A 129,397-nucleotide genomic window follows, 5' to 3' on the forward strand; every position below is an offset into this window, starting at 1 on the left:
AGCATACTCCTGTTGGTCAAGTACCAGTGTTAGATCCTTTGCTTGCTAGGAGGATAATGATGGACTCATCAGCATTTAGGGAATGTAGAGCCTGGAGTTCTGAAGAGGACAGGTTAGGGTCATGTTGTAGGGACCTGAGGAAAGGCTGTGAAGTGATGCTAGATGTGAAGAATTCTTGGAAGGCTTGTATGGGATGATTCTGAGATGGTGGTGGTGGATCAAGTTGGGATCATGGTCAGAACTGTTCAAGGCAGGGTTTGTTGTCAGGTTTGCTGTTGGAAAGGTTTTGGGATTGGGTTGCAAAATGGTATTTCCAGTTGACTTTATGTGTAAAGGAAAGTATGTCCAAAGGAGCATAGTTAAATGCTGGTTAAACGCTGAAAGTGAGACCCTTGGCTAATATAGATAATTAAGGGGGGGGGGGGGGGATGGCAGTGCTTTGGGTGAGAGGTTGAGAACACAGTACTGTTGTGACTGGTTCTTGTGATTATGAGTTATTACTGATCTGGGAAGCAGTGGTGGAGTTTGTAGGGTGGCCAAGCTTGCTTTGTAGGAGAGGAGTGGTGGTTAATGGTGTAGCTGTTTGGGGAGCTGCCGAGGGACAGGAAGGGAAAGACCACTGTTGAGGCAGTTTAGGAGAAGGTGGGATAGATTTTTGTGGTGAAGTCTAGCATGTTGTTGCAATCTGAAGTTGGCTTGGTGGATGATACCATCCAATAAAACATGAGGGGCAGATAACTGCAGGGTTCTGTATAAGGAGAGAAGTCTAGTGGAGTGGAAACTAGCAGATGAGGCATATAGGTCACAAATTAGTCAGGTAAGTGCAAGAGATTGCTGTATTTGAAACTGTGACAGAGCCTGGTGTAAAGCAGGATTACTTCCACAGACAGGGACTTTCAATATTAGGCCTTTGGGAGTAACTCCAAGGGACAAGCAGATTTCAAGAAACAATGTAGGACCTTAATTTTGATAGTGCAAAAGCATGTTTTCGGAAGGAATGGATGTAATATGTGATGGGATTCACCATGACAAGAGGGAATGGTTTGGAGTGTTAGAGATGGTGGGAGTGGCAAAAAGGAGAGGCAGAGGGTGGGAAAAACATAGAAAAAGAGAACAGAAGCAGGGGAAAAATTGGAAAAATCAGAAAAATTTGCACAAAAAGTCATTAGAACAGACAGTGTTTAACAAGAGGCATTGAGTGTGTGAGAATTTCTCATCAGAAGAGTGGTCTATATGAGCCTAATAAATGATTGGAAAAGAAAATAACTGATAGTGAAAATTGTGAAAGGAGATAAAATTTTAAAAACTGAGCAGACAGAAAGGTTTAGTTTCTACAAGCTTTTGAAGCCAGTGGCTCCTCCTCCTGGCTGAAGAGTTGAGGAGGGAAGGAAAAGGACTGGAGAGGTTTAGGAGAAGAGGTACAGTTCAGAAAAGTCACCCAGAACCCCGGGTCAGGGGAGACTTACCAAATGGGATGAGAAGGAAAGACTGATTGTTGGGGACTGTACCAGATGAGAAGTGAAAACATGAGAGCTTAAAGGTGGAAGACAGGTGAGTACGCAAGACAGGGATTACTACTAAAACTTCACGATCGAGGTAATAGGAGTGAAAAGCTAAGTGCACTATATGTAACAGAGGTGAGTAGGGGGACAGCAAAAAATAGACAGGTCAGGAAATGACAGATGCAGAAAACTAAAATAGTGAAGAAAGAAGTTATTGTGAAGAAATGCTGAAGTGGAAGGAATTGACATAAAATTAAGGCCAGGTGGGTGGTGAGAAGAAAGAAAATGATTTTGTGCTAGTTCCCACCTGGTGTTTGGGGAAAGAATCCAGATAGCAAGCACATGGGGTGAAACAGGCACCAGGGTCATAACTGTCATGTTGTAGAGCATGCTCTGCAACATGATATTATGTGTTGCTTGTGTACAACCTCTGTAATAACTGGGTGGTAGTCATGCCGATGTAAAAGGCTGAACAGTGTTTACGCAGCAGCTGGTATATGCAATGTGTCATTTCACTGGTGGCTCTCCCTTTGTTAGTTTTGCCAGTTACAGGGCTGGAATAGGCAATAGTAGGAGGATGCTTAGGGCAAGTCTTGCAGTGGGTCAGACACAGGGATGGGAGCCATAGGCTCATAGGATAGAGAGAGGGGTGCAGCAAGAGCATAGGGTCTGACAAGGATATTGCAGAGTTTGGGAGGGCAATGAAAAGCTATTATAGGTGTGGTGGGCAACTTCAAACTACAACAACATGCTCAACTTCACCTCAAAAAGCTATCCCACCTTCTCTAAACTACCTCAACAGTATTGTTTCCCTTCCTGTCCCTCTGCAGCTCCCCAAACACCCACACCATCAACCACCACTCCTCTCCTACAAACCGAGCTTGGACAATCTTCTTAACATCCTGTAGCCTTCACCACTGTCTCCCAAACCAGTAATAACTCATAATCACGAGAATCAGTCATAACAGTACCGTGTTCTCAATCTCTGGTCCAAAGCACTCCCCCCCCCCACACCCCGAATTATCTGTATTATCCAAGGGTCTCATTTTCAACCCTAAACCTGCATTTAACCATAACCTGACACTGAACCCTGCCACGAACAGTTTCGACCATGATCCCAACTTGATCCACCACCACTGCCTCAAAATCACCCCTTAAATGTCTTCCAAGAATTCCTCATATTCAGCAGTGCTTCACAACATTTCCTCAGGCCCTTACAACAAGACCCTAACCTGCTGAACTCCAGGCTCTACGTTCCCTAAGAGCTGATGACTCCATCATTATCCTCCCAGAAGACAAAAGATCTACCACTGTGGTCCTTGACCAACAGGAGTATGTTAGTGAAGGTCTACGCGAGCTGTCTGACACCTCTACATACAGCATCTGCTATCAAGATGCAAACTGACCTGGAGTCCCTCCTAAAAACCTCAGGACCCTCACAAGCACTTATACCTCAATCCGTAGAACTTCTTATCCCACTCAAATCACACATTCCCACCTTTTACCTTCTTCCTAAGCTCCACAAACCCAAACATTCCGGCCATCCACATTTGGGAGGACAATGGTTCAAACCAGTGTCCGGCCATCCTGATCTACATTTTCTTTTATTTCCCTAAATTGCTTAAGGCAAATGCCGGGATGGTTCCTTTGAAAGGGCACAGCCGATTTCCTGCCCCATCCTTCCCTAACCCGAAGGGACCAATGACCTCACTGTTTGGTCCCCTCCCCGAATCAACAAACAAACAACAAACTGGCAATCCTATAGTTGCTGGCTTCAAAGCACCCACCGAATGTACATCTGCCTAAGTTGATCAACACCTGCAACCCATAGTACAAAGACTTCCCTCCTATATTAAAGATACCAGCCGTTAATTAGGTTGTCTGAAATCTGTGCCCATCGCACTCCAATCACACACCTTGCTTGTCACCATTGATGCCCTCTCCCTCTATATCAACATCCCCCATGTACAGTCTGTCTGCTGCTGCACATTTCTTCAGTCAACACCTAAGTAATTCCAAACCTATGACATTCTTCTTGCTCATCTTAATCAACTTTATACTTACCAACAATTACTTCACCTTTGAGAGGCAGACATACATACAGATAAGGAGCCATTCTGTGGGAACCAGAATGGTTCCTTCCTATGCCAACCTTTCCAGGGGTCACATGGAGAAGGCTTTCCTGGAACGCATAACCCTTCAGCCCCTGGTTTGGCTTGGATAAATTAATGACATCTTTGCCTTATGGATTCTTGGTGAGGCTGACCTGATAAAATTCCTGGAATCACAGAATACATTCTCCCAATTAAATTCACATGGTCCTATTCCAAATCCCATGCCACTGATCCTCACAGAAGGCTAGCCAGCTACATACTTCCATCCACATTAAACCAACTAAAAAAACACCACCACTTACAATTTGACAGTTGCCATCCTTTCCATGTAAACATTCCCTCCCATACAGCCTTGATATTCGAAGCAAACAGATTTGTTCAGATGCAGATTCTTTACAGCAATACCCCACCATTCTCACCTGAGCCTTCACTGGATGTAATTACCCCATCAGCCTAGTTCAAAAGCAGATTTCCCGGGCCATCACAACCTATCCAGATACTACTGCTCCCTCCAGAAAACAACTTTGGAGCCCACCACTTATCAGGCAGTATTACCATGGTCTTGACTGTATTAATCAGCTACTTTGACAATGCCACGACTTCCTAAAATCATGCCTTGAAATGAGATCCATTCTGTCTGAGATTTTGCCCACCACACCTAGAATAGCTTTTTGTTGCCGTCTCAATCTCTGCAACATCCTTGTCAGACCCTATGCTTCTTCTGCACCCATCTCCCTACACTATGGCTCCTAAACCTTTGACTGTCTCCATTGTAAGACTTGCCCAAAGCAGCCTCCTACCACCACCCATTCCAGGCCTGTAACTGGCAAAATATACGAGGGCCGTTCAGAAAGTAACCTCCGGTTGATTTAAAAAAATACACCAAGTTAAATAAAAATATTTTAATATATACATCTTACAACTACATCTTTGCACTATTTTTCTACATAGTCTCCATAGCGATTGAGGCACTTATCGTATCTCTTCACAAGCTTTGAAATTCCTTCTGCATAAAAATCACCCGCTTGTGCCTGGAGCCAGCCTGTGACCGCATCTTTGAGCTCTTAGTCGTCATCAAACCGCTGTGACCCGAGCCATTTCTTCAAATGCATGAAGAGGTGATAATCACTTGGCGCCAGGTCTGGGCTGTAAGGTGGATGGTTGATAACGTCCCAATTGAAGGACTCAAGAAGGGCCGTTGTTCTGCGAGCAGAGTGAGGACGGGCGTTATCGTGCAAAAAAACGATACCGGAAGTCAGCATACCGCGGCGTTTGTTCTGTATAGCACGTCGTAACTTTTTTATTGTTTCACAGTACACGTCTTGATTAATGGTCGTACCACGTTCCATGAATTCAACCAACAACACCCCTTTGGCATCCCAAAACACCGTTGCCATCAGTTTTCTGGCAGAAAAATCTTGCGAGGCTTTTCTTGGTTTGGTAGGCGAATTTGAATGTGCCCACATCTTTGATTGTTCTTTTGTCTCAGGGTTCACGTACTTAATCCAGGTTTCGTCACCGGTCACGATTCTGTTTAACAATGGTTCTCCTTCGTCCTCATAACGTGACAGAAAGTCTAATGCAGAGGCCATTCTTTGAGTTTTGTGGTGGTCGGTAAGAATTTTGGGCACCCATCGTGCACAGAACTTACGGTAACCCAATCTTGCTGTCACTATCTCGTACAAGAGAGTCTTAGAAATCTGTGGAAAACCAGTAGACAACTCCGACATTGAGAAACGTCGATTTTCACGAACTTTTGCATCAACTGTCTGAACGAGTTCGTCAGTCACCAATGATGGTCTACCACTCCTCTCTTCATCATGAACGTTTTCTCATCCACTTTTAAATAAACGTACCCATTCACGGACAACTCCTTCACTCATAACTCTTGGTCCGTACACGGCACAAAGCTCACGATGAATAGCTGCTGCAGAATATCCTTTGGCTGTAAAAAACCTTATGACAGCACGCACTTCACATTTGGCGGGGTTTTCTATTGCAGCACACATTTCAAACTGCCACAAAAACTAAACTAGCGCAGGTACGATGTTCACTCGACCACGGCTTGATGCCGACTGACCTGTTGAGTGCGTGAACGCACAGATGGCGTCGCTACTCCCCCCACAACCCGCACTGTGACCAATCGGAGGTTACTTTCTGAACCGCCCTCGTATATTATCAGAGGGAGAATCACCTATGAAATGACACATTGTGTATCCAGCTGTTACGTAAACACTGTTCAGCTTTTTACATTGAAATGTCTACCATGCAGTTATCAGTCAGGTTGAATGAGCATAGGCACAGGGTGTATACCAGCAATACACAACATCCTGTTGCAGAGCATGCTCTGCATGCTCATCATGACCTTGCTTCATGATGATGCATGATCATCATGACCTTGGTGCCTGTTTCACCACACGCACCATTTGGATACTTCCTACAGACACCAGTTTCTCAAAACTCCCGCAGGTGGGAACTAGTGCTACAACATATCATTGGTTCTTGCAACCCGTCTGCCCTTAATTTACATTAATTCCTTCTGTCCTAGCATTCCTTCACAGTAATTAATCCTTTCGTCACTCCATTTTAATTTCCTACACCTTTCATTTTCTGAGCTGTCTATTTTTCGCCATCCCCCCTCGCACCTCTGTTACATTCAATGTACTTAGCTTTCCACTCTTATTAACTCGTGCATGATGTTTTAGTTGTAATCTCTCTCTTGCATACTGTCCTGTCCTCCACCTTTAACCTCTCAGGTTTTCAAATCTTGTCTGATGCAGTCCCGAACAATTAGTCTTTCCTTCTCATCCAGTCCGGTAAGTCTTCCCTGTCCTGGGGTTCTGGGTGACTTTTCTGGGCTATATCCCATCTCCTAAACCTCCCCAGTCCTTTCCCTTCAACCCTCTTCCTTCCCCTTCAACTCTTCTGCTAGAAAGAACCAGTGGCTCAGAAAGCTTGTAAAAGTAAATCGTCTGGTGAGCAGAGTTTTTATCTACCCATTTACATTATAAAAATGTAATAAGTATTAAAAGCATTATTAATGAGCCTAGTGTGATGAAAACAAATGATAATATACTGAATCAAAAATATGAAGCATTATTTTATATATTAATTTATTTTCCATGTGGAGATATTCCCATCAACAATGTAAGCATTAGAACCAGTATACACACACACGTTCATAATCCATTTTGTGAAAATTTGCATCACAAAGAGCTTCCTCTGTAACTGCTAATTAATATCTCTTAAGTTAGTGCCAGAGCAGCATTACATGTATTGAAATGTATGGGGTGTAGCTAGGAGCATTCTTAACTAATAACAAATATCATTTCATTGACAGTCAAATTGTCAACTTATAAAAATAAAAACATCAAAAATGGAAGATAATTGTAATGTGTAATTCATTCAAGGAGAAATAACATTCAGGAACAATTTAGCAATTTAGTGAGCATATTTCACTCTGTCAGACTTATGGAGGCCGAGGATTGATAATAACCATCCTTCGCAGTAGAATATCTCTGAGAAAGATGAAGTGTTTCCACCAGCTGTTCACCGAAGTGAAAATTCTCAAATATCTGAAAACAAAGTAGAATACATTTCAGAATGCAATAATACACAATGAGGACTGAATTTTGAACTTTGAAAATCTTAGTATCAAATAAATAAGCAAATATTTTTCCACCACAAAATTAAATGAAGCCTACTGAAACAGGCTTTTAAACTGATCAAAGAATTTTACAGAAACTACCTCAATGCCTGTGGAAGACAAAAGAAAAGTAGAAAGGATACCAAAAAACCATGCAACATTGACATCAGTCTCTTCAAAAGATTCTTTGAAAAAGTTACTGTATTTACATAAGAGCACCTGCTCACTAAATACCAACTCTACAAGAGCAGGGCTGACAGAACATACAGAGAAAAACAACCTCGACTGTCGGTTAAAACAATTCTGACTACTCTGAGTTATGTTTATTCCCTGCATGCAAAGCTGCATTGCTAAGTTATGTATTTTGATTTAGAAAAATCATTTACTTCCCCCAAGTTGTGAAAAAGACATAAAATTTGAAAAAAACTGTGATTTCTTGTGAACTGAGAATAGAATTTATCATAGTTTTGTGGCACTCACTGAACAGAACATTTTTTTTATTTGAGGGGAAGGGAGGGGGATGTACTGTAGCTGATTCCTTTGTTATCTAAAGAGCAGGAAAGAGATAGTTTGCCTTTCACATTATGAAACATTTAATGCTGCAATCTCTATGTCTGTCACAATGTTCTGTACTATTGAAACTTATGCTTATATTAATTAATGACTTGTATTAAACATAACAAATGGTCCAACAGATTTTTACGACAGTGTCACAGATGTGAAGTGTCTGGACAACATACTTAATGAGACGCTAAATACAACAATGCACACAACAGGACACACACTAATTTAGTTTCAACAAATATGTATGCCATAGCTGGCCACTGTGGATGAGTGGTTCTAGGCGCTTCAGTCCAGAACCGCACTGCTGTAATGGTCGCAGGTTCAAATCCTGCCTCGGGCATGGATGTGTGTGATTTCCTTAGGTGAGTTAGGTTTAAGTAGTTCTAAGTCTAGGGGACTGATGACCTCAGATGTTAAGTCCCATAGTGCTCAGAGCCATTTGAACCCATTGTTGTATGCCATATCCTGATCAGTGAAGCTGAAGAATTAAATCTTTGCACCTAATAACAAACCCAAATTTTTGTGGAAGGTACATATTAATGAACTTTTACAAAAATTTATATAGCCATTTTCTTTATCAGAATGAAGATGTCTGTTAGAAAATATATCATCTTTCATTATTGCCACAAAAACTTTAGCATGGTTCAACCAAAGTGAAAATTAACTTCACAGAGTTTCTGGTGTTGCACACTAAATGATAGGTCATTATACAAATGACTGACAGATGATTCTTAGGTTGGGATAATAGATGTGTAGGTCACTGCACCTACTAAATAAGTATGATGTTCAAAATGAGCTTTGGGATGAAGACCATCTTGTTTTACTTAAAGTAAATATTTTAACATCAACCACATGAAAAAAAAAAGTTTTGATGGTACTGTTCTGAATGTATCAAGTGATTTGCTGTTATGGTATAACCATGGTGTATCTATGTATTTGCTATTATGTACCTGATGCACTCTGCCCAAATTTAAACTCACAGTATCTGATACCATATGTAGATAAATATTTTCCATTCATAAAACATGACACCGATCGGCAGTCAGTATAAAGGTCTGAAAGACTTATATTCTTCTCATGGAAAAAGCTCTGCCAAAATAATTAAAATCCAAGAATAAGAAATTGCAGCACCAGTAAGAATATGAACTGGGTAGTTCTGTTGATAATAATGCTGTAACTGTAAGAGTTTCCGACTTACATTAGTCTGTTACAAATAATGAATAATTTTACACCAACCTTCAGTACTGCTGTTGCATCAAATGATTCTCTTGGTTTTTGTTTCTTTTTTGATGTTTCAGTTTCAGACACTCCTCCTTTGTCCTCACGAAATAATGTGTTCATAACAGTTGCATGCAATTTGACTTGTTCATATTGCTTTTGCATGAGACCTATGAAGAATATGTAAAATTCACTGAAGGTAGTATAAATGCAATATTAAATGTAGCAAAGTAAGTATACTCTGTCAATAATTACATCACATACTCTACATATAACTGTATTACGTGTGAGTAAATGAACGTACTTATGAACAAGAGGATTGATCACTACACGCAAATAGAAGAGATGCTAAGCACCAGATTCACAGCTATTAGGCTTTTTGAGGTTTTTTTTAGCAGGTTGATATTCTATTCGAAGTATTTATCTGCTGCTCACTCTCTCTTCCACTTGGTGAGTTGTGATCTATCCTCTTATACTTGCCTTGTAGTACTGTGTTGCACCAAGATCTAACAATAATTTATAGGCATGCTATCAAAGTAAAAAATAACAGTTATATTAAAACATATGCTTCCAAGGTTATTATTACTAACCTCTGTTTGCGAAGTATTCTACAATACCATCTGCAAGCTCCTGTAGCAGGTATTCAGAACTCCCTTCAACTCGAACCTTACCATACAGAACATCCACCTCTGCCGGATCATCATTCATGTACTCAACTCCAGTCATACGTAATTTCAAAGGCCGCTTTCCAAGAAGTGGGCTGGAATTATTTTTGATAAATTTTTGCAGTTATTCACATGCTACATGACACTATAACAACTGTTTTATAGAAATATGAAGCGCTTATGCTGATTCACAATTTTAAGATGGCTTGATTCTCAAGCTTTTTCAGTTTCAATTAAGAGTTTATAATTACATTCCATGAATTACATTCAGTAAAACCCAGGGAGTGGTCTCCAAGGTGCCGAAAGAAGAAAAACATATAAATTTTATTTATGTTCAATACAATATTATGATTAAATTAATGAATATTATAACATGACTTGCTAATATGAAAATACTCATTAATACCCATAATTTGAATAAAAGGAACTGAACTACAGAAAATCCTTTAATACGTTCTTCATTGTGCCTTTATTATCCATCACACATTTAACGTGCTCAGCATATAGGAGAGTACATGTGTTACCACATGTCTGATTACTTGCTGTCTTTATCTCCAGCTCTTGAAATTTTGTAAATTTTGTTTTTGGCCATAGAATTAAATACACTACTGGCCATTAAAATTGCTACACCATGAAGATGATGTGCTACAGATGGGAAATTTAACCGACAGGAAGAAGATGCTGTGATATGCAAATGATTAGCTGTTCAGAGCATTCACACAAGGTTGGCGCCGGTGGCGACACCTAGAATGTGCTGACATGTGGAAAGTTTCCAATCGATTTCTCATACACAAAAAGCAGTTGACAGGTGTTGCCTGGTGAAACATTGTGATGCCCCGTATAAGGAGGAGAAATGCGTACCATCACGTTTCCGACTTTGATAAAGTTTGGATTGTAGCCTATCGCGAAAGTGGTTTATCGTATCGCGACATTGCTGCTCTCGTTGGTCGAGATCCAATGACTGTTAGCAGAATATGGGATTGGTGGGTGCAGGAGGGTAATATGGAACGCCAGCTGGATCCCAACGGCCTCGTATCTCTAGCAGTCGAGATGATAGGCATCTTATCCGCATGGCTGTAACAGATTGTGCAGCCACGTCTCGATCCCTGAGTCAACAGATGGGGATGTTTGCAAGACAACAACCATCTGCATGAACAGTTCAACGACAGTTGCAGCAGCATGGACTGTCAGCTCGGAGACCATGGCTGCGGTTACCCTTGAAGCTGCATCACAGACAGGAGTGCCTGAGATGGTGTACTCAACGATGAACCTGGGTGCACGAATGGCAAAACGTCATTTTTACGGATGCATCCAGATTCTGTTTACAGCATCATGATAGTCGCATCCGTGTTTGGCGACATCGCGGTGAACGCACATTGGAAGCATGTATTCGTCATCGCCATACTGGCGTATCACTCAGTGTGATGGTATGGGGTGCCATTGGTTACACGTCTCGGTCACCTCTTCTTCGCATTGACGGCACTGTGAACAGTGGACGTTACATTTTAGATGTGTTATGACCCATGGCTCTAACTTTCATTCGATCCCTGTGAAACCCTACATTTCAGCAGGTAATGCACGACCGCATGTTGCAGGTCCTGTGCGGGCCTTTCTGGGTACAGAAAATGTTCGACTGCTGCCCTGGCCAGCACATTCTCCAGATCTCTCACCAACTGAAAACGTCTGGTCCGTGGTGGCCAAGCAACTGGCTCGTCACAATACGCCAGTCACTACTCTTGATGAACTGTGGTATCGAGTTGAAGCTGCATGGGCAGCTGTACCAGTGTATGCCATCCAAGCTCTGTTTGACTCAATGCCCAGGAGTATCAAGGCCTTTATTACGGCCAGAGGTGGTTGTTCTGGGTACTGATTTCTCAGGATCTATACACCCAAACTGTGTGAAAATGTGATCACATGTCAGTTCTAGTGTAATATATTTGTCCAATGAATACCCATTTATCATCTGCATTTCTTCTTGGTGTAGCTATTTTAATGGCCAGTAGTGTATAATCATGCTTTTTATTGTTTTTTGTGTTTGCATATTGTTAAAACATGGGAGTACTACAACAAATACATATGTAAAGAACACACGCAGAACTGCAGTTTGATGGGGGGCAGGGGGGTGGTCTCGGTGCGTGGTTCCCATTTGAGTTAGGAACACGAGGTAAAAAGTTTTTGCTTTGCCCAGACTAACGGCTGTATGTACAGTAAACCGAATGTCTCTCTTACTGTAGTTATGTTACAGTATATAAGCAATGTTTGAATGACAAACCGGAGTTGGTGCCCAGTCAAAATTGTGTGAATTGATTAAATCCTTTTGCAAAAGATTTTAATTGGCCTGAAATTAATGCTCAGCTAATGGCACTTCAGATTTTTCATGCAAAAACCATCACTCTCGTTCATATTCAATGTGCAGTAACAGTCACCCTTAAATAATTCCGGACTGGAGGAAGACTGATGGTTCAAATTTGGTCTACCGGTGTAACAGACCTTGGTCTAAGATAAGTTTTAGAAACCACAATTTTCTGGGAGGTTTTTTGAAGCTCACTACTTTAAACTTGTACAAACCATTTCAAGCTTTCCACAAAGATAAATAAAAGGACAAAGCCAGAATTCTTGTAACCCAACAATCTTTATCAGTTATCACGATATAATGGTTTGAAATCGAGATAAATGCAGCGCATAAGATTCGTTCTTATATGAACTGAATGCATGGAAATGATTTGAAGTGGGTCAAATAAATAAAAAATGCATTCTTATGATAAACTTGCTTTCAAAAATGTAGCTTTATTTATATTTTACTTGCAAAAAACACTTTTTTGTGAGTTTTTTTTTTAGGTGTGCCACTTCCGTGTTTTAGACTTGTGCTTATTGGTTCAAATTTTGTAAGAAGGTTGACAAATACGTGTAATTAGTAGTCACCCTGTGGTCTTGTGAAAGCTTTACTATTGTCACACAACAATCTAAAGTTGCACATAAAATGCAAGTAAAATCTGGTTGACAGCAAATTGCATGCGCTGTGAGAGTTTAAAATGATACAGATGATGATGGAAAATACATTATTATGGTAATTATAAGAAGTGTTTGCAAAAATATTTCATTGTTTAGATTTTACATGCAAAAAATTACATGCCTGCACGTGGAACTGTCTTTTTGTAGAAATGTGTTATGTTTTAAGCATCACATTTGCTTATAATTAAAGAAAAAGAAAAAAGCATGTTATTACAGTTGATTACTGTTTCACTGATTATATGTTAAAGATTTATTCACCAGTTGCTTAAAATTATCAAAAAATCTTTGGACATGCAAAACAATGTATGTACCAAACAAGAATTATGCCCAGTCCTGAACAAAATGATATACTGTTTGATCAAGCACTTAAAGCTTTAATGACGACCATACAGAAAATTAAACTAATCCAAAAATTGCTATAAAAATAATTTTCATAAAAAAGGTCACATTATTTCTAAACAGTAGAAATTGTTTTACTGTGTTTTCTTCAAAGACAACTATGCTATCTTGTAGAGAATTTATTTTCAGACAAAACAAGCTCAAGTTTGTCATTTTTCATACAGGATTGAAAAGTTGATAGTATATTGTCATGCATACATTGTTTCACGTTTGTTCTGCTTATTTCAGCCAACCTATTATTTCCTGTTTTCTTATTGTTTAGATTTTTGGTTGAAGTTGCTAGAAGCCAGATAGAGGGACTGCATGAAGCATTAGCGATGTACATTTACCACTCCAGTGATTGGAGTGCTTCTCGTGAGAGAATTTCGGTAGCCATAGGGTTTTTAATTATTGATTTTGGTGTAGTGAGAAGTTGGGAGCCTGCCTTGTGGCTGAATGTGAGGTTGCCAGCACTTTTATAGACTGATCTTACCAGTGTCGTTAAACAACACACTTATTGCAGTAACACAAATGCACAACATACACTGAGGTGACAAGATCATGGGATGCACATATACTGATGACGGTAATATCGATTACACAAGGTACAAAAAGACAGTACATGGGCAGAGCTGTGAGCTGTACACAGGTGAGTCATGTGAATAGGTTTATGACAAAATTATGGTTGCACAATGGAATTAACAGACTTTGAAAGTGCAGCTAGATGCATGGGACATTCCATTTCAGAAATTGTTAGGGAATTCAATATTCTGAGATCAACAGGGTCAAGAGCATGCAGAGAATACCAAATTTCAGGCATTACTTCTCACCACAGACAACGCATTGGATTGCATTTCATGCCAAAATTATTCACATGAGTTTTTCTAGTGGTGGTTTTTTAATTTTTGATTTTTGTTATTGCATACTTTAAATAAACAATGAAAAAACTTGCAAGATTAGAGACAATAACAAGATGTGTGCTCTTCAGCAGTTTTTTATTTGTTGCACAAATTGTTCAGCATTCATGTAGTGCACAATTCATTACATTTCCACCCTTTTTCTAGTTTTGTTTCAAATGAAACATTTCATTTACGCTATCATCTGGGAAATTTTCAAATATTTCAAAACAATACATTCATTCAGCTGATAGGGAAGGTAAATTTAATCACAGATCCATAGGGTTCCCAGTAAGCTGGGTATACTTTGGTCCATCAGTTAATTGGTCAACAGGTTAAATCCTCAACTACTTAAATGATCAAATGAATCGTCAAATAAATTAAACTGTCAGCTCGACAAATCACTGGATGCTGAAGAGCCGGCCTATCCTAGCGCATTGTTGCTCGCATTTCGTCACTGATTATAAAGCTACTTTCACATTTCACAATGGCCAACTGTATCTTTGTCTGCGTATTATTTTGTACTATTTCATCACATGGTTGGTGGTCACATGTTTCTTATGGGTTACTTTGTAACTACTTTTAAGAAGCATAATAATGTAGTCTCATGCTGTTGTTTCATTAGGAAAACACCTTTTGCTATCCAAATGCCACCTGACAAGCAACCTTCTTTAGCAGCGGTATGTGGACACAGAGAGATTCACATTTTTTTCCTATGTTTCAAATCTGCTACTTCACATGAACCATATGACCACCTCTTTTTTTGTACAACAATTCTACATTTTTGTTTGCATCGTAAGTTTATATATGTAATATGGTCATATTGTATAAGTTTATCTACATAATGTAAACTATTTACATACATTATCATCATAAACTTCACACAGTATTTTCATATTTTGCTCAGTATCAAATTTATGTTTGCTGTTATTTTGTGCAATGTATTAAGTATTTATGGTTGTTTTTCTTATGTTTGTGCGTACAATCTCATGCAGATATGAATAAAATATGTGTAATTATAAAACAAAAAAGTAAAAAGAAAACAATAAAAAATTTAAACACAATTTTAAATAAACTAAAAGATATACAACAAAATAATAAAACAAAGACTCTCCCATGGGCATGTGACCTTGACGTGCTGTTAGTTACCATGCTACAGCGGCCTAATGTCAAAGGCAGAGCAAAAATTGGGAATCAGAATAAAAACTGCTCGTATCAGAGACAAAAAAAAAGTGAATATGTCCTGGGAAAAGTTAAGGATGTAAAAGGAGGAAAGTAGCTTTTCGACTTATATGGCACCATCAAAGACATTTAAAATCAAAACATTTTTAAGTCTTAGCACTCTTCTACGAGTTAACCCTACATCCTCAGTGCAATGAGCTCTCTTTGCTGCAAGGTACTGGCACACATGCACCTTATATTTTATAGGCTAAAGCCTCTCATCCTGCACCCATAATCCAAAAGATTCGCCGGCCATAGTAAACATTACATAATATCGTATGGCTGAAGAGCATACATGCAATAGATAAAAAAAGTTTAACAGGAGATAAAATTTCTGGGGGTGGATTTGTTCATGGAGAGACATTAAAAGTAGCTTTTGATTTCTGGTTGGGGGTTGATTTTTTTCCCTGAGCGACCATTTCTCTCAGACCCACCCCCAGTTACATGTATGGTGATGCATGTAAGAACAAATACACAAATTTTTGTGCTTCGAGAGAGTGGAATGAATCCACAATAGGAAATACCCACGTTGGATGACATGATGGATGTTATACAACAATACATCATGTATCATGTTACTTTACTTGATATTATATACTATATTACATGACATGGGTACTAATGCTAATAAGTAAAAAAAGTGCAAATAACTGTTTTGATTTAAATACCTTTGAAGCTGCCACAGAAGTCGAAAAGCTAGCTGAACAGCTGTGAAAGTAACCAATACTTTTAAAGAGTTGTCCTCGACTAACACCAGACACACACCCTTTTTAATATTTATGTATTCTCTCTATTAGTCAAGTTTTCTCAAACATTGATCCTGTAATTCATTAGTGAATCAGAATATACTAAAGTCTTCATTTATAAATCAGCTTGATGTGCAATAATCTGCAATGCAAATGTATCTGAACTACAGCATTTCATCAAATGTATTGTGTGGGTTTTCCAAATAATGTTCTACAGTTTTAACCCCAAAAAAGTTAATGCTATCTACTGTCTGAGCATACTACTTTTGTATTCTATGAGAGACACTGAGCGGCTTGCAGTGACTCCTGTCTAGTGTACTGCTTGCCTCCGGCAGCAGACAATGTGCAATATACTTCCATAAAAGTGAACTTTATTTACCATGAAAAACTTTGTTACAAATTATAAACTGTCAAAAACTGACAATGATGAACCTTCTTTACAAAAAAACTATGAAAAATATTAATTAAATGTGTCGTGACCTACAAAGAAGTGTTATATGGGAAACTAAGATCTATTATCATTGTCATTCTTAGAACAAATGCTCTGATTTTTTTTTGTTCTCACTTCTTCTTCTTCTTCGATATCTGATGTTGTATCATGAGCAGGCTGGAGGCCAGATGTGATTTCTGTAAATGTAATTTGGTAATTTCAAGCACTGGATGAAATTTTACCTAATTTTGTACTCTCTTATTGTGGTATTGTAGTATTTGCTTACCCCACCAGCCTTAAGAAATGTCTGTGAATATTTTAAATAATGCGTGAGAGGTACAGATGTTATTCATATTGTTGTTGGCAATCTTTAAGACAAATGACATTATTTCATTATCTTTCTGGACTAATTAATAATATTGAACACAGACTTGTTTAAAAAAACAATAACCCTAATGATACTCCTTCAGAGTGGATAGGTATTTTGCTTAATTTCAAGGAATTTTATGTAAAAATATCATGCTTGTGTATGCTGATAGAATCTGTGGGAAAGAGGTTTTACCAATACTTAAAGAATGCAAATATTTATCAAGAGAAGTTTAAAATATTATGGGATGGTACATACAGTTGTTCACGCAAAGAAGTAACCCATGATAGCTGGATATTTTATTAAAGAACTATTTTTGATATTTAATAAAAAGATATCCTTGAGAGCTTACTAGTCAGAACTTATAGCCCTACCCACCAAAGATATTTTAGTACCGTATGGTTGTAGTTTGTGTATGTAGATGAGATGTAGTTTCTGATAAAGCAGATGAACAATTAATAGGGTCTTACCACTTAAGAGAACTGCTGTTATGTAAGTGCATGCTGCTTCAATTTAAAGAAAATTTCAGAGGTAAAGATGACCTGCATTTTGACACATTCACGATCCTCACAGATTGTTTTTAGTATATATGTTACCGGCCAAACCCGATTTTAGAATGAACTAGTTTCGCCTAGGTCAAACTCGTTCATCCTGTTACCAATAGGATACAACAGTTTAGCCTATGTCGAATCAGTTTATCCTAGTTAGAATTTACATGCTTTAGGATAAACTGGTACGCCCAAGTCTGAACTAATTTTGCCCAGTCAGATCGTCATGGATGAGCCTTCGTGTAGTGGGCAAGCCAATCAAAAGCTGTGGAGAGAAAAGTTTCCGGAGGAAATTTTGAAGAGTGGAAACAAAAAGTCTTCTCATTATAATGTGTTATCAGTAGACGAATATGCGGATTTGGTTAAACAAGTAGAAGACGCAGAAAAGTTGGAAAAAAGATCATCGTTACAAAAAAGAAGACTGAAATGTTTGCTGTTTTGAAAATTGGCAATGTGAAGAAACTCACTGCACAATGTGAAGGGAATACAAAATACTTTGTTCCAGTTGATGAACTTTATGATGTGATTGACGCAGCTTGTGTAGCTGTGGATCATGGTGGTCGCAATAGGATGTTAGCAGAGACATCAAAAAAATATGCCAATATCACAAAGGGAATGATATGCCTCTATTTATCAATGTGTGATGTTTGTCAACAATTCGGAAATGAATAGCAGATGCCAAACTGATTTGATTCATTTCCAAACACAATCAGATGGGAATTTAAAATTCATTTTAGTTTACCAAGACCACCTCACAAAATTTGTTCTCCCTCGTGTGTTAACATCAAAGAGGGCTGAAGAAGTGGCTTATCATTTGAATGACATATTCCTAACTGTAGGGGTGCTGTGCATTCTTCAATCTGATAATGGCAGAGAATTTGTCAATAACGTTATAAGTGGACTCGCAAAGCTTTGGTCAGAACTGAAAATTGTGCATGGAAAACCAAGGCACAGCCAAAGTAAGGGTTTTGTTGAACGTGCCAACCAAGACATTGAAAATATGATAAGTTCTTGGTTAAAGGACAACAATTCGATGAAGTGGTTAGAAGGATTAAGGTATGTCCAATTCATGAAATTCATGAATTCTGGCATAAAACAATCACCTTACAAAGCATTATTCAGAATCGAACCTAGAGTAAGACTTTCCACTTCCTCGTTGCCTCAAGAAATTATAAATGATATTCAGGATGAAGATGACCTAATGAAGGCAACTGAAGATGACAGCAATACTGAACAGTACGAAGACAGCAATGATAACATTATGAAAATTGACACAAACGACATTCAAAATGCTAGAAAAATTGTGAAAGAAAATCTAAGAAAAACAACCTAATAGAATGAAAGCTTCCTCTGACAAATCCCATCCACCCACTGACATTGGAGACAATGTAACCATACCTATTTCAGATGTAGATAAAGGCAGAGGTGACCTTCGAAACATAATTGGACTAATACTTCAAAAGACTGATGAGGGCCTCTACAAAGTTGGCACCAAACATGGCGTACTTCAAAAACATTATTTCAGTTATAATTTTATTAAAATTTTCCATAATTTTTTGTAATAAAATATTAAAAAATATTTGTTTTACCTTCTTTTTAATTTTTTAGAACTGATTTCGACATATGCATTCAGAAGTTTTTAGATGTGGAAGATATTAACCAGGATACTGAAATATCTTTAAGGACTGCAGCCACAAAACATTCTGTTGGATCAGGGCAATGCAGTTGCAAGAAAAACTGTACAAAAAACAAATGCAATTGTAAGAAAAACAAACTCTGCCATTGTAAGTGCCACCAAAGTAAACCTTTCAAAAATAAGTAAATAAGCAAATTGCAGATAAGGTGATTTCTGTGGATGGATGGATGTAAGTTGATCTAGTGATAGATGTGAAATTAAAGATTAGTTAATAAATAACTTTAATGAATCATATTGACTATTTTATTTCTATTCCTTTATTCAGTTTACTTTGTAAAGCTTATGGAAAATACAAACAAGGTGAAATTAGTTCAGACTAGGATGTAGCAATTTATCCTAAGGTATGTAAATTCTAACTAGGATAAACCGATTCGACCTAGGCTAAACTGTTTCATCCTATCGGTAACAGGACGAACGAGTTTGGCCTAGGTGAAACTAGTTCATCCTAAAATCGGGTTTGGCCGGTAACATATATTTTGAAAGTTGCACATAACAAATTACGCAAACAATATTAAACTATGCCCATATCCAAAGATTTACTTTACACAAACAAGCTTTATCAGATTCGTACAATACATTTCACAGTGTGTGCATGTCTTTACAATACATTAATACAAAAACACAATTCATATAGACAGACATTCTACATGTCACGACATGGCGCATACCACATTTGGTGCCTAACATGAGAGGCTCACAAGGCACTTGTATTTACCACAACACAATATTTGTTTTAAGTACTAATGTGTATTGTATTTTTCTTTCATGTACTTAACAACCAAAAATCAGGTACTTCAACAGAAAGTAACTTGGTTACAGCACTGACTATAAATGCTATGCCAATGCCAGCAGTCAGGAATGATTTTTAACCTTACTCTTTGCCAAACTTGATGAGAAAGAGAAAGAGAGAGAATGGATAAGGGAAGAGAAAGATCGAATTAAGGAGAAGGAATGAGATGAGAAAGATAGACTTTTATTGAAAATGGTAGAGGAATCTATTAAGTTGAGCAAAAAGGAATGTGAAGAGAAAGACTGAATTAGGGAGAAGGAATGCCAAGAAAAGCAGTGTTTAAGCAAGGGGAAAGGAAAGAGAAAGAGAGAGACAGAGACCGTGCTTTGCAGAGCAATTACATAAAGTACTTGATGCATGTGATGAATGTATTATTGAGCAGATCTCTGAGGAGATGAAAAAGATAAAGTTAAAGGTAGATAAAGTGCTCACTAAAACACTGGACTTACCTGAGAAAGTGAACACACTTGATGCGAAACTTGAAAGCTTGAGCGAAGCTCACAAATGCTTAGAAAAGAATGTTAAGAGCGTAGTAAAGACGGTAGACGATTTAACTACGAACTTCGAACAGAAAATAGAGACAGAGGTAGCTGCTGCTCTACAGTGTTTAAATATTACTACATTTCAATTCCCTCCCATGTAACATGCATGATTTACAAATACAGAGGACGGACACAGAGAAAAATGTAAATGTATGCAGCACTATGGTATAAAATGTTATCCCTAGTACCAGCCATCAATAAGGCAACATGCTAATTCAAAACAGGCAATATGAGAATGTTGGTAACACCCAGCTGTGGCTCACACGCTGTGAAAATTGTATTGTTGTGCTGCCACAGTCAGCTGCTGCAGTACCAACATTGACTCGTTTAAAACATGAAGAGACGTTATTGAAGCACCACCACTTCCAAATGTTTTTTGAAGAGAAAAAAAACAACACATCCTGTCATTTTTATTAAAGGTTTTTGAAAGGTGGAGTGAACACAAAAAGGTGCAATTTGTCACTTCTTTCAAAATGGGAGATGGCGCTCTCTGGGCAATGGAGACAGCGGATAATTGCGAAACTTTTACCGAATTTCAAAAGGCATTTTTAGGTAAATTTTGGTCTAAGTCAGCCCAAGGGCATCTACGTAAAGAAGTTCACAATCTGGAAGTATACAACCTGTGTCAGGGAAACCTATGTAGGTATTTTTAAAAATATTTGAACAAGACACATTACTGGGATGAACTGATTTCGGCAAGGCACAGTCTAAGAATTCTGAAAGGTAAATTTCCAATATTGATTAGGGAAAAGTTATTCCATATTCCAGACACTGATCTGGACTTGCTTATGGCTACAATTGATTCACAAGACTTGATTCAAGAGGATGCAAAATAGAATGAATCACATGTGAATCAATCAAATGGCTATGTGAAAAATAAAAGTATTGAATGTAAATAGCCCAAGAAACAATGGAAATAAGTAGAGTGATGACCAAGGGATGTGGCAACATAACGGTCACAATAATAGTGTGAATAACCAGTCAAATTATCACAGAAACAGAAATAACAATGAGAACTCGTTCCATGGAATGGAAATCGTAATTTTAACTGGAACAACAATAATTTTTCCAACTAATTCCAATCCAGGAACATGCATGGGAATAATGGAATGTCACAAGGTAATAACACAACATGTCCGCACCAGCTGACTCGCAAGGTAACCACAGTGCATGTCGAAACCATCCTGTAAAAGTATAAATGTTATTCCCATGCTGTCAACAAGTCAAGTGCAGTCACAGTTGCCTCAGCAACCGAACATACCACAGACATTCCAGGCACAACAGCAGAATGTACGTATAATAGAGGTGACTGATGAACCAAAAGTGGGAACATCCCAGGTGTCAAATTCCTCACGTCCAATGTAAGCTCTTCGCAGTCAGTTGTGTGAGAACAAAAGGGAGGGGGGGGGGGCAAAGTACACCTCTCACTGTGTCCATGCTTTGATACAAGAAAGGCACTGAAATTCAAGATGAACTGTGCGCTGACACACATCTATGTGCTCAGCAGAACCAAGAATTAGTTCAGGCTGCATTTGTCGGCACGATTCACGATATTCCTGTGAATGTTATCGTAGATACAGGTATGAGTGTCTCGATCATGGATTATGGCTTATATAAGAAAATCAGAGTCATAGGTTGCCTGGTTTACCAGTTCAGATTGTCGGTGCAATAAGAGGCTGCACTCAGAGGAATCAGCAGAGATGCGCAGGTCAAGATCATCGTAGGAAATGTTTCCATTATATGCTCATTCCTAACTGTAAAGAATCTTGTGGTTCCTTGCATAATTGGCTGGGAATTTCTCTGGGAAAGGGACGCTATGATCGACCTTTCTCGTGCGTGCTGCTCGTTGATGTACAATGGTAGAAAGTTAGAACTGGCAGTAATCACTAATATGGCCTTTCATGGACAGTATTGCTGGGGGCTAAAAGTGACTTATGGTGCACTGCAGCTCTTGCACATCACAAGAGAGTACACCGGGAAAGATTATTCTCCTATACAGTCTGATGATGATGGCACCATACACAAGATTTGTCAGGAAATCAAGCATAAGGTTACTGAATCACACTATCTTGAAACTCACCAGCAACAACAACTCATACAGTTGCTTAAAGGTTATGCCATGGTTTTCACTGAAAAACCTGGTATAATAAATGGATATGTGTATGACATGGCAGAAAAATCACACAAAACTTACTGTTGAGCCACTTACTCAGTACCATGGAGTAAGTAGGAGGCTGCATCTGAGGAGATACAAAGAATGATGGGATGGGGAATAACTGAGATTTCATTATCACCCTAAAGCAGTCCCGTGGACGCAGTACCCAAGTCAGACAAAAGCATCTGACTTGTACTTGATACCCGTGATATTAATAAGATTATTATATCTGTGCGAACACGACCAGAAAGCTTAGAGGAGCAAATACCGAAGTTCCAGGGTGTTAGGTATCTAACTAGCTTTGATCTCCATGCTAGTTACTGGCAGGTCCTGTTATCAGAAAGATATAGGAGATATATAGCCTTCATCTTCGCAGGTTGAAGCTACCAGCTTAGACTCTTACCCTTTGGGCTCAATGTCAGCACAGGGGTGTTTATAGTGGCTCTAGACGCTGTAATCGGGCTGGATCTGCTTGATAGTCACATTGTACATTGACAACCTCCTCATAGCCACTAGGACATGGGAGGAGCATCTGGAACTTATACAGAGAGTTCTGAAAGATTCACAGATGCGGGAGTAGCAGCGAACATGCGAAAATCAAAATTTGCACAAAGAGCTTAAGGTTTTGGGACACATCGTAACTCCTGTAGGAATTTTCCTGGATATGTGTAAACTTGATGCCATCACACATGTATCATATCCTAGCACCAAGAAATAATTTAAATCGTTGCTTGGGTTAGCATATTTCTTTCGGCATTTTGTTTCTGTACAGCTGTTAAACAATGATCTGTTGTTGGGACTGCTGCAAAAGAACACATCGTGGTTCTTTTCATAAGAGTCTAGGATCACATTCGATAGGATTTGAGATGCAATAGTACACTCAGAGATTTCACACCATCCTGACATGTCTCAGGACTTTTAATTAGCTATGGATGTGTTGAACTGTGATCTGGACATTTGCTTTTCCAAGTAAACAATGTGAATGAGCAAGCCGATGTTAAAAGAATCAGTTGTGCTAGCCACGTATTTACTGGCTGCTACATGGCTTATTCAGCAACCAAACTGGAGATTTTGGCCATTTGGTTCTCAAACGGCATCACTACTACATGTACAGGCATCATGTAGTCATCTTTTGTAATCATCATTTGTTGAGTTTCATCTTAACATGCCGACTCTTGCATGCAAGACTTACCTGATGGGTACTTGCATTGCAAGAGTATGACTTTGAGATCAGGCCTGTAAAGGGGAAAGACAACATAGTGGCAGATATCTTAACGCATTAAGGCTTGCCAACGTTCACAGAGTTGGCTGAGCAATCTTCTGAGTATAAGATCCTTCTTGAAAGGATGCAGGAAGAAGACAACAGTACTTACACAGGTGTCGGAATATCAGAGATTTACAGAGAGCTGACCCTTTATGGAGCAAAACAACTGTATCCTTGGCTGGATCAGAGGGCGACGAGCAAAATGATTATTACAAATTGTATGATGGCATTGTGTTCCTTAGGAATGCACCCAATAATGAATACTGCTGTGTGTATACCTGCTGAAAACTTAGAAAATGTAATCTGTTACACCTACCATTCATGGGGACATTTTGGCATAAGAAAATGCCACTCATTGCTAGTATCCTAATTTAGCCAAAAAAGTGAAAAAGCCCATCAGAACATGCCCTATCTGTCAGAGAGTTAAGCCCACAATGTTAGCACATACCGCAAGTTACACATAACAATACCTGCGAAACCTAAACAACTTATAGCTGTGGACATAACAGGACCACTACTGATAGCCTGAGGAGGGAACGCACACATTGTAGCCATGTACGATGTCTTCTCTAAAATAATAAAGCTTTATTCCACTAGAAATGCTACGTCACATGCTCTCATAAGAAAATCTGATATTTATTACATTCGTCAAGTGGGAAAGCCTGCCATGATGCTGACGGATAACACACCATACTTCAAAAGCCATAAGTGGAAACAATTAATACACAATCATGGAGTTAAAAATATATTAATTTCAGCCTTTAACCTTAAGGCTAATCTGGTAGAAAGGAATTTTAGAGAATTTAACAGGTTCGTACATACATACGCTCCTAAAAAACATATGAAGTGGACTCAGTACGTTCCAATATTTGAAAGTATCTCTAATAATCTACCTCACGAGACTAACGGATTCACACTAGTGGAACTGATGTTGAATAAAGAGCAGCTCGATGAATGGATTAGACCACTCCCAAGGATCAAAAGAAAGATAACCTTTGATAAAAATGTGACTAAATCACTGAGGGAAAAGCCGAAACCAGGAGGATAAGGCATACACGCTCGAGTAAGATTGTTCACATGTATCAAACAGGTGAACAGGTCTTACTGAGGGCCCATCCTAGAGCCTCTTGTGATAAAGTTAACAGGAAGTGGCAGTTATTGTATAATGGTCCATATATAATAACAAACATTCCATATGATGGATGCTATATCCCAGATGGACGGATGCTATATCCCAGCACATCCTAGGACCTAAAAGTAAGAGGACTCTATCCTCACCACGACATAAAAACAGTTATAAAAATGGAATAGATGTCAACTGTGTCATGAGTATTACAGAGAACATGATTCCCTCAAATTGTAAATAGTAGCATTGGTTAGTTATAAGATTTGTACTTACACTCATTTTTAACTTGTGCTCAATTTTGTATTTAGTCTGTAGCCAAAGTTACGTAGTCAAAGTTTTACGTAGGATTAACCTTTCTACCGAATTTTCCACGCAGTTCACAATTTCAATGGTTTCTAGCTAGGTTAGATTCATGTATATGTGTTTTCTGCCTTAGTAGTAAGTTTTATGCTTTCCTTGTTTTCCTTTGTGTAAGAATCAGTGTTTAGTTGGAGGTTATTGCCACACCTTAAAGACATTTTTGTGGCAGATTTCAAAACATTAAGCCACTAATGACAAACGGTGTCAGAGGCACCTTCAAATGAGAATTGATTTTAATTTTTGTGTAAAGAATTAGGCTGAGCTCTCAGTAAGGCAATAAACTTACCCCTGAGGCCACTAATTGTTCCTTTCGTCCATTACAGAATCAGGGCATTCTGGTCAGGTGTGGTTTTGCAGTTATCTACCGATCAGAAAAGTCCGTTTTAGACAGTCTATACATTTCAATGCATATTTTAACTTCATTTTGTGGATGGGTGTTAGCGTTTAGCTAAGGATTTTATATGCACACATTTCCGATTAAGTTAGGAGTACCTGCAAGAATTGGTATGCATTACATGAACTGTAAATACTCTTTCATTCAAATATTAGATGAACTTTATTGATTTTACAATGTCAATGGTGTACAAACTGTAAAGTGGCTTTTGATGAACTAAATAAGTGATGACATTAGGAAGTGAAACTTACAAACTGGTGCGCGAACGATTAAGTGACAAGTGACAAGGATGATTTTTTCTGTTCTCACTTCTTCTTCTGCGATTTCTGATGTCGTATCTTGAGTGTGCTGGGGGCCAGATGTGACTGCTCTAGTGTAATTTGGTAATTTCAAGCAATATATAAAATTTTATCTAATTTTGTAATCTCTTATTGTAGTATTTGTTAACCCCACCAGCCTACACTTTAAGAAGTGTCTGTGAATATTTTAAATAATGCGCAAGAGATGCAGATGCTATTCATACTGTTGTCTACCATCTTAAGACCAACAACATTATTTCACTATATTTCTGAACTGATTAATAATATTCAGCTCAGACTTGTTTAAATAAAATAATACTCCTTCAGAGTGGATAGGTATTTTGCTTAATTTCAAGGAATTTTACATAAAAACGTTGTGCTTGTGTGTGCTGATAGAATCTGTGGCAAAGACTGTGTTTCATCAATACTTAAAGCAAGCAAATATTTATCGAGAGAAGTTTCAAGTATTATGAGAGGGTACATACAATTGTTCATGCTAGGAAGTGACCCATGATAGTTGGATATTTTATTAGAGAACTATATTTGGATTCAATAAAAAGATAGTCCTGCGAGCTTACTAGGCGGAACTTACAGCTCTACCCACCAAAGACAGTTTAATACCGTGCAGTTGAAGTTTGTGTGTGTAAGTGAGATTTATTTTCTGATAAGAACAGATGAACAATTAATAGAATCTTATCACGTAAGAGAACTGCTATTAATATGTGCATGCTGTTTCAATTTAAAGGGAGTTTCAGAGGTAAAGCTAGCTACCTACATTTTAATACATTCAAGATCCTCAAAGATTGTTTCCAGTGTGCAGGGTTATTATAATTAAAGTTAAACTTTCAAAACGCTATAGAAATAACACCACGGGTCAGAATGACATCAAATTGTAATGGAATATTATCAGAGAAGGCGGAAAACGTACGGCAGAAGAAAAAAAATTATGTGAAAATTGATCAATAGATGGCACTGTATGTGTCAGAATATGTAAATGGAAACACCTATCATGCGTATGGCCCATTGAAGTTGGTATAAATATGCCGGGTACACTGCTTTACCTCCTTTTGTGTCTGTGACATTCACCATGACTGTCTCAATGCAGGATACCGCTCTGCTTGTAAAGCTGTAGTGGAAGAACGATAACTGTGAACACGTCGCTCTGCAGAAGGGTTGGAAAAAGGGCATTGGTCCAATGACTGCCATGGGTCTGGAGAAAATGATTTGGAAATTTGAAAAGACAGGTTCTTTTGGTGTGCAACCTGGTAGAGGGAGGAAACGGACTGATTTGACGTCAGTCCAAGCAGTGACCACAGTAATGCAGGAGGAGACAAGTGGTAGTGCGCAAACATGTAGTGCATGGAGAATTGCCCGAACACTGTACATACACGTAAGCACAGTGCGTAAAATCGGATGAAACATCCTCCTTTGCTATCCATTCAAAATTACCCATGTTGACCTGCCAGCAAGAGAGATCTTTGCTTTAGATTTTCTTGCTCGCATGGAAGTGGACAATGATTGGCCATGGAAGCCCACTTCTATACGACATGATACGTCAATACACAGAATTGTCGAATAAGGGCAACGGAAAACTCTCACACAAATCAACCAGTACCACTTCATCCTGAAAATGTCACTGTGTGGTGCAGGTTTACTGCAGCATTTAACATGAGAGGTGCTTCTGGTCCTGTTACCTGTACCATCACTGGTAAGCACTATGAGTGACTTTTGCGCAACCATGTCATTCCAGTTCTCCAACAGCATGGATGGGATCATTTTTAAGCAAGATGGCACACTTCCGCACACTGCAAATCCAGTTAAGCAGCTGCTGAAGTGCCATTTTGGAAATGACAGAATTATCATCTGCCATTTCCCTACAGCCTGGCCATCGCGATCACCTGATCTTAATCTGTGTGACTTCTGGCTGTGGGACTATCTGAAACATGTTGTGTTTAGTGTTCTGATTGCAAACTTAGCTGCATTTATGGCATGTGTTGCACAACACATTCTGAACGTGACCCTGGAAACACTTGTCAATTATGGAACATGCTGTTTCTCAATTTAAACTTGTTGCAGAAAACAGTGGACAGTATACTGAACACATTTTATACCAGTCACACGGAAATTAATAACCTGATCTGATTTTGATTCATGTTTTTTATGCAGTTTGTGGCCTCAGGAAAATTAAAAACTGACGTGAGTGATACTTTTTATGCGGTTTTTGGCCTCAGGACAATTACAAACTGATTTTTCTCATCTAATGTGATATGACCTTACTGTGGGGGATGGACTTATGTAACTAACAGTATCACACCTGTACACCCATGCACACTGAGTAGTACAGTTTGTTTAATGTCAAACATACACCTCAGGCATTGTTGTATGATTCATTTGTCATTTGCTGCTGACTACTATTAAATTAACATTACTTTGTTTTAACATTACTATTTAAATTATATGGAGCCCTTCTTTTTCCATCTTCAGCACTCATCTGAAAATATGAACAAAGCCACCTACATGAGCTTATTTTACATTCTTGTTCTTACTTATTCTTCCTTACCAGTACTTCTACCTTTTGGAATATTTGTAACATCTTGCACTTTCTATTCCAAACTTGAACTCTCCCTAGTTAACAATTTTCTCAGATATTGGCTTGTTTTCACTTTTCTCCTATTCTCCCTCCACTTTTGAATCCAGTTTGTCACTCACTTTGCAGTCTATTTCCTTCATGTAATTTTCATTTTCACTGATATCTCTCAAATTACTGCACCCGTTTTTCACATAATCCCTAGTCTCCAAATTAATGGTTTCACTGCATTCAACACAATGACAAATATGTCCTCTCCCCTGATCTCCTCTATATTTCTACACCTCTCCCCTCATGTTCTTCCATTAGTTACTAGTAATATTTGCTTCCAAAGCTGAAGATTCATATTTGTTTTATGCTGTTGAGTCCTGCTCCAATTTTTCCATTACCTGTTCAGCCTTTATAAGCTGTTAAATATGCAATACAGAGCCGTTCCACCAATTTTAATTCCATGTTTACATTATCTGATCTGATGGTCTCACTGTTGGTAGAAATAGTAGAAAGACATGCTTTTTAATGACAAGAAACTCTTCATCCTCCAGAACAGACCAATGATATAAATGATTTATGAAATGGTTTTGACAGTCCAAAACTAATAAAACACAAGGGGCAAAATCATAAACTGAATATTAAGAAAAGTTTAAAATTCATGTTATCTATTGTAGCATAAAATTCAGTGGCTTTAAATACATAAAACTGGTATGAGCAAGTGCAAGCAGGATTTTTCAACACTGGAAAAAAATCACAAATTAATAAAGTATCACATACTACATATAGCAGGGGAAGTACTTGTCTTTATGTTTGCTATCCTACTTATCACTTAGAAGAATTAAATAGTGGATAGTCAGTTAAATCATGTCACGGAACTACTCACTCTATAACAATGTCTTTGCATTCCTTTAGCACTTCACCAGCTTTTTTCCGTTCTTCGTTATCTGCAAGAACTAATGTCCCTATAGTTAAATGTAGCTTCTCAGGTACTTGGAAAATTGACGGATCTATGCCGCAGTTTCTACAAGATTCCAAAACTACTTCCTGCAACAGTAAAAAGTTATTTCATGCTGAACATCTTTCCCCATAAAAATATTGACCTCAAAAAGCAAGAAATGAAGCTATAAGTAAACAAACAGATTTTATTTTCTGTGGTTATGCAGTTCTCTTCTTCTTCTTCTTCTTCTTCTTCTTCTTCCCTAATCATTCTTCTCTGCTCATATTTACGTTATGTACACTTTTTTTCATCTTCCCTATCCTCATCCATAATTTTCCAATTTTTGTCTCCGTCCCTTCACTTTCCAGGTTTTCAAAATACATTAGCCATTAATCATTCTGTTATTCTACCCTCCTGTAATCCCCTTTAACTGGATTAATGGCTGTCCATCTTGCCTAATTCTTGCTTGGGAATTTGCGCTATACCTATATAACCCTTCTGACAAGAAACTAGTACAAAAATTACTGAAAATAATATTATTGTGTTGTTGCTATCACACTATCTGCACGTAAAATGTGATATGTACATGGCAATAAAATATTTATTACCACAAGTACCGAAACCCTGGACTAACTATGGTAAATTTAAAATTTCATCAATATCATAGAATACTGTTTGATTTATTAATTTTCTACTCGTTCTCCTTAAAAATAGTTGTATAAATTTTTTACATTCAGTTAAGGGGGAGGGGAAGTATAGGGAAAGCACTATCATTTTAATGTAAACTCCATTTCACAATATTTGTAAAGTCATGATTTTACAGCTTGTAAATAAAATAGAACCAATAAAGTTTTACACCCAGTGAAGACTGTTATCAAAAAAGAAAGATACTTAGATCAAAAATATAAGGGGCAGTCAAATGAATGCGAGGCAGATGGAAAAATAGTAAGTAAACTGTTCATTATTTCAAAGTAATTGCCATATCTATTTATCCCACTGTGAGACGAGATGGTCAGTGCCTTCATGGAAAAATGCTTGTGGTTGCCTGCTTCCCAGAAAAAAAGTGTCCCTGTAGACACTTCGCAAAAATTGAAGTGTGCCATGAAGTCCAAATAGCCAGTAAAATTAACAGACTGCGTCAGTCTGTTGCAGGATAATGCCCACACACGTTGCCAACATTGTTCAGACTGTGCTGCTGAAGTTTCATGCTGGGAGGTCCCTACACATCCGCCATACAGACTCAATCCCTCCCCATGTGATTTTCATAGTTTTGGAGCCATGAAGAAAGATACTCTAGGCCTTTGATATGCTTTGAACAAAGAGTTAGATGCTTGGGTACAATCATGGTTCCGTAGACAGCCACAACCATTTTTCCATGAAGGCACTGACCATCTTGTCTTTCAGTGGGATAAATGTGTGAGTGTCATTTCAAAAGTTCTGTACACTGTAAGATAGAAATGGGAAATAATTTATTTTACGAAATACCTTTACGGGCCTTCAATATAGGCCTATGATCTCCATTCTTGCTTATAACAGCTTTCCAACATTTTCATTGTTCAGGTAGCTGATTACTGAAGTTACCTTACTGGAAGCTTCATCAACTGTATAAACATGTCTTCCACAGAGGTGTCCCATTAACTTGGGAAACAAATCGAAGTCTGCTGGGCTCATATCAGGACTGTATGGTAGGTGGTGAAGTATTCCCACCCATATTTGTCTAGAGTTTCTCTCACTGGTAGAGCAATATGCAGTCTTGCACTACCATGCAAAATGAGGACATCAGCTGCAAGCATGTCAGGCCTTCTTTTACAAATTTTTGGGTGCAAAAAAATTCACAGAAACAGCTTGGCATACATGCCTGGCACACACTATTTGTGGCTATGACTCCATTCATGCCATGTTTACAGCTATTGGCTATTTCTGCCAGGTGAATAAGATACAAGTATTGAGAATGTTTATTCATGAAAAAGACTTTGTCAAAGGTATATAACAACAGTATAGCAATTCAATTAGCACAGCTACAATCTTAAATCTGAAGTTCATTACAGTGAGTGTCACAATACACTTTTGTATTGTACATTAGATTGTTTGACAGCAAGTGAGACAGTTCTAGTTCAAAAATTTTCAGTGCCATGTATATATTAAACATTCGGAGAGCATTCACTTTATGTGAATTTCCAGATGTAAGTCAAATTTTGTGTTATTGTTGGTGTCACAAGGTGAATTTCTTTCCTGATAACGCTTCATGTAATGTCGTTACTGGCAGAGATAAAATAAATATACATATTCAGAACTGCTAGTACCCTGAATGCTGGGAAGAAGAGGCCAACAGTGTTACAAATGACCAATCTTACATACTGTGTGTACAATATCAAAAAAATGGCTCTGAGCACTATGGGACTTAACAGCTATGGTCATCAGTCCCCTAGAACTTAGAACTACTTAAACCTAACTAACCTACGGACAGCACACAACACCCAGTCATCACGAGGCAGAGAAAATCCCTGACCCCACCGGGAATCGAACCCGGGAACCCGGGCGTGGGAAGCGAGAATGCTACCGCACGACCACGAGCTGCGGACTGTACAATATCGTATCAAATTTTTAGAATGTTAGTTACAAAACAGAACGTCTCCATATTAATAAAATATAAATACATACATAAATAGAAAAGCATGAAATACATCATACAGAGATAATTGCTGTTACACCTCTCAATTTCCCCATTGAAACAGAGGACCAGTCACGCCTTTCGACAGATTTAATTAACATGTTCTCCTCAATTAAGTTTTAGTCAAAATGAATCCTAGAAATCTGTACTTTTAATTTCTATTTTCTTAAGTAAATAGAGCTACATGAAACAGATCTTTGGATGGAAAATGATAATGATCGTGATCACCACCACCACTGCCACCACCATGACTACTATTACAAAAACAACAGCCCTAAAGACACATAATAAAATCTGTTGAGCTTTATCTGTATATCAAAGGAGTTTACTGGCTGTAAACCAGAAGTGAAGACAGTTCTTTTCACAAAGCACTACTGAGAAAATTTAGAGAACTCAAATTTGCAGCTGACTGCAAAACGATTCTACAGCTGTCAATGTGCATTTTGAGTACGGACCACGAAGACAAGATAAGAGAAATCAGGGCTCATATGAAGACACATAGATAGTTACTTTTCCCTTGCTCAATTTGTGAGTGGAAGAACAAAAGGAATGACTAGTATTGGTACACGGTACCCTCTGCCGTACACTATACAGAGGCTTGCATAGCATGTATGTAGATGTAGATTTAACCACATGTACTGAATATTAAATATACTCCAAGCATTCATCCAAGTTCCTACATATGGAAAGACTGAAAAAAGATGCCTAATGAAGAATGGCAGCTTCATGTTTTCAAAGTAGCTTGTCAACCTGGGCAGACCGAAGACACAATATTGCAGATCAAAATGTCCTGTGCGCATGTATGTCACAACTGTTTGCTTTTTACTTGTAAGTCATGACAATACACATTTCAAAGTACAAGTTGTTGTGTTTTTTGCTTGCAATCCTACAGTTGTTCCTCTCAATATACAGCCAACAAAGAAGATAGGATCACCATTATGCCACAGAGCTTACACTATAATAAGGGCAATGGTGGCAATAATAAATACTATCATCATTACAGATGAGGTCAGTTAGCTGGGTCAGTCAGCTGTGCCTCCTCACCCAGAAAGAGTGTGTTTAGTGCCAGGCAGTACCACCTCTGCGCAGAGCAACAGTTGTCACAGTCAGTCGCAGCCACAACAACAAGGTCTTTCCATCATTTCAGGGGGTCGGTGGACAGATTTCTGACCAACGGAAGTGACAGAAAAGCCATGCACATTCTGAACTTATTTGTTGTTCATCCTTGGTAGCTTGTGCTTTGTACCTATTTATAACACTGATCTGCCCTTCTGTCAATTTATGTGCTTTGCCAATAATGGCTGGACTGAATCACTGCTTTTCTTCATTTTTCTTATCTGCTGTAGATTGTGTTGTATGACAAACCTGTCAGCAATATGTTTGTTTTTTGCAAGCCATGCCAAAAATCTAGAAATTCACTGCAATACATATGCTTAACCGAAGAGAAATTAAATTGAGATATATTTTTTTAATTGGATAAATTTATATCATTTTGTAACATTACAAAATGATGCTTTTAGGAGGATAGATATTAAAAAGAGCCACACGACAAGAATGCAAAATTTAGAGCTTCTAATTTTATTGTTCATAAATATATGAAAAGCTGGGAAGGGCAAGAAAGACAAACATTTCAGACATGTCAGTCATATTTAAAGGAAGTCAAATCACATGATTAATGGACAAGATCTGAAGTTCTGGGGAATTAGTGAAACAATATCGAGGATTAAACAGTCAAAAAGTCATGAACTGACAAGTTGGAAAAGACATAGAAAGTTGAAAACTGGCAAAGCAAAACCAGAGAAAGAAGAGGGAAAATCAGGATGAAGGGAGAGAAAGAAAGAAAGAAAAAAATTCAATTACCACGTGATATCAACACAAATTAAGGTGAGGTTGTGACAAAGGTGAATTAGATGTTGTAGGATGAGTTTGCATCCATGAATTTAGCACAATGCTGCCATGATAGTTAGCATTAAGCTCAAATAGCACAGTATGTAGCCCACCAAACTTTTATAATATGTACTGACTGACACTTGTATACAAATCTACTCCAGGATATTACAATTAAGATGATCAACGCTGAACATATCAGTATCCTCACTAAAATATTTTGAGAACACTGTGGTTACAACATTTAAAATAGTGTACTAAGAGGTAAAATCTGTTACTGATGTCTGGTTCATTTTATTCCATTCTCATTTATATACATTCATAAATTCAACAGAAGTGCAAAACAGATAATACTTGCTCATTTGTCACTGCATAAAATCCACTGCCTACATACAAGTCAATACAAGAATACTTTGTGTTCAGCCTAATAACTTACAAAGAAGATCAGACACGAAATGCTAAATCTCGACTACATTCACCTCGTTGTCCTCTAAAATGCCTGCTTGAGAAAGAACTGTTCCGGTTAGTCTTTGGACTCTGTACGATTGTGCTTATGACGCAGCCCAGCTGTGTTGCTGCATTCTCCAAGCTGAATAAAATAGCAGTACTTTCACTAGACCTTGTTCAGTACTGCAACATACTGCAAGCAGCCTTATTTTAGAAAATACTTACAGTATTTGCATTGTGGTTCCAGAAACATCTGCTCCTACAGGTACAAAGCTTCATTTTAGGAATGTTTGAGAAGAGAGAAAATCATTCATCGTATTACATCATGCACTTCAGTGACTCCACCTACCCACTCCTCTAGAAGCTTAGCAGTGTCTAATTGCATAATGTTCCTACACATTATGATAGTTTTCCTGTTACTGAGTGTGGACAGCATTTCCACTACAGTAAGGTAAACCTCTAGTTATTTTTAAATATATGGGTAGACAGCCTGCTGTCAAGTTGCTGTTTATTCTAGCAATGTACTTCTAAACAATTAAATCATTCAGGGTAAACAAAAGGCTGAAATCTTGTCAAAAGTACTTGCTTCATATTCAACGATTATTTTGATGTGTGTTCAGGAAGACTATTCTTCTGGGCTTCCTTTGTTTATTTTGTTGGGGTTGGGTTGTTTGGGGAAGGAGACCGGACAGCGAGGTCATCGGTCTCATCGGATTAGGGAAGGACGGGGAAGGAAGTCGGCCGTGCCCTTTGAAAGGAACCATCCCGGCATTCGCCTGGAGCGATTTAGGGAAATCACGGAAAACCTAAATCAAGATGGCCAGACGCGGGATTGAACCGTCATCCTCCCGTATGCGAGTCCAGTGTCTAACCACTGCGCCACCTCGCTCGGTGTTTATTTTGTGTTTCTCCTATACAGCCAATCACTCTGCTCTCACCAGCAATTAGGGAAATAAAGCAGTCAATTGCATGGATTCCTGTGAAAGGATCAGGATTAGAACTTACTGACACTAATTTCCAACTGTGAAATGGACTTCCCCAACTCTTGATCATGGTGTCTGAGAATACAAGCTGGAGTATTTTCAGACAAGAAAGTTGGTGGAAAAGAACAAGGAGCTCCAACAAATAAATGAAACTGAACAGCTATATATGATAAGAAACTACTATCGAATTCCACAAGACGTTAACATAACAACTATGTATGTTGTGCAATCCTGTATCTACCCTGTGCAAATCCCATGAGAAGCTAAGTCTTATACCAAAGGCAGACTAACACAAGTCTAGTGTCTGAGGCAAACTGTTATCAGAATAGCCAACAGCGATGGATACAATGCTTACAGAGGCTTGCATGGAGGTTGGATGTGGTGCTCCACTGCAGACTGTTACTACAGGTCTCAGCATATGGACTACATTCCCAGATATGTGAGTGGCTCAAAGGCAAGTCTTAGAAACCAGTACATTGTCCTCGATGGCAATGTTCATCAGAGATAATGGTTCTGTCAACAGTGCCTCAGGGAAGTATGACCACTCTTATTTTCTATATATGTACATGATCTTAGGGACAGGGCAAGCAGCAATCTGTTGCTGTTTGCTGATGACACTGGTGTGCAGGAAGGTATCATCATTAAGTGACTGTAGGAGGAGGCAAGATGACTTGCGCAAAATTTCTAGTTGGTGGGATGAATGGCAGGTTGTTCTAAATGCAGAAAAAATCCAAACTAATGCAGATGAGAAGGAAAAGCAATCCCATAATGTTAGAATACAGCATCGTTAGTGCGGTGCTTGATAAAGTCACAGCGATTAAATATCTAAGCATAGTAATTTGAAATGGAATAAGCATGTAAGGGCAACAGTAGGAAAGGCGAATGGTCAACTTTGTTTTATTGAGAGAATTTTATGAAAGTGTAGGTCATCTATTGAGAAGACCACAAATAGCACACTAGTGCAATCCATTACTGAGTACTGCTAGAGTATTTGGGAACTCCACCAGGACAGATTAAAGGAAGACACTGAAGCAATTTAGAGAACTGAAATTTGAAGCTGACTGCAGAATGATTCTACTCCTGCAGTTTATATTTCGCCCAAGGATCTTGAAGACACAATAAGAGAAATTAGGGCTAGATCAGAGTTAACAGAAATTAGAGCTTGTATAGACACTTACAGATAGCAGTTTTTATCTTGCTCTGTTTGCGAATGGAATAGGAAAGTAATTGACTAGTAGTGGTGGTACCAAGTAACCTCTGCCACATACCTTATAGTGGCTAGCAGAGTATGTATGTAGGTGTAGATGATGTGCCACACACACATCACAGGCTGCTCTCTCCAGCCCAGTTTCTCTGTTACTTGTCACTTAGCCACACTACACTGAAAACAAAACACAGTCTCTCCAGCTTCTTAACGTCCCACCTGACGTTAAGCTACACTTGTATGGGGTGTCTCAAACCTCTTAGATCAAATTGAAACAGGTGATAGTGGATCCACAACTAATTATACTGAGATGGGGACCCAATAGTTGGAAATGTATATTTATTGTGTTATGAACATACACAGCGTAACCAAATAACAACAACGCAGCACATAGTAATTGTTCAAAGTGTGAGCACCAGTCTCAGTGCATGTCCTTCAATGGTGCATGCAGTTCTGCTGCACTCTGTAATGATCACAGGTGTCTGTGGTACACTAGAACAGGCAGTGGATGATAAACAGCATACACCTCTGATGGCCACAACCCTGACAGACATAATGTACGCAACTTACACTATGTGACCAAAATTATCCGGACACCCCCAAAAACATATGTTTTTCATATTAGGTGCTTTGTGCTGCCACCTACTGCCAGGTATTCCATATAAGCAACCTCAGTAGTCATTAGATATTGAGAGAGAGCAGAAAAGGGCTCTCCGCAGAACTCAGACTTCGAATGTGGTCAGGTAATGGGGTGTCACTTGTGTCATATGTGTGTACATGAGATTTCTACACTCCTAAACATCCCTAGATCCACTGTTACTGATGTGATAGTGAAGTGGAAAAATGAAGGGACATGTACAGCACAAAAGCGTACAGGGCGACTTCATCTGTTGACTGACATTGACGACCGACAGTTGAAGGGGTCATAATATGTAATACGCAGACAGCTATCCAGACCATCACACATGAATTCCAAACTGCATCAGTATCCACTGCAAGTATTATGACAATTAGGTGGGAGGTGAGAAAAATTGGATTATATGGTCAAGTGGCTGCTCATAAGCCACATATCGTCCCAGTAAATGCCAAACAACGCCTCGCTCAGTGTACAGGGTGTAAACATTGGATGATTGAACAATGGGAAAACGTTGTGTGGAGTGACGAATCACAGTACACAATGTGGTGATCCAATGGCAGGGTGTGGGTATGGCGAATGCCTGGTGAATGTCATCTGCTAGTGTGTGTAGTGCCAACAGTAAAACTCGGAGGTGGTGGTGCTATGGTGTGGTCGTGTTTTTCATGGAGGGGGCTTGCACCCCTTGTTGTTTTGCAAGGCACTATCACAGCACAGGCCTACATTGATGTTTTAAGCACCTTCTTGCTTTCCACTGTTGAAGAGCAATTTGGGGATGGCGACTGAACCTTTCAACACACTCGAGCACCTGTTCATAACGTACGGCCTGTGGTGGAGTGGTTACACGACAATAACATCCCTGTAATGGACTGGCCTGCACAGAGTCCTGATTTGAATCCTATAGAACACTTTTGCGATGTTTTTGAACACCGACTTTGTGCCAGGCCTCACTGACTGACATCAATGCCTTTCCCCAATACAGCACACCATGAAGAATGGGCTGCCATTACCCAAGAAACCTTCCAGCACCTGACTGAAGGTATGCCTGCGAGAGTGGAAGTTGTCATCAAGGCTACGGATGGGCCAACACCATACTGAATTCCAGCATTACTGATGGGAGGTGCCACAAACTTGTAAGTCATTTTTAGCCAGATGACCAGATACTTTTGATGACGTAGTGTATATACATTTATAAAAGGTAGTTCTTCTATTACGAGTGTCAAAAACGATTCATTATACTTGATTATACATATTCTTCCCCAGTATGTAGATTTGCAAATGCAGTACTTTTATCATGAACACTCAAAAACAATTCACCATCTTGAATTACACATATCCTTTTACAGTATGTAATTTTCCTACAAGCTGTACTTTTATCATGAACACATACAAGCTTTTTCAATATATACATTTTTTAAAAGTAATTTTTCATTATCATGCCAAGGACAGCACACAATACCATTATGGATATATGACTAATTTACAAATATACTCATTCTTTTTAATGCTGCTTTAATACCTTTTTTATCTCTATTTGCTCGAGACACTAACATCAGAGGTTGCCTTTCCTCTATATCTTACAAATATTGCAGTGACACAAGACCTCTTTCATATGTTACATTACCACTACTCCTTCTCTCATATCTAATGGGCATTCTTTCAAACACAGTTTCCTCTTTCTATCTGAAATCTCTCTGAGCAGGTTGGTATCTGGCCAATTCTCTGCCAGGATACAGATTCACTATCTTATGCTTAACAAGCATTTTTCCACAGCAGTTGTCATCCACGGTTCTAAAAACCAACTGCAAATTATCTAGACAATATTTACAGTGTCGACAAATACAGAAAACCACTATCATAATTACTGCACTTGATCCCACATAACTGCACATTCATATAATGCTAAGTGAAAAGCCACTAAAAGCAGCCCTTTGCTGATACAAGATTTCATTTTCCAGCTCTTATACTTCATTTTTTGTTCCATTTAAATCATACAACAATCTTCCCACATGTTCAATGGGTAAATTTAAAGCAAATTCTGTTACATTCCTTTTAACAAAACAGCAGTCTACATCCACATTCAGCTTTGGAACTATATCAATATTCATTATGTCTGTCTGAATAATGTGTTCTGACTGTAACAATATTTCAGCACTGTATTTTCTACACTTACCCAGAAATTTCAATTTACCTGTGACCAGAATAATTGAACCAGTGGGTTTATTACTCCTACATGACACTGTGGGGCCTTCATACTTTGGCACTACTAACAAGTATTCATTACTCTATATTTGCATTCACACACTTTCATTTAATATAATATACTTTTGAGTGCAATTTGTAGGTACTGCTGTAACAGGCTACATCATTGTGGTTTCACACATAATGGTTGTATGTAGACAAAAGAACAAATATCTGCTTAAATATTCCATGGCTCGGATCAATTCTTTTACACAATAAGTGATCATTACTTAGTTTCCCATACTATCTTTTGGCATCATCTATTGACAACATTTCCACTTCTGGGTCTATATACATAAATTACTGCTTCTTAGCATTTACTTCAGCAGGAAGTGGCAACATTTATATATATTAAAAACACTGCTATCTATGAAGGAAATATTTACTACACAACTTAGAATATTTCCAGGAATGATTATGTAGGAAGTATGGTATTCGGGATGGTAGTTACCTACAACAACAAATATATTTTATTGTCATACAAAGTACAAAGTATGTTGTCACAAACATTGATCAGAGTGAACTAACTGCAGATTCAGAGAGGTTAGTTGAGCTACCTCAGGGCAGTGATATTGTTCAAGTGGCTCCATGGAGCTACATCCCCACTGAGCTGCCCCCCTTGCTTCTATAATGTGGTCCTGTGGAAGAAAGCTGTGTGTACAGGCGGGACGTCAGTGTTAATCACTGAAATGTCATAATCAGCAATGTGCGCTGGTGGATACAGTGCGTGGCCAAAGTGCGAAGTGGGAGGAGCACCGAAGGATGAGGAGAGGGAGATGGCACTGCAGTGTAGGCAGTACAATGGTCTGTGACCGTCGAGGCAGCGGGAGGCATGACATCATCATCGGCTATGGAGAAGGGGGCAGCGTACCCAATCTGATGATTAGAGACTGGTGAGTCGGTGGCACAGGCAGTGTTATTCCCGGCATAAGTGACGGGAGTGGCTTATACAGGGGCAGTGACAATGAAGGCTTCATCAGTCATGAGGTGAGATGTTAAACCCACTGTACCAATGAACGAGGGCAGGGGTGTGGCATGTTCAATTGACCTAGAGACTACACTGGGGCCTGCCGGTCTATTTGTGAAACTGGCAGAGATGACAAAGTGAGTTACATAAAGTGACATTGATATCTTCCAGCAGAAACTACTTAGTTGTACTCTGAAGTGAATGGTGTTGGCTGTGGAGGCACCAATTCAGGGCAGAGCGTGCCACTGGGGGGTCAACTTAAGTCCATGGAGCTTCAGCAGTCTGCTTAAAGACACCATAGTGGACTTTCCCAAGATGATAATGTCAAATGTGTTGGTGTCCCATGATATGGGTCACTGCAGGAGTGGCAGGTTAGTACAAAGCCGGCCATATGGCATCTGTGCGAAGCATAACATGGAAACAGGTGTTTATGCCCTTGTGAATGAATGTGATTGGCTTTACGTGATGGATAGTTGGTGGTACAAGGATGCTGCATACATGCTCATGTACTCGCTGTGCTAGTTCTGGTTGGTCATCGTCTGGTATAGCTATACCTTGAATGACAAATTCTGCAAGGAGGCAGAGTGATTCACCATATAGGACCTCAGCAAGTGAGGCATTCAAATCTTTTTTACGACCAGTCCTAATTCTGAGAAGCACCCAGGGCAGGGAATCGGTCCAAAACTGAAAGTGGCAGATTAAGACTGCCTTGAGCCTGCAGTGCCATAATTCCACTAGGCCATTTGACTGGGGTTGGTAAGCAGTCATGTGCAAACAAGGGCCCCCGAACAGTTGGCACAGTTCATTGAACAAGGCAAACTCAAATTGCTGGCCTTGGTCTGTCATCAGTGATGTAGGACAGCTGAATCTGGAAATCCAGTTGCAAACAAAGGCCAGGGCAACTGTGTCAGCTGAAATGTCTGGTAACGCGGTGGGCTCAGCCCAATGCATCATACAGTTCATCATGGATAAGATGTAATTTGAACTCTATGACTCGGGGAATGGCCCAACTAAATCAATGTGAACATTCATGCAGTGCAATCATGCTTGACATTGGACTGGATGAAGCATTTCATGACTAATTTGAGTATGGGATGTTCACTGTGATGTGCAAGATTGTGCAGTAAGTTGAACACAGTTTTATGATAGGATTGTGGGACAACTGATTGTATTCTCTCACATGACATATCATACCAAACAGGCTTGGTGGTTCCTGGCAGTGTACACTGTTTTAGTTATAGCCCAGTGTCTTGTCCAATGAGTAGCTGTTGTAGGTTGGTATCTATGGCCTGTGTGTCAGTGAGTAGATCAAACTCTAGCTGAGTAGATGTGCCCACCAAGCAAGACAGGTAGCCTGTGACTATATTTTCTACACCCCGTACATGTCTGATGTCGGTGGTAAATTGCGAGACCAGGATGAGGCAGCAAAAGTGCCTTGGCGTGTTGTTAACAGAAGGGTTATTGATTGTGTCTGCAAGAGGCTGTGGTTGGTGTAAATGGTTAGAGGGCATCCTTCAAGTCATCCTGGAAATAGATAGAGATATAGATGTCTAAGAGCTCTCTATATCTCTATCAAAAGTCAACTACTTCTGCTGAGTATCAGTCAACTCTCGGGAGAAGAAACACAGTGGCTGTGTTACACCACTGATCTCTTGTTGCAGTATTGCACCAACTGTATGGTCAATGGCATCTGCGGCGGTCATGATTTAAATTAGCTGAAGACACAGTGGCTTTTTCCACATTAATGTTATCTTTGCAGTAACAGTTCACCATCCATACTCATTGAAGCTGTGTATCCTTGGGGAACTAGTGATACATAATTTCAGTTCCCTTTGTCTTCCTGTTATAAGACATGCAATCAGTGACAGCACACCCATGCATTCCTGTCATAAAACACGTGAACTAATGAAACAAAACTTTCCCATGTGTGCACTCACAAAATCTAAGCTTCTGCAACAACAGTAGCCTCCGCGCAGCTACAACCAAGTGTTTCAATGTCATGCACAGAACAACGATTTTCTCACTCAGTCTGAATATTCCATTCGGGGCCCCCTCTGGCGCTGCCTATCTCCTCCCTAGCAGTTGGCTTGTACTGTCGTCACCTGTACCCTTGGGAGCAATTTCAAACTTCCACTCTGCCTAACTGTTTTTATTATCCATCTTGCATCCATTTCCTTCTGGTAAATTCTACCGTTTTCTGTTTCATTATTAGCTGTTCTTAGATGTTTTATCCTCGAGAGGGTATCCACAACACAATATCCTTTACCTCTTTTGTATAAATCTGGGTAGTCATATTCTTCCAACTTTAATATGAATTTCAACAATCTTGAAAACGAGTCCGAAATACTACTTAACCACGTCAGTGGTTTGCAATCTGTGCCTACCGTTAATTTTCGACCAAACAAATATGGTCAGATTTCTCTTTCTATTGTGCTATATGACTATTTCACCTTATTTAATGTCTAGATGCTTATGTGGCAGGTAAGTTGCTGCCAATTTCCCCTTGACTCAACACAGCTCCTATTGAGCTCTGACTCGAATCTGTTTTGACAAATTCTTTGTTAAAGTCTAGATCCTGTTACATCGGAGGGCTTTGTGGTTTTCTCTTTAACTGCCAGAATGCAACTTCCTGTTCTATCACCCAGTTATATGTTACCCCTTTCTTTAGTAATTCATACAGGGGTTCAGAGGTTCCTGCAGTTGCTTATAAAACAACAATAACATTTGTGTAGTTTTGTATTAGTCTTTGGTTGAGGAAACTGTTTCGACCTACATGGGATAAGGCTTTAACCCCTCTGCTGTATGTCCCAAAAATGTAATTTCCTTACACAATAATTCACATTTTTCTATTTGCAGTTTTAAATTGTAACACAGAAGTCTCTCAAACATCTTTCCAAGTCGATTATTGTGATCTAATGAGGATCCAAGCATTATGACATCACATAAATATATAAATACCTTCTCTACTTGAAATCCCATTACAATAGAATTTATTATTTTTTGAACTGTGCTTGGGGATGTCTTCAAACCCACTGCCATTTTTCCGTATTCATAATACCCATATGGTGGACTAATCATTGTTTCCTGTCAATCTTTTTCACCTAATAACACTTGATCCATTCACATCCATTTTATTTGGAATTACAATCAAGTGAAAACTCCATTCAATATTACTTGGGACTATGCTATGGTCTCGCAACATTGTATCTATTCCCTCCAATCTACTTTTTGCCTCTAGTATTAACTAAATCTCATGTCTAATAACATCTGTTTGTGTCAAATGGTTTCCTGGCAAGTGGAATATGTAATTATAAGCCGTACATATTTCCACCATTGCATTTCTTTCTTTGCTATTCAAGTGATCAACTCTTGGAGTTTTCTTTTAATTTACTGGCTCTGGATGTTATCTCTGACTTTACTTTCACCACTTGATGTACCTTAAACTACTCACCAGTGGCAGTTACAGACACTTCACTGAACTGATTTCTTCTGTTGTGTTTAGCACAGTCGTTATGCATGTACCATCTTTTACTGTTACCAGTGTTTCTGGTACATACACTCCCAGCTATTTCTTTCTTAGAAATGATCACTACTGACGCATTCCTTAAATATATTTGCACTATAAAATTTTGTTCCTCTCCAGGATGTATTATCACACTTTTCCTATCTTGTTTCCTGCAGTTTTTCTTCCACAATGACATTTCCTCAGTTTCGTAGCTCCAATTGCAACAGAATTAACACCCTGTTGTTCTGCAATTCCTAATGCTGTTTTACCAGCTTCTACCATGTTTGATGTAACTTTTCCCAGCCCTAAGGCTCCGACCATTAACAAACCAACACTGTGTTGTTTCGTTGTTGCTGCAGCATTCAGCATTCACACTAATGTAGCCGTTTTTCCCACCATTCACTACTATTAAACTGGTCCCTACCATTTTAGATATAATTTTTCCCAGTTCTGTGCCTCCAACCACTACTGAACAGACACACTGCTGTGTAGCAGTCTCTTCATCTTCTTAACATCCATCCCAGTTGATGTTACATTACACTTCTAGACACACACACACACACACACACACACACACACACACTGAGCAATAGTAAAACTCTTGAAAAATATTCTCGATACCTCATGCAACTTATTCGTGACAAAGCAATATGAAATGAAACAACAACATAAGATCAGTAGTAGGGTAGGTGAATGATTGAAATTGGCTTATTGTGAGAATTTTATGTAAGCGTAGCTCATCTATTACAGAGAGCACACATAGGACACTTAAGCGACCCATTATTGTGTACTGCTCGAGAGTTTGGAATCCCCACCAAGTCAGGTTAAAGGAAGACATCTATACAATTCAGAGGTGTGCTCCAATATCTGTTACTGGTAGCTTTGACTGAACATGAGTATTACAGAAATCTCCATGGACTTGAATGGAAATCTTTTTTGCGAAACAGTGTTGAGAAAGTTTAGAGAACAGGCATTTGTGATTGACTTCAGAACAATTCTACTGCACCTACATCTTTTGTAAAGATGATAAAGACAAGACAGGAGAAATCCGGACTTGAATGGAGGTACATAAATAGTCATTTTTCCCTCACTCCATTTGTGAGTGGAACAGAAAAGGGAATGGTTAGTGGTGATACCAAGGTACCCTCTGCCATGTACCATATGGTCTCTTATGGAGTATCTATTTAGATGTAGATGTATCTCCAGCTGTAGCTGTAGATTAAAGGTTGATTTAGACAAAGTCTTGTTTTATCGAGACAAGCTTTCTACAAATGAAGTGTGACAAGTACCATACTCATTCTGCCAGTCTTCTATAACCCTAATTCTTATTAACATGATCAAGTGACAACTGTAGACTGTGGAATTGTGTGTGTCATAGGAAACAGGGATTTTTGCTTTGTCGCCAAATTGAAATGACAGTACAAATCGTATGTAATACAAGATGCCCTCAGCAGTTGAGCCAAAGTCGCTGTTCCCTGCAACAGCTTTGTTGTTCCACACAGTGGTCACTCAAACATGCCCACTACTTATAGTTATAAAAAACTGGACATATTGAACAGTCCTTGATCCCCATGTTTGCCAACCACAGGCAGACTCAGGATTGGTCAAGTTCCTCAAGGTGCTTGCCACCTGACATGACCTGGAACTATATGTGGTTTACTGAATGTCAGGGATACAACAAGTATTATCATCAATGTACTTTAACAGTCTCCTCTCTGGTAGCAAGGGACAGACCAAACTCAAGAACAACGCAAGTTTCATAAGATACAGCAAAGGTTTTTATGTAACTTAATATCATATAGTGTTTTATGATTAGTATTGGTAACTGATGTATTAGCAGCTTACCCTAAACTTGGTAAAGCCTTCTATAATTGAATTCCCTGTAAGTGGAATGGAGATGAAATGTGTAAATGGCTGCTTCTGTCGTGCTGACATAACAATAAGGTTAATTCTTCTCCTGGCTGCTGCAACGCCTTTTTTGTCACTTCCTGTTATCACTGAAATGAAAAACAATGAGAACTAGAGTTTGAAATGTAGCAAATTATTACTGATATATGTACTAAACTCCCTAAAACCCAAGTGGTCAGCGGAGACTCTGTTTTGCAGTTCAGAATTTTGCAAGAAAACTGGTACCAAGAATTAGACATAAACTGACAGCACTGAACACAAACAGGATTTTCTGAATTAATTATAACCAAGAAGCACTGAATTTATGAAATGAAATAATAAACAAACAACAGTTATTTGATTTTTTTATTATGGGAGAACTCATGTGATGCAGGTTACACAGAGAGCCTCAATAACTTTGCAGCATGTTGTACCTAACACCCTTAACTTAAGGGTTAATGAGCTGGATCTTTATCATGAAAGAAAAATACCAACTGATAGATACTGAACTTCAACACTTGTTTCTTTGTAAAAATATGACAGACAGTTACTGCCTCTTACCAGTGACTGTCTTTTTGAGCTCCCCTTTCAAGCCTATACAATGAATAAAAGTTAGCACTCTCTTTGTGGGAAACAGGGATTTGCTGGCTACAACAGGACAGCCTCATATCCAAATACCAGCCTCCTGATTTTCTGCTTTAATGGAATAAGTAATAAGGCCATGGTTCACATTTATAAGAATGCATCAAATATGAATGTTTTACCACAGCAAAAAACTATATTATGAAATCACTCCCACTTCTCTTTGGCACCATTTAATCAACACCTACGGCAGTAACGATATGAAGATTTTGAACTCTTGGTTAAACTGCATGGCAGTTCAGTCGAATCATACAATGCACTGAGTTGTGAGTTAATCACATAATATCTCTCAATGGATAACCTTCATAGAAGTATCGCACTACTTTTACACTGCTTGTACATTCTCTTGTATCCTTTAAGTTCCACTTACTTCATTTCCCCTGCATTATGAAATTTCTTCTCACTTAATTTTCCCATTTCATCTCTCTTTTCTCTCCCTCTGATTTGTCTGTTTCTTTTTATGAATCATGTACAACATCTCTGTCTTGGGCACTAATCCTGTTCACACAGCCACAGTCTTATACACTTAAATATACAAGCTCTGTTCATTGCATTCCAACATACTACTCCCTCATTAATTCACAGATGTGTTGTTATTTGTGTAAAGTACATCTAGCCCAGTGTGTGGAAGAATGAATGGTACATCACCAAAATTACTCTGATAACATTCTTCATTCTAATATCTAACAACAGTTACAACACACCAATTATTATTACCTCAAAGGGGTATTCTGATGCAGAACATAACATTTTCTCTATTTTGACAACTTCCTACAATCAGCCATGTCTCTGGTGAGGAGTCTGCTGAACAAGATAAGAATAAGTTTTGAAAAGAAACTTTCCTTACCAATATCACCATCCATTCCTTGTTTTGGCACCCATATGTTTGTTTTTGTTTCAGTCTCGAGACGTTTTCTAGTAGCTCCTTTGGAGCCAATGACATAGGGAAAGTACACCCTAAAACATAAAATAAGCACAATAATAAACAAAATGAAAAATAAATATTGTTACACAAAATTTTAACGCTGTGCACACAGTTGACTGACAGCCACAGTAATTAATAAGCCAATTTTTTTCCTTAGAAAGTGAACATTTATGTGCTGCAGCAGCACATTAATTCAAGTGGATAATCCAATATAATTAACTAGATGAAAATGGTAATGTCACAATGGCACTGTCAACAATGTTTTATCATAATGATACAACTGCAATGTGATGTAGCACACTCAACATGGAATGGAGGGTGAAAGGAAATTTTACGTAACTACATACACAATTTTAATGTTACATAATTAATAACAATGCCCTCAAGGATGTAATTCATTTGCAACTTCTGAAAATAATGAGAAAAATTTGTGAATTGCAAAATTAACATTGATACATTGAGCTATACATGGTTGGTTGCTTGAAACATGGCAACCAACTGTTTAAACAGCTACTGAGAAACTCTGAACAAATATACAGTTTTACTGACGATGGTCAAAATTAAAATCCTCCCATGACTGATGCCATGCACCAGTCAGACCCACAGCAATTGCCTGTTCACAACTAGAGAGTGATGAGTTACGTATTTTGCTTTTTTGTGTGTTCCTAGTAGAATATTTCTTAAATTTCATGCATGATTTTTCTTTTTTTCAATTTACGAGTTTTCATCTGTAACTGTAAATTCAGGCGATCTGTGGTGCAGTGATTCAAAGAAAGTCTATGACCAGTAGCACATAAATATCCATATCATACAATACTAGTTGGAAGCAATTTTTACCTACCGAGTATAGACTGGAATGTCTATGGATTCATTGCAGGAGGTATAGATAGTCTAACAAAGTACTTTTAAACACTGTTCAGAAAACTGTCTTGAGCAGCTAGTTTAGGAGCCCATGCGCAATGGAAGTATCTTATATCTTGTAGCTAGCAACAGACCAGACGTTATAGATGGCATCAGTATAGATATGGAAATCAGTAATCATGATGTCATCATAGTGACTACGATTACAAAAGTTAATAATCAGTCAAGAAGGCTCGGAGACTGTTTCTGCTAGGGAGAGCAAATAAGCAGTTGTTACCATCTCACTTAGATTGAATTGACGTCATTTACTTTTACTAAGATAGATATAGAAGAACTATGGGCAAAGTTTAAACATATTGTAGTTGTGGTCTGGAAATCTAAGTGCCCAGTAAAAGGATTAAGGACAGAAAAAAACCACCATGGTTTAACAATGAAATTCAGAAAATGTGGCAAAGATTAGTAGAGATTTGTGCATCTTTGAAAACTACAACTACAACTACTGCCACAAACATACCTTAGCAAAAGATCTTGCCGAGAACCTGAGAAAACCCTGGACCTTCGTAAAATCACTAATCAGGTCTAAGTCTTCCATCCAGTCACCAATTGAGCAGTCAGGTGTGGCAGTTAAATTTCGTGTTTAAGGAATAATTCATGCAGAAGAATTGTACAAACGTACCCATCATTTGACTGTCAGACAGACTCCCGTATGGACGACATAGTAATAGGCATCCCTGGCATAGAGAAACAACTTAAAGAGTTAAAAACAAATAAGTTTCCAGGTCTGAATGGAATCCCAATTCAGTATTACAAAGAGTACTCTTCAGCATTGCCACCTTACTTATCTTGGATTTATTGTGAATCCGTCGTACATATAAGAAAGGTAAAAGAACATACCCACAAAATTCCAGATAAGTATCCTTAATATAGATTTGCTGCAGAACTACTTATGCATATTCTCAGATCAAATACAATAAACTTCCTTGAGACTGAGAACCTTATGTTCACAAACAAGCATGATTTTAGTAAGCATTGCTTGTGCGAAACTCAGCACGCACTTTCCTCACCTAATATACCGTGAACGATGAATGAAGGGCAACAGCAAGATTCTATATTTCTAGATTTCTGAAAAGCATCTGACACGGTGACCTACTGCAGATTTTTAACACAAGTAAAAGTGTATTGAATTTGTTCCCAGATATATGAGTGGCCCAAAGAGTTCCTAAGTAATAGAACCCAAAATGTTCTACTTGATGGAAACAAGGCTATTGTCAGAAGTGCCCCAAGGAAGTGTCATAGATATGCTATTATTTTCTGTATACATAAATGATCTGGCAGACAGGGTAGGCAGCAGTCTGCGGTTGTTTGCCGATGATGCTGTGGTGTATGGGAAGGTGATGAAGTTGAGTGACTGTAACAGGATACGGGATGACTTAGATAAAATTTCTAGTTGGTGTGATGAATGGCAGCTAGCTCTAAATGTGAAACAATGCAAGTTAATGTAGATGAGTAGGAAAAGCAATCCAAGATGAGTAGGAAAAGCAATCCCATAATCTTCAGATACAGCATCAGTAATGTCCTGCCTGAAACAGTCACGTTGTTAAAGTGTCTGGGCATAACATTGCAAAGCGATATGAAATGGAACGAGCGTGTGAGGTTTGTGGTAGGGAAGACAAACGAATGACTTTGATTTATTGGGAAAATTTTTTGGAAAGTGTGGTTTATCTATGAAGGAAAGATGGAAACCACATATAGTATGCTAGTGTGACCTAATCTTGAGTACTGTTTGAGTGTTTGGGATTAAAGGAAGACCTCAAAGCAATTGAAAGGTGAGCTGCTACATTTGTTACTGGTAGCTTCCAACAACAGGCAAGTGTTACGGGGATACTTCGGAAACTCAAATGAGAATCACTGCAGAGAAGGTGACTTTCTTTTCAAGGAGTATTTTGAGAACCGGCATTTGAAGCTGACCGCCACCAACATACATTTCAAATAAGGATCACAAAAATAAAGATACAAGAAATTAAGGCTCATATGGAGGCACAGAGTAAGTCATTCTCCCCTCACTCTATTTACTAGTGGAACCGGATGTAAAATGACTAGTAGTACCCTCTGCCATGTCTTGTGGAGTATGTGCAGATGTAGATCACCTTGGAATATCTGCACCTGAAATGTTCCAAATTAGACTGAAACAATAATTTACTTAAACTTAATGCTGAATTAGGGGAACAAGAGGAACATGAGAATCCACAGCCTGTTTCAGAGGTACATTTAGAAGTTTTTTGGTAGAAATTGCATAATGTTCTTCATGCAGAGTTAGTTTCTTTTCAATAAAATTATAGACACACTTGTCTGCATTCTGAGCACTATCTGTGAGGCAGTCTGTACCATGAACGAACATGGTGTGTAGAAGGTATTATGTAACTATTGTTTTAGAAAAGAATATGTTACAGCAATGAGAAAAACTATATGCAATTTCCACAAGAAATGATGACACGCCTGAATACAGGCTTCAGCTCAATCCAATTACAGCTAAATAAATTATTTGTTCAGTGAGGTTGTGAGTTGTTACAGGGTTTGTCAATATTGTAATTCCAAACAGTCAAGGAGATCTCATGCCATACTACATTAAATATTGTAAAAATATTAACTGCAAAGAAAACTTTTCATTGCTGGAAATCTACCACTTTCGATAAACTCATGTGCCATCAACGGTAAAGTAGGAGGAAGAAATATTAAGATTAATGCCCCAAAGATGACGTGGTCATCAGAGAGCACAATTATGGGTTAGGGACAGAAGCTGGCCATGTCCTCTTCATAGGAAACATCATGGCATTTGGCTTCAGCAATTTAGGGAAAACATGGAAAAATTAAATCTAGATGGCAGATTGGGACTTTGAACGGCTGTGCTCTTAAATGCAAGTTGAGCGTCTACATCACCACTGTGCCAATGGACCAATGGAAGTCCCCCCCCAGCCACGCCCCAATCTTTAGTTTCTCTTCTGTTTTTATACTCCTCCAACTGAACAGGCTTCTGCCCTTAAATTATAAGTATAGAAAGTACAGCTAATACATATTTCTGTCTCCATGTGGCAGGCTAGTCATTTACCTCTCTTACACAAATAAATATTGTAAAAATAAATAAATAAATAACCAGGAGTAAATGTAACCATCAGAAGGTCAAACACTAATCGATACACAACAAATAAAATATCTTTACAAGATTTTCTCATTCTCTTCCATTGTTGAAAGCAATTTATTTTTAAATCCACAACAGCTGCCTTAGTGTTAATTTCTTACTGATTATGTGAGTTAATTTATTTACATACCTTGTTGGACAGACACCGAATGACTGAGCATGGTATAGTTGACATTACTTGCACAAATTGTGTAATACCTAATAGCAAGCATAGTTAAAATAATTGATAACACATATACCCACAACTTTATGTCTTAATATTAAGATTAAATTATTAAAAATTTTATTTTTACCTTGGTACTCGGAATGATGTCCTAAACCTGCCACCATCTGTTGTTTCAATTTCAAATTCATCGCATGGATCATCAACTGTACATTCAGAATCTGTAAACAACAAACACATTACTTTGCTTGAATACAGTATATATTTTTAAGAAGAGGAAATACAACTTGGGGAAGTTGTACTTGAGACATATATGAAAAAGAATGAAAGAAATAGAATTAAGGAATTTGTAGTAGGATAGTTCTGATAGAATGTGAATACCTTAAGAGTACAGGAGATCAGCAAAAAAGCAGAAGTGTTGAGTTGTTGACAGGACACACAAAAATGAATGAAAGAAAGGAACACACACACACACACACACACACACACACACACACACACACACACACGTGTAACCATGCACATGTTGGCGTGTCCTTACATAGTGCTCTTTGCACACAAACTCATCGTCCAGCTGCCACTATGTAGGAGTACAGGCGAGCACATGTTCTTGCATGCATGAGCACTTTTGTGTGTGTGTGTGTGTGTGTGTGTGTGTGTGTGTGTGTGTGTGTGTGTGTGTGCACGCACAGGGTTTACTCTGAAAGCTATCAAGTTTCCTTTCTCTTTTTGTGTTTCCCTGCCAATGACTCAACGCTTCTGTTTTTGATGAGTGGTCCCTTTCACTCGTAAACAGGAAACATAATAGTAACATAATAGTTATAAAAGGATTTGAGAAACAAAGGCATCAATCATCTTACACAGGAGGCTACAATTATTATTAACAGAAGATAATGATTCTTTCAAATTAGCTAGTTTCTTATCAACAAATGGGAAATAGGAAAGAGTAAAAACCCCTATCCATAGCTGAGACTGCTAAAGCACGCACGAATGGACTGTCAGTATTTGGTCGGCTATGGAAAGAGAGGTGGTGGTGGTGAAAAGTTCCTAATCACCAGTATCTGCATCAGTGTCTTGCATTATATCTCCATCTACAGCTATACTCTGCAAACCACCACAAAGTAAGTGACAGAGGGTATGTCCTGTAGTATCAGTTACTAGGGTTTCTTTCTGTTCCATTCACGTATGGAGTGCAGGAAGAATGACTGATTGAATGCCTCTGTGAGTGCATTAATTATTCTAATCTCATTATCCCTATGTAAGTGATATGTGGGAGTTTTAGTATATTCTTAGAGTAATCATTTAAAGCTGGTTCTTGATACTTTGTTAATAGACTTTCTCAGGATAATTCACATCTATCTTCAAGAGTCTTCCAGTTCAGTTCCTTCAGTATCTCTGTGACACTTTCCACAGATTAAACAAACCTGTGACCATTCATGCTGTCCTTCTCCATATACCTTCAGTATCCCCTGTTAGTCCTATCTGGTATGGGTCACACAACACTTGAGCAATATTGTAGAATCTGTCAAATGAGTGATTTGTAAGCAATCTCCTTTGTAGATTGATTGCACTTCCCAGTATTCTACCAATAAATCGGTCTACCACCTGCTTTACCCAAGACTGAACCTATGTGATCATTCCATTTAAAATCCCTACGTGTTACACCCACACCCAGGTGTTTGTAAGAGACGGCCGATTCCAACAGTGACTCACTGATATTATATGTGTAGGATACTATGTTTTTCTTCATTTTGTAAAGTACACAATTTTACATTTTTGAAGATTTAAAGCAATCTGTCAATCTTTGCATCACTTTGATATCTTATCAAGATCTGACTGAATATTTATGCTGATTCTTTCAGATAATAATTCATTATAGATAACTGTATCATCTGCAAAATGCCTGGTTTCACTATTAATATTGTCTGCAAGGTCATTAATATACAATATGAACAGCAAAGGTCCCAACACACTTCCGTGGGTCATACCTGAAGTTACTTCTACATCTGACAATGACTACCCACCCAAGGTGACATGCTGTGTCCTCCCTGCTAAAAAGTCCTTGACCCAGTCACAAATTTCACTCGATAGCTTCCCACATGATTGTACTTTTGACAATAAGTATAGGTGATGGACTAAGTCAAATGCTTTCCTGAAATCAAGAACTACTGCATCTACTTGGTTGCCTTGATCCAAAGCTTTCATTATGTCATGTGAGAAAAGTGCAAGTTGGGTTTCACATCGTCATTGTTTCCGAAATCCATGCAGACTGGTATTGAGGAGACCACTCTGTTCAAGCTACTTCATTATGTTTGTACTCAAAATTAAATTAAAATCCAAATTCTGCAGCGCTTCATGAACTGAAGGCATGTGACACTGGTGAGATAAACTGTCTATCAGATGGTGACATTCAGCTCACTGGCGATCTTGGTGTTATTCAAGAGGAGTAAGCTATGTGCCAGAACCAAATTTCACCCTGTCACTTCTCTTCAGCCATAAAAAAACAAACCAGTAATCACATTGTACAAGTGCTCATAACAGTCATTCACATGACAAAAATACACACTCGACACTTCACAGCAGGTTGGAGTAAGGCAATGGCACTAGGATCTTGCCTAGAATGTGCGGTGCAGGTTCCTACATCTACAACCCCACACTCATTCCTATATGTGTCTATCAACAATACTACACATTTCACTTCTGAGGGTAAGCACGAGCCATCAAATCTGTCTCATAATTTATTAATTTTAATCATTGTGAGATTAAGGGTTAGAATGCTTAGTGAAAGACCACTGTTCACCTGTTCAACAATCATCAGTCTTCTGTCTGACATGGTTGAGTTTGGGACCTTGAGTAGTATGTTAGTGTCAATAACAAACAACGCTGCACTTGAACAGATCTTTAAGGTTACTTGAAGGCTATTAAGAACAGATGCAAGCCAATAGCAAACGTTTTAGGACTCCATATTTTACATTTCTCATTCCAAATATAGCATTATTTGTGAGGACACTAAGTAAATGTGACCCCACTGCCTTCTATTATGGAGGTAACACCCCGCCCATGCAAGTGGGATATCATAATACTGTAGCTTTCCAATCAGAATTTTAAGAACCATGTTTGGCAAACTAAGTAGTTTTCAGAACTAAGTTCCCACTGTCTCTGAAAAATGGGAGTTTGGTATCAGTGACTGTCAACAGTTTTGAACAATAGCAGGGAGACACAAACTTTTTAAGTGAGAACCAGTCAAAAACAATCATTGTTCAGTGAACAATAGAGATAAGGGTTTTCGTAATTACTACAAGAGAAAGATAAACAAATCTATCATAAAATAGATAACTGGAAGCATAAATAAGACTGTAATAAAAATTGAACTGAGACAGGCAGGACCTGTAGCCAGGGGAACAGATGGTGCAATAGACAGACCAAGGAAATTATTTGCGGTATTCCGAAAGATATGAAGACATCAGGATAACAAGAAAATGAGAGTTGGACAGACGATATTAGAAACATGCAGGACTAACATGTGTACATACAAATAAAGATCACAATGAATGGGAAAGCCTAGAGGAGTCCTTTGTCCAACAGCGGATTTCAAATAGCCACTGGTAAACAGTGAAGATCACTCAGTTGGACCTGTAGTTCTTAACATCACTCTTTTTAACTTTTTTAAAAGTTAGGACACCTTTTGTTGCTGTGAAAGATTGGAGGAAGTAGCCTGACAGTAAGAGCAACTTATTACATATGACAAGGGACAAATTACACGATTAGCAGATTTATTTTACAAGGTAATTGGTAGTCTCATCAATACCACATAAGAGAGTATTTGGTTTCTGCATTATATTACAGCAGATTTTATTTGCAGTCTCTTGACACAGAAGAAAGCAATCTTCAGAGCAATACCAGATCTTAATTAATGTTTGCCAGAAGTATTTTTTAAGTGATAACTGAATGTTTCACTTTTTAGTGCACACTTAATGCTCTTAATGCACATTCTGAGTGGGTCTTTGCCTTTCTTACCAGATGTCTCACAGATTACTTGTCACTTGTTTTTCAGTTGTGGAAATACTGATGTTCCACTCAACATCTTTGACCAATAACATCACCAAAATTGTGGATGTAGCTCACTCATTGAAAAAAATGCCCTCCATAGCAAAAATTATAGTTTTTTTGCAAGATGCTGCATTAATTCGCTTCACTATCTCAAACCAAATTGTCACATCTCAAGCTAACCCACACCTCAAGTTACACTAGACATTTTTATGTCACCAAACCTAACATTTTCTTTCCACTAACTAAACTAGACCTAGGGTCATAGGTGTCCATTCAACACGTGTAGACCCCTCCTGCAATCTGGGTACAGTCTTTTTTAATTCATTAGAGAATTCTCTCACATTTCTGGCAATCACTGACTGCAGATTTAATATTGGTGAGTGAGACAGGAAAATGTTACTTTAGAAATCACATGGATATACCATGGAGTTTTTCAGTTGTTGCACTGTTCATGGGAAATTAGGATGGTTACAAACATTTACAGAACAGTGCTGAAATAATGTCCTGAATCTTTTCTGTCACTTCCTTGTCAACTGGGTAGGACTTTATTAAAGTTTAATCCACATATTTCCAATTTTGACAAGTATTTGTATGGCACGTTTTTCTTGCTATCCAACAAGATTCTCACCATCACTCTGTTGTTCTTCTACAATTACAGATTTTTAATATCCAGTTTTATGAATAATTTTTTTGTGAACATTACAAAGCATAACTCATATGCCCAGGATTTAACCATTCAAGGACATTATTTAAGGTTGTTGAATCAAGAAGGCGGCATTCGCGTTTATAACAATAACATGGAAAGATGTACTTTGCATATACCACAGAAATATTCTTGCTGTTTAGGTATAAAGTAATATACCTTTAAAAATACTATGTGGATAACTATCTGTTGTTTGGCCAAGCAGTGGAAGGGGCGCACACACACAAAGGGTTCAAATTTTACAAGATTTCAGAGCCAGTGGCTCCTCCTTCTGGCAGAACAGTTGAAAAGGAGGAAGAGAGGTGAAGGAAAACGACTGGAGAGGTTCAGGGAAAGGTGTACAGTTCGGAAAATTCAAGGGAAACTTAACAGACGGGATGAGGAGGATTGCTGGGGAGTGCACCAGACGAGATTTGAAAACCTTAGAGTTTAAAGGTGGAAGACAGAGTAATATGCAAGACAGAGAATACTACTAAAACATCGTGCATGAGTTAATAAGAGTGAAAAGCTAACTGCATTGTAGGTAACAGAGGTGGGAGGTGGGTAGGTGAAAAATAGGTCAGAAAATCAAAACTAAAATGGAGTGAAGAGTAGTTACTGTGAAGAAATGCTGAGACAGAAGAAATTAACATAAATTAAGGCCAGGTGGGTGGTGAGAACCAGGGACATGTTGTAACTCTAGTTCCCACCTGCGGAGTTCTGAGAAACTGGTGTCTGGGGGAAGTATCCAGATGGCGCATGTGGCAAAATAGGTGCTGAGGTCATGACTGTCATGTTGTAGAGCATGTTCTGCAGCAGGATATTGTGTGTTGCCTGTATACACCATCTGCCTATGCTCATTAATCCTGACTGATAACTAGGTGATAGTCATGCCAATGTAAAAAGGAAAAAAGTGTTTACATAACAGCTGGGATATGAAGTGTCATTTCACAGGTGGCACTCCCTTTGACAGTATATGTTTTGCCAGTTACAGGGCTGGAATAAGTGGTGGTAGGAAAGTGCATAGGGCATAGGGCAAGTCTTGCAGTGAGGACGGTCACAGGGGTAGGAGCCGTAGGGTAGGGAGATGGGTGCAGAAGGAGCATAGGGTCTGACATGGATATTGCAGAGATGGGAGAGCAATGAAAGCCTATTCTAGGTGTGGTGAACAAAATCTCAGACAGAATGGATCTTATTTCAGGATATGATTTTAGGAAGTCATGGCCTTGTCGAATTAGCTGATTAATACATTCAAGACCAGGATAATACTGGGTGGCAAGTGATGTGCTCCAAAGCTGTTTTTGAAGAGATCAGCAGCACCAGAATTCGATGTGATGGCCTGGGAAACCTGCTTTTGAACAAGGCTGTTGTGATAATTACTTCCATTGAGGGCTATAGTGTGAAACCTAACAGTCCATTGAAACCAATTTAAAAAACACGTATTTTTTGACCATACACACAATTTCTCACCTAGGGGTGTAGGTAAACATGTACTTGTGGAATGGATACAAAGAAACCAGTTACTATATTATAATTGTACTGAAGGGTGTAGGTCCTGTAATTGGTAGGAACATTCCCCGAACCATGAAACCTTTTTTAATTAATAAAAATAGAAAGTGGATTGTTAACACCACATATCTGAGCATTTATACATGGTTAAGTTACTATATACCTGAAAATTCAATTTTGTATTCATTCTATAAGAGCTATTGTAGTTGTTGAATTGGTTTTAAAATGAGAGCTTTAATTGTAATTTTGTTAAAGAGCCCTTTTTTAACAATACCAAGGATGAGGATTGTTTGGTATCACATATATAGGGGCAGTCATGTTAGCAGAGGAGGTCATAGTTTGAGATGAGTTTGTGCACGTAACATGTACATCTTTTTTGAGTTAAAATAAAGTTATCTGAAACAAAAAATTGTAAGTATTGCTTATTTTGACTTAACAGACAAGTAAAGCAGACAACATGTACCACAGGACAACTTGCAGTGGCAGATCAAGACACTGATGATGAGTACACCCAGTTATAATTTATAACAATATAAATTAATAGTAGCTTTTTTATGATAGAAACTTTCCAAGTGGTATATGGAGCTGTATTTAATCTTACCTTTTTGTTTCAGAAAAATCCATATCATATTTGAATGTTATGCAAAAAACATCAAGATGGTAAACGGCTGGATTACAATACAAAGGATGTAGTGACGAACGAGAAAGGAGGTGGACTGAGAGGAGAAAAAGTGCTGTAAGTGCAAAATTTTGTTTAATTTTTTTAACTTGTTTTAAAATTCTTTTTGCTGGCTTTGTTGAAATGGAGGACAATAGGGAAGTTGAAGCTAACAAGCAGAATGGTACAAATGTTAGTGGGGAGGAAATGAATGATAATGAGGCAATTTGCACACCAATCAATGATGATCTTAACAGTGACCACAATACTATAAGGGTATGGTCACCTTTTCATGGGTTTGAGTCAAGTGTGTGTGTGTCTTAGATATATTAGTTCAACTAATGGAGGAACGGAAAAAGTCGCTCGAGTCTATTGAAAAGAAGTTAAATGGACTTGGGAACAAAATTCTTGAAACAAAATATAGCTTAGAAACATGTTGGGTACAAGTAGACAAAAATACCAAAAACAAGTCAGTTATAGAGAGGGAAATTTCTACCTTAAAACAAGAACAGCAGAACTATGAAGAAATGTTAGATTCTGTAGAAAGAAAAGACAATAGTTGCGAAGAATTTGCAACCTCAGAATTTCAACAATTAAAAAAGTTTAACGATGACGTGGTGAAAAAATCTAGTTAGTAAGAGCAGTTAGGATCCTTCTACTATCCTGGAGTATACAGTGCGCAACATGTAAGGTACAAGACTTTGGCAAAATTGCGAAGGACAATTTTACTGAATTAGAAATCTTTCAGCAACAACAATCAATTTTGGAATAATATTAATATCAAAATCTTTTCAGGGGAAGGGAATATACATCCTGTCGACTTTATATTTCAAATTAAAGACAATTTTGAAAGTAGTATGAGTGACAATTTAAAAATTAAATTCATTAAAAAATTCTTGGACGTTGAGGCTCTCTCATGGGGTAACCAGACAATCAAACCTGACATGTCTTTTTCTGAAGCTGAACGTGCCTTTATGAATAAATTTTGGTCGGAAACTAGACAAGCCAGAATCAAGTCCGAGTTCTTAAATGGTCCAAATTTCAGGCAAGGTAGTGGTCGAATGAAAACATTTTGTGAACAGCAGTTAAAAACATTAGTGCATTCAGGTAAGCTATTAGATGAGATGATACAAATTGACGCCTTGAAGAGACATCTGCCACAGAGTGTACAGTGGAGTCTGGTCTATGGGCCTGATGACACTACTGAGGAATTTTTAAGATATATAGACAAATTAGACCTAGCCTGGGAAAGGAATGAAAGGCAAAATGACAGTAGAAATAGAAACAACAGAGCTTTCAATGATCATTTCAGACATAGAGATAGGAGGGGAGATTTTAGAAATGAAAATTATAGGGAAGAATACCAAGGGAATAATACATTCAGAAATGATGACAGAAGAAATGGGGAAAGAAATGATAGGCAGAGACCAGAAATTTTGAAGCAAGAAGTATGCAGTGGGGACAAGGTCAAGGAAATAATGGTAACAATTTTGATAACAGAAGGAATGTTCTGAGAAACTAAGTCCTGCCTCTTTCGGAGCCTGGCAGAGTGATGCAAATAGAAATGGTAATTATAATCAGGCACATTGTGGTGATTTCAGAAGGGGAAAGGGTAGAACAAACAGGACTTACCAAAACTGTGTGTCCAAAAGACAACCTGAAGTGAACAGAATAAATTTTGATAGGGATTTTTTTTTCTATCCGAAAACAAAGTAGGAAAAGATAATCTGAATTTAAAATACAGGAAAACATTTTGACAAATTTTTTTGATAGTAGTAATGTAGTAGTAGTTACTGATAGTGATGAGAACAGATCTGATGAGTATGGTTTGGTGAAAATGTTGAGTGATCGTGAAATGAGTGAAAGAACTGATATTGGTGTTGTATGTATGGAAGCTGATGATCATGTACTTAGAAATGAAAGTGAGGACGACAGTGTTATTCCAGATAAAATTTCAGTAAGCAATACACAGGAAAAATATGTTGTGGTAGAACAGAATGATCATAGTGTTGAAGTTGTTGGTGTATGTGAAGAAGTGTGTGAAGATGGAAATGAATTTGGTGTTGAGAATAATATTAAGTGTGATGATAGTGTTTATGATGATGATGATGATGATGATGATGATGATACTATATTGCTCACAGAATTGGATGGAACGGTATATGCAGAAGTTAAGGTTGATGATCGTATGCTGAATGATTCTGGAAACTCTGATGTAAGCTTGAATAATGATTTTGAAATAAGTAGAAAAGTAGATGATAGTTTAATTTTGCCAGTAGATGTTTGTGATATTGTGTCTGAATGTAGTGACTATAGTAACAGATGTAAGCTTAGTGACCAAAAGTTTAAAATCATAAATTAAATTTGTCAAAATGTGTATTTAGGGAAAGAAAGTTGTTTTGAAAATTTGGAACAGGTACCGAATAGTAATTCAATCAGTAAATGTGAATAAGTAGTGGAGGAAGGGAGTGTATGTGTTGAAATTAGTAGCTTGCAGACAGATTTGAGGGACAAATTCAAATGGTTCAAATGGCTCTGAGCACTATGGGACTTAACATCTATGGTCATCAGTCCCCTAGAACTTAGAACTACTTAAGCCTAACTAACCTAAGGACATCACACAACACCCAGTCATCACGAGGCAGAGAAAATCCCTGACCCCGTGGGCGGGAAGCGAGAACGCTACCGCACGACCACGAGCTGCGGACTTTGAGGGACATTTGCAAAAGTAATTACCCAGTTAGTGAAAGTACTACAAAACCAAATGAACAACCAGCAAATATTAAACTTGTGCTGAAGAATTTATACTCTATGTCACACAGACAAATTCGTGTTGTATACTGTGTCATGCTATGCTATGAATATTTTGATCCAGTAGTAATGAAAATACTAACTGAAAGAAAATTATAACTCATAAGAAGTGCAATTAATGTCCACTGCTTTCTGTAAATTCAAACAGTGAGAAGTGAAAAATCGGTTAACTTAACACATTTGAAGATACAATAAAATATTTTTTTGTAGTTTACATTTATTTTTTTGTGTGTAAACATCTGCATATTTGCCTATATTTTTGTCTATTCATAGAGTGGGGGTTGAAAAGTGAATATCTGAACATTTGTGTATGCTTTTACCTGGCACAGATTGGATGTTGTTTAATATTTATGTAGGACCATTTGAAGTTGTTGAAAACCCACATCCAAATGCATACAGACTTGTATAGTTCTTCGATATTTGACAAACCATCAAGAATTTATTTGAAATGCATCTTACAATGCACTGTCAAGATCATACTGTATACTTTAGCAAACCCTAAGGTAAGTACTTTAACCCTGTGAAAGTGAAGTAATTAATAGAAAGAAATTTATTCTAATCGCTGTCATCACTGAATATTTGAACTTTTTCTTAAATTCTTATATCCATCACGAATTAAGAATTAAAAAAGTGATTTTAGGAGATGAGATTACATTATGTGCACTACATAGTCAAGGCAAAATCTGGGGATGAAAATCCTCTCAGAAACTTTTCAGTAATTTTGCAGTGAAATTTAACGGGTAGGGGGTCTGTGTTACTTACATATACACCATATGGCATATGGTGCCTTGCCCAAGCCAGTGACTCCATATATATTTTCTGGAATCACTTCTCTTCTACTACCCTATCTAGTTAGTAAGAGCAGTTAGGATCCTTCTACTATCCTGGAGTATACAGTGCGCAACATGTAAGGTACAAGACTATATCTTGACCCGGCACTTAACTTACAGTGTGGAGAACAAAACGACGCCAATCTCAATTTTTTTTAGTAACCAGTATTTTCAAAATGATATCCATTTTTCTTATTAAGATTCATCATGTAGTAATTTGCTACTGTGTACCAGTAAAATATGAACAGAGTAATTTAGTATATGGTGCATTTTGCAGTCCAGTTATTGTAGGAAATGAAAGCAATCATGATAGGATTTGACTGGCTGTTTGTGTGGTACGGATATTAAATGTCTGACAGATGTCACTCAAAAATGTTGTATGGTACCCTGAATAATGAGTATAGCTACCAAAGCAAACCCAAACATACATACCATGACTCCATTACACTGTAACCATGTACAGCTCCATTTTCAAAGAAGAAGGCAAGACATAAACACAATCTCCATATTTATTTTTTCAAGGCTATGACTTCTGATGAAACATGTAGTGACAGGCATAACAATTTTATGAGGACAGTAAGAACAGATGCTATTTCAAATGATGACTACCTCAAAACATCCTGACGAAATTCCTCAGAAGGTTGCAAGCGAAACCAATGCTCTGAGCTAGTGTCTCTCTTTCTTTTTTCAAGTCACATCCTCTCTCACTTTTCTGTCCAAACTGACCCTCCTTCCACTATCCATGTCCTCCAATAGTTAGTTAGTCAGTGATTAGTTAATAGAGAGAGAATGTTGTTTAAATGAATACAGTTGGTCAGAAAATGTAATAAAGCAACACATGTACGAATTTTGAGGAGAGTTGGTCTGAAGTTTACTTATGATGTCTGTGCAGTTATAAGGAAATTCTATCACTTTACATCTTGGATGTGATTACAATTAGGTTAGCCTGTTTATAGTCTCCTATATGTGTTCTGATTTAAACATTAAGACTGAATAGGAAAGCTAGTTTGTCCGGTTACTATACCAATTACGTGAAAGTCACTGGATACGATATTGAATCACTATCAGATACGAAAATATTCTGTGCCATGATCTTGTCTATATTATTTATTGGAACTACTGTGTACATAGCAAAGGAACATTTCTCAGGAAGAAATTTATTATGTTTATATTAGTTGAATAGCTCCGTCTGTGGAGCATGAAGAAAATGGAAATTTATGTTGGAAATAGTTACTGGGACAGAAGTGTTTCTGATTCCTAGGTTTTGAGATTCATACAGTTTTTCTTTTAATGCTATTTCTACTGCCTCAATGGGTATTATGGTCAGCCATTGGTAGTCTTGTTCAATAATTCTTTTACCTTTTAGTACTATAAGATAGGGATGATGTTTGCTACATGTCTGGTATCTGTATATATTATACCATCTGTTTGATATAGATATAAGGTGTTGTGTATATTACTTTTGTCATAATATCTGCTCAAATTGGGAAACTGCTCAGCTATATATCTCATGTGATGCAGGATGTTTGAATTGAATATACACCCATTAGGTTGGCCTATAGTCTGAAACTGAAAATTGTCAATCTTAATATATTAATAGATTATAGGATTTTAAATGGTTACATTCTTGTATGACACCAATCTAGAAACTTGTATATATTTTCTCTAACTTAAATACTTCAGGGACTTAGGTTTATATCTAATGTGACGTACTTAATGAAAACCAGTTAAATGTTTTGATATTATATCACTTGAATTCTGATGGCCATAAACAATTCCTATGTAATGAGCAGCAAAGGCAAAGCTATGTCATCAGGATTTGTATTCATGGTAAATCTGTTGTCTTTCAAATGGAGTCTAGGTTATTCATTATTCCTTACCTGATAATGAAATGTATAAATCATACCTTTAGAATGGCTGAACTAACCAATTTGAGTCCTAACTTTTGACACGTTCAAATGTAACTTGTGATACTTCACCCTTCGTATTAACCTATGTTGGAACTTATCCTTACCTATGCCCAATTTTCTTTGCTGTCTGATCTGATGTCGCTGCATCATGTCTAATGTGGGGACAATCTACGAGAAGACTGTCAAATGGTTGTTGAGCAGTATAGGTTCTGGAAGTAACCTGCTGGTACTTAATGTACCAATGTAAATCTGATTCTATGGTTGCATGTGGCCATGTTGGCTTAAAGTCTCTACAGGAAGATGCTGAAAATTTGGAATGACAACATCTAAGCTAAGAAAACATGATGCCTTTGACAGTTATTGTGGGCAAATCCCTCTATACACCCTTGTGGTTTCCTGACCTGAAATGTTCATGTTGGTTCAGTCGCTCTAAAGTCTGAGTTTGACTTCTACAGAAGTAAGGTCTTTTGGTCCCTCAGGTGTTAAAGTCATTATTCCTGACATAATTTTACCATGAAAATTGATGTCTGAAAGGCTATCTATTAATGTTTCTTGTCCACCATGAAATGGGAACTGGATTAATGTTCTTTTTAACATTTCATATTTGTATAGAGGCGAACTTGTTTTATTCCTGTGATTAGTCTTAGATTTTATGGTATGTCTACTTGTTAGGAAAGATAGCTAAGCAGATTAAATTTTGAGTATACATGAATTTATTTGAGTATTTGATGTAGGATAAGTTTCCTTTCTCCTTTTTTTGTCCTTTTAAAGTAGTCTATGTAAGCTCTTAACTCAGAACATATAGCCTTAGTAAGTGAACAGAATTACAGGGACATTGGGATACCCTCGGTAAATGTGGGTGATGTAAGCCCAAAGCTATTTAAATCATTACTGTAGTATCAAGATAAGAACGTATGTGACATACACAAACTCTAAGTAAACAACGTTTCTTGCACTTGGATGATCACCCCAAAGAGTCATTCCACTCTGTTTATTTATGGATCTGAAACTTATTGTGATTTGATGTGATATTTCTGTACCTTATTACTATATTTTCATGTTTACATACTAATTATGTTTGAGCTGCAACAGATATCAGAGGAACTGAGTATTTCTGTATCTCGCTTTAGTTTTTCCATGTTTATGTATCAGTTATGGCACAGGTTTCTATATTTTCATGTATATGTAATCAATTATGTTTGATCTAAACCAGATATTAGAGGAAATGATTGTAAGTCAGCTGGTTGTATCTAGCATTTGTTACTTGAATTAACCAACACAGAGTTAAAGATGTCAATTACTCTGTCTTGCAGAATGCTAATTGTTTACCCTTCATTGATCAGTCAATAGGGAGTGTTGGGGTTAATTTTCGGGGACTGGGAAGGTGAAGCTGTGGCAAGTCCGTTCTGCAGGGAATGCTGAACACACTTCTCCCTCCCGCGTCACAGTGTAGTACTGGAACAGTGGGGGTCCTGGGTAGGGGGGTTTCCTGTCTCTGGGGTCTGTCATCCTCTCTTCTTCAACTCCAACACTCCGAATCTTCTATTTCATTTCTTACTTGTCATCAGAGTACCAAACTATCCTTCCCTCTGTCTACATGCATATGTCTCTATTGCTGAGACCCTTCTCATTTACTGTGTCACTCTTGTTGTTATTGACTAAAGCCTATTGTATAGGAGGATCTGGGAAACAAGCCAGCATTTCTGCAGAATTAAATATACTAAGTTCCAAAAATGTCACATGTATAGATAATCTTTGATATAATTGATGATACACTTTTGCTAATTTTGTTTTGAGATGGACGATTTAAAACCATGTTTCTGTCATGATGTACTGCTTACTTGTGATTCAATTATTGTTTATTGACACCTAAAATGGTGAACATTTAGTGATATATAACTACACTCTTGTGTTTCATTCTGTTATATGTTAGTACTTATTGTAAAGGAAAAGCAACAACTGTGTTGCACTAACATTCCTGAGGTAATATATTAATCAATGTTTGAATGATTGTAAAGGTGGGAAGAAAGCACTGGAAGTGTCTTGAGAAATGAAATATGGATAGAGTGGTCATTGGTCAGACATTTCATTCTGTGCATGTAGGGTGAATTATGTTAACTGCTAAGGAACTATACTTCAAGAAATTACAATAATGTATTTGATGAACCAGGGAGCTCTGAAACAGTCTGTGTACTGTGACTTGGTCGATATTTGTACAGATGGTCCAGGTGGACTCTGTGGAGAATTGTATTTGGTTGGCCCAGATGGCGGTGTGTGGAGGTGAGATTGTTCCGTATTATGTGTTAATGTTAGTGTAAAGTGCAGCGATTAGTGCAGTGGCACTTGAGAATTTTGTACTAGTATAAATTTTAGTGATACATTATCAAAGAACGAGTTAAATTGCAAAATGAGATTTAAGACAGGAAAGTTAAAGTATGAACATTTGGAATTTTGCTAAATTGAACTATTCTACTCAAAACAATCAATTACACAAAATACAATGGTTATACAGAGTGAAATATGAGCCACATTCCAGTATTTCATTCTTATTTATTTATTTATTTTTTTGAGCTTCAGTTCAGTGCTCCTCATTGCACACAGAGGAGACTGAACACTTTGGTATACTATGGTCTAATGCTGTGCATTAATAAGAAGAACTTTGTGCGCCTGCCTAAATTAGGAGGTTGCAAGTACAATTTAATATGGATTTTGAGTATTGTAGTATCCGATACTACTTCTTGTTTCACAATGCATCGGCAATATTGAGAAAGAGTTATACACACCAGAGTCTCCATTGCACTCAGGAGAACCTGGAGGATCTAATGACAGACATGATTATTCAGAAACAAGGCCAATTTAGCTAAATTCCATTGGATAATTTCCCTGATTGAAATAGATTTACCTCATATTCATGCTGAAATACAAGCTACAGACAAATTCTGCAAATTAACTTGTTCTTTCTTTGTGCTATTACATAATATTTTGTCTAATCTAGTTGAATCTGATACAAAATAATTTATGATGATTTTATATATTTGGTTGAGAATGTAGGTCAAATTTCATTATGATGTATGTGTACACTTCACTCTGCAGATTAAGCAGAAATCTGATCTCATATCTTATGTAAATTGCTTGTTCTTCCAATTGATTGCAAAGTGAGCACTGTTTCATCGATCTAGCAGAAAAGGTTTTATACAACTTTTTGTTGCACGAACCCTTTTGGGGGTGTTGAAACGTAAAAGCCCATTGAAACCAATTTAAAAAACACGTATTTTTTGTCCATAAACAGTAATTTCTGACATAGGGGTGTAGGTAAACATATACTTGTGGAATGAATACAAAGAAACCAGTTACTATATTATAACTGTATAATATCCTGTAAATGATAGGAACATTCCCCGAACCATGAACCTTTTTAAACTAATAAAAATAGTAAGAAGATTGTTAACACCACATATCTGAGCATTTATACACAGTTAAGTTGTTATATACTTGAAAATTCAATTTTGTACTTACTCTGTAAGAGCTATTGTAATTGTTGAAATGTGTCATTGGTTTTAAAATGAGAGCTTTAACTGTAATTTTGTTAAAAAGCCCTTTTTTAAGAATACCAAGGATGAGGATTGTTTGGAATCATATACATAGGGGCAGCCATGTTAGCAGAGGTGGCCATTGTATGAGATGAGTTTGTGCACATAACATGTACGTCTTGTTTGAGTTAAAATAAAGTTGTCTGAAACAAAAAAAAAAGTTAAGTATTGTTTATTTTGACTTAACAGTCAAGTACAGTTGACAACATGTACTACAGGACAACTTGCAGCAGCGGATCAAGACACTGAGGATGAATACACCCAATTATAATTTATAACAATATAAATTAATAGTAGCTTTTTCATGATAGAAACTTTTCAAGTGAGAGTGGTGGTGTATTGCTGTAAAGAGCTGCAAACGAATAAATATGTTTGACTCGAATTTCAAGGCCGTACGGGAGGGAACGTTTGACATGGAAAGTATGGCAACTGTCAAAATGTAAGTACTGTTAGTTGTCAGTAGGTTTGATGTGGACAGAATTGTGTGGCTGAGGATGAGATCAACATCCAAAAAGTGGAACGGGATTCAGAATAGGATCATGTGAAATTTAATTGAGAGAAGGTATTTAGAGATTCCAGGAATTTTAACAAGTCAGCCTCACCACCTGTCCATAAGACAAATATGTCATCAGTGTACCTAAACCAAACCAGAGACTGAAGGTTTATGGATCCCAGGAAAGCCCCCTAGTGCAACCTTTGAAAAGGTTAGCATACAAAGGACCCATCATGGATCCCATGGCCATAACCACGAACTGTTAGTGTGTCTGCCCCTCACAGGTGAAGTAATTGTTGGTAGCCATAAAGCTGATTAAGATGAGCAAGAAAGATGTCGTAGGTTTGAAATCAGGTGGGTGCTGACTGAGGAAATGTTCATCAGCAGACAGACAATGTACATGGGGGATGCTGGTATAGAGGGAGATGGCATATATAGTGACAAGCAATGTGAGTGTTGGGAGTGAGACAGGTACGAATTTCAGACGATCTGGGAACTAGGTGGTATCTTTAATATATGAGGGAAGTCTTTGTACTGTGCATTGTGGATGTTGATCAACTAAGGCAGATATGGGTTTGGTAGGTGCTTTGAAGCTAGCAACTATAGGACGGCTAGGATGACTGGGTTTTGTGGATCGTAGGAAGAAAGTAAAATGTGGGAGTGTGTGGTTTGGGTGGGGTAAAAAGTTCTACGGATTGACATATAAGTCCTTGTGAGGGTCCTGAGCTTTTTAGGAGGAACTCCAGGTCAATTTGAATTTCAGGGATGGGATCTTGATGGCAGCGATGCTCGATGTGAGGAATTCTTGGAAGGCTTGTATGGGATGATTCTGAGGTAGTGGTGGTGGGTCAAGTTGGGATCATGGTCAGAACTATTCAAGGCAGGGTTCAATGTCAGGTTTGCTGTTGGAAAGATTTTGGGATTGGGCTGCAAGGTGATATTTCCAGTTGACATTATGTGTAAAGGAAAGTATGCCCAAAGGAGCTGGTTTGGCGTTGAAAGTGAGACTCTTGGATAATACAGATAATTCAGGGGTGGGGAGGGAGAGGGGGGGGGGGGGCAGTGCTTTGGGTGGGAGGTTGAGAACATTGTACTGTTGTGACAGTTCTTCTGATTACGAGTTATTACTGGTCTGGGAGGCAGAGGTGAAGCCTGTAGGATGGCCAAGCTTGCTTTGTAGAAGAGGAATGGTGGTTGATGGTGTGGCTGTTAGGGGAGCTGCCGAGGGACAGGAAGGGAACACCACTGTTGAAGTAGCTTAGGAGAAGGCGAGATAGTTCTTTGAGGTGAAGTCTGACATGTTGCTGCAGTCTGAAGTTGGGTCGGCAGATGATACCACCCAAGGAAACATGACGATTTCTTCTGTCTCAGCATTTCTTAACAGTAACTGCTCCTTTCTTCACTCCATTTTAGCTTACTGCACCTTTCATTTTCTGACCTGTCTATTTTTTGCCGTCCCCCTCTCCCACCTCTGTTACACGCAATACACTTAGCTTTTCACTCTTATTAACTTGTGCACGATGTTTTAGTTGCAAACTCTTTTTTGCATATTACCCTGTCTTCCACCTTTAAGCTCTCAGGTTTTCAAATTTCGTCCAGTGCAGTTCCCAACAATCAGTCTTTCCTTCTCATCCCATCTGGTAAGTCTCCCCTGACTCGGTGTTCATGGGGCTTTTCCGAGTTGTACCCCTTTCCCTAAACCGCTCCTGTCCTTTTCCTTCCCTTAAACTCTTCTGCCAGAAGAAGGAGTCACTGGTTCCAAAAGCTAGAACAAATTACACCCTTTTATGTGTATTCCCCTGTCACTGATTGGTGAGTAGACAATTTATCTATCCATTTACATTATATTGTCAGTAATTGATTAATTTTTGTTGTTATATCTGTCTTTGAGATATAACAAGTTTTGTGTTCTTCTGTTTAACTTTAGTTCTTGGGGAATGATGCATTTTTAAACTCACTGCACCATTTATACAAAAACCATGTAAATTTTTGACTCTTGCACCCTTCTGGAAAAACTTCTGCAGAAGCTTAAGTCTCGGGCTGTGCTAGAAATCAAATCTGCTACCAAACCCACATTACAATAAAATATAGATGGCAAGACAAATTTCAGTTTAGTTCAACTTTTGTGAAGAAATGTCATCTGAAACTGATTATGAAGTCATATCATAACATTACTGTAAAATACTCAAACTACTTGATGTTGATGTCAACACTTCTGCCATAATGAACACACCTCAATCAATTTCATTATGTAGTTATGTGAGAGTTGCTACACACAATGCCTATCGATCTTTTGTAGGGGCCTACATATGTTGTTACATCTGTGCTTAGTTATGGTATTGGACATAACAATGTCTAATCATGCAGTTATGATCCACTAAACCATTTCTAAGGTATTGGTTAATGTGCATTCTGTTACTAACGAAAGGAAATCAAATGCTGAGGAGGTAGTGGGTGCTATTCTTGTACATTTTACAGAAATTTACTAACTTCCAGCAAACTGCTCACTTTCTTTACAGACACCTATATTCAGGTGTTCATATACACTCACAGACAAAAGATTAGTCAACCTTCAGAAGAGCATATTAGTCACAATGGAGTGCTACACAACCTACGGTGTAAAATCGGTAACAGATGGTCACATGACCCTTCAAACCTGACGTACATCATAACAGTGAAATGGTGTGTATCTGCTGAATGATTGTATGGAATCACCACAGTAAGGTGGATCCAGGTGAAATGATAGAATGGAACTATTGTGTCTGGATGTGTCCATGGGCATAAAGTGACTAAAGTTGACCAAATTAGTAATGCATCAACATGGCTAAAAAATGTACCAACAAAGAATGATGTACCTCCCAGTCATGTAACACACCATAAGAACAGTGATCAATCCCAAAAGGAATAGCTGTCAGATCTATCTCATAACCTCAGCCCACTCATTCAGGTTACCAAGAACATGAACCAGGATGTTTATTTCAAGATTCTCAGTGATCAAGTGTTATCCCTTTTTTTTACATCTTCAGAATGAATATGCTGTGGACACTCCCCCTCCTTCATAATGACAACTGCCATGTCCACAGTATTGCATATACACCTAGTTGGCTTGACAAACAGTAAACTACTACAAAGAATCTCACCTAGCCTGTTGTATCATCCAATCTTCATCTTGCAGAAAATGTCCAGGATTACTTGGAACAGCAGATGAAACCCAGTAAACAACATTCACACAACTAAGTAGGCTAGCTTTTTGGGTTGAATAATCAAATTAGTGATCTCAGCTGGATGGGGCATATGTCAAGAAATTTATGTATACGCTGAAGCTATTAACGAGACATCAGTCGATGTCACATGGTATTGGGCATGATGTTTCCTGGAGTACCTAATTTTTGTCTGCATTAGGATACTTTGAGCTATATCATTGCATCTGTTCTTGAAGATAATACTTTACGCTATGGACAAGTAATTAGTAGATACATATAACCAGAACTTTCACAAATTTAATACCCACTGAAACATACACACAGTACAGCACACTCTATGCTAGACTGTAACTACAGTATGTAGATACACAAACCACATAATATATCATGGCACTGATTCATGGCAAACGTGATGTCAACATGCATCGTGACGATTAAAAATACGTTACATCACCTAAAACCATTATATCGTCAAGAATTCGCGAAACTGTACGAAATGCAAAGTACACGTTAAAGTAATACGAAGTTTATATTCCTACATGGTACCTTCATATCTGTAACTGTCCGCACCATACGTCTCAAAATCGTCCCCTCCACCCCTTGTTACTGATGGATCAACGAAATTCACACGATAGCATTTTCCATCCACCCACGTGAGCTCCGGTCTGAGAACATCCATTCTTGTTTATGTTTTCATTCACTTCGCTTGTGCAGTCTGTGGTCGAAGGTTGACACCCACTCTACGATTTGCGAGATAAAATCGAATTGTATCGAAAATATAATCGCAATCTGGAGTCTCATTTGTTGAGACGCTACAATCGCCCAATACTGAAGTATAGTACGTTTTCCGCAGCGTTACATCCGTCTTCGAACATACTTTGGTTCTAACCAAAATGTTTAAAATGAACCTATTGTTCACTTGACAGGTCTCTCTCTCTCTGTTTATAAACATAGTTAACTGTTTCCATAGTAACGAAGTCGTGTGTTAACACTCGGCTTCCTCTTTTGTACACAATTTTCCACGGCTGTTTTACACACAACATTTCGTTGTTACGATGGCAGACGATATTGATGAATTGTTGGAAGAGGTAGAAAATAAATTTTTTAAAAACAAGCCCAGGGATAATTTACAAAAAAGCGAAAGGTGAACTTTAACCTTAAGTTGCTACCTTGTAGTGTTGTGCTCTGTTACTGTGAAATTGAAACAGAATTACATTTATTCACAGCTCACATTCAAAGTTAGGAAACGTAAAAGGAAAACAATTTCTCAGTCTCGTTAGTAGGATACAACTTGTATTACACGTACAATGACAGGCTGACTTCCTGATGATAACCACAAAGCACTGGCTAAGGCAGGTCATAGAATACATAAACCACGACTTACCGGATCAAATACAAGTTACTTCTGACCCGGCACTTAGAGATAACTTCTTATTGAACTCATTCTGATAACTTCTTATTGCCCAATAAATTTTCTATTGCTAATGGTGATCTCTTACAGAGCACAGAATGTGGCCAATCCCACATTTTTGCAATGACCCGTTTTTTAATACTCCTGCATGGTCACTTACCAATATCATAAAGTAAAGTTATAGTCAAACTGCTCACAAGCTGTTGTGAAAACATTTTTAAAAAATAATCCTGCACAATAGTCAATGAGGAAATCGTGAGTAAAAGCTCGTCACAGACTAGACTCAACTTGGCACAAAATTGATCCAAAAGTCGAGATATCAAAAACATTTGCAGTCTGTGACCCTCACCTCCTCCAATTTTTTCTTGCTGTCAAGACATTTAAGTCGCAGCATTTTTAAGTAACAAAATGGTTTGCATTTCTTGTTGTGTAAGGAAGAAATATTGGCACTCCATGTCCCTTAACTCTGTCTACTTGTCTAGAGTTCAGACTGGAATTACCTACTCTCATGCTAATATCTTCCACAAGCCCCCATATAGCATAAAAGTAAAAGAAATTTGGATTCACTACAATTTAAAAAAAAAATAAATACAAAACTCACTAGTAGCAACATTCATTGTCAAGTTGCATAACAAGAGAAAAGTACTGTAAAAAGGTCTCCATTGCTACATATGAAGATAATGCTATTCTTTGTATTCACTTATATATTAGGATAAACCGATGAATAAACAGTTCTGCTAAATCCCTAGGTTACATTCAGCTGGCATAAGCACAAGTAATAGTAAGCAGAATAATAATAGTTTATTGTATGAGTTGCTTTTCTTTTGTTAGTTTATACCCTGACTTGTTCCACTTCCATGGAGGTTGTCCTTCTTGATAGGATCTATGGTATGACTAATGAATAAATAGCTAAAGTATTGGGTAGTCTGCGAAGCATTCATTGATTAAGGTGCTGATCTCCTTTATATGTACATTCTCACTTGGGCAGTGCATCTCAACAGCCCAAACAGTCTGTAAGAAGTCAGTCTCCTCTTTCTCTGACACCCCCCCCCCCCCCCCCCAAAAAAAATGCTATTATCGACACATCACTGAGTTGCAAGAAGTTGGGGTAATAGGGCTACAAGAAGCTGGACATTCCTTCTGCGATATTGCAGAAAGACTTGGCAGAAATGTAGCCACTGCACATGACGGCTGGCAGCAGTGGCCACAAGACTGTATATTCGCAAGGAGACTGGTCTTCCCTATGGCACTCTGGAGAGGCAAGACCATCATATATCAGTGTTTGGCTCTGGCACATCATACTTCATCTGCAGCAGGAATTTGAGCAGCAGTTGGCACCACAATGACACAAAGAACTGTTAAAAATTGGTTACTTCAAAGACAGCTCTGTCAGACACACTGTAGCGTGCATTCCACTGAGTCTAGACCAGTGCCACTTGCTACTTCAGTGGTGTCAAGCAAGAGCTCATTGGAGGGCAGGGTGGAGATCTGTTGTGTTTTCTGATGGAAGCTGGTTCTGCCTCAGTGCCAGTGATAAGCATGTGTAGGTTAGGAGGAGGCCAGTTGAGGGCCAGCAACCAACTTGTGAGCATGCTAGACACACTGGATTTACACCTAGCGTATGATTTCGAATGACAGTAGGAGCACTCTTGTGGTTATCCCATGCATGCTGACTGCAAAATTGGACATCAGTCTGGCGAATTGACCCATTGTGCTGCCATTCATGAACAGCATTCCAGGAGGTGTTTTCCAACTGGGTAATTCTCGTCCACATACCACTGTTATAACACAACATGCTCTACAGAGTGTCAACATGTTGCTTCCACCTGCTTGATCACCAGATCTGTTTCCAGTTGAGTACATTTGGGGCATCACCAGACAGCAACTTCACCATCATCCACAAACAACATTAACTATCCCTGTACAGACCGACTGAATGCAACAGGCATGAAACTCCATCCCACAAACTAACAGCTAGTACCTGTATAACACAATGCCTGCACATTTGCATGCTTGCATTCAAAATTCTAGCAGTTACACCACTTATTAATGTACAAGCATTTAATATTTGCATTGGCTTATCGTATGATTGCATTAATCTGTGATCTTGCAAAGTTAATCACTTAGATATTGTAGCTAGACAAATGTACTCCCCAAATTTCATTACTATACATTAATTTTTTGTGTTGTGATTTATTTCCATCAGTATGTGATAGGAACAGTATGTGTTATACACTTTTGTTCTCTTTCTTCATTGTGACATATTTTTATACATTTATTTTTAATGTAACACTATGTCCACCAACATAACATAGCCATTATCTGTAAGTATTTTCCTTAGTTTACTCAGTTGCTGTATTAGGTTACCTGTATTGTCCATTATAATTATCCGGGCTGTATTGTTATCTGTGTGAGCCCTTGTATCCATGGAGCAAAGTACCCTGTGCCATTGTGACAGGCGATGATGTGTGCGGAATTAATAAATCGGCCACAGGTAACAAAGTGAGCTAACTACATTTCTTACCAACGATAAGAACAATGTTATTTTATGTGCAGGGAAAGATCTTGCTTGTACACAGCTGGCATTTCTTATGTACTGTGTGAACATTATGATATACACAAAAGGGACCTGAATTGCTTATTGCTCTCATATATGTTGGACAAAGTGGCGAAGGGGCTTAGTGGTTGATCTCTGTGTTCATAATGTTCTGATAAGAAGATTATGTTGAAAAATATACCAATAATTTGATGAGTTACTGTAAGTTCTTACAGATTGTAATGCAGCAGTCACAGTGTCACTTATGCAATCATCAACTAGTGTTATTTTAAAGAAAGAGCCCAAGTGAAGTCATACATCTACCATCTATACAATTACTCTGCAATTCACAGTTAAGTGCCACTTTCAAGCTATTTCTCTACTGTTCTCCTCTTGAAAAGTGTGGGAAAAAGAAGCACTTAAATATTTCCGTGCAAGCTCTGATTTCCAATATTTTATTACAATGATCATTTCTCCTTATGTAGGGGGACACTAACAAAATACTTTTGCATTTGGAGCAGAAATTTGATGATTGAAATTTCCGGAGAAGATCCTGCTGCAACAAAAAATGCCTTTGTTTTAATGATTACCACCTCAACCCATGTATCGTATCCATTGCACTCATCCACTATTTCACAATATTTCAAAACGAGCTGCCCTTCTTTGAAATTTTTTGATGTCCTCTGTCAGTTCTAGTTAACATGGATCCCACACCTTGCAGCGATACTCTATCAGTTGATGGACAGTAGTAGTGTAGGCAGTCTCTTTAGTAGACCAGTTGCATTTTATAAGTGTTCTTCTGATAAGTCACTGTCTTTGGTCCATTTTTCCATAAAATTTTCTGTATGATCTTTCCAGTTTATGTTATTTGTAATTGTAATCCTAAGTATTTAATTGAATTTATAGACTTCAGATTTGTGTGATTTATCACGTAACCAAAATTTAGTGGATATCAAACAATGGAAAATCCAAGATGGAATGTAACTATATAGTGAAAAGGAAAGTTGCTACTAACCATCACCGTATAGTGCAGATGCTGAGTCGCAGATAGGCACAACAAAAAGACTGTCACAAATATAGCCTTCGTCAAAATTAGACGACAAACACATACATACACACTCACGCAAATGCAACTCACACACACACAGGCAACTGAGGCCACACTCAAATTTAGCAGATTCATTTTAGTTCTCATGTGGATGACTTCACACATTACATTGTTTAAAGTCAAATGCCATTCTTCACACTATACAGATACCTCCTCTAAATCATCTTGAAATTGGTTTTGATCATTTGATGTCTTTACAATACAGTAAATGACAGCACATCCGCAATCTAAGAGGCCTGCTCATTGTATCTCCTAAATCATTTATATAGATCAGGAACAGCAGAGACCAATAATACTACCTTGGGAACGTCAGATATTACTTCTATTTTACTCAATGACATAGCATCAGTTACTATGAAGTGTGACCCTTCTGACATAAAATCATGAATTCAGTCACACAACTGAGATGAAAATCCATAAGCACACAACTTGATTAGAAGTTGCTTGTGAGGAACAGTGTCAAAACCCTTATGGAAATCTAGAAATACATAAACAGTTTGACATCCCTCTTTGATAGAACTCATTATTTTGTCTGAATAAAGAGCTAGTCGTGTTGCACAGAAAAAATATTTTGTGAATCCATGTTGGCCATTTGTTGATAAATCATTTTCTTCAAGGTAATTCATAATGTTCAAGGAAAGTATATGTTTCAAAACACTACTGTAAATCAACATTAGTGTTATGTGTCTTTAATTTAGTGGATTACTCTTATTTGCCTTCTTGATTTTACTGGTGTACCCTTTACAACTTTCCAGTCTTTAGGTATGATTCTTTTGATGAGTAAACTGTTGTATATGATCACTAAGTATGGATCTGTTGTTTCAGCTTACTCTGAAAGGAACCTGACTGCAATACAGTCTGGACTGGAAGCCTTGCCTTTCATAAGTGTTCTAAACTGATTCGCTACACCAAGGATATCTACTTATAAGTTACTCATATTGGCAGTTGTTTTTGAGTAGAATTCTGGACTATTTACTTCATATTCTTTGGTGAAGGATTCTTGGAAAACCTTGTTTTGCAACTCTGCTTTAGTGGCACTGTCATCACTAACATTATCTTTGCTATAGCACAGTGAAGGTATTAATTGTGTGTCTTGTCCCTGGTGTACTTTAAATTCAGCCAGAAATCTCTTTGGATTTCCTGCTAGAATTTGAGACAGAGTTTCATTGTGGAAACTATCAATAGCATCTCACATTGAAGCCCACCCTAAGTTTTGAGCTTCAGTAGAACATCACAAGTCTTGGAGATTTTGTGTGCTTTTAAACTTTGCATGTTTTCCCTTTGCTTCTGCAGCAGTGTTCTGATCTGTTTTGTGTACCGTGGGTGATAAGATCCATCTCCTATTACTTTATTTGGTGTAAATCTCTCAACTGCCATCAATACTGTTTATTTGAATTCAAGCCACATGTGGTATGTGCTTACAGAGTTCAGAAGGAATGAAGTGTGTTGCTTAGGAACACAGTAAAGCAAATTTTTATCTGCTTTTAAATAGATATATTATGCATTATTTTTGGTGGATTACAAATTTGTGCTCACAAATCCCTGTATCCGCCGTGTTGCTTCATATTTGCTCAGAATTATTATTTGTTGCTAAGAGCTCAAGTGTGTTTTTGCAACCATTTACACTTCAAAATGAAAATTACAACACCTGCAACCATCTGTTTTGCATTTAATTTATTTACATAACCATTTTTGGTGTTTCATTACAACGTCTTCAGGCCCTTTGACTAATGTAAATTGCGATGAGTCCAATCTCATGTGCAGTCATAACAGGAACCAATATTATACAACCGGTGTCCATAGATCTCTGGTTTTACATGACACTATCCATTCATTTGTCAGCCAACAACTGCCAGGACAAAATGTAAGTCACTGGTTGGTGAATGAAGGTATGTGTTGTGTAAACCAGAGACCTATGTACATTAGTTATTTAATATTGGCTCCTGTTATGACTACAAACGAGATTGGAGTCCTCTCAACTTACGTTGGTCAAGGGACCTGAAAATGGTATAATGGAATACCAAAACTGGTTGAATAAATTAATTAAATGCAAAAGAGACAGTTGCAGGTCTTGTAACTTTCATTTCATATTGAAGAGCCGAAGTCCTGGTAACCATCTATTACAAGGATAGACATGCAAAGATTTACATTTTGAGTGGGCTCCTGAACTAATTGTTCAAAATAATTTTTAGAGGAAGCATTTGGTATGATTTTGGGCTATGTTTCATGCCTACCAATGTATTTTCGCCAACATATTGAAGGTAGATTGGAGTCACCACCAACTATAATTGTATTAGTGGTGTACCTATTTGAAACAGGAATCAAGTCTGCTTTGAACTGTTCTGCAAATGTATCGTCTGAGTTGGAATCAATAAATGGATCCAATTATTAACCATATAGTGGAGATGCTGAGTCACAGATGGACACAACAAAAAGATTGTCAAAAACTAAGATTTTGGCCAAGAAGATATTCATCAGAAATAGACAAAATACACATACATGCTCTCACACAAATGCATGCTGTCATTGGTGTGTGAAGGATATGTTTGCATGAGTGTGTGTATGAGTATGTTGTCTAGTTCCGATGAAGGCCTTGTTGGTCAAAAGCTTGCATTCAGACAGTCTTTTTGTTGTGGCTATCTACAACTCAGCATCTCCACTGTATGGTGAGTGCAACTATCATTTTCATACCGTTGTCATATTCCACCCTGGATTTTCCATTATTTGAACCAGTTATTAATTTATTCCATTTGTCAAGGATAATGTCTACCTGTACTACTTCATAGGAACTTTCTACTCTCTACACAGACACTGGACCTGAAGTTAGGAGGAGCTGTTTCCAAGTCCCCAACCATCCTTAGAGTGTGGATTTTTCCTAAATAACTTCTTAGGTAAATGCTGGACTGATCTTCTCCTCCCAACCCCATCCCCCCTACACCAATTGCTGTTTCAAATCCAAGACACTAAGCAAGCAAGCAAGGTCTGCCATATCATCCTCTGCCAATGGCGTCACTTGGATGCGGTATGGGGGGTGGGGGGTATGATGCCAGCATGACTCTCTCTCTGGCCGTTGTTGGCCTTCTTGATGTTGGGGCCGCTACTTCTCAATCAAGTGGCTTCTCAATTGGCTGGATGAGATTGAGCGCAGCCTGTTTTAGTCCTCTCGCTAATGAAAATCCCTGGCAGTACCAGGAATCAAACGTGGCTTCTCTTCATATCATCCAGGCATGCTGACCAGTGAACTATGGAAACAGACAAATCCAATATAATACTCCACCTCTAATGATACATAATTTCACCCCAGAATGCTGTACTAACCTTAGTCACATAATAAAATAGCGGCTATTAGCATTCACGTGCTTGTATTAATAATTATGTATTTGACTTGGTAGCTCAGTTGATTAAGTGACCAAACACTGAAGATGTGTCCAGAGCTTAATTAATAGTCAATAACTGATTTTTTTCTACCACTTGATGCATCTTTGCCACTCAAAAAGCTTGATATGTCTAAAAATAGCATGTTACATATGCAATTAGCTTGATGTATCTGGTTCAAAAGGAAGGAAGGAAGATTGGGTTTAACGTCCCATCAACATCAAGGTCATTATAGATGGAGCACAAGCTTGGATTGGGTCAAGAGGATGGGGGAAGGAAAGTGGCTGTGATCTTTCAAAGGAACCATCCCAGCATTTGCCTGAAGCAATGTCAGGAAATCATCAAAAACCTAAATCTGGATGGACAGATGCGGGTTTGAACTGTCATCCTTCCTAATGCGAGTCCAGTGTGCTAACTACTGCACCAACTTGCTCAGTATATTTGGTTCAGCCTACTCCTACATGCTTAACAAAGCTATGAAGTCGTACTGAAGCTAATCTTCAGATTGAGGACTGCTGGAAATCAGTGTTTTAGATGCTCAGTTATTGTATCAGTGGCATCCAACAGAAATGACTACTCTGTAATGACATCCAAGTCCATAACATAAGTTTAAGACAGAACTTCTGTGAAGAATTAGTGATATTGATGATAATAAAAGAAGATGATACACATTGTACTGCTAAATATAAGTCTTTTGAAAAATCCTTTCACCTATCTCGACCTTGAATTTGTAACTCGCCTACGTTGAAAAAAAGGAGTTGAAAACATTTCTCAATAAGAAGTTATCATGTTAATCAATAAAACAACAGGTGCATAAAGTACTCTTTAGTGTTAATTAAAATTATTTCAATTATACGTTCATGATGTCCAAGACAATGTAAATGAGGGGTATCTTTACATTTCATTATTGGCCACTACATATGTGTTTTATAGAGCCATTGACCCATATATAAAGGACAGTAATAAAATGCAGGAAAAGTGGCAGACTTGTTGTAGAAAAATCTTGTGGCAGCAAACAGTTCTATAGTTTGACTTGAAATCCTTGTGAGGTTCTCTGCTTACCAGTGCTAAAATGTAACAGAACTTCAGAATGTAATAACTACTTTTTCATAAGCAATCATTCTGCATATATTACAACATAGCAGCCTAGAGAAACAATCTGCTAGCAAGATAAAAACAAAAATTCAGTTGTCCAAATTCATTTAGAATTAACTTAATAATGTGAGGGAGATGTTCGGGTTAGTTACACCAAACGACCCCCATTTCGCAGTAGTTCATTTATTCACCCAAACACAAGCAAGGCTCACAAAGAACTGGACATGGCGGAAGAGACCAACGATAATCTTAGCTTAGTTCAAAGATGGATGCATTAATGTTGGTGTCAATTTCATCGGCGCCACAAATGAAAAGATAGGACTTCTGAAATTTACCAGTGCTTCATATGAAGATAATTAATTTTGAGTAAACATAGATGAAATAACTGCAACACACTTACAGTTCAGTACCTGTATAATCAATTATCAGTCACTTGAGAAGGAACAACTGTTTGCAATATAGATTATAAACAAAGAAGAGAATAGAACTAATGTCACTAAACTGCCCTTGTTTAGTTCAGTCGATTGTGAAACCAAAAAATAATTTGGCTGTGGGTATAACTACAAAATAGTTCATGTTTATTAAGTGTCTAATTGACCAGTGCTGCATCGTATTAAATCTATTTTAGTAAACATAAACCAGAGAGGACACACAGAAATTTGACTGAGTCTAATGTTTAACCTCTGTGTCAGCATCAGTGAAATATTGTTGTCTAAATGAAAGAAGTTATCATCACTTGAATCACAGTTGCCTCATAATCAAAATAAAAAGTAATTTCTATTGGCTGCATCAGGTGCTGTACTTTGCGAAACATTACTGTAGTAAAACAGTTTTGCATGCCTTTTTCTTTAGAAACTTCATTCCTATGAACTTGATGCTGTCTATAACAACAAATAAAAAAAGGAAGAAAAACCCTCAATTTTCTTCCAGAGTTTTTTAGATGTAGTCATTTAATATGTGTTGGTGGCTCATAGAAGTGGGAGACAGTGAGACTAAGAAATGCCTTGTCAAGATCTTAGTGAATACCCTTTTTTTCTGTGCATACATTTCATTGGACTATACTTTCTGACAAAGCTTTGTTTATGTAAAGAATAACAGCATCTTTTACCATAGGTTGGATCCTGTGTTAAACTGTAGATCCCTCCATATCAGCAGAAAAAAGTTGATTAAGATCTCAGGGAAAGATAAATGCAAACTGTACAAAGTAGGATGACATGGAGTAAAACAATACACTCTTTAAAATCAATTAAACTGTGTGCACTGCTTCTTGCTTATACCTTCAATTCTCTTCTGTGTCAGTTATCTGATCGTTGTTAATCCACTGATAATCTAGGTGTTGACTGGCTGTAAATCATAAACATGAACATTTTGTAAGTCTGGTGTTCATCAAGTCAAAGTTATCTAGAATGTTAAGAGCCTGAAATGACTGTGTGATATAGTGACAAGTGTGAGCCAAACTCAAAGTGTATACTCTGTATCACTTAATCTCTGGCACACATATACTCTTTGCTTCACATCGGTACGCTGTTACTGTTCGCATCCAGTTGCTTGGACTGAAAAATGTCAAGTTGCAGTTGTGGTGTTTAATTTTGGGAGTGAAGTAAATTTGTTTAAATCTATAACATTCTGGTGATACCACTGTGATTTCCAACAGCAGCCAATCTTCATACCACTGATTTCAATGGCTGCTTCGCAACCCATGCCATCTGGATCCTCCCCACAACCACCAACTTTTCTGAGCTGCACAGATGGGAGCTATCCTTACAGCAAATCCTTCAGTCCTATAACCTCAACTTCCCTGGCCTAAACCTAAGATAACTTGCTGTCTCTCCACCCACCACCCAAAACACCTAGATGTCAGTGATGGTGGTGACTGGCCCCCTCATGTGGCAGCCGTTGACTATTCAACATGGAAAATTATACGAAGTTGCAATTCTTGGTGGACACAAGTGCTGATGTGTGAGTATATTGATTTGCCCAGCTACATCTACATCTACATCTACATGGTTACTCTGCAATTCACACTTAAGTGCCTGGCAGTGGGTTCATCGAACCATTTTCATACTACTTCTCTACCATTCCACTCTCAAATAGCGCGTGGGACACCTAAATCTTTCCGTTCGAGCTCTGATTTCTCTTATTTTATTATGATGATCATTTCTCCCTATGTAGGTGGGTGTCAAAAAAATATTTTCACATTCGGAAGAGAAAGTGGGTGATTGAAATTTTGTAAATAGATCTCACTGCAAAGAAAACCGCCTTTGTTTCAGTGACTGCCACCCCAATTCGCATATCATATCAGTGACACTCTCACCCCTATTACGCGATAACAAGAAACGAGCTGCCCCTCTTTGCACTTTTTTGATGTCGTCTGTCAATCCTACCTGGTAAGGATCCCATACCACATAGCAATATTCCAGCAGAGGACGGACAAGTGTAATGTAGGCTGTCTCTTTAGTGGGTTTGTTGCATCTTCTAAGTGTTCTGCCAACAAAGCACAGTCTTTGTTTCACCTTTCCCACAATATTATCTATGTGGTCTTTCCAATTTAAGTTGCTTGTAATTGTAATTCCTAGGTATTTAGTCGAATTGACAGTCCTTAGATTTGCGCGATTTATCGTATACCCAAAATTTATCAGATATCTTTCAGTACCCATGTGGATGATCTCATGCTTTTCTTTGTTTAGTGCTAAATGTCAATTTTCAAACCATACAGAAATTCTCTCTAGATCATTTTGTAATTGGAATTGATCATCTGATGATTTTACTAGACGGTAAATTACAGTGTCATCTGCAAACAATCTAAGGGGGCTGTTCAGATTATCACCCAGATCATTTATATAAGTCAGGAACAGCAGAGGGCCTATGACACTACCTTGCAGAATGCCAGATATCACTTCTGTTGTACTTGATCGGCCTCCATCGGTAAGTTTGAATAGAAATTGTGATGGATGTGATACACCCTATTCTCAGGGCAGACCTTTTGTCATTCTGTGGACTCCTACTTGACCTCCATCATTGTCACTTCCTTGACACTGCTAGCAACTTGGTCAGTCATGGATGTGTATGCTGTACAGATAATACTCCAATGCTGATGATTGCAGGTGATTTTCCATTTCTAGAACTATTGATGCAGTTCCTGGAAATCACATGACAACAAACTACACTAACATCGGTTCAGCATTCGACAATGCTTTATATACAGATCACAGCAGGACCCCCAGTTCACACTCAACCTCATTGTTTAACACCAAAGAAGTTGAAAGTAGCAAAGCAGGAATTCTCCTTTATGTTCGCATGAGGAATCTGCTGCCTGTTGAGCAGTTGTTTGGCACCTCCACTCCATGGAGTCCCAAAGAAGAATAATGGATGGTGCCCATGAGGGTATTATAGACAGCTCATTGCCAGGACTATCCATGATCACTATCCAGTACCGCACACTTACTTTGCATTTGACATCCATGGCAAATGCATCTTCTCCATGTTGGACTTTGTATGTGCATTCTGTCAGATACATGTCACTCTGCACAAAATAGCTAAAACCGCTGTCTGCACTCCGTTCAGACTCTTTGATTTACCAGAATGGCTTTCGGACTATGCAACAATGTAACAGACCTTTCAACTGTTCACAGATGAAGTCACATGTGACCTCAATTTTTACTATGTTTACATTGATGATGCCTTCAACAGTTCATGGATGAAGCCACTTGTGTCCATGATTTGTACTATGTATACATTGGTGATGTTTAGGTGATGTCAAGCTAGGGGGTGGAACACCTAGCACACTTATGCCAAGTTTTTACTCGCCTCTGTTCACATGGATTACTTGTCAATCTACCAGGTCCAGTTCCTGGGTTACAGCATCAGTTCACAAGGAATATGGCTGCCACTGGAGCGAGTCAAGGCTATAATTATTTTTCCGTACCTTTGACATTTTGAGGGTTGTAATAATTTCTTGGCACCATCAACTTTTATCACCATTTTGTGCACCACCATGCATTCTTAGCTGCTCCACTGAATGGTTTGCTGCAATGTTCACTGAAATCGAGTGATGAACTGCTGTGAACTAGGAACGAAAAGTTGTCATTTGTCAAAGTAAAGATCACGATCACAGAGGCTGCTCTATTAGGGCATCCAGTTCTGCATGTGCCTCTCACTCTAATGGTCAATGCGTCTGCCACTGCAATTGGTGCCCTACTAAAACAACACTTAGAAGAACAGTGGTGACCCTTGGCATTTTTCAGCCAGAGTTATCGCCATCACAACAGACCTGGGTAACCTACAATCATGAATTGTAAGCAGCATATGTCACTATCAAGAAGTTCCACCACATGCTGGATGGACAACAGTTTACACCTGTCATGGATGACAAGCCACTGACATATGCTTACCTTCAGTGAGCAGACAGAGCATCACCATGCCAACTGCACCACCTTGATTACTCAGATCAGTTCATCACTTGTATTGTTCATATTGAGGAAGAACTGAGTGTACAGGGGGATAGAAGTGATTACACATGCAATAGATTTTGACGCAGCAGTTTGACGCTGACTTGTGAGATCTGCTGACACAACCATCAGGTTTGCACCTCTGTTACATCCAAATACCTTCGTCAAGCACATTGTTATACTCAAATGAGGCTATGGTACAACCATAACCGTTTGTGATGAGGGACTTTCATCAACAGGCAATAGCTTCATTAATTGATAGGTCTCATTCTGGGGTACATGGTATGATGGGCCTAGTAAATTGAGCTGTTGTGTGGCCAAACATGACCAAAGACTGCAAGACATTTGTGCACTAGTGTGTGGCATTTCAATGGAACAAGATCAGATGTCAAACACATGCCTTGTTGCATTTGTACCACCAAGCCAATGCCTGGGTCCTGTACAGCTGGATATCATCAACCCTCTCCCACCTTCCAAAGGATATACTTACTGCTTTCACTTGCTGGCCTGAAGTGTTCCCCATAGTTGACCTTACCACCGAAACAGTTGTTACCACATTGCTCTGTGGATGGATTGCCTGTTTCAGAGTATCGTTATTGTATTACAGCCAACAAGGGCAGACAATTCAATTTGTACCTATTCAAAGTGCTCACCTTCACACTGGGCATGAGGCTTATTACAATAATAGCATGCCATCCAGCAGTGAATGTATTAGTAGAACACATGCACGGATAATTGAAAGTGTCCCTTCAATCTCGTGACTTGCAATAGTGCAGAGAATCACTACCAATTGTCCTTGTGGACATCCATGCATCCATCAAGGAAGACCTAAAGGCCATGATCGCAGAGACTGTCTATGGCTAAATGCCTGGTGAGTCTTCAGCAACAGGGCAAATGACCTTGTCGAGGTATAACACTTGTTCACAAATTCAGTAGCTATGACCCGTTGCCCTGAGGGCTCAACAGACTTGTCACCTGTTTATTTTCAGTGACCCCTGGAAGCGCAATCAAGTCTTTGCCTCATATGTTGCGGTACGCAAGCCACTGCAGCTACCATATGACGGACCATATCTGGTTATCAGCAAGCAGCAGAAGATGTTCAGGGATGCTAATATTGGGACACCAACCATTGTCTCCATTTACCGACCAAACCCACTTTCAGCACCTCTTACACTGGTACAAACACGTCACCGGATAGACTTTCAAAGGACAGAACTGACTTGTCTGCCGCCCACCATGGACCAGCTGCAATGGATGTCAACTGCTCATACTGACGATTTGATGTCACATTGCACAAGGCCTGTCATTACATGATCCAGACACTGCATCTGTTTTAAGATAAGATACCATTAGCACTAAGGGCAGTGGGGGAGGGGGTGGTGAAGTGGTCGTGCAACATAGTGATAAGCGTGAGCCAAACAGAAAGTGTACACACTGCATCATATAATCCCTGACATGCATTTATTATTTGCTTTTCATATTGGTATTCTGTTGTTGTTCACATCTAGTTGCTTGAAATTAAAAATGTCAAGTTGTGTTTACTTGACTAGTTCTCCATGTATGTAGGTTATCCTTCATGTATGGATCTGCAAAACATGATAATAAGAATGCATGCTGTGGTTTTCTAGTATTGCTCTACCGATGGTGGTATGTAGTAGTAATTTAAGATGGTGGTCTAATGTGCAGTTTTATGAACTGATTGACACAAGACATTCCTTGGAGTCTTGGCAGTTTTTGAGCTGAGAAATCCATTGGAGGTATCATGTGAAAGTTACTGTTTCCTTAAGGACAATTTGTTAATTATGTTTCATTGTTGTTCTTCATCAATGGAGTTGAAAATTAACCATATGCTGATTTAAAAAAATATATATATTTATTTGCCTGTAAACAACTGTGTTGTTGTATGAGAGTTTGTCATTTGCATAATTGTACAAATGGTTTACATATATAAATATTATTTCACAGATATAACCTATATTGTACTAATTTTGTTACACAGACTGCATAGACTACACATTACACTGTATGCCATAAGTTATGACTTGGTTTGTTCACAGTCACATTTATAGTAAAAGATAAGCCCTTTTTCCATTATGTACCAGCATTTTCAATTTATTTTCATTCAATTAGCTAGTGTCATATGGTACATTGTTTAAAAATATTTTGCCAACATGTAAAGAAATATTTTTGAATTTACTATACTTATTTTCATCCAAGGAATGCCCAGGTAATTCTTGTTTCTAACCCTATAGCTGACCTTTTCAACTTGCCACGTCGCTGAAACTCTCTACCAACACTCCACCAAAGCCAGAGCTGAAACATTCCTGCATCACTGTTGTTAACCTTTCCACAAAACCCTCAGCTCCACAGAAGTTTCAGTCCTATTGAAAGACCTCACCTTCAGCCCTACACCCAAGTTTAAACATGTTTGACTCACCTTCTCACCAATTCCTCCAACCAAATCTAACCTAATCCCAACACTGAATTATCCCTCTCCCATTTCATACTGCCATCCAACTGTAATCCCCCACTGCTCCCACTTAAACATACCCTGGTTACCTTCCAGAAATTCCTTACCTCAAACATGGCATCACCATCCTTCCCCATGTCCCTTTCTAAGAACCTCAATCTTTCAGCAGAAGGAAAGACATCCATACACACCCTCAAAACTGATCCTCGCCCAATCATCCTACCTGCAGACAAAGGATTCACCAATGTCATTTTAAATTGAAGGCCTTTGCCAATTATCTGACTGCTTCACCTATAAATTCTGCCAGAGTGACCCTATCCCAGAAGTTCTACATAACCTCCAATCCCTGTTTATTGTCTTTCCAGTACCTCTCCCATCTATCCATTTTCCTCCTCATGCCTATAACACCCTGCACACCCACCTTCTATATCCTCCACAAACCTAACATTCCTGGATGTCCCATTACAGCTGGTTATTGTGCTCTCACTGAAAGAATTTCAGGCGTCATTGACCAACACCTCCAACCAATTGCCTGTAATTTAGCTTCCCATGTCACGTATACCAATCACTTGCATCCCTTCTTCTTTACCTTTGGATCCCTACTTGTCACTGTTGACACCAGTTCCCTATACACCAACATCCCTGATGTCCATGGTCTTGATGCTATTAAATAGTACTTCTCTCGACATCCTTCAGACTCTGTACCCACTCCCTCGTTCCTCATACATCTTACTACTTTATCCCAACTCACAACTACTCCTTTGAAGGCAAAGTATACAAATAAATCTGCAGCACAGCTATGGACACCTGCATGACACACTCCTATGCTCACCTGTTTATGGACCAACTGGAAGAGACCTTCCTAGCCTCCCAAAATGCCAAACCTCTAGTTTAGCTCAGGTTCATGGAAGATATCACGATCTGGACTCAAGGCCAAGACACCCTATCCTCATTCCTTCACAAACTCAGCACCTCTCTCCCATCTGCTACACTTAGTATTCCTCAACCCAACATATTACCTTCCTCCAGTTGATCTCCTTCTCTCTGATGGCTCCATTCACACCTCTGTCCACCAACATTACCTGCATTTTGACAGCTGCCATCCCATTCACATCAAACTAACCTTCCCATACAGCCAGGCCTCCTGGGGATGGGAAGTCTTACCAAGGCCTTCAAAGACAGGCACTATACCCCAGACCTAGTCTGCAGACAGATCTCCCACGCAATTTCCCCATGAATACGGAATCGTCCCACCATCCACCATCTCCAAGAACCAGTTACAAAGGAGCGCCCCTTCATCATCCAGTACCAACCGAGACTGGAACAACTGAACCACAACCTTCATCAGGACTTTGATTACCTATCATCGTGCCCTAAACTGAGGGACATCCTACCCAAGATCCTTCCCACTCTTCCTAAAGTGGTACTTTGTCACCCAACCAACCTCCACAACATCCCAGTCCATCCCTATGGCACCCCTTTGCCACAAGGATCATATATTTCTCAGCCCAGTAACAAATGTAAAGCATTGCAGAAATGATCTTCTTTCTGTAACATTTTTTTCAATTTGGCATATGAATCCATTACTAGAGCAAAATTAGTTGCAGTAAGTTTTCAGCAGTCTACTTAATTTTTCAAGTAAGGTGTATACCAGTCAGTCAAACTTCTCTTCTGTTTCTTCTTTACATTTAACATGTTGTGTTGAATGATAAGGGGATAATATTCTTTAAGGATAGTCACAACAATACATTAGAAATAATCAAAAATATCTCTTAATAACTCATTCTTCATAATATTATTCCAGTTCAGCATCTTCTGTTTATCTCTGAAATCGTCAGTCTTCTTACCATTAAGTAGTCCTAGTGTGAAGACACTCTTTTATAAACTAGTAATGGAATTACAAAGGCAGCAAAGCTGTTTTGTATAAATGTAATCACAGAAGAGAATGTGGGATCTTACTTGAATGCTGCAAAAGAAAGCCCACCTTTATAAGTTCTCAGCATGAAGGCAATACAAATAACATCAGCCATACATGCACTGCCCAACTCATTTTCTAAAATTTAGCTTTTGTGTTTCCACTAAATGCTTATTTATTCATATCCTTCACACCTGCTGCTCATTTTAAATTCTGTATCCCAGAATGAAACACACATCTCACGTGTCTCAGCTACATTATATGGCAATCTATAATTGAAGTGATTATTTTATATAAAAGAGGAGGCAACAGTTTCCAAATATTACATATAAACAGAAAACAAGTAAGCTTACACCCTCACAAGGCAGTGCCGTAGATGACATACAGCCTTAACAAATAATCTGATACGTAAAAAAGTAAAAGTTATACATATCAGTATTGGTGATACTGGTGGAGGGTACAGGAATAGATCTGTAATACGCAAATATTTACCGAGTGTAATTAAATATCAGAAAGCATAGTCAAAAGTGAGGTTCATACATGTCCCAATTACTTAAAACTACTGTTTTAGTAAAATGAGATAAGAAAGATATATGTACTGCTGACTACACTTTCTATTGCACATTACTCTCAGTAAGTATTTGCTTATTAAAAATCTTTCACTACCCCTTCTGCCAGTACCAAGATTTGTAACTTATGTATCAGGTATATTGTTAATCTATTCAGTTAACTACTGTGTGTCATCTGTCTCTGCCTTACAAGGCATTTTTATGTAATAGATCCATGTTTGTGTTTAAGAAATTATCGAATTGATGATGACTGTAAAGCCAAAACTGGTTATCTCTTCAAATAACATAAAATGTGACAAGTACTGTGAATTGTACAATTTAGAGCACTGATATTTTCCAAACGTCAGTGTCACCTCATTTAATTTATTTTCATATTTCAGTGATGTAACTTCACTGGACAGCATTCTTTTTGATATTGGAGAATATGAGTCATTGAATGGTGAGGTTTTTTCTGAACAAATGAGGAATCCAAGAACACAAAGGAAATGTTTCCCAGTGTATTTAAGTGGAACACAGATCAGCAAAGGATGTACAACTGCAGGAGAAATAAGGTCAGCTGCAATCAGTTTGTTTTGCAAAATATGTAATTTCAGCAACAGCATTCTGATCACAGGAAAACACCTGCCTATGCCACAACAAAATTTCTGTATTTAATTACCAGAATGTGCAGCTCCTTTCATGCAACTGGTCATCATGGTATGTGGCCCCTTGTTGTCCATAACACATGACTTTTCCTACATAGCAAATGTCCAGTGTTTCCAAACCTCATCATTTTTGTCAGAGACTGGAATACTTGGCTTTTATATAATTAAGAAAAATAAAACAACATGTATTGGGCAGACAGTTTTCTATTAAGAATGTTACTTCCTATTGGTGTGTCATCTGACACCTCACTGTATTCTAAAACAAATTCTTAAATTACATAGATAATTATTTCAAAAAGTAAAGGAATGATTGTATTACATTAATAATGGTCTTTGTCTCTCTACTTGTTCACTGATAGTAATAGGGAAATATTTTATCTTTATAATTAATCCTCAAGAATGTGCCTACAATGGTGTGATTTTGAATGTATAGGTTCATACTGTAGAGTCCCAAAAGGAATGAGGTTAATTGAGAATTAAATTGTGATAGATGTGTAAAAAAAAATTAAATCTTCATAAACTAAGAGGAATGTAAATTTTAGTATTGATAATTAATAATTTTAAAGAAATTGATGTCCATAAGTGAAAAAGTGTTGTTGTCACTGCTGTGTAATGCAATCCTGACATGATTCATTTGAAAATGGCAGGGCTGAATTCCTACCTCATTCTTGACCAATCTAAGTTTATTCTCCATACTGGGTGCCTCATCATCAGTAGGGTCTTAAAGCCATATTTTATTTCCTTCTTCAAATTAATGCAACAATGATTTTTGGAAGACAGGAAGTAATGTCTGGTTGATCTGAATCAGTTCAGGACGAAGGCTTAGATACTTCAAGTAGAAAAACAATCCCAACAAAAGGTAGGTATCCTGCTCCAGATTTGCAAATAGCTGTACTTCAATATGAATCTTTAAAACAATGAACATTCCATTAAATATGTGAATTATGCCTGTGTCATTCTGTACATGTTTTGAACCATATAATCACAGATACTTACGTGCAACCTCTCACTCATCCATATTACTTTAACATTCATTATACTTGAACAGAGGTGAGTATGATTATAATTTCATCTGTGACAACAAGATAAATACTTTTTTAACATGATTTATTGTATTGGTTGTAAAAATTTGTATGATTTTTATAATAATATTCTGTTCATAGGGCATGTGACAAGCTACATTGCACATCCTGTGACTTCTCAGTAGCCGTGTATGGGAACATGGCATGGAGAGATGGTACAGATTACTTATTCCTTCGAACAAACATGCCAGATTTTGCCAAAGTGAGCACAAATCTCAAAACTGCAGAACAGTGGCAGGCTTATGCTTGCCAATGCTGCCACCAATCAACATGTGAACTTGTTGACCTAAATACATTGCCAACCATTCAGTGGATCTGCAAAGGTCATTCCACAAAAGATACAAAACATAGTAGTTCCTGAATGTCTGTTATTATTCTTATGTAATTTGTAGCAGTTTTAAGATGTTGCTGTAACTCTCATAGTATACTTTAAATGCTTCAATTACACAAGAGATTTCACTGCATTTGTTTTAGTCCTGGTTTTAGTAATGTCTTCCTTTTCAGTTTGTGAAAATATTCCGATACTTCTAGAGTAGTTTTAATGTGTATGTACGTAATGATAATTTTGATAATATTGCAAAAAGTGCTGAATTTAAAAGATATCATATAACTGGGAATTTTATTTTATAAATCATATTTGTAATACATTCTTAGGATGTTGAATGTAGTCTTACAGAATTTACTTACATATAACTGTTGTGTAACTACTACTGCAGGCTAAATATTTACAGGGTGTTGAAAAATGTGATTTCCATCTGTTGTTGACCTATGTTATTTATAGCCAAAAATGGCTTTAAAGTTCTTATCACTTACAAGGAAAAAGCTAAATTTGTCTTTTCTAGATACATTGTTAAAATTTCTAAAAAAATTACTGTTAAGACAATGACAGGTTTACTGTCAGATAACTTTTTTCCTTCCTTGAAATGTACTTTTACCAAAAGCGTTTAAATGCTTGAGCAGTTGTATATGTTGAATCGTAAGTTTGTGACTGGTCCCAGATATTTGCATAAAAACAACAAGCTATGTACAAATAAGCAGGAAGAGTTAATCACTAACAAGTGTGGTGGCAAAAGTAGCAATTCAGCACATCTCTGTTTTATTTATGCCATCACCTCAGGATAATTCTAAGCTTTTCTTCCATAAGGCCTCTACTGATGGTTTCCTTTCTAACTGAATGAGTGCTCCATCTTGTATGACATCCCCATTGAGTGGAAGCTAAAATCTGGTAAAATCAGCTTCTTGTGATGCAAGGGAGGCATGTGAAATTGTAAACTTAAACTTAGATTGTAATTTACATTCCAGTATTTTCTATCATACTTACATCTATGCACTGTAAACTTCCTGCAAGCTACCTCAAAGTGTGTACTGCATTTAGTGAAGTTGCCAATGACCAGCAAAATGAAGGGGTGTACAGCCTGTATTACAAGCAGTCCATTGTTGGGTCACTACACAAACTTGTGATACCAAAAAGGCTTTAAAGACATATTCATTATGTGTCTACAAATAGCTCAAGAAAATGAACATACAGAGATAAAAATCTAAAAAAAGATAAAGTGTTACAAAACACAAATAATGGAGTGAATTGTGTGTAAGGACCTATAAAGTCAATGGCAGAAAACACATTCCATAAAAAAATTATTTATTAGCTATTATCTAAATTTATTAGTCTAGATAAGAGAATAACTAACTGTATGGCTGTGCTTTGGAAAGAAAGTTAAACAAGGACCTGTACAGTTATATACGAAGCTCAAGTGCAAATTGCAGACAGGCAGATATTTACTTACCAGCTCAAATGCACATGGCCATTTACTTAAGAATGCCGTTAGCATATCTAAGTATCACTTTGTATCTTAAATTTTTAACAATACTTCTTTGAAAACAAAAGTTCTTTGCCATTTTAGAAGGAGGCAGCAAACATCCAGGTTGTCTGGTGACAGAGCTTACAAGCTAGCACACTGAGTGAAACTGACATTTGGAAAAACAGTCCTGTCTCAGGTCAACTCCTGTGAATTTTACTGGTTGTTCCTGCAATCTGTTTTTCATCATTACAAAGCACAATTTGAGGGGAAACTGCAGTCTCTTGAATTCAAACAGGACATCATTTGGGATCAATATAATTCGGAGCACAAACATTTTTTTTTTTACTGAGAACATCCAGTTAAAATAGTGGCTTCCACTTCTGTAGTGCCATTACAGAGTTTTAGTTGCTATGAAGTTCTCATAAAAGTCACTGGTGTACCCATGTGAAGGTAAATTTATGGTACAGCAGACCCAGTGGATTCAGAGTATTCACAAATTCTACAGATGTTCTCTATACCTATCATTATATCTGTTGAACTATACAACTGTTATACTTCTTTGAATGATTACAGGAGAATATCATTGATGACAGCCTTGTTTGTTTCTTGGGGTAAGAATAGCTGTATCACACAAACATTCCATAATATTGTCCTAATTTTAACTATTTATTTAGATATTACAAAATTAAGTTTTGAATTGTGGTCACTACAGTGCATTGCTCATTCAAAATCTGTATCCCGACATGTGTACCGGTAACTGGATAATACCCATTTCACAGCTTAATCCTTTCAGATGCACTGGCTATAATTATGTTCATTAATGTTTAATGTATCTTAGCTGCAACAGAAATATTTTTCATCAGTGGAAACCTCATGTACAGATTTCTGGATGTTCAGCCTTTTCCTCGTGCAAAAGTGCTGCCAACTTTTGGGAATCACTATAAAAGTATTGACAATTCAATGTAACAATACACAGCAGCTTGTGACCATCAGAATACTTGTAAGCAGCATGTTGGCTATATCCCACTGCATAACTGATTATTATTATTATTATTATTATTATTATTATTATTATTATTGTAATTTTGCATGGTAATCAATGAATGTTTCAAAATTAGTTATTTTAGTCCATAAAAATAACTAAATTGTAAAAAGTATATTTTGAAAATGCTTGCATATTTTTGTATAAATCTTGCAATTAAAATCATTAAAAATCACTTAAGAGCATTACAGTGCAAAGAAAAAATTTTCCTTCTTTGAGATAACATTCAGACGTGTAAGGGTTAAGGAAAATTTAAAAATTCTTCAGCTGACATGTCATGTATCAGATGCACTCTCAGATATTTTTTTTTTTTTTTTTGTGGGGCTTTAGAGACGATCTTTTAGGAATGTATTTATTTAATCAGAATGTGTTCCTCTCAGGACCATCACTAAAATGTAGTAAAACTCTCTGGAAGTAACCTTATGAACCATCCACTAATGTACTGTTACTTTTAATGTCTTGCAGAATCCAATTCAAAGCTTCAGTGCTTTTCTAGTGAAACATGGTAATTTTGTCCCACACAATGAATTTTGTTTTTATTTGTACTTCAGCAAGATTTCTCTGTTTTGAAATCCTGCATACAGGCGTCTACATTTGTAAGGTTTAGGAGCAGCTCTTTGAGCACAATTAGTGAATGGTGAATAGTGTTTTATTCGTGTCATAACATACAATTTCTAATCATATGATTAGTGTACAGGAGACACTTCAAAAAAAATGAATAACACAACTTAGGCCTAATTGGTACAAAGAATTTTAACATTAATATAAACTTTTATTTTTCTTTCCTCCCTTTTGTGAAGGACAGCTATATTTACACACAAGACTATATGTAAATTTATCCTGCTCAAATGTTCAGTTCATCCTTCATGAACTCATCAACAGTGTAGTAGCAGTGTTTGACAAGTATATCATATAGCTTTGTTTTCAGTGTCTCTAGGTTCATACTCAGAACATTCTTTCCTTTTAGCTTGTTATGAATTTTCATTGCCATATACTGAGGAGACTGCACATATAGGTTTAAGCGACGAGTGGGAAGCATAAAATTGTCTTTGTTTCTAGTATTATACGTGTGATTGAAACAGTTTTTCTCGAATAATTGTTTTCTAATTCAGAAAATTCCCCTTGTTAGACAGGAAATCTTCAAAATGACCATTTGGTAGAATCTCAGTAAAGCACAGGCACTTTATCAGATAGCTTTAGTAACCTCTTTCACATATAGGTACCATTATGATAAAAGACAATATGGTATATCCTGCTTGCTGATATAGCCTTATACAGCCTGCCATATTTTGAAGACAGAATCATATCATCATCGTAATCGTGATACTATTGCATGACTTGGCTGGAAATTCATCTTTCATTTGTATATGTATAATCCTGGGCTTTTCCTGGGTGTGAAATATTAAAAGGAAAAAGGACCAAAACAGACAGGCTCCGTCAACAATAGTAAGTGGAAAAGATGTCTCAAAGCTTTTGCCCTTCGATGTTTATCATTTCCATAGCCATTTGTAGTTTCTTCATCCAGTAAATACTGACTGAAAAAAAGCACAAAAGTATACCACAATGTTTTCCTACTATGTGGAAGCAATGTACAAAACATTTTAATTTTACTGTTATCTCCAAGCATAAAGCTTGTACAATTCCAACAACTGGTTTTTCACAACTAAATTATGAAAATGAACTTGCAACACTTATCACAAAGCTGAGAATCAGTTTTTTTGTTCCATTATTACCCATTGCTTACTTTCTTTGTAAATAATTTTCATCTCCGGAAAATGTTGATTAGCTCCCTGTGGAACAGAATTTTTAAAGTACATTTCATACCCAGTTTATCTATTTAAGTGTTGAATTTGGACAAAGGCTTTCTTGACTACAGTATATAATGAATGTGCGCTTCAAATTTTATTTTTCTGGGAAATAGAGTTAGACTGTGCATTGATTCACCAAAAAATTTGAAACCCCTTTTTCTCCCCCTAAATGGATGAACTTTGAAAACTCCTTTGTTGGTGGGTGCCTACACCACACCAAAAATGGCTCCTCAAAATTTAATGTTTCTTTGAGGAAGGAAAAGCAGGGTTTAACATCCTGTGGTAAAGAGGTCATTGGAGGTAGAGCACTTTCTAAGATCGGGGAAGGATGGACAAGGGAATCAGCTCTACACTTTCAAAGAAACCAAACCAAACCTTACTTTAACTGATTTATGGAAATAATGGAAAAGTTAAATCTGAATGGCAAGCAGGGGAGTCCCATTGTCTTATCAATGTAGCTCCTCATTCAATTTCATGTTTTTGGGACCAGTACACAGACTCCATGTTGTTGTCATGTCATGTCGAACTTACGTCACCAAACACCATGGGAAGAAGAAGAAGAAGAAGAAGAAGAAGAAGAAGAAGAAGAGGCATGCCCAAGAAAATGAGAACTGCATGCAGAACAGTATATTAGATATGAGAATGGTGCTGATGATCTACACTGGAGATAGAAATATCTATGAGCAAAGTGACAACTAGCAACATTAATTGTAAAGCTGTATGACGAACAATAATATAACATGAACAAGTCTCTGATGTTACAGAGGTAGGTAACTATTTTCTTTGAAAAATACCAATGTAATCAAATAAATATTAAGTGGCAAACAGAAGATAAACAGCAGTTATTTAATAAAAGTGGAAGCGACAGCTTTTTTCAAAGCAGGTTGACATAAGAACAAGTTGTGCAGTACAGTAATAGTTTATTGTTAATACAATGTGCTGATTCAGTTTCTATGAGTTTCTGTCTTTTGTTAATGTTACCATGACTCATTCCACATCCTTAAGGCTCTTCTTGCAGATGGGAGCCATGGAAAATAAATTTATGAATGGGTGAATGAATTGTAGGCAGTTAAAAATGGATAAAATTCATAAAGCGTATTAAATAGTTATTTGACCAGACGAAAAGATTTATCATTGTTAACCCTTTACTAGAGTTATTACTTTAAATATTTATCATCCCTTACAGACGACACGGAGAACACAGCAGAAAGAAATATGACTCATTTTACTTGATTCATTCAGGTGTGCCAACAAGAAAGAAATAATTTTGTGCTTCTGAGCAGTGACTTGCATCAGAAATAAGAGAAAGTTGGGGATGATTCATCAGTCTTCAGACTGGTTTGATGTGATCTGTCATGATTTCTATCCTGAATGTGGGATAAGCCAGTAAAACTTTCTGCAAGTTTCTCTATTCGTACCATGCTCTCCTCACTTGCAGCAAGTTTTTCACAACAGATTCTTTTCTTACTGTTTGTCTTTTCCACATCCGAACATTGTTAGATTTTGTTACTATTCACCAAGTTCTTACAATTTCTCCACCGACAGTTGCTCCCTTCTCTCCCTTCCAGACATATCAGTAAACCACTAATATTTCTTGTACTTTCACAAAGATACCAAACAAACTTCTCTTGCTTATTAATATGCCAGCTGTGGACAATGTGAACATTATTGTGAACCACCTGCATCCCTTCTTGCATGAGGTGTTCCCTGGTGATAATGGCAGCTTCCAGCAGGACATTCACCTGGGCTTTTATGGAACTTGTGGTAGTAATAAAAGGCACAGTGACATTGTAGACTATGTAAATATTGTGACTCTTCAAGCTTTCCTGGCAGATGTGTTGTAAATACTCTTCATGGGTTTGCCGCCAGATCACATTGTGCAAAATCTACAACATTTCCTCAGAGCAATTGTCCAACATCTTCAGGTGGTTTAACCTTGCTGGTGGCTAGGTACGACTGATGGTATCTACATGTCGATGCCCTATTATTAGAACACATGTGTGAAGAATGCGGAAGAGTGAAAATCACACATGCGTAATGATTTGCAGATAGATGGTGCCATATTCAAACTCCCTCGGCCAAAAATCGCAGAGCGACTCTCCTGTGCGTGCGCTGTATGCTGTGTTGGCCAACAGTGCGGCCAGACATTACTCACCAATGGCCATACTAGACCAAAGTTATGACAGGCCTGTTATCGAAGAATCTGGATTTTCGCATCGTGATTTAATAGCAGCGAATGCAGGATTCCAGGCTGTGCTCAGTTGAAATTCCACATCCTTGTTGATGAGATTATTTGCTGAATGAATATGTATTGCTTCCTTAATGATCCAGTCCCAGAAAGATGATTCTGGGGATAAAACTTCCGTCTTTTCATAAATCATCTGATGTCCTGTATTCAGACAGTGTTCCGCAACTGCCGACTTTTCCGGTTGACGAAGGCATGTATGACGCTGATGTTCATCACAGCATTCTTGTACTGTGCAGCATGTCTGGCCTATATACGCTGCTCCACATTGACAAGGAATCTTGTACACACCACATTTCATCAGGCCAAGGCCATCCTTAACTGAACCCAACAGGTTTCTCAGTTTTGCAGATGGTTGAAAAACACACTTAATTCTGTTCATCAGGACAGATGTCAGGAGCGGAAAATTGTGGGTGTTGCAATAATTAAAAGTAATTAAGCTTGAATGGACCCTATTTATTCATGTAAAGATGGTACATGGGTGCCTACGTAGGACTGAGCAGCCCCAAGAGGGGTTGCCATCTATTCATCAGGAGGTTTGAGGAGAGAGGCAGAGGCTAGAGGAGTGACTACTCGGGGCCGAGGTCTGAAGCTAAGAGAGCATGGAGCTGTTTCCAAGCCACCCTCACCACTCCTGGCCGTGTCCCCACGTGATCACACAACTAGTCTCTGATTGGAGGGCTGGTTCCGCTAACGTGCCTTGCTAGTAGCGTACCCTCATCAGCACAACCAACCCATGGGACTAGAGCCTGACCAAGGAGCATGTGGCAGGAATGTGCCGACCATGGACTTCTGGCCAGCACCTTCCACCACAGTATGCCCAAGTCAGCTACGGCCGTACATTATGAATGGAAAAAATTATTTAATAAAATTTTATCGGCAATGATCCCTCTTGGGGGGAGGGGGGCTCTCCTCCCTGCACAATTACATATCTTCCCTCCCTGCACAATTCCATATCTTCCGAGGACTCTTCCTATTCTTGACAACATGGCACCAAAATATGGCAAAAAAGCCAAAGTGGTGGGTGTCTTCGTATCTTCATTCTGCTCCATAGACTGAACTCACCTGGGCCTGAATGCATTACGTATCTGTCTCTCAGAATAACCATTTTGTTGGAACACTGTCTTCAAATGTTGTAGTTCACTTGACAGGCTTTCAGGATCAGATACCACATGTGCTCTATGAAATAACGTACGTAATGCACTACCGCATTGTGCAGGATGACGGCAGCATGTGGCCTGCAGATATAGATCTGTATGCATTAGCTTGCGGTAGACGCTGTCCCCCAAGGTTCCATCTGCTTTCCTTCGTACCCAAACATCAAGAAAAGGTAAAGTACCACCTTTTTCCACTTCCACTGTGAAGTTTATATTCAGATGCTGAAGAAATGTAGGTAGAGTATCAAGTCCATGTGGCCACACGACAAATGTATCATCCACATATCTGCAGAAAATAAGAGGGCTTGAGAGTGGCTGACCGTAGTACTTTTTCTTCAAAGTCCTCCATAAAATAATAAATACAGCTATTATGCCAAATAATCATTTTTCAAAAAATAGTGATAACTGTTGAAGGATGGAAGCCTTTTATCAATGAGCATTATCACTAATGTTTCTAGTGAGGATTTTAAATACTCAAATCTGGATAACCAAATAATACGTAGAATCTGTGGTTAAGATTAGTTTTTAATTTTCTTTTGAATTTTATAGGAATTCTTAATTTCTTGTCTTGTGTGTGTATATAGCTCATAAAAACTTCTATCTCATAAGAACATATTTAAGATCATGATTGTTCTCGCATTGTAATGTGCAATCACATTGCCTTTCAAGTTATCGTTGGAGGTCTGCAAGAGATGACTGAAAGAGTGCCCTTACTCAAATCTCAACAGAGATTAGCAGGAAAAGGAAGAGAACAAAATGATTATGTGAGGTTTTTATGTGAAAATAGGAAAAGAAACATACTGGCTGACCCTTTAGTGGAAAACTTTGGTCATGATACCATTGCCTAGAAGAAAAACATGTTTCCCTTTAATACACATCTATCCACAAGAAAGCAAATACAAACAGTCTTGGCTAGGATCAAGTGGGATAATTATTGAGTTTTTCTACATTTTATGAAACAAAAATGAAACTTTACAGGATATTTGAAAAATGTCTCACTGTCTTGACTTGCTGGTAAAATACTTCATTTATACAACCAGATAATATATGAAGTCATTATTGTGAGATGATAAAACAATAAATAATACACTGTTATCACATTGTGATATAAATTACATCATCAATCTATAGAAACTGTGCTAGGGAGTGTACAAATTCATGTTAAAACTGTAATCAATGTTAGTGCTATAAACAAATTCTGAATCTGAAACTATCTGGAAACATATTCAAGGCTACACATGAAACTACACAGTGTGGCAGAAAAACTGGCTGATTTGGATATAGCAAAATAGGCTCAGGATTACACTGTACCACATTTTCAGCCACAAAAATGAAACCCTTGTGTATTGTCATTTTACGCACTGTTCTTTTTTTGTAGATGATGTCCTGTTGGTGGCCACCACCGTTACAGTGACACTCAGTCTGCGATGTAAATCGTTCATGGCATGTTCAGGCATCTGTACAGGAATTTTTCTGACTTCTGCATGAATGGTATCTTTCAGTTCAGCAGTTGTGTGTAGATGTCTAGCATATACACTATGTTTCAGGAAACCCTGCACCACAACCTTCTCCCAAAGGAAGTAGTCGCAGACCAATAAGTTGGGAGATCTGAGGATTATCCTCTGATCATTCCATTTGAGATCATTTCGAATAGTCACACCCAGATACTTGACTGATGTTACCGCTTCCAAAGACTGATAATTTATTTTGTACTCATACATTAATGGGGATTTTCACCTTGTTATATGCAGTAGGTCACACTTACTAATATTGAGAGCTAACTGCCAGTCATTACACCACACATTTATTTTCTGCAAATCCTCATTGATTTGTTCACAACTTTCGTGTGTTACTACTTTCCTGTACAGTGCAGTATCATCAGCAAACAGTCTAAGGCCGCTGTCAATACCATCAACCAGATCTCATCAATTCTGTGCACCCTATAACTGGACATTCCCACTATGGCCACAGTTCATCTCACAGAATGCCTAAGATTGCTAGCAACAACATTTTGCACCTCTTCTATTCATTCCTGTGAGTTGCACTTTTGGGCTTTCTTGGCAGTTTCAGCTTAAGTGAACTTCCTGTCACTTCAAAGTTTTTCACCCACAACCTGACTGCATGTGCTGATGGAACAGGATCGTCTGTCTGTGGTTGAAATTATGATGGTATTCCCATCTAGCAACAGCACCACAGGCATCATTTTTGCAAAAGGCCTTCACACCCGCAGCACTTTGAGACCCACTCCAGTGCTCCATCTCAGCAAATGGTGTGCCTACCTCAAGCATATTACAAACCTTCAGTGTTGATAATAATATATGTCCACTTTTGAGACTGGTTAAAACAGAAACTTGTACAATGAAAATTTGGTAAAAGAAACAATTGATAACAAACTTAGAGTGGGTAGACATGATATTTAATTAGTAAGTGACAAATGGCACAGAAAGTAACAACAAAGAGAAAATTGTACAAGCAGTTTCTGATTTCTTTAAATATATGTACAAGTCAAGAGATAAATCACATATACAGTAAATACTTAAAATGAAGACATTTCAAAAGTAATGCCATATGTGGTGTATCAAATTATTTACAGTATAAAGAAAGGAATGCCACCACGAGATGATAGTGTTTCAGCAGGAAAAGTAATACAAAAGGAACTTGCAAAACTGTTTACAGTATGACCACAGAAGAAAGAATGGTGCAAAAAGCCTTATGGAAATCTAGATATATGGTATCGATTTGCGATTCCCCATCAACAGCACTCATTGCTTTGTGTGAAAAACAAGCTCATTGTGTTGCACAAGGATGATATTTTCTGAATTCATGTTGACTGTTTGTCAATATATTGTTTTCTTCCATAATCCTCGAACACAGTGTATGTCCCAAAATATTGCTGCAAATCAACATTAGTGATATGGGCCTGAATTAAGGGGTTACTCTCATTTGCTCTCTTAAGCATCGGTGTGACCTGTGCAACTTTCCAGTCCTTAGTTACAGATCTTTTGTTGAGTGAATGGTCGTGTATTATAGCTACATATGAGGCTATTATGTCAGCATACTTTAAAAGGAACCTAACTGAAATACTATCTGGACCAAAGGCTTTGCTCTTATTAAATGGTTTAAGCTGCTTTGCTACACCAAGGATATCTATGACTAAGTTACTCATGATGGCAGTTGTTCTTGATTCGAATTCTGGAATATTTACCTTGTTGTCTTTGATGAGGGGAAACTCAGAAAACCATATTTAGTAACTCCGTTTTAGATGCATTGCATACCCTTGGCATTGTACAGTTGAAATATTAATTGTGTCTTGCTGCAGGTGTACTTTGTATACAACCAGAATCTCTTTGGATTTTCTACAGATTTTGAGATGGAGTTTCATTGTGGGAACTATTAAAAGCATGTCAGAGTGCAGACTGCAGTAATTTGCAAGCTTCAGTAAAAGGTCAAATATCTTGGAGATTTTGGGTTCTTTTAAATTATGCATGATTGTTTTGTTGCTCCTACAACAGTTTTCGGACCTCTTTTATGTACCATTGGGTATCAGCTCCATCTCTTACTAATTTGTTTGGCATAAATCCCTGAATTGCGTCAATGCTATGAGCTACATGTTTGAAACAAGGCTCAAGTTTTCTTTGAACTGTTCCACAACTGTTTTATCTAAGTCAAGGGGTTGGTAAAAGGAAACAATTATTAATTTGTTGTTAATTTATTCTGGCTGTCAAGTACAACCTATACCTATGCTAACTCATAGGAACACCTACTTCAATTTCAATAAAAGATAAATTACTACTAACATAATGAACACGCACCACCAGCTGTATTTAATCTATCCTTTTTGAACACTGTTAGGTTCTTTGTACAGATTTTTGCTAAACTTATTCCCTATGTTAGCCAGCTTTCAGTATCTATAATGATTTCAGCTTTATTGCTTTCTGTTACTGCTTGAAGTTCTGGTTCTTCCCCAACAAAGCTATGATAGTTTATGACTATAGTACCGAAGTTACTAGATCTACCCTTTTCATCTGTTTGCCCTGCACCCTTTGAGACTGAAGCCCTTTCTGTACTTTCCCAAGACAAGAACCTCTTTTTTTTTTTTTAAAAAAAAACACCCAATTAATATCTCACAGGTCACACTATGTGCAGCCACCTCCTATGTGTAACTGACCCCTGAGCTATTAAGTGAAACTCGAAACTCCACCATCCTATGGTGTAAGTCGAGGAATCTGCTGCCTACATGGAGAGAGAACTGTCTGAGCCTCCAGTTCAGACCCTGCACTCAGCTCCATACCAAAGGTCTGCAGTATGTCCTGTTGAAGCTACAGATGGTGTGCTCTGTCTTCATCTGGCAGGCAAGACTTCACCATTTCAGATAGTCAGCTGAAACTAGACAGTCTCTCCTGATCCAAAGTGCATACATCATTGGTACCTACATGAGTCACCACGTGCAGCTGGCTGCACCCTACACTCTTCACAGCACCCAGAAGTACTTGTTCCACATCTGGAATGACTCCTCCCTGTATGCACATAGAGTGGACACTGGATTTCTTCCTCTCATTGGCAGTCATATACCTGGGGCTATGTGGCCTATCATTTGGAGCTCCCGACTACCAGTAACCCCACCCTCTGTGAATGCCCAGATCTTGCAGGCTGAGAGGCTTCCTCTGAAGCAGAACAAGTGACTACATCTAGTTCACAATCTTTATCAGCCACAGACAGCAACCTGAAATCTGTTTATCAGAAGAAGTGGGGAGGGCTTTCGATCAGCCCCCTGGAATGTTTGTTACTGCCTGCCACATCTCTAAATTACCTCCCACGTGACCAAAGGTGAGGGGACATCCTCAATTTGGGCAGTAACCAGGACAACATGAGTAGTGGACTGACTGGGGGTCACACAGAATATTCTGAACATCCCTTGGATCCCCACATTCAGCCCACCAATGCCAGTACCACGTGGAGCTGTGAGTGAAGGGTCACTAACTCAGCTCGCGTCCGAACACTGCAATCATAGTCACTGTCCATACTGAAGATGGAAGAACTGTACACTATAATTTTATTTAAAACCCCAGATTGTGGCTAGTAAATAAACAAACACAAGAGAAATTTAAGAATTTCAACTACAAAACACACAGGTAAAAAGAGTCACACATAGTTGGAAGCCCATTAACACAATCCACAAACAAAATACTCAGATATTAAGGAAACTTTCATAATTTGCTATGTTTCAATTAAGTCATGAGAACAAATACTATGTTGACAAAACTGTTTACAAACATTGGTAGCATTATCTTCTTCTTCTTCTTCTTCTTCTCCTCCCCCTCCTTCTCCTTTGTGTGTTTGTCGGGACTAAATTTTACAAACACTGCATCTTACTGACAGCATACTTTAATTTATAGAGTTTGTCTGTATTACAGCAGAGGCCATCACTCCCTGGTAAGTATGACTGTCTTTTGCACTTTCTCTGTCATTGGAATACAGTCCTTCAAATGCAGCTCTCATAATGGTAGGCGTGTAAGCTGAATGTAGCAACATTTGAAGAGAATTGTTCAGCTGGTGGTGTATCTGTTCTATAGTAATTGTTTGTTTCATATTTCTGACATTGTTTTTCAAACCACTGAGAGAGTTTATGGACAAGTTGTTGTCATGCTGCATAAACAGAAGTATAATTCTACCATTTAACAATGCTGAGCCTGACGTTCCTTCAGACTGGATTTCACAACATATTTGAACAATTTTTACTACCCTCCTTGCCTAATTGACAGTACATCCACATTAGTGGATGATTAACACTAGAAGGGCCGTAACTATCATTCTGATGGGTACTCTGCTTGAGTAGACTTATTTCTTGTAAATAGTTTATTCTACAGTGCCCATTTTCTATGACTTGCAAATAAATATTTGTGAGATGCATGGCTGCAGAGTACGAAGCATGTCAGAACTATCTCAAAAGTGGCACATTGAACTCCTACTAGGAGGACCACCATCTGTCATTTTGATGGGTATGGACATGTGAACAATAGCTTTCGGCTCTGTCCACGGCTATTGCTTTTTGCTTTCCTGATTGGTTTATGACCCTTTGTCAATGACTATGGAAGCCATATTACTCAAGTGGTGTAGTTTGTGTTGACCACATTCCAGTTGCTTCATAATGGCATTTCCAAGACGTGGTTTGTTTGATGATGAAATTTTAAAATATTTGTTTTCAATGTTAGATGGTGAATTCATTCAGTATACGAGCAATAAATCAGATGAATTTGGAATAAAGTTTTGGCTTCCAGTTGACACAAATTCTAGGTGTCAGGTGAGTGGTTTTCTTTACCTAGGCAAAGTTGAGCAGCAACCCACAGATTTCAGAGCATGTTGTAACATGTCTCACACTGCTTGTTTCTGCATGAAGAAATATTGTACTTGACAATTTTTTCACAACAAAATGACTTACAGACAGTTTGAAACATAAGTGCACAAGGGTTGTGGGCACAATCAAAAAATTCACAAGGGAAATCCCTCAGTCAACAAAATCTGCTGTAGCACATTAGCAAACAACTATACTTTGTAAGTGAGGTGGCATGACTAACATGCTATCAAGGGGAAAAACACAAAAATGTGTTTCATTTAAGTTGAATGCACAACACAGTTACTATCAATGAATGACAGCCTAAAAAGATACCAGAATGAATGGAGTACTACAGTAACACCAAGTATGATGGCGTCGTCAAACAAATAACTTGACACTTTACCTTGTGCAGTATGGAAATCATAGATGGCTCATGTATATCACCCCTCCCCCCTCCTCCTCCTCTCAATGTATTGATCTTGGGAGTTATTAATGCTTGCGTACTGTGTAAGAAAGTGACAGGTGAAAAAGTAAGGAGGCATAAGTTTATACAGAAGCTGGCTTCAGCATGTAAGACCACAGGAGTACAAAACACATTTTCTGATACAGTACTGCAACACAGCAACATTTGTGAGACTTGGAGGTTGTAGAGGAAAGAATAGGAGCAAGCATTTATGTACAAAGTTCAGAAAGCGTGTTGGTGGGCAATGTTTAAGCAACACTGAGAACTCATGTGTTAGGATTCAGCATGCTGCACATGGATTTCAATGAGCAACATCCAGGTTCTACATGTTTTCTGTACAATATATTGTGCTATTGAAAATTTTATGTTAAACACATTTTTACTATGGGGAGTTATCGATTTCACATTTTGTCATCATATATATTTGGACTAATATTATGTATAAAATGTTCATTGCGCCATGTAATTCTTGTTTTCAAAAAAGTAAAACAGTACACTGATAAACTGCATAAATATTATGAAATAAATTGGTATGTATTTAAATTTGTTCACCGTTTTTAAAAATTAAATCAAACTGCACCATTCAAAATGACGGATTTGTCCTAGATGGACCACAAGCCCTGGTCCTTAATACTCAAAACTTCAATATTAGTGACTGAAACTGTTGCAAAATGATGGCGTTTGTCTGCAGGTCTTACCATTTTAGATAGAGGAGCCTTCATAGACAATGTTATTAGGCAAACACAGCTACTCTGGAGTCATGGAAGAGTTGATTGGAGAGGGAAATGACATTCTATTGTCTTCAGTGACAACAGTAGGTTCTGTCTGTATGCGAGTGATGGATGTACCAGTTTATGGCATAGACCTGATGAGCTGCTTATTCTGGAATGCATATGACCATGACACACAGGTCCCATTGTCCAGATTCATGGTGTGTGTGTGTGTGTGGGGGGGGGGGGGGGGGGCACAATCAGTTACAACTCCTCATGGTTACGTCTGATGTTTCTCCAGCATAAAGAAATGGTGTTTCTTTGGCCAGAATGTGAAGTGGTTTTTCAGCTTTTGCAGCGTGTCATAGAAGTTGGTGGAGTGGCCTATTTTTGTGGAATTCAGAGTTGCATGTATTGTTTAAGTTTAATACCGACTTTCAATTCACGCCATCAAGATATTTAATGTGAGAATTGGGTCAGTCTCAGAGACTACAGTGAACAGAATAATTAAATATTTTGACAATATAACAAAAAAAATACAAATTCTCAATAACTTGTCATTTCAGTTTTGTGTAATCTGATTTGTAAACTGAAAAATGGCATGTCTATAAATTTGATATGCCAACGGCCTTTTGACATTGGTAACACTGGTCCCCATCAGATCACCAAAGTGAAGTGCTGTTGGGCTGGGCTAGCACTTGGATGGGTGACTGTCCGGTCTGCTGTTGGCAAGCGGGATGCACTCAGCCCTTGTGAGGCAAACTGAGGAGCTACCTGACTGAGAAGAAGTGGCTCCGGTCTCATAAACTAACATACGGCCAGGAGACCAGTGTGCCGATCACATGCCACTCCGTATCCACATCCGGTGAGACCCCTACGCTGAGAGGATGACACAGCGGTCGGTCCATACCGTTGGGCCTTCCGAGGCCTGTTTGGATGAAGTTTCAGTTATAGTTTTTATAAATTTGATACAGTGGAGGAGATTCAAGTGGAACAGCAGAGGGTACTAAACATCCTAACAAAGACAGACTTCCAAGATGCATTCAGAAGTGACAGAAATGCTGGGATCAGCATATTTGCTTGCAAGGGGGTTACTTTGAAGGTGACAATGCAGAATAAAAACTAGGTAAGAAATAAAAATTTTAATCAATATATTTCAGAAACTTTTGCATACCACCTTGTATTATCTCCCACACTCATAATTAATTAGTACACAGTGGTTCTTGGATATTAAAAGGTTAAGCTTTCTGGTACAAGAACAGTCTGTATGTGGGCACATCAAAATCACCACTTATAACAGGATAACTATTTACTGTGGAACTGAATTCCAGTATTGCCGATGGAGGGTGCCATGAACTCGTAAGTCTTTTCAGCCAGGTGTCCAGATACTTTTGATCAAATAGTGTATTTTCACCATATCACATGTTCAAAAGCTGTTTCAGGCAAAACTCTTGCAATCATGTTCAGTATTGTTTCTTAACTGCTTAGCAGCTTCCTTATTAGGCTGCGCAGTATTAAAATGTTAAGACTCTTAATTAATTAGTACACAGTGGTTCTTGGATATTAAAAGGTTAATTAGTACACAGTGGTTCTTGGATATTAAAAGGTTAAGCTTTCTGGTCCCCCCATGAACCATGGACCTTGCCGTTGGTGGGGAGGCTTGCGTGCCTCAGCGATATAGATAGCCGTACCGTAGGTGCAACCACAACGGAGGGGTATCTGTTGAGAGGCCAGACAAAAGTGTGGTTCCTGAAGAGGGGCAGCAGCCTTTTCAGTAGTTGCAAGGGCAACAGTCTGGATGATTGACTGATCTGGCCTTGTAACAATAACCAAAACGGCCATGCTGTGCTGGTACTGCGAACGGCTGAAAGCAAGGGGAAACTACAGCCGTAATTTTTCCCGAGGGCATGCAGCTTTACTGTATGATTACATGATGATGACGTCCTCTTGGGTAAAATATTCCGGAGGTAAAATAGTCCCCCATTCGGATCTCCGGGCGGGGACTACTCAAGAGGATGTTGTTATCAGGAGAAAGAAAACTGGCGTTCTACGGATCGGAGCGTGGAATGTCATATCCCTTAATCGGGCAGGTAGGTTAGAAAATTTAAAAAGGGAAATGGATAGGTTGAAGTTAGATATAGTGGGAATTAGTGAAGTTCGGTGGCAGAAGGAACAAGACTTCTGGTCAGGTGACTACAGGGTTATAAACACAAAATCAAATAGGGGTAATGCAGGTGTAGGTTTAATAATGAATAGGAAAATAGGAATGCGGATAAGCTACTACAAACAGCATAGTGAACGCATTATTGTGGCCAAGATAGATACGAAGCCCACACCTACTACAGTAGTACAAGTTTATATGCCAACTAGCTCTGCAGATGACGAAGAAATTGAAGAAATGTATGATGAAATAAAAGAAATTATTCAGATTGTGAAGGGAGACGAAAATTTAATAGTCATGGGTGACTGGAATTCGAGTGTAGGAAAAGGGAGAGAAGGAAACATAGTCGGTGAATATGGATTGGGGGACAGAAATGAAAGAGGAAGCCGCCTGGTAGAATTTTGCACAGAGCACAACATAATCATAACTAACACTTGGTTTAAGAATCATGAAAGAAGGTTGTATACATGGAAGAACCCTGGAGATACTAAAAGGTATCAGATAGATTATATAATGGTAAGACGGAGATTTAGGAACCAGGTTTTAAATTGTAAGACATTTCCAGGGGCAGATGTGGACTCTGACCACAATCTATTGGTTATGACCTGTAGATTAAAACTGAAGAAACTGCAAAAAGGTGGGAATTTAAGGAGATGGGACCTGGATAAACTAAAAGAACCAGAGGTTGTACAGAGATTCAGGGAGAGCATAAGGGAGCAATTGACAGGAATGGGGGAAATAAATACAGTAGAAGAAGAATGGGTAGCTTTGAGGGATGAAGTAGTGAAGGCAGCAGAGGATCAAGTAGGTAAAAAGACGAGGGCTAGTAGAAATCCTTGGGTAACAGAAGAAATATTGAATTTAATTGATGAAAGGAGAAAATATAAAAATGCAGTAAATGAAGCAGGCAAAAAGGAATACAAACGTCTCAAAAATGAGATCGACAGGAAGTGCAAAACGGCTAAGCAGGGATGGCTAGAGGACAAATGTAAGGATGTAGAGGCCTATCTCACTAGGGGTAAGATAGATACCGCCTACAGGAAAATTAAAGAGACCTTTGGAGAGAAGAGAACGACTTGTATGAATATCAAGAGCTCAGATGGAAACCCAGTTCTAAGCAAAGAAGGGAAAGCAGAAAGGTGGAAGGAGTATATAGAGGGTCTATACAAGGGCGATGTACTTGAGGACAATATTATGGAAATGGAAGAGGATGTAGATGAAGATGAAATGGGAGATACGATACTGCGTGAAGAGTTTGACAGAGCACTGAAAGACCTGAGTCGAAACAAGGCCCCCGGAGTAGACAATATTCCATTGGAACTACTGACGGCCGTGGGAGAGCCAGTCCTGACAAAACTCTACCTTCTGGTGAGCAAGATGTATGAAACAGGCGAAATACCCTCAGACTTCAAGAAGAACATAATAATTCCAATCCCAAAGAAAGCAGGTGTTGACAGATGTGAAAATTACCGAACTATCAGCTTAATAAGTCGCGGCTGCAAAATACTAACACGAATTCTTTACAGACGAATGGAAAAACTAGTAGAAGCCAACCTCGGGGAAGATCAGTTTGGATTCCGTAGAAACACTGGAACACGTGAGGCAATACTGACCTTACGACTTATCTTAGAAGAAAGATTAAGGAAAGGCAAACCTACGTTTCTAGCATTTGTAGACTTAGAGAAAGCTTTTGACAATGTTGACTGGAATACTCTCTTTCAAATTCTAAAGGTGGCAGGGGTAAAATACAGGGAGCGAAAGGCTATTTACAATTTGTACAGAAACCAGATGGCAGTTATAAGAGTCGAGGGACATGAAAGGGAAGCAGTGGTTGGGAAGGGAGTAAGACAGGGTTGTAGCCTGTCCCCTATGTTGTTCAATCTGTATATTGAGCAAGCAGTAAAGGAAACAAAAGAAAAATTCGGAGTAGGTATTAAAATTCATGGAGAAGAAATAAAAACTTTGAGGTTCGCCGATGACATTGTAATTCTGTCAGAGACAGCAAAGGACTTGGAAGAGCAGTTGAATGGAATGGACAGTGTCTTGAAAGGAGGATATAAGATGAACATCAACAAAAGCAAAACGAGGATAATGGAATGTAGTCTAATTAAGTCGGGTGATGCAGAGGGAATTAGATTAGGAAATGAGGCACTTAAAGTAGTAAAGGAGTTTTGCTATTTGGGGAGCAAAATAACTGATGATGGTCGAAGTAGAGAGGATATAAAATGTAGGCTGGCAATGGCAAGGAAAGCGTTTCTGAAGAAGAGAAATTTGTTAACATCCAGTATTGATTTAAGTGTCAGGAAGTCATTTCTGAAAGTATTCGTATGGAGTGTAGCCATGTATGGAAGTGAAACATGGACGATAAATAGTTTGGACAAGAAGAGAATAGAAGCTTTCGAAATGTGGTGCTACAGAAGAATGCTGAAGATTAGATGGGTAGATCACATAACTAATGAGGAAGTATTGAATAGGATTGGGGAGAAGAGAAGTTTGTGGCACAACTTGACCAGAAGAAGGGATCGGTTGGTAGGACATGTTCTGAGGCATCAAGGGATCACCAATTTAGTATTGGAGGGCAGCGTGGAGGGTAAAAATCGTAGGGGGAGACCAAGAGATGAATACACTAAGCAGATTCAGAAGGATGTAGGTTGCAGTAGGTACTGGGAGATGAAGAAGCTTGCACAAGATAGAGTAGCATGGAGAGCTGCATCAAACCAGTCTCAGGACTGAAGACCACAACAACAACAACAAGCTTTCTGGTACAAGAACAGTCTGTATGTGGGCACATCAAAATCACCACTTATTACAGGATAACTATTTACTGTGGAACTGGACCCTTCATGTGCAGTCAAATTGAAAGGATGATTGGTCAGTAACCTGGCATACTAGGTTAATGCTGATGTCTCCATCAGCATCTAGAAACCTTTCAAACATGTTATACCAACAGCCTGTGCCATACATCCAAGCTTTATGCTATTTTAACTTCAACAATTTCCAACTCACTCACAGCATAGTGGTTGTCTCACCAGGTAGGTATAACAATGAAAGTCTAACTGACAGAAAATTGATGCCATGGTGGTGCTGTAGGAACTGACTGATCATTTGCCCACATTTATTTAGGAAGCAATAAAACCCTAAATAAATTAAAATAAAATGGAAACATAATAGGTTACAAGCTCAGATAAGATCTAAGTTGGCCATTTTTGATTAAGAGTCTTAACATTTTAATACTGCGCAGCCTAATAAGGAAGCTGCTAAGCAGTTAAGAAGCAACACTGAACATGATTGCAAGAGTTTTGCCTGAAACAGCTTTTGAACATGTGATATGGTGAAAATACACTATTTGATCAAAAGTATCCGGACACCTGGCTGAAAAGACTTACGAGTTCATGGCACCCTCCATCGGCAATACTGGAATTCAATGTGGTGTCGGCCCTCCCTTAGCCTTGATGACAGCTTCCACTCTCACAGGCATACATTCAGTCAGATGCTGGAAGGTGTTTTGGGGAATGGCAACCCATTCTTCACACAGTGCTACATTGAGGAGTGTTATCGATGTCACTCGGTGAGACCTGGCATGAAGTCAGTGTTTCAAAACATTCCAAAGGCGTTCAGTAGGATTCAAGTCAGGACTCTGTGCAGGCCAGTCCATTACAGGGATGTTATTGTCATGTAACCACTCCACCACAGGCCGTACATTATGAACAGGTGCTCGATTGTGTTGAAAGATGCACTCGCCATCCCCAAATTGCTCTTCAACAGTGCGAAGCAAGAAGGTGCTTAAAACATCAACGTAGGCCTGTGCTGTGATAGTGCCATGCACCAAAACAAGTGGTGCAAGCCCCCTCCATGAAAAACATGACCACACCATAGCACCACCACCTCCGAGTTTTACTATTGGCACTTCACACACTACCAAATGACATTCGCCATACCCACACCCTGCCATCGGATCGACACATTATGTACCATGATTCGTCACTCCACACAATGTTTTTCCACTGTTCAATCATCCAGTGTTTACACTCATTACACCAAGCAAGGCATCATTTGGCATTTACCGGCGTGATGTGTGGCACATGAGCATCTGCTCGACCACGAAATCCAAGTTTCCTCCTCACAGACAAGGTCCACCTGTTTGCTTTTGTGATGTATGTGTCCCTTCATGTTTACACTTCACTATCATATCGGGAACAGTGGACCTAGGGATGCTTAGGAGTGTGGAAATCTCGCGTATAGACATGTGACACAAGTGACCCCCAATCACCTGACCATGTTCAAAGTCCATGTGTTCCGCAGAGCGCCCTACTCTGCTCTCTCACAATGTCTAGTAACTACTGATATGGATGGAGTACCTGGCAGTAGGTGGCAGCACAATGCACCTAATATGAAAAACACATGTTTTGGGGGGTGTCTGGATACTTTTGATCACATAGTTTATATTTCAAAGACATAACACTAATGGGATCATCAGTTAAGATGATTTTCTTTTCATGTGTTCACTATTCGCAGAGACAAATACAGGATACACGTTTAATACCTTCTGGAGCTACAATTAAAATTATTATTGGTAGATGCTCAAGTAAATGCTCTGAATGTACTTATTCCACAATACATTGACCATTTATCTTGGAGTGGTATATTTGCACTGTGAGAAAAAGGCTTTCATCATTTATACATAACAGCACTTTGCTTCTATGAGTCCTTATTCTGCTGGAAGTTGACCAAGTTTTCCAAGCTACATAAAGTAAATGCAACTACTCTGTAATGTATAACATGAAACAACACTCAATGGACCAATAGAAGGCCACAGTTGCTTCCAGCCACAAACAATAGTAAATTTTTCTTCTGCCACATTCTTAGCTACCCTAACAGTCAAATGTGTAAAAATGAGTGTATGATGTGAATGGCATGCCTTCAAACAAATACACTCCTGGAAATGGAAAAAAGAACACATTGACACCGGTGTGTCAGACCCATCATACTTGCTCCGGACACTGCGAGAGGGCTGTACAAGCAATGATCACACGCACGGCACAGCGGACACACCAGGAACCGCGGAGTTGGCCGTCGAATGGCGCTAGCTGCGCAGCATTTGTGCACCGCCGCCGTCAGTGTCAGACAGTTTGCTGTGCCATACGGAGCTCCATCGCAGTCTTTAACTCTGGTAGCATGCCGCGACAGCGTGGACGTGAACCGGATGTGCAGTTGACGGACTTTGAGCGAGGGCGTATAGTGGGCATGCGGGAGGCCGGGTGGACGTACCGCCGAATTGCTCAACACGTGGGGCATGAGGTCTCCACAGTACAACGATGTTGTCGCCAGTGGTCGGCGGAAGGTGCACGTGCTCGTCGACCTGGGACCGGACCGCAGCGACGCACGGATGCACGCCAAGACCGTAGGATCCTACGCAGTGCCGTAGGGGACCGCACCGCCACTTCCCAGCAAATTAGGGACACTGTTGCTTCTGGGGTATCGGCGACGACCATTCGCAACCGTCTCCATGAAGCTGGGCTACAGTCCCGCACACCGTTAGGCCGTCTTCTGCTCACGCCCCAACATCGTGCAGCCCGCCTCCAGTGGTGTTGCGACAGGCGTGAATGGAGGGACGAATGGAGACGTGTCGTCTTCAGCGATGAGAGTCGCTTCTGCCTTGGTGCCAATGATGGTCGTATGCGTGTTTGGCGCCGTGCAGGTGAGCGCCACAATCAGGACTGCATACGACCGAGGCACACAGGGCCAACACCCGGCATCATGGTGTGGGGAGTGATCTCCTACACTGGCTGTACACCACTGGTGATCGTCGAGGGGACACTGAATAGTGCACGGTACATCCAAACCGTCATCGAACCCATCGTTCTACCATTCCTAGACCGGCAAGGGAACTTGCTGTTCCAACAGGACAATGCACGTCCGCATGTATCCCGTGCCACCCAACGTGCTCTAGAAGGTGTAAGTCAACTACCCTGGCCAGCAAGATCTCCGGATCTGTCCCCCATTGAGCATGTTTGGGACTGGATGAAGCGTCGCCTCACACGGTCTGCACGTCCAGCACGAACGCTGGTCCAACTGAGGCGCCAGGTGGAAATGGCATGGCAAGCCATTCCACAGGACTACATCCAGCATCTCTACGATCGTCTCCATGGGAGAATAGCAGCCTGCATTGCTGCGAAAGGTGGATATACACTGTACTAGTGCCGACATTGTGCATGCTCTGTTGCCTGTGTCTATGTGCCTGTGGTTCTGTCAGTGTGATCATGTGATGTATCTGACCCCAGGAATGTGTCAATAAAGTTTCCCCTTCCTGGGACAATGAATTCACGGTGTTCTTATTTCAATTTCCAGGAGTGTATTTTCTCCTTTACAGGCACTAACTTTCCATTCAGCAGAAAAATAAGAACCAGTTGATGGGTGTCAATGTTACTGGGCCCATTATGACACACATACTATGATGTAACACTAGAACAACAAAATGGGTCAAAAGACACCTTTCACTTTTGTTTCTGCTGTCACAAACTCAGTTTTGAACACCTTTCCACCAAATTTCATGACTTTTCCTCATTTAATTAAAACTGTGAGCCACCACAAGTTGCATGTAACTTCTATGTTTGACAACAGCTTACTGCACTTTGCTGAATTTTCATGATTCCATGAAGTATACTTAGAACATTAAGAGAGGTCAGCTGACCTCTGGCATAACTCATTTTTAGAATATTGCTCGTCTCATAATCTCAGACATACTCATGCTGCATTTTGCTTTGGCCAACCATCACTGCCTCAAATGGTGACACACACATTGTCAGAAAGGTTTCAATGATGGACATCGTAATGTAACTTTCTAGTCGTATTTCATGTGTTCTGTTGTTACTCACCTGGTCAATTAGATAGAGTTTAGACAGAGATTTTGTGTATTCTGGAGAACTTGGAAAATGAGTCAGAAAATGACTTATCAGGTTCAAATGGTGATTTTCTGCCAGAGACAGATGACTATGAAGATACCAAGACAGAGAGGATTTACAGCATATGTCTTTGCATCTCATTTCTTTCCACCACAGTTTCAGGATTCAACTGGTACTTAGTAAAGATGGCAGCTGGAGATGGAAGAGAATGGAAGGTCAGTAACATGCCATTACATGGAACAAGGGTTGCTTTGAATATCTCAAAGAAAAGATGAGGAACCACTGCATATGCCTGCCAGTGAGTGGATGACTCTCTCATCAAAGACTTCCGACTTCTTTTGACAAAGCAGTGCCATGTATCATAAAAACACACACACAATCAGATGCTTGGAATGAAATAATAAACCACCACTTGGACTACTGGGGAGGAATTCTAAGGCAATCAAGTATGCCAGAGGCACATTTTGTGCTAAGGACATTTCCTTCAATGACCTTTAGTTGCATTTCTTGTGGCCTAATTTTACCAGAGATAAAGGGAAAAGAAATAGATTCTGTAAACTTATCAGATTCCTCCTCTCTGATCAGAAGTCATCCCGAGCTCAACTCATTCCTGCTGATAAAATCATTCTTATTTATGAAGTACAGAAAAAGATAATGCAAAACTGCCTCTACTGTCACAGCCCTGGTGAAAATATTGTCACACACTAACAATATTTGAGTCCAACCTCAAAAGAAGGGTTGTCAATGAAATACAACATCTAACAATGAAAGCACATTTATTACGAACACCAACGTACGGTTAGAACGAAACTGACCTCCTGGATTGAGCATGCAGAAATTTAGACAAACATCGCATATAGCAGAATATTCCAATATTCAGACATTCCAGAATATTTTAATATTACAAAAATTAGATATTTCAAGAACTTTTCAAAAACAATAAATACTGAATAACAAATAACTGATGGTGTTTGGGATTGAACTGGCAACCTACAGCACACCATCCAGCAACGATAACCACTCTGCCACACTGCAAACACCACAGCTTGCAGTATAGCTTCCTCTACTGTAGAAACAGTGATCTGCTGTTTCTGAAGTTCTCATTAAATCGAACTACAACACCCTGGAACTAGATCTCACCAGTGGTTTTTTGTATGGTGGCACTGGCAGATCCTCACATTCTAGTCATGTTACATTCTCCTTACAATGAAGACTATTGAAGGCAGCCACTCCCATCAAAGCTTCGTAACAAGTGGTTCTTCAGTTTCCTTGAACCTTCCATTGTCAATCTGCACTTCTGGCTTCATCCAGATGTGTCTGCACTTTTGTCTTCTTGATGAAGGGTCATAATCCTTGCCTTCATATGTAACATTCAATATGCAACAATGGATATGATACAGCCCAAAATAGCACTTTCATAGCTTTTCTGATAGACCCAGCTTCTGAAAGGTTGTAAAAATCCAATTTGTAGCCTACCTGTTTTTACCTGCACAGTTGACCTTGGTAGCACCACCTTCATTGAAACTGGCTGAAACGTTGGTGGTGGGAACAATTTGCTACCACAAATGTAACCCAAACCAAAATTTACAGTTCACATGCTTTAGTTTTACTTGGATGTTGAATGTACTACTGTTTATGGCCAATTCAAGTGTCTTCTTTTTTAATTACACTACAAATTAACGAGTATCCACATACTGAATTTCATGTCCTCCAATATTGTTCAAGTGCATTAACCTAACACTCGTGTAATTATTCACGAAAGTCCATGTGTGGCAAACGAACATAATTAACACAGTAACTGAATAAAGCTCTTAAATCACAGTCTTTCAGATCTAACAATCATATCAATATGAATACAATGTGTGCAGTAATCATCATTTTGAAACAATGCAATTTGTAGTCTGTCTCTATTGTCACACTTTACACTAAACATTATCAAAGTTTAACACTGTCAATGAACAATAATTACAAGTTCACAGTAAATAATTACAAACATTCACTGGATCATTGAGCAAACTCCCAGGATGCGAAATTTAGATAACACTCGGTACATTTCCCGTCTTGTAATCTGTACTAAATCACATGTGGTACATTGGACCATATTTTTGGACATAGACCTGGCTCATTTCATAACTTGCTGCTGACTGAACTAGAACTGAACCAAACCTAACATGGCTGCTCCTTATATAAATTTACAATAATTAAAACTGAAGTCTCTGTTGTTGTTTACCAGATTTTCACAATTTACAATCAAAGATTTACATTTTTGGGTAACTGAATAGCGGATGGAGATACATTTAGACATTACCTCCAGATACAGCAAAAATTTCTGTACAATTATGCCAGTTACTTTGCCTGAATATGCTGTTCTATTTCAGTAATGACATTTTAACTAAAGGTCTTAATTATCTCAAAATTGAGTGTAGTTTGCTAACATATTTTGATTGTTTTCTGTAGCTTTTTTATATACTTTATCAGGCAGTAAGTGATCGAATGTATGTTTTCATATGAACAATGATAATGAAATCTGAAATTACTAATACTTTGTAATTAGTACATTTTTTCAGCCAAACTAATCACACCAACAGATTTAGAATAACCAGATGAATGTAACAGAAAATAAAGTTAAGCTGAATTAGCCCTCAGTCAGTGTTTCAGATTTTTAGGTACTGACATATTAGACAAATAAAAGTATCGAAGATATAAGAAAAAAGGACATAATCCAACTGCTGTGTCACAAAGCCTCCTGGGCTGTATCTCACTGGCTGGTGCTTGGCATTACAGCACTCTCGGTCTTCCTCCTGGAAAGCAGGGTCCAATGCAAAGCAGTTGCCTTGCTTCTTTCGTCCTGGTGTGTGTTTCATCCTGAGTATCGTCTGTTGATTGAAATGGGAAGAGTGTATCCATTGTTGTATCGGCCTCACAACTATGGAGCAGAAAGAACAGGGTGAAGATGGTAGTGCCTTACTTCACTGTGTTGTATGTGAATGTCACAATGGGCAGCATTTCATCCCAGTCTTTATGTTCAACACCAACATATGCTGAGAGCATATCTGCTAATGTCTTATTAAAGTGTTCTGTGAGGCCATTTGTCTATAGATGGTAAGCAGTTGTCATGCTGTGGATGATATCACAGTATGATACTAGTTATGACAGGAAAACTTTTACACAATCAAATATCATCACACGGGATACTCCATACCTCATAATGTTGTCTTCTACACGGAACTTTGCAATTTCTACAGCTTCAGAAGCCAGCACAGTTTTGGTGACCACATAGCAGGTGAGATAATTAGTGCAGACTATTGCCCATCAAATTCCATTCATCAGCTTCAGAAACCCTCGTGAGAGGTTGATTCAAATTCGGTAGAATGGCATTGTTGCAGACATGATTGATACCAGATGCCTCTGAAATAACTGCGACATGTGCTCATATTATTGGCATTCCTCACAGTTGTTCACAGAGTGTCTCACAAATCAGTATAGAGCTGGCCAGTGACACCTGTGTCTGATTCTTTCAAGAGTCCTCATGAACACAAGGTGACCAGATGTTGGAGTGTTGTGAAAATACTTCAATATAGCTGACCACAGATGAGCTGGGATGGCATTCATAGTTACTCTTATACAATGCTTCATTTATTGACTGGAATTCTCCTTTGGTTGGTTCCCCCTCCTTCAAGGCCTCTATGGTTCTCAGCACTGCAAGATCTTCCCTCTGTTCAGCAGAATTGTTATTTAATGCAGTGATGCCTGAGATTTCACTCATGCTGCCAAGTTCTGCTAAAGGAGTCCTTGAAATGCAGTCAGTGACCTAATTTTTGCATCCACTTTTGTATACCACTGTGAATTCATGCCTTAGGACTCAGTGCTCACCTCACAAGTGGATCAATAGATCCTTTAGGCTAGTCAGCCAACAAATAGAATGGTAATCTGTCACAACAGTGAATGATTTGCCAAATAAATATGACTGGAACTTGTTGATGACCCAAACAACTGCAAGGCACTCTTTCTCGGTTGCAGAGTAGTTCTCTGACTTAGAGAATACTCTGAAAGCATAAGCTATCACCTTACCAGCATCTTCCTGAATTAGGACAAGAACTTCACCTATCCCATGACATCTAGAATTGATGTGAAGTTCTGTCTTGGCATTCTTGTCACATTATGCTAGGACTGGATATGATGCTAACAGCTCCTGAAGGGCAAAGAAAGATCTTGCTCATGTCATGTTCCAGGACAATTAGGTGTCTCACTCCCTGCAGTAGTTCCTGCAATGAATGTCCTGTGGTACAGAAGTCCTTTAGGAATAACAGGTAGTATGAGCACATTCAGAGAAGGTCTCTCACATCACAAATTTGCTGACTTGGAAAATCTGTGACTGCTCTTATTTCTCCAGATCAGGATAGATTCCATCGCCGTTCACTAGGTGCCCCAAGATTACTATTTCTTGTGTGACAAAGAAAACCTTTTTTGGATTCAGACAAATGCCTGCATCTGAACACACTTCAAAATGGTTTTCAGATGGCTCAAATGTTCTTCAGAAGCCTCCAAAAAAACGACAATGTCATCCAGATAGCAAAGACATGCTATCCATTCAAGGTGTCGAAGCAGGTTGTCCATCAGAAATAAGAATGTTGCTGGACCATTACACAGTTCAAATGGCGCAACTTTAAACTCACAGGAGCCGTCATTTTCATAAACTTCAATTTACCAGTAGCCTGTCTGCATGTCTATAGTTGAGAAATATTTTGCTCTTATCAAGCAGTCTACGGTGTCCCAATGGGCGGCAACGGGTAGACATCGTTCCTCACGATTTTTGCTCAGACATTGGTAATCAATGCAGAAATGCCACTTTCCATTCTTCATGAGGACCACAGCAGAGGACCAAGGACATTCTGAAGGTTCAATGACATCATCCTGCAGCACCTTATTCACTTCCTCCCATCAAGCAGCCAGCAACACACTGTATGGGCTCTGGGTAATTGGTGGATGATCCTCAGTGTCGATACCGTGTTTCAGCATGGGCCAACTTTGTCTGTCTTTTCTCCATGCCAGATTTAAAAGGATCCGAAAACTGAGGCAGAATGGTTGTTACTTGCCAATGTTGTTCCTTGGTTAGATCAGATCCTATTGGCAGTTCAGTAGTAGCTTCCTCCCATTTTTATAGAGTGGTAGCGATGTTGATAACATTAAGCTGCCCTTTCTGGGCTGATCTGGCTGCCCCTACGCACATATCTTTCAGGGAGGAGTTATAGCTGCTCACGACAATTAGTGGTCCTTGACCACCTGTAGTGCTTATGATCATCACTGGACTGTAGATTTCTTTTGTGGAAATGAGTAGCTTTTAGGCAATCAACAAAAGCTTCACAGTTTAACTGACCATCTCAATAGACAACTGGATGATGATGGCAGGATAACATCATGTTCAACAGCAAACAACCACCAAGAGCAATCTTTCTTATGTGTACATTTTGGAATAGCTTTGTCAGTTTGGAGCTCTTCTCTTTCACTGCCTACAACTGCTTGTGATGTCTGCACCAAGTCCCATTCAAGAATAATATTCTATTCAAGTAGCAAAATTGATGGGCTGTTTTCTGTCATTGATAGTGTACCACACCATCTGTCATTGATAGTGTACCACACCAACCATATTTGGTCATAAAGGCATGAGGTGAATAGATAGTGTAGCACACTGACTATATTTTGTCATAAATGCACGAGGTGAATTGCAGGCGCCATCTGCAGGCAAGTGTAGGTGTTGTGCTTGACACGATATAAACAGCTGTCACAATGTTCGATGGAAGCTGACCTGATGCTGTAAGTCTTTCCACACCAGTGGCCACTGAAATGTCTAGTATAAAGGCCGCAATGTGTATCAGAGCCCAACCAAGCACAGATTGAAAGCATACAAATAACTAACCATTTTATACTAATGTCACTTATGTTAGTATCACAGCTCTGTCACCACAGGGTTGTACCACCAGCCCCATCTCAAATGCAAATGCCGTTTGAGGATCACAGTTCGACACTGTGTCAGGGCAGTTCCCCTGAGACTACAGGATCTGGAGCCACCGTATCAAGCAGCTTGCTGGCCATGAACTTGGGGGCAGTGAGTCAATGCCATCACGTCAGCAGGCCGCCACCTTCTGTACAACACAGGATGCATGAGCCTTGCCACAACACACTTGGTCACAGCCAATTGACACCACCCAGAGTTAGAATCGCTATTGACAGGAGCAATTGTGTCACAGGCCACTGCTTGCCCAATGCTGCACTCTGCCAGCATCACAAAGCAACACCAACAGGGAGGTGCAGAATGCCATGGCCAACCTACTGCTTCCTGTACTGAGCTACGGCGGGGTGCATTTTGAGTTACAGGCTGTTTAATTGGCTGCATCGCGTTCCCGCACAGCCGGGCTAGTAGCCCCACGTTCTTCGTCCCATCAACAGATGGCAGTACTTTTTCCACTCTGGTTTATCAGTTTGCTTCCTCCTTCCCGTCTGCTATTCCATGCTCTGCACTCGTTGGCAGCACACTGCATCTTGTACACATCTATGGTGGTGCTCAGGGTCACAGTACTGTCTGGTGTCAATTTGGCAAAGACTTAGATTTCACAGCACCTAGCCCGACTGGTGGTTTTTTAAATTTTTTATGGATTTTTGTTTTTGTGTGTATTGCTGTGTGTAAAAATTATCTCCCTTCTCTTGCTATTTTCAGTACAACACCCGAAAATGGGTGTATAAGAGCCCGAAACTGTTCGTATGTTAAATAAAAAAAAAACCCTACAACTGCAGTGGCATTTTCAACCTCTGGCTTGCATTAAATGTTCTTGTTGGCTGGACGCATTCCGCATTTGTGACTTTTAACACAAGCGCTTTTGTATCATGGAACATAGTCTTCTTTAGCTGGCAACAATAAGTGTCCAACATTACTGAAATGGGGGCTCAAGAATCAGCTAGCGCTCAGACAGGTCAGCCGTTGATGATAACATCAATGAGAGTTCCCGATTTCTTTGCATCTATGGCAGCTTCAACTTCATAGGTGGTCAGCCCATTTAGTTTTCCTGAAGCTGGCAGCTAGGCAAGCGGCTGGTGTCTCCATATGGCAACAGGGAATGGCTATGGCATGTTGGAGAGGGACCTTGTCCAGGATATGGCGATAGGTTTCATTCCATATGTCAACTATAAACATCTGCTATTGAGTGGTGTGAACAGAACTGTTGTGACAGTTGATGTCTGACAGTATAATAGTTGTCAAAAACTCGTCCTCTTTCTTTGCAATAGTGTGCAAAATATCCAGGGCATCCAAAGTGGAAACAAACTGGCATGTTGCCTTCTGTCTTCCAAATGCTCTTCTATGGGGTGTTATAGTTGGATAGAAGTTTGTTGTATCTGCACTGTTTGGGTGCTGGATTGTCTTTTGATGGCTGCTGGTAAGTCAGAATTGACTGGGTCCATTCGTCCTGGCGCATTTAGTTGGTGGTATAGATTGATGCTAAAGATCGATAAACCTCTTCTCAAACATTCTCTATTACCTCCTGAAATACTGGGTAAACATTTATGACTTCTGTGGTGACATCATGGATCGACTTCGATCCTATTGACCACAACGAGTCAGTGATCTTTTCGCTGAGTATTAAGAACAGTCTTTACTTCATTCTACGAATGTTGCATAATTCATTTATCTCTCTCTTCACAAGTGTACCTAATGTTATCCATTGGTAACTAACACAGTTATTTATGAGGAAATTATCTGTCTTGAATTTTGCATATTGGTGACACCACAAAAATGAAGAAAAACATTGTGAATGATGCAAGTCAGTGCAATGTACAGCAACACAAACAACTGATTAGTCATTTAAAACAGCAGAAACTATAATTAGGAAGTAGCAGAACTTACCTCTGAACTCAGGATCACCTGCTACAACTATTAATTCACTGCCAAAAAGAGCGAAAGAAGTCAACCCACAAGATATGAGTGCACATGCTTGACATAGAAATGTTAAACTTCCCGCATTCTAGCCAATGTGACCATAGCTCTGGTTCACAAAGGCTGAATGAATATTTCAGCAGCATAATGTGTCCACTAGTATTGATAAAACCTGGGCTTAGAAGTTTTAGAAGAAACTATCACGTTACACTATGCTAAAGAAAGCTCTTGTGCAACATCACACATTGCTACCAGAGCTGCAATTACAAAAAAAATTTGCAGGTGAAAATATGGGTGACAAGTCTCCATCCCTAGTGCTCAGATTCTTCCTACATTAGTAGGTCCTGAACTTCTGCCAGAACAATATTTACACGTGTCATGGCTTTGTAAATTCCCAGCCAACATTTGCGGCATCATAGCAGCACCGACGAATTACATTGCAAATGTTGAGAAAAGAAAAGGCAGCCACCTTTGAAGAAACAGCTTACGTGAAATTACCCCATGTGCAAAAGTTAGCAACAGCCAAGACAGCAGGCCTCGAATGTGTGTGGTTATAGGATCTGACAGCACTGACCCTGGAAGGTGCATGGATCCTTCCTACCAGCAACATGTGTGCAGGGTGGTTTGCCAGACTGATGGGAAAAGTTTATTGGTAATTAAATTTACTTTGTTTTTTCCACTTTTCGTTCTGATGCAACACAACTGTGTTTCGCTGTAAGGATGTGGTCAGACCAAGGCTAGTACACTGGATATTGCCATCTACCCATGCTCAGTCTATTTAATGACTCTCTCACACTGAGTATCGCTTCGCCAAAGCGCTGCCAACTAATCAAGCTTTGCAAAGTGTCCTCCACCTGCTAATCATGAGGGCTGTGAAGGATCATGTGGGAGACGCAGGGCAGACTAGCGAGAATGTGTTGGTGCCACCAGAATGCTCTCTTGCTATCCAGCCCTCAACCCAGTCATGTGTATCTTCCTGCTTCCCTTTATTTGGGCACCGTGCTCTATCAGTCTTGCTATCAGTGGTCTCCCACTAGCTGTGGTTTTATGCCTGTATCCCTTAGGTTAAATTTACTGGAATAAACCTCCAGTCAGTTTTTTACATTTTTGTTCTTATGTAACTGAAAGTCTTCTGCTCATCCAAATGTTCACATCCCACCTTCCATACCTCAATGTCACTCCACATGCATGCATCCACTGGACCCACTACAAAGCAGATGGCAGCACAAGTGGTAAAACACAATGTGCAAGTAGCTACACACCAATACCTGCTATCAATACTCAGCTGGAGGGACAGCAATTCAGATGTGAATGAAGACTTGCTGGTACCACAGGCATTCTGGCTACTCTTCCCTTGTCCCAGTCCCTGCAACTACCCAAACTTAAAAGACAGGCCTTAAAAGAGTGCTGATATCCATCAGCAGTAGCAGAGGTGCGTAGTACGAAAATGTGCAAACACAGTGCTATCTGCGATCAATGATTTTTCATGCAGGATCACACATCAGGTGAGGAGTTTAATACTGACTCGAATTCAGAAATCAGCATCTACCAAAAATGGGCCAATCCACACTAATCATGCCAACACAACATTTGCTTTCTGCACCCAACTTTTCCACAAACTTTTACTGTGCAGCTACAACCAGCTACGCACTACAAGCTACCATCTGAACAGTGTTGGGATGGGTGGAGCAGTTACAGTGCAGGCTCAAAATGCCCAAATATGTAGCCCCTCTTTGTAGTCTGAAGCATTGCCTCTGACCCTGCTCAGATTGAGAATGACATTGAAGAAAGGTGTACAATGCTCTCCACACAATTAGTCAACAGTGAGCAGCTGCGGTTCCAGGAGAGGATCTGTCTTACATCCAGTTGTCCCTGATCTATGTACACAGTTCACGCAACAACTCAGTGTCAGAATAAGGAACATCCACTCTACGAACCCTGTCAGACATGGAGACCAGAAGGTGTTTGTGCACAGAGATCTGAGGAAACTTCCCAGATGCCACTCAGGGATGATGCAATGCAGCCATTGCTCATTTCACAGTGCTCTGGGCCCTACAGGGTAATCTCAAGACAGAGCCACAATTTTAAGATTGGCAAACAGGAGACAGTCTCAAAAGAGCAACTCAAAGCTATGTACACCTATGAGGGTGCACGCTTTACTTAGCCTGTGATTCTGCACTCCAGGCTTGAGACTGACAACTTCTACACACAATGATTTTTTTTCTTCGCAGGGGACCAGATGTGTATAACTTTTAAAAGAAATGTCTGCTATTTTACTCTAAATTACTACACATTTACTTCACACAATCATGATTTCAGCTTTACAGCCATTCTCATGTACAAGCTGAAATGTCACAAAATGTCTGACCTCCCTTAATGAAATGTCACCATTAAAATATCTGGTCTTATAATCCAGTTGTCATATCACAGAATTTGAGTAGATATCAAAGACAGATAATATGGCTGGCATTCTGCACATTGGATAAACACTAAGAAACTGTGGTGTATCTGACAGCCAATACATCTGCTGTGAACATTCAAAGTGTGTCTTTTTGAAGTCTATAAATTAAAAAAAGTACTTACAAGCATGGCAAGTTAAGATTTGCAGCTGTACTATGGTTATGAAATAAAAATCTTCCTTAAGATATCCAATAATATCTGAGGATCTGCAGCATCTGTCTTGCAGCGTTCAGCCATTGGCTTTTCTACATTGTAGAACAATGATTCCCAGTTCGATTTTACAGAAATTGTACCAAATCATCAAAATATCTTCTCACACACCTCTGTGCTGCTGCAATGTGCCAGCTATATACACAATGCTAGGACTGCAGTTCTGCAGGATAATAGGGGTGAGATGAAGGGGTTGCCTGGTGGAATGGGAGAGGATAGAAAGGGGAAGCAGGAAGGAGGGTTGGTGAAGGATGGCTGATGGCTTGGTGTGAGACAGCAGGTGTATTAGATAGAAATGCAAGAGGGGGAGGCAACAGGTATATGACAGAGGTACCAGCATTGGTGAGTTGGTGCAGCACACAATAATGATGAGGTGGAGGAGTCGTTTGGGAGTGGACGAGAGAACAGAGGAAGAGGAACTATTTGGGGAGGAAGAGTGTGACATTACAGGATGCATGAAGTTAGGGCCATGAGACAAGTTGGAGGTGGGTTTGGGGCAGGGGGTTAATGGAGATTGATGCGAAGAGTATTTGGAGAGGGGGGGTGGGGGGCAAAGGATGTGTTGGGATGACAATGACCACAAAAATGTAACACACCCAGGAACATTTTCAAACACGAACATTTTGGTAGTCAACGTGTTATGTTGTGGGGAAGACATAATGTTGCATGCGTGTACTGTCCTCAAAATCTCTGAACAGAGTACACTAAACAGTCAACATTATTGTGACACTGTACTCATTCCCCACGAGAGTCTTTTCAGGGGTACATTTGGCCCTTACCTAATTTTTATTGCTGATAATCTCTCTCTCTCTCTCTCTCTCTCATGTTCAACCCTGAGTTTGGTTGGCAGGTTTCCCCTCTTCCGCCTGACTTCCTCTTCATTTCTGTGTATGTAATGCATCCCACATTGTTCATAATCTGCAGCTTGTATGACATCCTAGGTTGTGCCCCGTGATTCCTTCTCTCAATAGCTCCTTCTGCTATTGTTCCAATGATGATGTATCTTAAAATGTGTCCCATGAGTTTCTCTCTTCTTGTTTGGATGTGCCTCCACAGAGTTCTAGCTTTCTGTACTCTTATCAGCACCTCTTCCCTTGGTAATTCTCTTTAGCTGATGATAAACCTTTTGTAGCAAAACCTCCACAGCTTCTCGTCATCATCTCTCCCTTTTTCATATTGCCCAAGTTTCACACCCATACAGGGTCACACTCCAAACAAATACTTTCATGATCCATTTCCAGATTTGCAGACTGATGTTCTTGATGGTGAGAAAGTTATACCTCAAAATGGCTGCTGCATTCTGCTCACAATTTATTTCCAGTTTCTACCATCTCTTGTGATCCTGCTTCCCAAATACGTAAATTCTGCTATGACTTCTAACTCCTCTCTTCCAGTTCTTTTTCTTAAAGGTCCATAATCTTCTTCAGCACTGCATGCCAACACTTTATTCTTTTCCTTGTTTACTCTCATGCAATACTAATAATAAAAACCTGTTTCATCATGCTGAGGGCCACCTCTAGATCTTCTATTGCCTCTGTGCCCACACCAATATCATCCGCATAGTGCAGCATGTCTGTAACCTGACAATTCTCATCCCCACCTCAGTAGTTTCACAAACTCTGTCTATAGCTTCCTCGATGTATGCACTGTATATAAGATTACAGTGGATGACCAAACTGAACTGCGCATATGGAGGGGCTATTGGAAAGAAAGGTATTTGACGAATAGACTGGCCTGCCCATTCTTCAAAATTCAACCCCATCTAGCAAGTGTGGGGTGTGTGGGGAAGACGTATTACAGTAACATGCACCCAATGACCACCCAGCAGTTGTCAAACTGTGCTGGTGGAGGAATGGAAGGCCCTGCCAGAAGAATTGGGAGAATGTTGTAGACCATGTGTTGCCATTCATGGTGATCACAAAGCCTATTAAGAACTATGTCCCATTCACCCTTTTGTGATGTCCAGGGGGCCACAATAAATTGTACTGACTTCAGTACATTTGTTGATTTTTATTTAAAAGGTCATTTCTGTTTATCTCATTGTGTATTTCTTTCAGTTACCTTCTGTATTATACGGTAATAGCTCTTTCTACACACGGTCCAAGTTTCTTTGAGCTACGTTACTTAGA

At 38.8% G+C, this 129,397-nt stretch overlaps 2 protein-coding genes across 2 annotated transcripts; one reads left to right on the forward strand and one right to left on the reverse strand.

Moving 5' to 3' along the window:
* Positions 1 to 6,712: 6,712 nt before the first annotated feature.
* LOC124777238 (activating signal cointegrator 1 complex subunit 1) lies at positions 6,713 to 72,136 on the reverse strand. Its single transcript, XM_047252564.1, has 8 exons — positions 71,944 to 72,136; positions 51,792 to 51,882; positions 47,364 to 47,473; positions 45,833 to 45,984; positions 29,395 to 29,555; positions 9,635 to 9,804; positions 9,063 to 9,214; positions 6,713 to 7,191 (listed from the first exon to the last, which is right to left on the reverse strand). The coding sequence occupies exons 1-8, from the start codon at positions 72,074 to 72,076 to the stop codon at positions 7,072 to 7,074; spliced, it is 1,089 nt and encodes a 362-aa protein (XP_047108520.1). The 5' UTR covers positions 72,077 to 72,136; the 3' UTR covers positions 6,713 to 7,071.
* A 220-nt stretch (positions 72,137 to 72,356) lies between these two features.
* LOC124777239 (cilia- and flagella-associated protein 418-like) lies at positions 72,357 to 94,910 on the forward strand. Its single transcript, XM_047252565.1, has 3 exons — positions 72,357 to 72,541; positions 90,705 to 90,875; positions 92,132 to 94,910. The coding sequence occupies exons 1-3, from the start codon at positions 72,453 to 72,455 to the stop codon at positions 92,409 to 92,411; spliced, it is 540 nt and encodes a 179-aa protein (XP_047108521.1). The 5' UTR covers positions 72,357 to 72,452; the 3' UTR covers positions 92,412 to 94,910.
* The last annotated feature ends 34,487 nt before the right edge of the window (positions 94,911 to 129,397 follow it).

Source organism: Schistocerca piceifrons, chromosome 2, assembly GCF_021461385.2.
Source record: "Schistocerca piceifrons isolate TAMUIC-IGC-003096 chromosome 2, iqSchPice1.1, whole genome shotgun sequence".
NCBI classification, from domain to species: Eukaryota; Metazoa; Arthropoda; class Insecta; order Orthoptera; family Acrididae; genus Schistocerca; species Schistocerca piceifrons.

Bases quoted from the DNA above. Each gene is read 5' to 3' on its own strand.
- LOC124777238 (XM_047252564.1), bottom strand. From the start codon at position 72,076: ATGGATGTTCTCAGACCGGAGCTCACGTGGGTGGATGGAAAATGCTAT. The intron at 47,474-51,791 runs GTAAAAATAAAA...TTTATGTTTTAG, and splicing joins ACATCATTCCGAGTACCAAG to GGTGTACTTTCCCTATGTCA. The intron at 45,985-47,363 runs GTAAGGAAAGTT...TTTTCATTTCAG, and splicing joins AGGAATGGATGGTGATATTG to TGATAACAGGAAGTGACAAA.
- LOC124777239 (XM_047252565.1), top strand. From the start codon at position 72,453: ATGGCAGACGATATTGATGAATTGTTGGAAGAGGTAGAAAATAAATTT. The intron at 72,542-90,704 runs GTGAACTTTAAC...TTCATATTTCAG, and splicing joins AATTTACAAAAAAGCGAAAG to TGATGTAACTTCACTGGACA. The intron at 90,876-92,131 runs GTCAGCTGCAAT...TTCTGTTCATAG, and splicing joins ACAACTGCAGGAGAAATAAG to GGCATGTGACAAGCTACATT.